The sequence below is a fragment of the Rhinopithecus roxellana genome, chromosome 18 (assembly GCF_007565055.1).
Source record: "Rhinopithecus roxellana isolate Shanxi Qingling chromosome 18, ASM756505v1, whole genome shotgun sequence".
Taxonomy (NCBI): Eukaryota; Metazoa; Chordata; class Mammalia; order Primates; family Cercopithecidae; genus Rhinopithecus; species Rhinopithecus roxellana.
In genome coordinates, this window is record NC_044566.1 from 86,223,691 (window position 1) to 86,367,869 (window position 144,179).

General features: G+C 33.8%; 1 protein-coding gene across 2 annotated transcripts; it reads right to left on the reverse strand.

The window, feature by feature from the left end:
* Window positions 1-24,129: 24,129 nt before the first annotated feature.
* On the reverse strand, window positions 24,130-118,436 carry PCDH17 (protocadherin 17). Of its 2 annotated transcripts, none has more exons than XM_030922406.1 (4): window positions 115,021-118,436; window positions 84,022-84,080; window positions 83,715-83,884; window positions 24,130-28,844 (listed from the first exon to the last, which is right to left on the reverse strand). In XM_030922406.1, exons 1-4 carry the CDS (start codon window positions 117,583-117,585, stop codon window positions 28,162-28,164), a joined length of 3,477 nt encoding a protein of 1,158 aa, XP_030778266.1. In that variant the 5' UTR covers window positions 117,586-118,436; the 3' UTR covers window positions 24,130-28,161. The 2 variants fall into 2 exon arrangements, with proteins under 2 accessions (XP_030778266.1, XP_010373651.1); XM_010375349.2 differs by having other exon boundaries at window positions 83,715-83,887; window positions 115,021-118,387.
* Window positions 118,437-144,179: the final 25,743 nt, after the last annotated feature.

Here is a 144,179-nt window from a genome sequence, read left to right on the forward strand (position 1 = left end):
ACACACCTATATACATGTGTGTGTGTATATATGTATGTATATATATAGTTTGTATACACACACACATAATTCTGGTTCCTTTGTATTGTATTCAGGAGGCACATGCTGTAACATTTTCTCACTATCAGCGATGCTAGAGAGGAGGTCTCACTGACGCCTACGCTAGAGTGAGGTGGTGAGATCATAGCTCACTACAGCCTTGAATTCCTGGCCTCAAGCAATCTTCCCGTGTCAGCCTCCCGAGTAGCTGGGACAATGGCATGAGCAAGATGAGTGCTTAGTTATTTTAATTAGGTTACTAATTTGTAAAGTTGATATAATAGTTACCTTCAGTGGTAACTATTTTTTTACTTGCTCTTTATTTCTTTACTTTCTTGGGTATCACTGTGCTCTCAGGGATTTTGTTTGTTCAACATGTTACAATAACTATAGAAAGTCATTATCCTTTTTGCCCTAAATTTGGGTGATGGGAGCCAAGTCAAGTGAGCCTACGTCCTTTTGACACAATCTCATTTGTTTGGGGGTCTTTTGATCACAATAAAATGTTACTACCTCATCTTTTGTTTTCCTCAGCCTATACCAGAAATAATTATTTTTTCAAGAAGACTTGTTTCTTTAGTTAGGAGCGCTGTTTGAAGGCAAGATCTAGGTTTTGGTGCATCCAGAGTATCACTGCTTGTATATTATTTTAATAAACAGAGCTAAGAAATATGTTTTTCCTGTATGAATTATAGAGTCAACCACTTAAGTGTTAAAAAAAAAAAAGTCATTGGTACTGAACGGAATTTAGTTATTAACTTGGGTAGAACTTACATATTTATTAAGCGGACTTATCCAAACAAATACCATAATATGTCTTTTCTATTTTCTCAAGTATACTTTTATATCTTTCAGAAGTATTTTAATTTTTTCCTCATAGAGTTTGTTCACATTTCTTGTTAGGTTTATTTCTAAGGGTTTATCTTTCTTTTGCATTTTCTTTTTTTCTATTATAGATAAGTTTTCCATTACACTTCCTTCTTGTGTGTGTGTGTGTGTGTGTGTATATATATATGTATATAATTTAGTGTGTTTATTTTGTATCTTGCAAACTTACTAAATTATTTTATTTTATATATTCATTTTGTTTTTGGTTTCAATGCTTTCTTTATTTGTTTCTTTTAGCTTTTCAATGTAAGGTATTATGACTGCTTTAAATACAAGTAGTTTACATTTTCCCTTTCAATTTTTATATGGCGAATTATTTTCCCAATTGCATCTGATCATACTTCCAACATAATTTTAAATAAGAATGGAAATACTGAAATTCTATTTTGTTCTTGGCTTTAATAGGAAAGGTTAAATAGTTCAATGCTTAATGATATTAACGAATATTCATTGTTTCGATTTCTATGAAAATTCTGAAAATGAAGAATATGTATTACATACATTACATTTGAATGCATTTTTGGTGTCCAAATAGATAATATGGCTTTTCTTGTGTGCCTATTATTATAGTAATTACCTCAGTGGATTTCCTAATATTGAACCATCCTTGCATTTCTGGAATAAAAAATTACTTTAGCGTTAATTTTTATTGAGTTGATTTTAGTATTTTATTTGTAGTATCTTTTTATTGTTATTTAGAGGAAGATTATCAATAACCTTCTTTGGAGGACAAGTATAGGTATTTATTTAAATTTGATTTGTTTAATGCTTCAGAAAATTGTAAATAACATTTAGAAGTTTGAAGTTTTGTACAATTTAGAGAGCAATGAGATGTTTGAAGTTTTGGTGCCATCTAAATCTGCTGCTTGGTGGAGGCAATGATACAATAACATTCTCTGCTTCTTTAATAGAAATTGGTCTACTAAAACTGCCTCTACTGGGCTAAGCTTGATGACTCAATGTGAGGTTCAAATATAACATGACAAAAACTCTTACAACCCTTGACCAAATCCATTCTCTCTCCTTTTTGTCCTCACTGTGGCAAATAGCACCACAATCTACCCAGTTTCCTATTAAACACCTGAAATTTATCTTTGAATCTTTTCATCCTCTTTGCTTCTTGCTTTTCTTTCCCCTTCATTCAATCCATCAATTAGTTTTATGCTCGTATGGATTTTAAATTTGCCCAAATCTTTCAGTCTCCACCAACATTCCCTAATCTGAGCCAGGATTACTAACATATAACCTATTAAGTAATGTCACTCTTTATACTCTCAATGCCATTCAAATCATTTACCTAATAGCAGCCAGAATAATTTTTTATAATTGTAATAAAATTAAACTTTCATTTTACTTAAAATATTTTAGTGGATTTGCTTTGCATTTCAAAACAAAATCCTGGGCATTTATTATATCTTGCATGAATTTGCATAATTGGCCCCTTGTTACTTCTTGCTTCTTCAGCTAATTTTTTTTTATTAGTTGCCTGCTTGCACACTACCTCCAGCCTACTAAATGTGTGAGTGTGTGTGTATGTGAGAGAGAGAGTATGTGTGTGTGATGTTGCCAATTTTGTTCTCACTTTGAAAGAAATGTTCTTGTCCTGGATAATCTTTCTGTTTATTTTTTCTCTTTTTTTTTTCTAATTATAGCTCGAATATTACATTCCCTGAGAAAATTTCCTTCACCAATGGTCTAATAAGGTAACTCCATCCTTCAAGTAAATCTCCATTATATTACCTGTTTTACTATCTTCATGGCATATATCACCATCTCAAAATAACTATTCATGTAACTATTATCTGAACATAAAATGTAAGCTCCATGAGGGGAGGGCCTTTCCATGTTGTTCACAATTTTATCCTCTGGATTGTTAACGCCATTTGGCATTGAGTAGCACAATATTAACAATGGCTGAACAAATGGATAAAGTAGTATACACAATTGGACAGAGGTTGAAAAATTGAAGTGGCAACCACCAAAATTGGAGCCTGCAAAGAAGAAAACTAGAATTTCTGCCTAAATAATATTTTAGTAGTTGGCAAGCAAACACTGAGACTATCTATAAGAAAATACAACATAAATTTCTTTAAGAATTTTTTTTTACTTATAAAAGTTTAAGAAAAACAATATTTGTTGCTTATTTTTACTTTTTATCTTACCATGAGTCAGAGTTCAGAACGGTGTAAATCCTCATAGTCTCACAATTCTCAAGTAGTGAATGTTTGTTAGTCTTGCCTATCTATTATGCATCCTGTTATCCAGTACTGAGTTTTAATGACTATGGAGACAAACATGGCAAACTTCTAATCAGAATTCACTTAGTGCTTTGCTTTCCTCTTTGTGTGAGACAGAGTCTCACTCTACTGCCCAGGCTAGAGTGCAGTGGTATGATCACAGCTCCCTGCAGGCTCTACCTCCCCAGGCACAAGTGATCCTCCTACTTCAGTCTCCCGAATAGCTGGAACTATAGGCATGTGCCAACACACCTGGTTACTTTTTACACTTTTCATAGAGACAGGGTTTTGCCATGTTGACCAGGCTGGTCTCAGACTCCTGGGCCCAAGCAATCCACTGACCTCGGCCTCCCAAAGTGCTGGAATTATAAGTGTGAGCTACTGTGGCCAGCCAACTTTTTCTAATGATGTATTTTTATTTATTTCATTCTGATGACTTTATACCATCTAAAATAAAAATAACCTCAAACTCTATAGATTCTGTGTCACCTCCATAATCAGCTTCTTCTTCTACACTGTTAATTTGCTGAACTCTTGTTCACAACCTGCCTAGTTATTGAATTTCTATTAAGTTGTTTTGAGGTTCAAGTTTATTTAGCAGGTTGTGAGATTGGGTGATAAATATAAATAAGTAAATTATTTACTATTTTAGAAAATGATAAGTGTTATGAAAGAAAATAGACCATTGTACACAGGATGTGGAATGTCAGGGAATGGAGTAGGGTGAGCAGGATTTAGAGTGATCAGGATGGCTGTTTTAGAGTGGCGGGATGGGCCTCAGTAAAAATGTAAGAATTAAGTCAAGACTTGAAATAAATGAAGGAACTGGCCAAGTTCATGTCCAGAAGAGAGTCCAGTGGACCTGAAAATAGAGTGAGAGAACAGGACAGCAGTATGTTAAATGATAGCAGTAAACATAAGACCCATCTTGTAAGCCTGTATAAAGACTGGCTTTTTCTCTGAGTAACATGAGGAATTAATTGCAGGTTATGATTACAAAGTATGACTCTGGAAATTGGGTTGATGTATAGGACTGGGTTCTCCTGAGAAACAGAACCAATGACTCAAGATAGATAGGTAGGTAGGTAGGTAGGTAGGTAGACTCATTTATTATGGAAATTGACTCATTTGATCACTTGATTGTGGAGGCCTAGAAGTCCCACAGTCTGCTGTCTGCAAGCTGAAGGACGAGGAGAGCCAGTAGGGTAATTCAGTCCAAGTTCCCAGGCCTGAGATCAAGGGAAACAGATGATTTAAGTTCTTGTCCTGGTCCAAAGGCATGAGAACCAAAGACTGATGTGGGAGGGAAGGAGAAGATGGATGTCCTGGTTCAAAGGGAGAGTTAATTTGTTCTTCCTCCACTTTTTTTTTTTTTTTTTTTTCTATTTGGGCCCTCAATGGATGAAAGGATGTCTGCTTACATTGATAACAGCAATCTTCTTTACTCAATCTACTCATGAAAATGCTAAACTCTTCTGAAAACACCATCATGACATACCCATAAATAATGTTTAACCTACTGTTTGGGTATCTTCTAGCCCAGGCAAGTTGACACATAAAATTAAAAGGCCAACCCCTTGTTAACTTAATACCCACATCTCTGTAAACTATGGCCTAATTAAGACAATAGTGAAGTCATAATTTCACAAAACGTGGTACGACTATCTTGCATACAACTGAAAAACAATAATCCCTTCCCAGAAAAGTAAAGTCCTTGAGTGACATTTACTCTTCTAACAGCCTATAGCCTGAATATTAAGATTTAAAATTAAGAGTACTTAAAACACTGATATAGAGCTAATATATCTTATGTTCCACGAAAAGGGAAGAAGAGAGGAAAGAGAACAAATATAGTTGCTAATATATGCATATATACATATGAATGTGTTCATAATCAAATAAGAAAGAAATATTCATGACAATTACAGTCCTCAATTCTGTAACTGGTCATGTGGTCATAGCTGGTATTTATGACTACTGTCTATTACTACTCATTCTGAATTCTCTGCCTTCACAAACACCTCAGCTGGTCATAGTTCTTTCCCTGACAATGTAACCCAATCCTTCATTTCTAAAGGGTCTGAGCCACTTGTTATTCTGCAAGGCTTGGGTTGTTGTAGTCTTCCATTGATCTTAATGACAGAACACGGTAATATTAATAGAGGCCCTAAAAGATCTTCTGTATTTTAGCCATAGTCTTCTTTAAGTCTTTTGTGGTCCAATTTCCAATTAGCAGTCCAATTTCCAGTAGTAGTCCAATTTCCCTTTAGTACCCCAAATGAATCACTCAAGCTAACACCGTAACTCCTTTCTTTGCACTGTAACTTCTTTCTTTGCACTGTAACTCCTTTCTTTATCTGTTGACTCAGAGGCATGAGGAACCCAAAGTAGCCAGGTGGCAGTCTTTAGTTCAGTGGAATCATTGTTGTGTCTCCTGGTGGGAGTATTTCTCTGTTTAGAACTAAGACTTCTAGGCCTTTCTGTTTCTGTTGTAGAAAAAGAAAGAAACATTTTACTAGTGGGTCACTGGGGGGCAATAATGAGTGATGCCACTCCTATTTCCACCCCTTCAACCTGGATCTATGAATCCTATCAGAAAAATCCTATCTAAAAGTGTCACATATTAGACACTGATTCAGAGCATATACAGCCTTTTGGAAGAGTCTTGCCCAATCCCTGCAAGGTATTGCCACCTACCTGGTACTGTAACTGTGACTTCAAAATAGCCATTTAATAGCCATTCTATTAAACCAACTGCTTCAAAATGGTGGAGAAGATGGTGAAATGAGTCATCTCCATGAATACGGGCCAATTGCCATACTTCTTTTGCTATGGAGCTCTGTGGTCAGAGCACCATATGTATGGAATGCTATGATGGTAATGAGGCACTCTGTAAGTTTTTGGAAAGTAGTATTGGTAGAAAAAAGTTATGTTCAGGAAAAGCAAATCCATATCCAGAGTAAATGTCTATTCCAGTAAAGACAAAATGTTATTCTACCCTCAGTAGGAGCATTACAATGTAATCAACCTGCCAACAGGTCATTGGTAGATCACCCTGGGGAATGGTGCCATATCTGGGGTTCAGTTTTGGTCTCTGCTCCTGGCAGATTGACCACTCGGCAGTGGCCATACCCAGGTCGGTTGGTGAATGGAAACCCACGTAGCTTAGCCCATGTATAACCTCCATCAGTGCCATCATGGACACTTTGTTTATGAGCCTACTGGCCAATGACAGGAGTGACTGGGGAGAAAGGTGTCCATAAAACAGATTATTCCATTCACTTGATAATTAAAATCTTCCCTGTTGAGGTCACCTTTTGGTGAGCATTCACATGGAACACAATTATCTTAACATTTTGTGCCCTTTCAGAAAGATCTTGCCACATTCTTCCCCAAATTTGTCACCAATTTCCCAATCATGTTCCTTTCAAATCTCTTACTGTCCAGCTAGATGACTGTCTACATCTCATGAATTAATATATAATTGCAAGCTTGTCTATTTCTCCTTGTAAGAAAAGTACACAACCTGAGCTTGTGCCCACTGGGAGGCAGAATATGCAGGTCAAGGAGTACCATGATTTGCCAAGCGCAAGATGGAGAACAACGAAAGATGGTGATGCCATTTAGTTCAGATCTGAAGCCCTGAGGACAAGAGGATGCTGATAGAGTAAATCCTGTTCTGAGACTGAAGGCTATAGAACCAGGAGCACCAACGTCCAAGGACAGAAAAAGGTGGATGTCCCAGCTCAAACCAAGGGTAAATTTGCCCTCTCTTTACCTTTTTGTTTTATTCAGGCCTTCAATGGATTGGATGATGTCCACGCACTTTGGAAAGAGGGATCTTTATTCAGTCTGCTGATTCAATTGCTAATCCCCTCTGAAAACATCCTCACAGTCACACACAGAAATAATGTTTAACCAGCTATCTTGGCATCCCTTAGCCTAGTCAAGATGACAAATAAAATTAACCCTCAGAGTTGAGAACAGATACTTTAAGGAAAAAAGCTAAAAGCAGAAAGCTATGCTAGAAAATTACAAAGTAACCCAGGCTAGAAACAATGGTGTCTTGGATTGGGTTAGTTTAGTGGAAGGCATAAGAAGTGAATGGTGTATGAATACTTGAAAAAAGTGCTCATAGGTTGCCTGACAGAGAGGACGTTGTTGAGAAAACACATATCTCGAAACTGAACTTTGGTTAAAATCTTCTGTGACCTTAAACAAGTTTCTTAAATTGTCTAGGCTTCAATATTCTCATCCATTAAAAAAAGAGAGAGTGATGATAAGATATAATCTAAAGTATTTTTTAAATCAAAGGGATTGAAGTATGTTAAAATAACTGCAACAAAATATGTGTCTCTTCCCACCTTCCTAAGTACACCTATATTCACTTATTATACACCTAAGATTAATTATATTTTTATTTTATACAGTATCTAGCATATATCCTTAAAGCTCAATAAATGTTTTCTGTGTTGAAGTAACTTGAATAATAAAGGGATTTGTTGATAATCAGCATCACCATTTAAAAAGAAATTAATATGATCCAGACATTATTTTGTTTGTACATCAGATCATAAAGTTTCACTTTTACCTTCACGATAACCTAATGAAGTAGGCATAATCATACATATAAAACTCATGATCCAGATAATTTCAATAAATGTCTCGGTTTGCAAAAGTTTGAGGTAGATTTGCACTTACATCCCTCTGATTTCAAAGTCTGTGTTCTTACTAAATGATCTCTAATTATATCTCTTATATTTGAAGGAAAGCAAGTTTTCAATGAGAGTAAAAAAAGAGGAATGAGTATTTTAGAACTTGTTATACAATGAATCTAAAATATTCTGCTCGATTGCTTCCAAGCCACGTGATGGGCTGCTGCAATAAATAAATATAGATATCCATGCTATTCAGTGTACATAAATAATGCTAATTCAGTATTTTAAAACTAATTCTCTATAAGTGGAACAACATTTAAAATGTGTAGGACAATGTGAGAGTAAGGCAGTATCTTAAATCCTATCTCACAAATAAGATTATAAGATCCAAGGGCACCAAGCTAACCATGGCAAATGTTGTAATTTTGATATCATACAAACAATGTCACTCAGTGTGACACAACGTGCTAGTTTGGTGTGTGTGTGTATATATATACACATATACTTATATATGTATATATACATATATGTACATTTTATATATAAAATATATATAAAAGTATGTATATACATATACTTTTAAATATGTGTATATATATATTTTTTTCCTGAAATCTTCCCTTAGGGACGACAAGATCTGTTGTTCAAACACTGCCACCCACATCCATATGTATCGTCTTCCCTGCCAATGTTTTTCAGTAAGTTTTTTTCTTTGTTTTGTTGTTTTGCTTTTGGCCACCATGTAAATCTTAAACAGCCAATATATACACACACATATATATTATGAGATACATATGACCCATATGACAAACCTTCAGAAAAGGTACCTTCAATTAAAGTGTAATTGGGGAATGCTTGCCATACTTCAGGACATTTGAATTCATTGCTACCTACTAAGTTGTTTAGTAATATAAAGTATGACCTTCTAGAACTGAGATAATTAATATAAATAACACATTTGGAAAATATGCCAAATTATCACTTTCTTAGGAAGGAAATCACTTATTTTCCTGGAAAAAAAAATTTGTCTTTATGAAATAACTGTTTCACTCTAGTTTTAACACATTGTTTTGGCACTTTATTAAAACTTCAAGTGGGAGTCAGAGAGATTAGTCTAAATATCTTATTTTGCTTTAACACTAGATTTCTGTTAAAACAGAACAGAACATTATATTCATTCATCATTATTTGACTATGAGACTGCCGTAAGCCAAATATAGTCAACACTTGTGGAATATATAGTAATTGAAAGTAACAGTAAATTGCATTTTAAGGACTTATCAAGGTAAGAATTAGATACTTCAATGCCACTTCTTGCTTCCTTGTTAGGAACCTTGCTAAGCTGGAGCAAATTAAAGATTGGTTAAGGAGTGCCTTATCTCCCCGGCCTTACTTCATTTGGAAAGTTATGGAAGATTATCACTCCACCTAAACTTATTCTCACTGTATGGAAGTTCCCTGGATGGCACCGATTTGCTTTTTCCAACCAAATTGTGGATAATGGCAGGAATTCCACTTTCATTCATGAAATCAAATACAATCACTAAAGCTGTATCATGATTTCATTATCATCCAACCAAATTGTGGATAATGGCAGGAATTCCACTTTCATTCATGAAATCAAATACAATCACTAAAGCTGTATCATGATTTCATTATGTTTCTATGGCACATTCTATGGCATCTCACAATTTTGTTCTTTTATTTTATTATTCTTTAAGTTCTAGGGTACATGTGCACAACGTGCAGGTTTGTTATATATGTATACTTGTGCCATGTTGGTGTGCTGCACCCATTAACTCGTCATTTACACTAGGTATATTTCGTTGTTATATTCTGTAGAAAAATTTCTGAGGAACAAGATGAGGAACAAGATAATTATTTCATGATAAGATGATATCGGGCACGTTCAGGGTGGTATAACCATAGGTTATTTCCACGATAAGGAGAAGAGAAAGAATTTGGGTTCCAATACCTCAGGATAACAAATTAACATAATACAAATATTTTCTATAATAATTTCTTTCAATTGGGGTCCATATGTTCTCTGGGATATGCAGATATATCCTTGAATATTGGAATATTTTCTCCCAGAACTTTTAAAGTATAGGTTTTCATTTTTAAAAAGATTTTTTAAAAAATTAGATATTAAGCTTGAACCTAACACCATGTTTGTAGGCTAAAGAGAAAAGAATAAAGACATAATTAATATGTAAATGATGCATTCATTCAAAAGACACCAGGGTATGTGTACTAATGAGTGTTTTACAGTGGGTCAAAACCAGATGAGTGGTAGGAGAGTTACGTCATTGTAAGATGTACAGTGCCAAACTCAAAACCACCTGCAGTCAGTCCCTCAACAGAGCGCTGTGCTATATTCATATTAGCATTTCAAGTGGCAATTCAGTTTCAGCAAAACACAATTATTCATTAGCTTAAATTAATTGTGGTTAATTTAAGTATTCTTTTTTTAAAATTTATTTTTAGAGTCAGAATCTCACTCTGTCACCCAGACTGGAGTGCAGTAGCAAGATCATAGCTCACTGAAATCTCAAGTGAGCTGGGCTCGAGTGATCCTCCCAGCTCAGCCTCCTGAGTAGCTAGGACTACAGGTATGTGCCACAATGCCCAGCTAATTTTCTTGTTTTTATTTTGTAGAGATAAGGTCCCACTATGTTTCCCAGGGTGGTCTCAAACTTCTGGGCTCAAGTGACACTTCTGCCTTGTGCCCCCAAAGTGCTGGATTCCAGGCTAATCTGAGTTATGTTGGTTTTGTATTCCTGCTTATATACAATTTGTAAATATTTTTATTTTGTTCGGTTATCAGTTACCAATGTGTTAAGTCACATTGTTTTGTATTTGTCGCATATAATTAACTAATAAAAGTAATATGTTATTAATAAGAGTTTTAGATATATTTTTTTAAGGAAGCCAAGTGTTTCAAAGAGATGTTGAGAAATCCTCCTCTATAACATACTTGCCAGGAAATCATTCAATGTGCTTGACAGCAATTGATCATTCTAGTAGAAAGCTTCCTATTCATATAATTTTCTAAATAAGTCATGATCTTTCAGACATCCAGGTTTTGCATGTACTGCTTCAATTTCCTAGAATTATTTGCAGGAATTTCTTCATCCCTCCTTTCACTACACAAACTTCTACTTATTCTTTAAAACAGCTGGGTGGTTACTTTCTGTGTCAATTCTTTTGAAAAGATGTTTGGGATAATCAACTTATATGTGCTTTGGGTAAAAAAAATTAATTGAGGCTGCATTTCCCGACATTGTCCTCAACAGTCCTAAAACCAAAACTACCATTAAACAAATTAGCTTCAAGTACTGAAAATATTATGGTATACCTGTGTAGTAATATTAGTAATAACAATAGTCGGGGTTTTCCAGAGAACTAGAACCAGTAGGAAATAGATAGATAGATCTGTATGTATATCTATGTTTCTATCTAGAGAGAGAGAGCTTTATCGTAAAAACATTGACACATAAAGTCTTTTATTTAAGTTTTCACTTTTAATGAGGTGAGTCACATATAAATTGCTCCAATGTGAAATATTACCAACAGTTCTTGTGGAATTCTGAGTTCAGATATGCTAAAAATACAATAATTTTATCATGGAAATTTTGTTTTTCTAGATAAGAGTAAATATATTGTTTTTCTTTGAAAAACACAATTGAATGGTTGTTAGGTTTTCTGATTTGAGGGTAAATCAGAAATTAAGTTGCTTTTTCCAGATAAGATACTAAATTTTTAAAATAATGCTGACACTGTCTATGAAAATTTGACTTAATTCTGTGTTCTTATTTTATATTGGCATTTAAAGCTGTTTTAATGAGTTTCAGTAGAGAAGGAAACTAACCACTTGGATTTTTTTTCCCTGAATTTTCCCTCTCTTAGCATCTTTTGTGTTTAAAACAATTGTATTGACCTGCAAGAAAACTTACTAACACTTTTCTGTAGAGTTTTTAAAAAAATAATTTAAAATAAAGAGCAATTTCTCTTTCCCCTATTAAATGATGTTTTCTAAGCCTTTCTTCTCTTCCTCTCTTTTGAATTCTAAGCAAGACTTTTTCAAGTCCTTCTTACATTTTACCACCTCATTCATTTGTGATCCCTTTGTAATTTCCAGGTGCTTGGTTTCATGGGTTGCAAAAGCTGAAATCATGTATAATCAAATGCTTGATGTAGCACTTTCAGTGAAACACAATTATCAGTGATTTTGAGCATAACCTGAAAAAAGGTCAATTTATTATTTTAAATCAGAAATACTTTCAATGGTGATACTTTTTTAAAAAATTCCATTAAAAACAATTTTCTTTTCTACCTGTTGATTTGACTTTGGGAAAAAAAATCTATAGTTTTAGCAACTTTGTTACATAACAGGACTCAATTGCATCAGGTGGTATTGACTGATGTATTTAATAATGTAATAAAGATGCCAACCATGACAAAATTGATTAGTTTGGAAATAGGGCAAAACACCATTTCTTCCACAAATGTGTCAAATAAAAAGTATTGCTTACAATGTGATGAAACCTGTCAAGTAAATTTATGCTATGCGAAATTTATAAGCTTTCAAGTATTTATTTGGAGTTTGGCAGAACTGGCAGCCTATCGTGTCCCCTCTTTATGTAAGGAAAACAAATTGAACGGGGTAAGTTGGCTAGTAAGCAGTCCATATTACAATTGATTAACAGGAAATATTTCACGTTCTGTATCCAACTTTTATCTAGAATGTTCTTTGAAGAGTTCTGTATTTCACATTCAATTTTTATGTCCACTTGCAAGTTTCTCTGCTCTCACAATTCAAAGAGATTCTGTTGAAGAGGAAATTAGAGGCTGTGATTCAGAATTCAGTGAGTCTAGTCCCTGCAGAAACTTGGCAGAGCATAGAATCAGTTCTTGGGATGCCAAATTTAGTGGCCCCAAGCCAGATGCTAATTTTGAATGCATGGCATGCGTCACTTTGTGTCTCGATTAAGCCATGTCTGTGAGTCCCATGCAAGCCCAGCAACAGATTTTATGCAGCATATGTATTAGTGTTCAGGGCATCATTAATTTTATTCTGCCTTTAAATCTGGGACAAAATCACATTTTTAATATTATAACTTCCATCTCCTTGAAAACAATAAGGAATGTTAATTGACTTTTTGTTGTCCATTACCTTTCTAAATTTTATATCAATTTGATGATTTCTAATAAAGGCATATTAAGCAAAGGAAGAATCAACCTTACCTAAATGTAGAAGGTAAGCGGGGACAATATAAGAAAATTATTTTTCCTTGTCACCTTCTTGCTTCTTTAGTATATTAGAAATGTGTTCATGAAATTGCATATATTCAGAAATATTTGAGAAAACCAATAAAAATTATGAAACAGAGAAAATTAAAATGCTATCAGTGTGTATACTGGACTAAAAAGTTTTATTTTGACCTTATTTGAAACACACTGCTGTTTTCTCACCTGAGTATCTTATCAGAATGTTTGCTTCTGCTTTAGGCATCAGTATCCTCAAGCTTTCAGCAGTATCTGAGCCTACAGAAACAGGACTCTTTCCGTAGAAGTATTTAATACTTTTGGCATTGTTCTTGTTTGGAAGTCGTTGGCGAATATGTACATATGCATGCATTTTTAAATTAAAAAGCAAAGCAGCTGATATATAATTTTAAAATGGAAATTGGAGCCACCGAATGACAGCGGATTGATGTGCTGTCTTAACGTACTGACCTTGAACGGTGCCAACTTGCCCATCCCCCCAAAAAAGACAACAACAAAAAAAGCCAGAGTGATTCAGATACAGCTGGCTCTGTGAGTTACAGCAGAGCACAGGATTCTTGCAAATCTATTGTCTGAGAGCTATACACAAGAGTCTTCTAGCTACACTAACATATTTTTTAAAAATCAACCAATGTATGAGTAAACGTGACCTTTTGTTCAGAGAAAAAAGTCCATTAGTTAAATGAGTTAAATGATTGATTTTATGCTTATTTTTTTCTCTACAACATTTTTTTTTTTCTTTCTGTGTTCCTTTTCAGTGTGTTTTATGCAAGTCTGAGTATTTAGTCACCATTGGATACTTAAAAGAGAATGGTGAGGAAAAGGCAAGGACAAAATTAGAAACTCCTTTTGAATTGTTGGCTTTTATTCCAGCCAATCTTCTTCTGAGTCGGAAATAATGTTGCTTTTTTTGGAGTAAAGGGGGAGGGAAAGAATTCAGTGTAAATTATATCGTTATTTTATAACGTGCTTGCATTTGCAGAAGGAAAACACAAATTGAAACAGAAGAAACTTTTGAAGCAAAGTATGAAAAAAAAATCATGTTTTCATCTAACACTGGGTTGACTTTGAGTGGAACTGGCCCAAATTGTGAGTACCGTGGTGATATATAATGGAGATGAGATTGGGTAGGCCTGACATCTCTTAATTTATTTTTTCTACCAGGGTAATGCTAGCCACCTCCTGTTTTTATTATACCAGTTTAATGCCAGCCATTTCCTGTTTTCATTAGACCATTGTAATGCTAGCCTCCTACTGTTCTCATTAGTGCAGGACTGTGTAATGGCAGCCACCTCATGTTTTCATTATAACAGAGCTGTATGGTGCCAGCTGCCACTTGTTTAACTTTACTGAGAAGCATTTGACCATGGACTACATACTCCTACAAGCTAGTGGCAGACAAGGTAAAAGCCTTCAGGATTCTGGTGAAATAATAATGGTAAATGCTTACATGACTTATTGGCTATTAATGTGCAAGGAATATAGTGGCTCATAATGGCCTGGAAACTATAATAAACTCTGTCAATATTTGAACTGTTTTGTTATAGTTATTGTTTTGTTGTGTTTTGTTTTAGAATGATTTGTCTGACAAAGACCTTCAACAAGATTTTGAAGTTATGTGCTGTGGTTGGATGTGGGTAGATTGGTATTACTGAGAATATTCCATTTGCAATAATGGATAACATTTCTTGAAAGATTATTATGTGTCCAAATAGTTCCAAGTTTTTCATGTATTACTTCATTATTCCTTACAATTACCTTAGGAGTTACTGCTATCATTCACATTTTGCGTATTAAGAAATTAAAGCACATAGCAGTTACATAACTTAAGAGTCAACAAATTTCCTCCTTAAAGGGCCAAATAGTTATCTTTTTAGCTTTTGGGGACATACAGTTTTGTCCTAACGAGTGAACTCTTTAGCTGGAAAACTGCCAAAGACAATAAGTAAATAAGTGGGCATAGCTGGCTTCCAGTTAATTTACACAAAGAGATGAGGGGATGGATTTGGCCCAAAGGCTGTGTTTTGCCTATAACTGATGCACATAGTTGAGTGTGGTAGGTGAGAGTTATGATTCTAATTGAGGTAGTTAAGCTACAGTCCATGACTTCACCATTCTCTACTTCCTTTCTGTGACTTTGTAACTGAAAATACTTCCCATTGCATTCATTTGGAAGCCTTTAATTGTATAATGATTAAAGTTTTCAAAGAGAAAAATGACTTTGCTTAATTATGTGCCTTCAATTTTTTATTTAATTCGTTACATTTTAAAAGTTTTACCCCTAATACTTTTATTTATGAAGCATCTAAGAATTATCATCAATAATAGCATAAACATGAAATTTATTGTTGAAAATTCAGAGTTTTTGCCGAAGGATTAAAAAAATAAACTTTCAAATATGTTTTTACCTACATTTTCTTTTCTGTATGTAAAAATTTTATGGAATATTTTTTCTTTTGATTCCAGCACTCTATCATTCTCTGATTGCTGTGTTAACTTTCCCAAATAAGCTAATTGACACATGTGTGTAAGTTTGTTGAAATGATTAAAAGCTGTCAAGAATTGTTACCTGTCAATGCTCCCCGGGAAACAAAGTCCTATCTATCTCTTACAGGACCCTCTAAATGACTATAGTGAGTCACCTTTAAAATGACAGCTGTCACCCTAGAACTTGAAGTTTGAACCAGGAAAAGAACCATATATATACATGTACATATGGGTTTTTATATATAGGTTTACTTATATATAATGATACATGTGCTTCAACAAAAAGGGAAAATATATCCCCAGATTTCGTGTTATTGATAACGTTAGGAAGTTAGAAAGCAATGTTTTGTTGTTGTTGTTGTTTTGTTTTGTTTTTTGTTTTTGAGACAGAGTCTCGCTCTGTCACCCAGACTGGAGTACAGTAGTGCGACTCAACTCACTGCAACCTCTGCCTCCCACGTTCAAGCGATTCTTCTGCCTCAGCCTCCCAAATAGCTGGGACTACAAGCACCCGCCACCATGCCTGGCTAATTTTTGTATTTTTAGTAGAGACGGGATTTCATCATATTGGCCAGACTGGTCTCAAACTCCTGACCTGGTGATCCACCCACCTGGGCCTCCCAGGTGAGCATTACAGGCATGTGCTGGGATTACAAGTGCTGGGATTACAGGCATGAAACACCGGGCCCGGCCAGCAATGCTTTTTATATTAAGCTGTGAGCTGCAGTTTGGACTCCTGTCTGCCGGAGGCCAATAAATGTCAGGCAGGCAGGAATGATGTTAAAGGTTGGTAAGTCATTCTATGTCTGCATGTAACTTCTTACTTGTCTTTAACATTTCTCAGTATGAATACACCCTCACAATGAACTTGGTATGGCTTAACGTCACTTGTGGAAATTACCTTTATTGAACTGCAACAGTAGACACAAGCACTTGGACATGCATGCACACACACACACTCACACTCAGAGAGAGAGAGGCGGAGAGACAGAGAAACAGGGAGCTCGATGATTGAAATGGAAAGCTGGCACACTCATACACAAAAGGTAGAAAGCATCAAGGTTTGGCATGCCCTATCCTGGCTGCCAAATTCCGTATTGTCAAGCGAGGATGCCTAAGTGAGATGTTTCCAATGTTTGTTCTCTTCTTAAATTGTTTCTATTTTCACTGTTAGTTTTGGTGTTCCATCTAAGAGAGGGCAGGTGGAGTAATAATAACATTTACTGTAAAATAAAATGCAAATTTCACTATGCAAATAAACCATTAGGAAGTAAATTAGCTTGAACAGTAGTGGTAGATCACAATTATATTGCTTTTTAAAATAGGAAGATACACACGTTTGTAAATGTGCTGGGGAGGTTACTGAGTCCCAGTGGAAGGATCACTCCCAAAGCTGAGGCTGTAGTCTTTTCTTCTGTCTCCCTTTGTGAAAGTATCTGATTTTCAGGGTTCCTGGTCTGTCGGTAATACTAGTATTCACTACAGTGTATAATAACTTTATTTTTAACACACTTAGTTCATACTTAGCCAAATAAAATCCAGTCTCTAATGTGGATTGGCTATGGTAATTACTATTTATATTAATTAGCCTGTCAGTGTGCAGACTTTCAACTTTGCACTGGAGTTCTTGTCACCCTTTTAACACATTACCATTATTATTTTAAAACTAGAGTCATTTCAAGTTCAAATTCATAAAATGTGCATAGGAGCCGCCTACCCTGCCTTACAGATGGGTAAAACAGAATATGTGTCAAGACAAAAAAAAACTTTTAAGAAACGTTTGCACTCACCTTCCCCTCACCTCATTTAGAAAGTCAACCTGACTTTTTTTTTTTTTTTTTTTTTTTGACATTTGTGTTACTTTGAAAGAATTAAAATCAGTGTTTATGCTTGGAAGATACTTAAGAGATTAATAAAGATCTCTACTCCTTCTACAGCATTCAGGGATACATATGGCTAGCTAGCTTCTGCTTGAAGATTGCCATTTCTTGATGTACTACCACTCTAACATCATTATGTTTTTAGTATTTGGCCTCTACAGACTCCCAAAGTCATGGTAGAGACAGATTTCACATACACACTAAGTCAGGTGATTTCAGATGGAGAATAAGTTGGTCATGACAATATGTCTAAAACACAACAGAAGGCTAGACCTTTGAGAGAGTCCCAGAGGCAGATTATTTTCTCTCCTTTCATAGCTGGGAATTTTGTTTTACCTGCCTTCCTTAAGGAATCCATTTTAAAATCTTTCAAGAGGAGTAGAGAAGGCCAGGCGCCATGGCTCACGCCTGTAATCCCAACACTTTGGAAGGTGGAGGCGAGCGAATTGCTTGAGGTCGGGAGTTTGAGACCAGCATGGCCAACATGGTGAAACCCCGTCTCTACTAAAACTACAAAAATTAGTCGGGCATGGTTGTGCACGCCTGTATTCTCAGCTACTTGGCAGGTTGAGGCACGAGAATTGCTTGAACCTGGAGTCAGAGGTTGCAGTGAGCCGAGATCATGCCACTGCACTCCAGCTTAGGCAACAAAGTGAGATCCCGTATGAAAAGAAAAAAAAAAAAAGGAGTAAACAGTCATCTTAAGCAACGACCTTCCCTTACATTCCATGGCGATTCTACCAACATGTATGCTTTTGTACTGAGTAGGGCCTGAGCTAATCTCTCAGCTGCAGAAAGACACTGGCCCTGCCAAGCTACAGAAAAGAACATATCCCCATGAAGTTGGGAAGTAGTACTGAATGCTAAGGAAAGAATCTCCAGAAATTCTCTCTAAACTCTAGGAAAAAAACACACACAAAACAAAAAAACATGTTAATCTATTTAATATTCAATATCCAAAGCCCAGTGTTGTTCACTCCTCTTTTTTTAATCTATGTCCTTTCTCTCTATGGCATGAATCCTCAAGCTGGGCATTATTGACATTTTTGACTGGATAAAACTTTGTTGTGGGTGGCTGTCCTGTGCATTGTAGGGTGCTTAGTAGCACCCCTGGCTCCACCCACTGGTTGCAAGCATCAACAACCTCTCTACCCCCATGTCTTAACAATCAAAATTGTCTCTAGACACTGCCAAATATCTGTGGGGGAAAAATTGCCCCTAGTTGGGAACTACTTATTCTCTATTTTGGTGCCAGAATACCAGTTAGTACAAGCTCCAGTAAACATAGAATATTATAGAAGGAATAAGACAGGACAGCTCTATCAACTTTGGGAGTTCCTGGGACAGTGGACACACATAAACAATTCTTAGGAATAAAATTATTCTGCCTAACAGAATTCACACAGCAGATTTCAGGAGCTGCTTGGAGGACCTGGGAATATTTAAAAGTCACTTTTCAAGGCATGGACATCTTTCCTATCATTCCTGCCCTTGATCTTCACCTCTCTCTTCTGTCTCTTTGTCTGCCAAAGCTTCAGAGATGATTTCAGATTTCAAACAAAGAATTATTTCTGGGAAGTTGGAAACATACACATAAATACTCTGATGATGGCTTGAAGCTGAGAATTGCAAGATTCAGCAAAGTTGGCATTGCCTCTAGATAGTTGGACCTGGCCCAAGAACAAGGTGCTATTAGACAGCATCTTATAAAGAATGGATCACCAGGCAGCAGCAAGCTGTCCTACTGTTATTTTCCTGAATTCACATTCAGCTTGGCAAGTCTTCTGCAGAACTCTCCAAGCTAGTGACTCTAATTCAGGTGTCCTTAAGTCTCTTGGCTAAGGATCTTCCTTAGGATAGACATCACGGTGACATCTCCTAAGTAACACATTTGAAACAATCCCCACCTTATTCGAACTTACCTTTCTAACTCTGTTTAACTTTCTAATCAGAATATATCCTGACTTTATTTAAATGTCTTTATACAGGCTGCCTCTCTCTTCTTCCACAATGCATTTCCTGTAAGTCTCTGCTGCCAAAATCCTGTCCTACCTTAAATGCTCAATTCAAATGCTGCTGTCTCCAAGAAGCTGTTACTGATTCCCTTTTTGACCTCTCATTTCCTCCATTGAAAGTACTTGATTTTGCTTTTTTGAAAAAATTTTTGCTCACTGTGACTTGTACTTTTCTCATAGTACCAACTACAGTCTGTATTTTGTAAATATCTTCATTTCTCAGTATATTATAAATTCCAGTGAGACAAAAACTGTATCTACTTAATATTTGCATGCCCCATGGTGCCAAAATATACAATATATGCTCCATAAAATTCCATTGAATTGAATTGGGATGTACATTCTCTGGAAAGAAAGGTACCAGAGAAGTCATATTTGACCCATTCATTTATTTCCTTTCCTCCTCTAGATTATAAACAGAGATTAATTTTTGTAGTTGTGCAAAATTAAAGAATTGAAGTACATATAAGATTTGAATTTTAGACATCTTTTAGGAAGAAATGCAGGTTAAGAAATCATGAGCACATAATCTCAGAGGTTATCTTCTCTTGCCCTCAAATCAAAGTCAAACACTTCACGTGGTGAGATCTTAAAATGAGAATTTCTTAATACACAGGAATTGGTGGTAATATAGTAAGATAATTAACTTTCTGTCACTTATTCAACCTTTCAATGAGATAGCTAAGAACTCTTGCATAAAGATTTTATCTGAGACTTGTCATTCTAACTTGTTTATCATTTTGTATACTTCCTGTTACAATTTATAATGCATTTTGTCCATTTCAACACTCCATGTGGGTTATACCTAAATACTACTGTTAGTTTTCCTTCGGGTTTACATAAGTAGTTTGGACATTTTCCACCTAATGTAATTATTGAGTAGGTCATTCTTACTTCCATCACTGATTTACAACATGTGGACATATGGGGGTTATTTTAATAGAGAAATAAATAGATGAAAAAGACAACATAATATTTAGTTGTCATGGAGAGAAATTATGAAATAAAAGTGAAAATAATTTAATAATCACATGGGAGATAGTAGACAACCATTAAAGAATGTTTAGTAATACTATGGACAAAAAGATATGGACAAAAATTTGATTCTTAAAGGGAAAGGATAAAATAAAAGTTCAAAAATATTATCTCAAAGCAGATTATTAAATTTAAGACAGCATTTAAACTGCAGTGGTAAGGGAAAATACTATCAAAATATGACTTCAGACTGTTAAAGAGGTAGTGTACTGGTATTTAGCAGATCAAGGAAACGAGTGAATATCCCATCCCATCTATTTTAATTTAGATTTCTAAAATATAAAATAAGTAGTGCTTAAAGAACATTAGAAATGTATTACTGCATCTTTTGAGAATAAGATGGATCTCTGTAAGTTATAAAGAGAGATATTGAACAATTTTTTTTAGTAAGTTATATTCAGAGTCAGGCCAACCTCACTTGATTAACCACCCTGAAAGTGGCTACTAGCAATTGCAATATTACCTTTTCATCTAATCTTTGAAGAAGGCAATACAAGTGCATTTATTTAATATAAATGAAGCAAGTCAGACGTTTTAAAATGTATTATTTATTTATTAGCCATACTGCTGTTACTTAACTTCTCCTTCCCCTTTGTTTTATGATACTGGCTTCTGAAATTATTAGACTCTCATGCCTTTATATGTGTATGTTAACCCATATGTATGGATGTAATATTTAAATATATGTTTAATATTACTAGAACTTATGTAACCATTTCTAAGAAGCCAATTGATAATCCTGTTAATTTATATATGCAAAACTTCATGATATAAAGGAATTCAATACAGTCTACATAATTGCTTCCAGGTGAAAATATACCAAGCTCACTTAAAATCTCTAATGTGCCATAATATTTTTTAGATCCCATACCACCCATGTTGTGAAATATCTTTAAAATGGCAATGAAAAATTGAAGGCAATCTTGGAGAAACAATTCTGACCATTAAGAACCATTAACATAGAGATGATCTAAAGTGTATGATGTAGCAGTGAATTTTAAAAGACAATCGTATTAGTGGAATAATTTTTAAAACGGTTTCAAATGATACGTTGAAGATACTAGAGGGGTACGATTTTAAATATGGCAGGATTGCAGAATTCACAAAGTCTATGATAAGAGGAGGAATTGACCTTTTAGTTCAAGTCTGAGTATAAGGCTTCCCAACTAGTCGCCCTTGGATAAGTCCATTGACCTCTTTGAGTTTTAGAATCCTTACTTCTGTAACGTCTTATCAATTTGTGAAAGTGTTCTGTGAATTGAAATATGCTTTATAAGCAAAGTTTATTAGTATTAATTTAGGTTCTGAATTATCCTTAGGAAAGTAAGCATAGTCTTCATATAAGCAGTGCTGAATGCCAATTTTTTGAACAAAATATAGTAATAATCTGTTTGAAGTTAATAAGAAAAGTTTTAAAATTTGGTTATTTTTCCTTACAATCTTTGGAATATGTTATGAAGTAATTTGAATTACATAACTTCAGAAAACTTTATTTTAAAATATGAATCATAATTAAAATACAGTTTATTTGATTATTATAAATAACTCAATGTGTATAAGAAAAGGAGAGTGGAACAAATAACAAATCATTCCTCTCAAAGTGAGATGCTTCATTTTGTCAGAGAAAAAGTAGAGCAACTAATTAGAGCTAATGAATGGTAAGTTGACCTGTGTAATATATAGTTTGTAAAAGCGCACCAATATCTTCCCTCCTTTACTTATTCCTTGCAGGTAAAATACTTATTGCTATAGTTTGACCAAAACGTAAGTTATTTTTTGATAACTCTTTCTGAAATATTTAAAATGAGGAACGTTAAAAGAAGCTGCACCCTCCTTTAGGAATACCGAGAATTTGATCCCTAATGTAGAATAGATTTCTTAAAATATCCTTAGTGTCTAAAATGAACAGAAAATGATACATGCCATTGGTGAGCCAAATACATCCACCTCCAAAAGCAGGTAATAAAGAGCTTTAAGACGGTCTTTTAGCTGGCTGATCTATTTGTATGTGCCTTATTGATGCTATATTAATCTTTACAAATTAATTTTCTTCATATTCTACAAAGAATGATGCTATTGCCAAATAATTATATCTAGTGACTATAGCTACTTAAGTAAATATTATATGGAGGACTTTAACATTTCATTGATACAGAGTAAGCCTGTGATGTATGTCCCTTCCACAGTTCCTCCTAATTGCAGCATAGCCAGACAGAGAGCTTCATTTGAATGACTCAGTACTCTCTGAGTCCCTGAAGTACTTTTATTGAAGACTCAGTGGTCTTCAATAAAAAAAGAAAAAAGGTTGACCAGTATAACCCTGGTCAGATTGTTCAGGTAACTCAGTTAACAGCTTGGTCTACTTGAGAGCAGTGAAGGAACGGCATGGTAAGCATATGGTTTTTGCTATTCTTAAAAGTAAAGTTACTTTTATTATGTAATGAAATTATTGTATTAAGTAGTAATGTCAAAGTAGCATACCTTCAATTTCTATGTTAGTAAATATCACCAAGCAAAGACTATACATATTCTAAGAGCAAAATGTAATTGGCTTAGCACTTCTTTGTACCCTAGGATCCTTGTATAGTACCTAGTGCGTAAATGGTCTTCAATAAAAAAAGAAAAAGCAAGCAAATAAATGAACAAAAGAATAAATATGCAAGTTATTTAATCTATAACAATAAATATAACCCATAAAGATCTTCTTAGCTATGAAAAAGCAATGCACTCTTCATGATATATGTTACGCTGCTGGAAGAAAAGTAAAATTAAAAAAAAATAAAAGTCCGAACAAAAAGAATATTACACTAGTTTGAAATTTAGAAGATGTCACTCAGTTCGTGACATGGCAGATATATGGGATGTGTGGATTAACTGAGAAAAAAATGCAACAACCAAATCTAATTTATAAAGAGTAATGTGTATTAGAATGTACCTAATTACTTCTCCAACAAGATAGTAACCCTGACACCATTCCTTTTTAGTGTTTACTCCTGAGGCATCATAGCCCAAAGCAAACACATAGTATGAATGCAATAGATGCTTATTAAATGGGGAGGAGATTTATTATTGTAAAATGCCAAGATAAATATGTGTTTACTTTAAAATACCATTTATACACACTGTATATATTGGATTCTGTACTATATGGAGTTTCAGGCATTTACTAGGGGTCTCAGATCATTTACCCTGCAGATGAGGGAGGACTACTCTATTTGCTTTCATCAGTCATGTAAGATTATGACAGGACTTATAAACTTACTTTTCTGAAATACTCTGGGATCTTATACAATTATCTTTATACTAATTGCAAATATTAAAAACCACAAATATCATTAGGCTATGAACCCTTGGTAATTATTTAACTAGTCAATTTATCTAAGCTATGTGAAAGATTGCGAATCCACTTCTATTGAGAAACTAGTGATATTATCAAGTATTTTTTTTTTAAGTCTTATTTTACTGTCAAGCAGATAACTAGCAAAATGAGTTGTGATGCCACAGTTTGCTTTTTTAAAATAATCATGATCAGGGTCCCTGTGATATGCAGTGTGTAACACATCCCTTCTGTGTTAATGAATTCAAGGGAAGGCAACACCACTATTAGTAATCGTTTTTATTCAGAGTCCTCATTTTCCAGATAGGTCACATTAAACACAGCCATTGAACAATAGCGTTGAGATAAATCCATACAATGTATGCTGCTTTTGTTGTCCTTGTTCACCAATCACTTGGTGCAGCTAAGAACCTTATGGAGTGATGGGCTGATAATGGAAATATCCAACCTGCAAAACACTGGGGCCAGGACAGTCAGACTTTAATCAGGTCTCATTCAATTATATTTCGAATCAACACATCTTGATAGCCAAAACTCTCATTTGAATTAATGCTCTGATAAATGCTGTCTGTTGTCAAAAGAACATAATCAGGCAATTATGACTGGGCATATATTATGCCAGACCTGTCTATTTGTCGAACTCAGTAACTTCTACTCTATTAGATAACAAACAGCTTTTAACTTGGTTCTAAAAAAGCATATGCTCTATTACTACGTGGCTTTTTTTATGGTGCCATATTTTAAATTGAGCAATGTCTAGATCCTTTAAAGGGAAGTCAAGTTTTACAAGATTTCAGCTAATTTTGGAAAACAAAACAAGTTAGTTTCTCAACCAGGAATTCAATTAACCTATGGAGTAGTGAGCCAATCTTTGTCTATTGCCTGCAATAAAGTTAGAAGTGTCAGGTTAAGAAATAGCATGAAAGAATTCTTTGAAATTGCATGATATGTCTCTTTAATGTTTACTTTGGTATAGGTATAACTAACACAGATTCTCACTACTTTTAACTCTGATGAAAAGGTTATTTTGTTGCTTATTTATTTATTTTTTTTTAGTTCATCTGTAAGCAATTTTTAGAAGTTTGGGTTTCTTACTGAAATTTCCATGAAGTGATTTTTTTTTTTCCTGTGCTTAACTTCAGTTACTTAAAGACCTAAAAGACCTAAAGTAGTATCACATCACATATTTTGTATGTGTGGGATATTTTTGAGGGGTTAGTACTTGAAAGATGTGAACTGATATTTTTTTCACATTCTGAATTATGCTAAAACCCCTTCAAATCTCACTGTTTACTCATGCATCACCTATTAGAGCAAGTTTCTCCCTAAAGGTGTGATTTTGGCATCTCATGGGCTTCCTTGAAAGCCAAGCACCAGAGGTCTGTGATAAAGGCAGTTGCCAGCTAAATGAATGAAAGCGAGATTTCTTCAATTCATCTATAAAAGCTTAGAGTCCTGACTGCTGTATTACCACCAACTTGTAAATAAATAATCACTATTAAATACAGATAATGTGTTAAACAGCTAACACTAGTAAATCACTGGTGACAGAGAGCCTAAAGGTAAATCCCTCACACATTGGCACAACCAATTCTTAAAATCTTATGGTGTTTTAATGTCCTCAGACACATATAATAAATTGAACAACTGGTTACTTAGCATTAAGAATGTTTAAAAAATAAACCCTACTCTCTTTGCTGATTTCATTTACATACTGCTTTAGATTTTACTAAGTGGTTATCTGTCTAGTAAGAGAGAGGCAACACTTGGTAAGACTAAATGGAAATCAGTTTTCCATCAAATTTCAGCTATCGAGCTAAATCAACCTGTAGTCTCCTGGCAAAAATAACATCATATAACAGAGACAACACATTTCAGATACATAAATTGTCCAAAATATAGAGAGTCAATTAGGTTTCACATGTACAAGATCCCTTCTTTTCTAATTTAAACATTTATGAGTAATAAAAACCAAGAGTAGAGCTTTGGAAAGGCTGTTACTAGGAACCAAAATATAGTTCTCAAGAGAATAAGGCTGATGGGAGTTGTCCACTCTTCCCTCTCAAAGCAGTTTTGCAAATGAGGTACAGTTTAAAATATTGATGGCATTTGATAAAAGTATTTTCAGTAGAAGTTTTTAAAGTTTAAAATTACAAAACTTAATTTAATTCAATGTTTGTTTTTGCTTTTGTTTTTGTTTTAAATATAAGATTTTTTATGACATTTATGCTGTTTCTACACTGGCTTGGTGGCCAGAAGAGAAGGCACAAAATTCTCCACCAGTTTGCAAATAATGCATTTTTCTGCTCCAGTGCTCAAACAGCCTTTATTTAACTCAGCACCACATTTTCTAAGGTATGGGCACAAAACTGTTTGTCATGAAGCTGTAAAATGCCAAAAATTTTAAATGCTGAAAAAAAAATGTCAATCAAGGCATTTTCCCATCTGCTGCTACTTCTGCAAGTGCTAATTTTATTTTTCCCAATTCCTGAAATTTGAGGTTTCTTAGCCTCATATGGAATTAAGTTTGAAACTCACTAAATGTCACAAGAAAAGGTGTAACCAAATGAAGGAATAGAAGGTGTATTGTTCTCAAAGGACACCAACAAAAAGAGGCAGAAGAGCACTGAGATAAAGGAAAACATTTTGTTAAGACACAGACCTCTTGAAAAACACTACACAATGCAAGTAACCACTGCTGGTACATACATGCATTAAAGCATTTGTCATGTTTTTGAAATATAATGGGAACACGCATCTGAACCACTTAAAATACTTTGAGAACCAACTGATGGTATAATATCTACATAGGCAGAAGCTGTATGTTATTGAAAAAACATGAAGAAGTTTCAGATATTGGTACAAATGTTAATTCTTGTGATTTAGCATGACTTTAATAAAATCTTCTACAAGGACTTGCACATAACCATGACTGATGGATGTATTTTTTGACCTTTCAGTTAGCTCCATCAGCTCACTCAAACACATTTTGAACAGATTATGTACTGTAGTACTTGGTAGACTATACATTAAACAAGAGACTTCGCTCTGAGGCACTGCTTCCCACACTCCATGGGGAAAAGGAAGCAGGAAAAAACAAAACTCATAGAGTTCGACAGCTACCGAGGCAACACTTGCCATTTACAATATAAGCCCAAATATTTTTGCAACACAACTATATATTAATTTAATAAAATACACAATATAGCTCTTATACACTCAACAATTTGGCTCATATGCACTGAATCTGCAATAAATCAATAAAAATATGTCATTTGATGTAAACACATTGAATCTTCTTACATTTGCACATTTAAATGGTCATGTGACTTGTGTATGTCTAAGACATTTTCAACTTTCCTGAGCTATTTTAGTGTCCACAAATGAATAAAACATATTAATCAAGTTAATTTTCTCTGAATCTTACCACTCAATGGTAACTAATTTTTAGAACTTTTCTATGTCAAATTTAAAACATACTCATCATTGTTTAAATCTTTGTTGGACACTAAAATGCTAAATAGGCATTTTAAATCTTTAAATTTTCTTCTCCTTTAATGACGTGAAATTAGTCTACGTGTGTGCAGGACAAAATGGACTATATCTTTTTACATTTAACTTTTATACGACATGAGATGTCTTACAAATGACCAAAGGTTTTTTTTTTTGTGTTTTTGTTTTTGTTTTTGACTAATGATATGGAATGTTCCTTGTGTTTATATGTGTGTCAGGTAACTTTATACAGAAATGTTTACCACAAATATGTGTTAATGTTTGGTGTAGCTTGGACTACTGCAAGGTCTTTTCAGGAGTTTCAGTAGAAGCCTGTGATGACTGCTAGAAATCCACCACAGATCACAAATTATGACCCTGCTTTGTATGGGGTTTATAGGTAAACAGTTAAGTCAGCATAAATCACGGAGGACAGTCTGAGAGTGATCAGAAATACTTCAATTCTCACACTGCATACCTTCCTAACAGATTGTCAAAAGGTAATTGTTCTCATCCTCCTTTTTCTTCTCTCCTTTTTCTTCTCTTTTTTTCTTTTCTCTTTAAGCATCAATAATTCTGTCCTAATATAAGTTTGGTCAAAACGAAACCATTGTTATCTCTGAAAAAGAAACAGCAGTGGAAAGAACATACTTGTGGGCACTTCAGATGTTCACTAAAAGCCTTAAAGCAGCATTGGTCTTTCTTCATCCCTGTAAAATGGGTTATCACCAGGAGGAATCATCTTTAAATCAACAGAAGAGACAAGAAAATGCCAATGCCTTTTTTTTTTTTTTTTTTTTTTTTTCACTTTCTCACAGCCACAGGGTCGTTTCCCCGGCAGTCTTGCAAAAGCTTATCAATTTCTCTCACAACTTCCTCTGCATCCACGGACTCTCTGCCCAGATCCCTGTTGGGGTGGTCAAGCTGCTCAAGAACAGCACCCATCTCACTGGAATCCCGGCTGGCTCTGGAATGCACATCCGCAAAGACCCTTGCCATCTGATCAGAAGCCATGAAGGGAGGGTCTCTTGGTTGCTTACTAGGCGACAGATACTGACTGTCAGTGGGCAAGTACTGACTGCTTGCTTCAGCCAGGGCTCCTGGTTTTGCTTCACAGCCATCCAGGGAGCCTTTTGTTGAGGTGCAAGGCTCGATGCATGCCTTGGTTGGGCTGCTTGATGCTGAGGGGACCTCTTGGAGGAGAGGGCTCAGGGCACGTTTGGCTTTTAAATAAGGTTTAACGTTGGCAATGAGAATAGTGTGCTCTCGCTTGTCTTTTCCAAATGTACAAAAAGTCTTTTTCCCAGTGGGATTCACAGTTTCGTAAGTCTCAGTCTCAACATTAGCTTCAACTGTAGGTACAAAGAGATTTGTGCGGTAATCTGCATTTTCAGCCTGATTGGCTGCAGGGAACTGTGGCATCCAGCACCTGTCAGAATGACCAAGCACTCGGCATTCATCTGTGCAATTAACACACTCTTCTGGTTCTGCAAAACAAAAGAGAAAACAGCAAATCCAATCATTAGGGTTTTCTTTACATTTCTACAGAGGCTGTGATCAGCTCTCAATGGGCTTGCTTGACCTCTGGTCTCTTAATTAAAAAGGAAAAGAAAACAATAATTAAAACATTTCAGGATGGTTGCATAAACCTGCTGGTTGAGACAATGGTTTAATTTAAGCCTATTCTCTAGATATTAACGAATTCCCATAGCGTGGGAAGAAGTAAGAGGTGGCCATTGGAGAATCATTCTCAGTAGAACAGATCATCACTGTAAACTAAACTCCTGGGGATATCAGTTAGTCTTTGTTCTCTATAACTCATCCTAGAAACAGTGAACTTCAAAAAAGATTATCAGTATTATTTTTTTCAAATCAAATAACAGGGCAAAAACTGGATTGTAAACTTCCATAACAAATTCTAAGCTGCTCTTTAAAAAATGTTTTATCACTATATGCTTGTAATTGTTGTTTGGATGACAGTCATGAAATAAAAGGTTTCCTTTAAATGCTTGCTTTTCCTACTGAGAGTGGCAAATGGAATTTTTTATCAGAATGTATTATGAATAAGCTTGTCAAAAAGTGCACATTCCTATTTTATTAGATAGGCTTATGGATCATGTAATCAGTTTTCTGTTCAGCTTTTTGTTTTTGGGTGTAAGTAGGTGAAAATGCATTTACTCAACAGATGTAGTTCAAAATGAATGACAAATCATGATTTCCCATTTTAAATAATAATACTTTCTGTGAGAATTTTTACTTTTTTCCTTTGCCAATAGAGAATCTAAATAAAACATTCTTTTAATGATCTCTACTTCACAGATGCTGAACGTGGAATATGAAAAAAAAATCCTTAATTATAGAACAGCTGCATACTTCCATTGACCCCAATATTTTAAACCATAACTTTGAGCTATATCTTCCCAGTTGTCCCTTTCTTCAATAAGTGGTTGTGTCTATTGTGGTTAATGACTGTTTTTAAATCAGAGACTTTTACTTTTAGGAGAGGATATTTACAGTTTACCTTTACGTAATGGGAATAGAAGTGCCTACAGTTTTAGGCGCTCTTGGGATTTGCCATTTAATTGATGCTGGTTGATCCCCACAAATTTAGAGTGTCCTGTGCAAGAAAAGACTTCCACATGAAAGATGTATTTAAAATAGCAGCAAATGCAACAGCATTGATAAATTTGTATATCACTTCTCAAAGCTATATATGAAACCTAAATTTATACTTAAAACATGTAAATAATTCTTTACATTAAAAAGCCCACAATCTGTTTTATCTCAAAAGGTTTTAAGATAAAATAATTTCTTAAGAGATTGAAATTTTTTTGGAAGAAATCAAATGGTGTCTTGACAGAACAAAGATACTATACTATTTATTCACACCTGTGAAACATAAAAAAAAATTAGGTATCTTTCTTCTATTTTAATTTTGTCATTTTTTAAAAGAAATGTTTTCTTATGAGTAAATTAAATATTCACTGTTAAATTTATTATGCAGGAAAGAATGCTGAAAAGTAGTCTCACAGTGCATCTACTATCTACAAATTGAAAGACTGTTAGACAGACATGAAGAGCAGAAGAAACTAGGCATTAATTTTATTCAGAAGCCTCTATTTATGTATTTAAATTAGAGCTGAAATTTTTTAAAAGGGAGTATCAGAAATTCAATATTGGCCCAGCATGGTGGCTTATGCCTATAATCCCAGCACTTTGGGAGTCTGAGGCAGGAGGATTACTTGAGCCCATGAGTTTGAGACTAGCCTGGGCAACATAGCAAGATGCCCCTCTACAAAAAAAAAAAAAAAAAAAAAAAAAAAAAATTAAATTAGCCAGGCAAGGTGGTGCGTGCTTCCCATCCCAGCTACTCCGGAGGCTGAGGCAGGAAGATGGCTTGAGTTCAGGAAGTCAAGGCTGCAGTAAGCTGTAATCATGCCATTTCACTCCAGCCTGAGTGACAGAGTTAAACCCTGTCTCAAAATAAATAAGTAAATAAATACATAGAAAAGCAAAAAGAAAGGTTCAATATCAGGTATCAGTCTATGTTTCCTTTACCTACTCTAAATGGGAATCATAAATATTACCTTATTTATATCTGTCAGTAAATGTTAAAAAAATATATAATATCATTTCAATAAATAGATAGCTTTCAACAAATTTTATCTTTCAAAAAGAAGGAAAATTAGAAAACTTTACAATGTATTTCACTCAGTAATACTTTGTATCTTCTAGCATCATTTATTTTTTAAAATTCATTTATAACTCATACACTGTCTTCAAAAATATGCTAATGTAGCTTCACATTTCATATTGACCAGCTTTTCATTGTAGCTATTTGGATAGCTAACACTGAATGAATTCAATATGAATTTAAGAGAGAGAAAAAGAGAATAATGCAGACGTATGAAAGTGTAAATCGACCTTGAATTTGAAACCAACAACATAAAATTATTTTTTGCTTGTCACTGCTGAAAATCTGCAGCATTTTACTTAACCCCTTTATGTCACATCGTGGGGGGTACATTTTGAGTATTGATTATGATACATTACAAGCTGTTCACCTTGTGATTAGACTATAATTTTGATGGCAGCAGTTCACAGGCAGTGAAGAAAATTGAATGGACACTTTTGTACAAATAGCAGAAACTATGAGCACGAAGTGAACTCTAACTGCTAAGGGTCAAGTTAGAATTTGTGAGAGAGGAAAATCATTTTTGAAGAAACATAAATAGATGAATAGGTAAATACAGAAAGAAGAGACAGATAATATACAATGAATGGTTGGACAAAAAAAAAGACAAATGGAAAAAAGGAAGAAAGTAGAAAGGGAAGAAGCAAAACAAAGTGAAGGGAAGGAGGGAAAGGAGAATGAGAGGAACTCAAGGGCTGCGGGGAGATGAAGGGAGAGTGGAGTGTGGAGGGAGAAGGAGGGAAAGCTGCCACAAAGACATGGTATGTTTAAGACAAGAAAAGTTGTATTAGCAGTATTTCTGCCATGTGTACCTTCTGCTTTTTAAAATGTGCTCAATAAGTTAAGTGTGTATAATACAATTTTTATTGTTTTTATTTTTTATATTTATATTAAATACATTGAGGAGTATTTACTTAAGCCCTACAGTTCTAAGGTAGATGGTCAAACTGCTCTCTGTACTTTAAGGGGAATGGATTCTGGAATAGATATGTTGAATTATAAGCTGTGGAAATGAAAACAAAAGCAAATTATTTAGATAGCCACCATTTCATATATTCAATGTATACACCAGAAAAAAGTCCAGAAATCCTGAACAGAAGAAATCAAATCAAAAATAGTCGACCCAATATTCACTTTTTTCTTTTTTTCTTCAGGTTCAATCTGGGATTACCAAGAGATTATTTAGTTTTATTTTCCTACTTTCCTCAATATAACATGATTACCCCTTCACAGAATGCATCCCTTGCCAGGAAACATAACAAAATCTAAATAGTATGCAGATGAGAGATACTCACAGATAAGCATGTTTATATTGCAGAAGGAAAACAATTCTAAAGTACACAAGATGGAACTGTGGGCAGTTCTGTCTATATTAGTCACTGTAAACTATAGTGTTTACAGTTATAAACTATTAGTTTATAGTGTCTAATCCTTTAAAAGCATGATTCCCTGAAATATCATGTGACATTCAAATAACTTTAAACACTTTTTTAGTATTAAGAATCACTTTCTATACTCCTGTTGCTGCATCTGACTATTATGCAGGCCTCAAAGGGAAGTATCTAAATGCAGTAGCCTTAATTAGTTCAATTGTGCCTCTTAATTTATATGACATTTCTGTAAAACAGATGAAGTAACTCAAAAGACTATAGTACTCGCAGTTTACCTGCACCATAAACCACACACACACACACGCACACATATTCATATTGTATACAAACCTTTATTTTTATGTTTGTGATAAAACTTAGCTTTTTCCAAGACAGTCTAAAAATTCATTAATAAAATAGAAAATCTTAAATCCATAACCTATGCATTTATGAACACTGCAAGCAATTGCCATAAGAGAAATACAGGTGAATCCCAGGAAGTTCTAAATTCATAATATAAGGGGTACAAAAATAAGACAATATTTTATTATTATAAATAAAATAATATTTTACATAGTTGTTTATATATTAACAAAGTTTATATATATAATTACCTTCTTTCACCAATGTAAGCTTTCATAATATCTAATTAGCTGTCTGGAAAATCAGAAAGCAAGCACTCGTCTCTATTTATGGTTTGCACTAGTGTTCTGTAGATTAATTCTGCAGAATCTAAGCTAAGTACCCATCACAAATTCTTTGTCTCTCTGCAAACCAAGCCAAACCAAGACCTTTGGCTGGAAGTTCATGCGCAGTAATAGTTTTCTGTTAAGAGGCTTTAATGGTATAACAATACCTTGATTTTATGGCCTTTTTCTTTCTTCAGCACATACACACAATTACCCACACATGCATGTGCAAACACTTTCCTATGATCACAACAAATTGCAGTTTATCCCAATATATTCTAACATAGACAAAACATCAATGATAAAATAGAAATCTCATTGGAAAATCGTCCAACATACCTCTAATAAGATGGATTTTTCTTTCAGTGAGTTGACATAATTTACAACATCCTGTGAACTGACACTTTTCTAACATAAACAGTTCTTTCTTTTTATGGCTATGTTGATTACTATTCACTTGCTTTCTTTTCCCATCCTATAAAACCTTTACACTTGTTTTAATGATAGAGTGAATCATTCCATATAAATGGTACCTTAACAATCTATATTCATACACATTATTATTTCTACTTATGACTTCTATGTCCCATTTACCTGTATATTGTTAAAAATAAATATTCTGTTCTCACTATCTGACTATAAGGAGTAAAATTTTTGCTTTCAATATTATTTCTAGAGACAGTTCTGGATAAGTAAGTTGTATCAAAATTATTTTTTCCTGTGCTAGATTTTTAAATGGGCATTCTAATATTACAAATTTCCCGGAATTTTTTTCCTACTTCCAAGTTTTATTTTAGCACCATTTTAAATAAGCTTGTTTTATCCTTTATGCAGGGAAGAACAGGGTTGGGTAAGAAAAAATGTTAATCGGAGAATCCATCGCTTGCTTAACTAAGGTACTCTTCTATAGCATTGTATTTCCCATGTGTCTCACTTGTACACAGGGATACATGTTGTTTCTTAATCAAGTAACTAATATACAGATAAATAGATATAGAATGTCTTTTGATGCTTTTATTTTTTAATGTAATGAGGAAAATATATCTTGTTATGATACGCTTATTTCATGAAGCTGCCTGTTCACATATTGGCGGTGATATAACGAGGAAAACTTAGACATAGGACCCCAGGAACTAAAATTATTTTTAAAGAAATCAGTCCCATAAAGAATTATAAATTTAAAATATAGCTCAAATAATAAAAATACTATGAGAAAAAAATGTATACATTCTGAGGAGTACGCACTGCTAATCTGGCTTCCAGAATTTACATTGTGAAGTGTCATTCTATCTGCTTTTGATAGCAGAGAGCACATTTTGAAGAGGAAGTTGTTATAATACTATCAAATAGTCAAACCACAGCAGCTTTGAAGTACCAATCCTCTAGCGTGCACCTGCATCACACAATGCTTTTGAATGTATTGCCACGGCTGCATTCAGACACCAGAAATCACTGTCCTATATCATAAGCAAGTGAATCCAATCACAGCTGGGTATTTGGAGCAGTTTGGAGCATTCACACTTACTATTCAATGCACCTGCACACCTTCAGGGATGGTTTTAAGTGTTTGTGACCCTTTGGACATAGTAAAATGTTTACCAGAGTGGAATTTTCTGGCATATATATTGACCACACGTAGATAGTGCTCTAAGGTGAACAGAACTTAAGACAAATTGAAATGAAACATGATAAAGAATAAATGCAAAACAGTATTTCATACGGAAGTGCTAGGACTACAAAACAATGAGAATCTAAGCCATGCATTGGGAATTTACGGCACAAATATAATTTGTGTACCATGGCATGCCACTCTGAGATTAACATTGGAAATTTAACCTGTCCCTTCCCTGAGTTCCCTTCTGTAGGCACAGCCATTACCTGGGGCAGCAGCAGACGCTTGGAAGCAAAGGCACAGCTAAATGGAACCATCTTTTTCCTAACAGGTACCCTGAAGAGAACTGGCTGAAGTTCAATACTATACCACTAGAAAAAGGTTTATATTCACTTTGAGAAAAGTGCGCTGACAGACACTTTCAAGGAAAAACAATACAATTCAAATGTCCCACCAGTGTAAAGACGGCTCACATTTTGTGGGTGCATTAGATATGTGTAGTTCAGCAATTACTTTAAAGAAGTTACACACAATAATTTACAAGGTAAAAATGCATTACACACCTCCCACACTTTGCTGAGGAACTGAAAGTTTTCAAGGAGGGGTATCTTGGATAGAACGTTGTAGAATGAGTGCTTTGTTGGAGACAGGCCTGTGGTAAATAAACCTACGTCTATCTACTTTTAAAATTCTGAAGTTTGTAAGACTATCTGTCTTCACCGATGAGTGTAAACTCTTATTGGAAACTAAAAAGTAGATGTGAAATCAGCTACATGGGAAATATTCATGATCAATTACATTTTGAACTATGTCATATGAATGTGAAGCAGCAGAAATACAGAGAAAAGTGTAGGTTGTAATATTGTGAAAGGCTTTATGCAAGAGGTGGTGCTTGATCTGTGATTCAAAGGCTGATCAGGGTTTCAATAGAGAGTGGAGAGCAGAAAGAGGGCGGTCCAGGTAAAGAAAGATTAAGAAAAGAAACACACCTCACATGGGAATGTGCACTTCACAGGGCAGTAACAGACCAGCTTTATAGGTCAAAGGACTTAAGCTGCAATGGCAACACGACATAACAATGAAGAGAAAATTTGCTAGGATCTGAAAAAAGAATGGGAAAGTTCTAAATAAAAGACCAAACTTAATGTAGCAGTGTATCATATGTCTCAAAGATTTTTGAATTATTTGGGTGGTTGATTGGAAAGATATCAGACACCATTTATGAAACTACAGAATTGGGATGAGCTGTAGGGTAAATAGAATCCAAATCAGCATTATTTCTAAAAACAGATATCTGGAGTTTTTGGCTTAAGCCAGAGTATCTCCAACAGACATAATAAGACCTGAATGATTCGCTGGAATAGGCATTCCAGTCCTCAAATTCAGCTTTCAGCTTTCATCTCATCTTGCTTCTTCTAAACTAAAGAAAGCCTTAATCTACATTTAAACTGGTATTTTACATTACCAGCATAAGTTTTGCATTGTTAAATTCTTCATTAGAAAATATTTCTTTTTCCTATATCTACTTTATCTTTTTTCCCTCTTCCTCTAATTTTCTATTATCATTAACCAAACATAACATTTCATATGATAAAATATTTGAAATATTCAAGGATTATTTTAGAAGACCAGAAAATGGAGAGTCTGGAACAAAGGAGGAATTCAAAAGAGAGGTAAAAACGGTATCAACAAAGCCAAGGGAACAACAACGCATAAGATGGATGTTGAATCTCAGAACACTTTTCAAATTTGATACACCATTCCATTTAAAAGGTTTTTGATACACTATATAAAGAACAAGAAATTTAAAAAATTCCATTTTTTTCTAAATAAGCATTTATATTTTATTTGAAGATAATGTAACAATTTTCCCATTGAATTATATATTACAGCATTACTCTGCATTCCTTATTATTTTTTATCTGTTTACCTGGAGACCCTAAAGTTCCCTGAAATCACGATACTACAGTATATTCTTCAGCATTCCATTCCTTGAATATATGACACACTCAATGTACACTTCTGAATTTGAACAAAATGCTTTAATTGATGGAAAGCATCATTAAATTAAAAGTTATCAAATACTATGGGTAGCCTATAATCAGAACAATGATATACTTTATATATTACTCATTTCATTACCATTCGTTTGTGAGCCTATATTGTCAGTTTTCAGAGTGATCCCAGGACCAAATGAAGTTGTACATTATAACTGTCTATTGCTGTGAGATACACATTATTTACAGTAACATCAGATGTCTGTTAAAAACAATGTTTATATAGAAAATATAAAGTTCTCTATTTATTATTAAGGATACCATTTTAAATTATGAGATAAATAAATCCAGCCTGGCATATATTCTACTCGAACTTGGAGGTCAGAATAATTTCCCCTTAGGAAATTTTTTAAACCAGTAACACTGTTATTGAAATCAAAGCCTATATTTAAATAACCACCTCTTTATAATTTTAAATTATGGAAAACAGTGAGTATCATGAAAACTACACCTCAGCACCTATAGGTTTCTCTCTTCTCTGCTACGTTTGTCTTTTTTTTCTCTACTGCATTGCTGTGTCAAATGAGACAGTTTTCTCTTTTAAGTGAGCTGTCTCTGTAGCTTACACTTTAGCCAACAGCTATCATCAACATATGAACTAATTAATAAGTCTTTGTAATTTTAGAGTCTTGAAAGAGTTAATGCAATTTCCAAAATAACCTGATCTATATGCAGTGAGAAACCTATGCTCCGGCATGCAGTAGTTAGCAAAACCTGTCTGGTTTACAAGGACAAATTTAAAATTCTAGCAACTTAAAAAATACTGTGAATTTCAGACCCAAGACTGTTTAAGTATTCTACTATTCTTCATCTTCACAGAGGATGTTTTCCTTATGCTTTTATTGCCTCTGTAAGCTAACCCCATCTTTGATAATGACACCGTTTTTGATGACATGGATGAATACATTTAAGATTCAAGTCATCCTCCTAGCAAAGTGGTAATCCTGTAAGGAAGGTCAATGAAAACATGCCTATTAAGCCAAACTCGTTGTAAGGAGCAAGCAAGAGAGTCTTATTAGTGTTTTTCTCTGCCTGCTATCTGATTGCTATTGGGATGTATATCTATTTACCAGTTTAAATCTTGTTGTTCATTTTGTTTCTAGCAGCTCTTGTTTTCAATTGCTAGAAACAAGCAAGCAGAATCAGGTGTCAGTTTTAGCACTCTCAGAAAACAGTTAATTCAGATGCAGTTCATCTTCTCTGGCTTATTATTTAGCAATCAACCTCTGCCAATAGGATATGGGAGTCCCAGAAGATAGATTTTTAAAGAATGTTTTTAATATTTAATATTTTTAATGACATTCTAGTTTCCAGAAGCTATTTATTAAACTCAAAGATTTCTATTTGGGATAGATCTAAGGTTTCCTTTGTTAACTCAAATTAGATGAACATGTTTAGATGAATAGATGGATGTCTTGCTCAGACAAATATTTTCAAAAATATTATACTTTTGAAGAAAGAAGTAATACAAAAGGTTTTTTAAAGATTCAAATGAGTGAGAAATATATAGGAAACTATACTACTCTATAAATGATTCTGCACAAAGTACTTATATAACAAAAATGTAAAAACTAAAGCTAAATACCCTCAATGCGTTCATGCATACGTGTATATGTGCATGCATGCACACACAGAGAAAAATAATAATAAATACATACTTTAATAAATACATACAAATATCTCCTATGAAGTGGAATCTTTCAGAAAGGACAATTAAAATGATAATTTCCAAAGGTAACTTTAGAATAAAATACAGGCATTTGGACCTAAACAATTTGGCCTTGATCTTACTCAAACAAGTACCCCTACCACTAAGCTGCTGAAACTGTGAATCTTATGGCTACTATTATTTTAAATAGTCAAAAGTATCTATAAAGAGTAGGAAAGGAATGACAACTGACATTTTGAATAAAGGCTGTTCTTGGAATTACCTCTTTAAAACCATTCTGTTCTTATTACCTGTAACTGTGCTATAAATTTATTGGAAGCTGATGTGTTTTATCCTCTACAATTGGTTCATCCCAAGAATAAAACTTTAAGTAAAATCAATGCACTCAATATCCATGTTCTAAAGTAAATATACAGAAATGTTTCTTGAAATAGGTTTTACTGGCAATGACAAGTCATTTTTCTAGTAACAGCTTTAATGTTTTGTAATCATTAAAACACACTGAAGCAATGGAGAAATTGGTAAAAAGAGGTCAGGAAATTTACATATTAAAAGAGAGGAGATGTGGCTCTTTAGATTATCCTGCTATGTAATCAAACTGAGGGGCAAAAAAGCTACTGGAGAGGGCTGTTTCTGAATCACAGTAAAGATAAAAATGTGTTTTTAAAGAAAATGGTACCATGCAACATGCAGTATGGAGACAAAAAAGTGGCTAACAGTGATGTTTTAAATACTTCCTCATCTTGGAGAGTATTTTCTGTGATTTGAAAATAAATACAAATATATAAGCAATTATTTTATTTTCAGACTTGCAATCTGAATCTAATCTAAAAAGGAATTCATGTTGATATAACAGAAGAACTAATTAAGACCGTCTTTCTTAATTCAAACATGCTATTTTTGAGTTTTTCTTATTAATAATCTTTTCATTCAATCTTAGAAATAAGTGATTTTTTGTTGCTGCCAAAGTATTTTCAAGGAGTCATTTAACAATTTTCATATTCATTATCAAAAATAGATGTATGATTAATTATTCAGTTTGGTGTTCTAAGACCTCCACAATCTGACCAAAATAAAATTTTTAAGCAATTCTAATATTAAAAAATAAATAAACTTAAATTCTAGCAAGTCAGATTTTTACATTTGTTTTCACAGCAAATTTCTTTATAATGCTTAGGAAAGTAGCAGTAATCTTCTAACTGGACCCTAAAATTCCTTTAGAAATATAATTAGTAAGTCAATCGGAGAATGTGGACACTTCTATTCGACACATAATTGGGATCACAAAGTCTCTACACAAAGGAGAAAAAAACTTGAACTTAAGTAAGTTTCACTCTAACCTTGAATGTGTACATTTTTCAGGTCCAGATGAGTTTTTGACTTGAGATAAAGCTACCCAGCATTAAAATCCAAGGTCTACCCATAAGTGAACTACAATTAAACTATTTGATTTGACAAATTTCCAGTAATATATTTATTTTAATGCTCAATGTTTAAATGAAAAAAGTATTTGTGATCACAAAGGAAACCTACCTGGTATTATTATAAAATGGAAAAATTACTAGGTTAGCAGTCCTTAATAAAAAGAAACTTAGACTTTTTTTCTTACTGAATATAGTTGTTTTATTACTAAAGGTAAGTATATCTGCATAAAATCCCAAATATAAATAATGTATTGTTAGATTAAGAATTTATTAAAAACTATACATCCTAAGATACATAACTCATTGATGTATTTGTTACCTATAAAACACAAAGATTATATCTATATGAACTATTTGGGAGATAATTTAAACAAAAATAAAAATATTATGATTATTTTATAACAGAGACAAAATTATTATATTATAGTAATTTATGATAATAAAAATATGCAAAACTACATTCAGTAGTCTCAACAGTTGTATTCTAAATTGAAGAGTTTTATAGTATATATGTTCATAGAAAATACTTGCAAGCTTTGCTATGCTGATTATCTTGATACTTTAACTGAGAAAATGTAAGTTTAAAAAGATAACTTCAAATTTATCACATAATTATCACCCAAGGAATACAGCTAAAAAGCAAAGGTACATATAGTTATGCATGCATCCTTCATACACATGACTAAATAATTACATTCATATGCCAGATGGAAATGAATAGAAGGGGCCTTGCCTAAAGGCAACAATCTCTGAGAACCACTTAGTGGACATAAAATCAGGCTTAATTTACCTAACAACAGCTTCAGTTTTCCTGGGGCTCAATCACAACACTAGCTCTGTGTTTCTTGTTGGTAAATGGCCACGGTTCTTCACAGGTGTGCATGTGCCTGTGCATGTGTGCACCACTGAGCATTCACATACACTTGAGCAGGAAATGGATGTGAGATCAAGAGAGAAATATATTAAGAACACATGAAATAATGTATATGAATTTACATTCTAAAATCCAAAATGATGTATTGCTATAAATGATACCTTTGAATTTAATTTTTGCTGAATGAAAATATATAACTCTTTTCCCAAATAATTAAAATTTAATCAATGTGAAATCAGTTATTCAAGGGTAACAAGGAAGACTTTAAATAGACCTTATATATTTGTGTGTGTGTGCGCATGCACACGCACACGCTTGTGTTTCAAACTTCTCACCTTATTACCCCCAAATCAAGGACAGTTATAACTTTCCCAACTACAACCTTGTCTGTTTAAAGCTGTTGTATTTTTCCTCTAATTTCCGTTCATTTCCATACAAGAAATAAAGCAACCTTGTCTCTTTCTCTGGCATGAATAAAGCAAGAAAAATTGCGATTCTTAGATTGCTATAATATATATGTATGTTTTTCAAACACAGCAACAACCTGATATAATCATTTTCTCCAGTAGCAAGTGTTTTCCTTATGTAGTGATTAAACTATGCAGAAACTAATCAAATCTCTCAAAAGCCTTCAAATGACTCAGAGACTTGGATGATATCCAGACATAGAATAATATAATATGTTGAGCTAAAATTTCACCTGAGATAGGAATACTTTTTTCTGTTTGTTACTTAATTTTTCCAGTTGTTTCAAATGTTAATGTGTTTTCCAAGATTATCTGAATCACATCTAGTGCATACTTGGAGAATAAAATATATTGCATAATTTATGGAGTTCCAGTGATTTAAATATTCATTAGCCTAATTAGCCATTATAATTTATATAATTTTGGTTCTGCCTTGCCTTTAGGAAACTATATGGGGCTGCTATGTAAAGTTTTTAAAAGTATTGTGTAAAGAAGTCTTTATCGTATTTTCACAAAGTAGCACTTAGCTAATATGATGTGTAATTGAGTCCAAAAGTAAAGAGGAATTTGGGGACTCAGTTTCTCAGGTGAAACATTTCTTCGGGTGGTAACAGTGAAGCAGAATGCATCTACACCAACAACTCACACCAAAAGAAAATAGTAAGTCTTTCTTTCCCGTATAGCCCACTTTCCATTCCATCAGTTTATTCTACACTATATCCTAAATGAAATTAATATAAGTGGTAGAATTTTCAAAATATGAAATAATTACGATTTGGCCCACTTACACTCACTTAAGAATAACAAATATGAAAAACCTGGTGTAAGACTAGATTCTTGTTTCAACAGTTAACACTATACAGCTTTTCCTGAAATACTAAGAGCATTAATGAAGAAACAATAAAGAAAATTACTCACTTATTATGCTATTTTCCTTTAAAGAAATAAGGTCCACACGTTCTGCCTTGCAAATGTATAGTTTTATGAGTGCTATCATCTAACAAGTAAAATTTGGATCACAGAGAAGAAAGCTAGCAGATGAAGAAATTGCTCACCTGGAGGAAGCAGATCAACAGACTGAAGTCTACTTGTGATGGTGTGTAGGGTGAGGATAGCAAAGGAAAGCAAAGTCGGGAATGCTTGAAAAATAAAATATTTTTAGTTAACAAATAGAAAAAAACAAGTAGGAAAAAGGGCCAAATGAATTACGAATCCTTCTCTATTGATTTTAACTTTTATATTAAAATTCCTTAGAATGATGAATATCTAAAAGATATAGTCATTGGTATTTCCCAGGTACACAAGACTTAGTCTTATTGGAAGAAAATTACTTTTCTGGGGGTATTTAAGTTTAGATGAGATGAAAATAGTGCAAAGTAACCAGATGTATTCCTAGGTCCATGGAAGAAATACACTCATGATGATGATGCATTCATTTAGCTTAAATCAAATAATTTTCTGCAATAGTGGATAGAAGATGTGAACAAGCAGGCCCCAAAAATTAAAGTCACAAACTATTCTATAATATTCCTAGTTACCAAGGTTTTAATAAAAATGTGTACTGAATCTTAACGTTAACTATACAATATATGGTGTCTAGAACTTGAAACAAGAGACTATTTGTAATTTAGCCCTTTACTCAGTCACCTAATTTAAGAATGTACTGACTTTAGTAATGAGAAATATATATATATTATGCAGATATATATATATATATTTCTGTAACATCTTCTTTTTTTTACCTGACGTGAAACATGTATGTAATACAACATTAAGAAAATGCTGTGATATACTCTTGCTTTTGTTTTTGTTTTGCTTTCTATGAGCCTCTAACTTAGATATATTATGTACAGGTATATTTGATCTACTTCTTAGACTAAAACAAACAAAAAAAGAACATTTTATTTTGCATTAATGTTATTGAAATGCAAAAATGCACGGTGAATATGAGAAATCAATTGCTGCCTAAAAGTCCTGCCAAAAACAAAAAATAAAAGCCTGTTGGTGAGCAAGAGTAACTTTATTTTTAAAATAGTCTCATTTTCTGAGATTCAACCTTTATTCAACATCTGTTGTTTGCCCCTCCCCTGGAATGTAATTATGTAGGATTCCAAGGTAAAACAGGTTGAGCAATTAATAACAAGCAGCTCAAATGGTTTTTTTCTCACTGTTGCCCTGGGGATGTTTCTTTCGTTCTTTTGTTTTTCCCCGGCTTTGTGTTTAATTTGTGTAAGTTTCTGTCCTATTTTTAAAGTATACTCTCACCATAGATGGAAACACCTGAAAATAAGTCTGCCTCACACACGTATTTAAATGATGACTATTGTAATATTTAATAGAGTAAAGAGAATACAGAATATACTGAATGTTTGTTTAGGGAAAAAGAATAATCTATAAATTACCTTGTTATTATGTTCATCTTGAAATTCTGAAAAAGCACTAGTTCTTGCCAAATACGTATAAAAAAAGCTTAAAGTCTACGACTTTCGTATATTCTTACTTTGTTACCAAACTCATTTGTCTTTTCAACATATAACATGACCCTCTTAGATTTTCAATCCTACCAACAATAAGACTTTTTAATATCCATTAATCATTTTACTATATAGAGGGCACTTTACATTTACTTGTTAATAATCCAAACTCCATCGTCAATATCTAATGTATTTAGATATATTCAAAATATGTCACATATTTTTAAAATAATACAAGCAGTCATATAAAGTACACAACTCCTTTAATCAGAAAAATTGATCTCATCCAATTTGAAGAAAAAACAGCTATAGGCTGTGTACTTGATTGGATACTGCCCTCCACCCCAAAATGTATGTCAACCCAGAACATCAGAATATGACCTTATTTCGAAATAGGGTCTCTGCAGATGTAATTACTTAAGGTGAGGTCATACTGGATTAGAGTTGGCCTTAATCCAAAGACTTGTGTCCTTGTAAGAAGGAAAACAGAGACACAGAGACAGTCAGTCACATAGGGAGAACATCATGGGACCATAGACACAGAGATTGAAGTGTGTGTCTAAGATTGCTGACAATTACCAGAGTCAAGGAAGGGTCCTCTCCTAGAACCATAAGACAGAGCATGGTCCTACTGACACCTTGATTTTGGACTTCTAGCCACCAGAACTATGAGATAATAAATTTCTGTTATTTTTAGACACACAGTTTGTAGTACTTTGTTATAACAGCCCTAGAAAACCATTACTAATTTTGGGACTGTGAAGTGAGATGCTGCTATAAAAAATATCTAAAAATGTAGAAGTGGCTTTAGAATTGTGCCGTGGGTAGAAGCTAAAAGAGCTTTGAGGTACTTGATAGAAAAAGCCTACATTGTTTTGAATGTACTATTGAAGGGAATAATGACATTAAAGTTGATTCTGCTGGGGGCTCAGAAAAAAGCAAAGGAAAAGCTACAGAGAAAGCTTTTATTATGACTATATACACACACACACACACACACACACACACACAAATGGTCATATATCAAACAAAGCTACAGAGAAAGCTTTTTTATGACTATGTACGTATATATATACGTATATATAGTCATAAATGGAAATGATCTCAAATTGAAATATTTTTTGGACACTGAAAGTAAGACAATCCTTGTTATAAAGTGGCAGAAAACTTTGCCAAGTTGTAATCTACTACTAAGTAGAAGGTAGAACTTGTAAGTGATGAACTTGGATACTTAGCCCAGATCTCCAAGCTAAGTGTGATATGTGTGATGTGGTTACTTCTTGATGCTTATATTAGCTAGGTGCAAAAGTACTTGCATTTTTGGCAATTTATTTAATGGCAAAAGCTGCAGTTACTTTTGTAATTGAGAAAATTACATAATTGAGGAAAAGAAAATTTAGAAAATTAATTAAAGGAAAAGAGAATAATTGAGGAATGAACTCTTAAGGAAAAGGGAAGCAGCACTTGATTTGAAAAATTCTCAGCTGTCAATCAGATAGCATGCTTTGGAAACAGAGTCAAGGGTATGGCTCAACAACCATTTGCTAAAGAGATTTAGCAAATCTCTTTAGAGATTTAAGCAAGTGACTTAAGGATCCAAGCCACCATTTCAACAGTGGTTAGGATTAGTGATAGAGTTACTGAGGAAGGATCTATAGAGAACTATGTTGTCTATTGTTGATCCTGTCACCACAGAAGATGAACAAAGTTTTTGAGAATTTTATACTAACAGAAACATTGCCAACATGGACTGAAAAGGACAGAGATGGGATGAAATGAAGAACAAACCATCACGGAGAGCATGGCCCTGCTAGATGTTGATTTTGTACGTCTTGTTTCCGGAGCCATGAGAGAATAAATTTCTCTTGTTTTAAGTCTCCCAGTTAGTGGTACTTTGTTGTAGCAGCCCTAGGAAATTAATACAACCTGTTGGAAAAGAAACTTCAAAATATAAAATACTTACATAGCAATAAAAATACTGCTGCTGATAATGGCAATGGAGCGAATTAAAAAGTAGATTGTGGAAAGATAAAACAAGATTGAAATGACAAAATTAAATTTTTGTCTTCCGTATTATGGTTCACAAATAAACAATTTGGCAAAAGACATAAGTATATATGCCAGTAAAATTGATGCTGCTCACTGTAAGACTCAATTGACAGCACCCGAGAAACACATATGTAATTGTTCCAATTCACACCAAATACTTTGAAAAAATGTTTCTTAAAATGTCTACAAATTAATTACTAGTTTTGCTTTTATTTTCAGTTTCATGTTTTAATATTTACATTTCCTGGATTTCAACGTGTAGAAGTGATCTGATGCTTTTTCTCCGACACCTAGTGAAAGGTGAGAGTATTTTTTCTTTTTTTTTTTTTTTTAAGGTGGAGTTTTGCTCCTGTTGCCCAGGCTGGAGTGCAATGGCTCAATCTCGGCTCACCGCAACCTCTGTCTCCCGGGTTCAAGTGATTCTTGTGCCTCAGCCTCCCGAGAAGCTGGGATTACAGGCATGTGGCACCACACCCAGCTAATTTTGTATTTTTCATAGAGATGGGGTTTTCTCCATATTGGTCAGGCTGGCCTTGAACTCCCGACCTCAGGTGATCCACTTGCCTCGGCCTCCCAAAGTCCTGGGATTACAGGCATGAGCCACCACGCACAGCCTATTTTTGTTTATTTTTTAAAACTGCTGAAACTTGTCTTTTCAGTTTGTATATTGTGTTTGATTTATATGTATAGTATATCAGATGTTTGGCGTCATCTCCAGGGATAAATTTGCTTAAATTTTCCATATATACTAGTGAGTTATTAAATGAAATGTGTGACAATACATGTGCACAAAATGTGCACATATGCGTATGGGTATTTGGATTAATGATCAAATGAGATCGTCTTCTGTAAGGAGAATACATGTCTTTGTATTTGTAAATATAGCTCCATATACATGCATGTTCTTAGTCAGATAATATGAATAGTATGACTGGATGATGCCAGTAGATGATACTCTGCATTGTTTCAGGCAATATATAAATAATTGTCCTACTTTTCTAGAAAATGAAAACTTATACATTAAAAATATTTCATATTTATACATTTATTAAAAGGCATTGATTATATTTTTCATTTAGATAAAAAAGGCAGAAATATATTTTCCTTAAGAAATATTATGCTAAATTTCACTAAAATACGCTATATATTAGCAATAGTTATATGGGTTATTAGCAAAGGCATTTCTCAATTTAGTACAAATGCACGTATTTTGTTTCTTTTGGTTTTATATCTACATTAATATTAAATCATATTTTCTCCCTAAGGGATTCTACTTCATGAAATAACTGTTGTGGAGGAGGAAAAGAGTAAATGTCAAGTAGCTTTAAAAAGACATTGAGTCAAACTTTACAACTGATTCCTTGTGGGATGCTGAAGAAATTCTACATTACAAATACATATACACATACACACAAAATATAGATATATACATACACATATACACATTATATAATGTATATGTATATATAGTATTCACATGTCCTTAGCAAGTGCAGATCTTACAAATCAATCTATCCAAGTTATATAATATACCTCAAAGTGATTAAACCTAATGGTGTGTGAAAACTGACAAGAGTATCTTACACACAAAAGCAATAAAATATCTCTTATTGTTTTGTGATACTGTTCAAAGTAGAATGTTTCCGCCATGTTATTTCAATTTCTTTAAATGAAAAATCAATGCATGTTTTATTGTAGCATAGCAAATTACCCCTTGTAACTTTGTTTCAAATAATGGCTTCCAATTACTGTGCTCACGTCTTAGGTTTCAGTAGCATTTTTAGAGATTTGATTCAGCAAACCGGGCTTTACAATAGGAAATAGCTATTAAATTAAAATTATTCCTAATATTTATCTATCAATCATTATGATGACTCAGAAATATAATGCAAAATTATATTTAAAAAATGGTTTATGTTATCAGCATTATAATCAAAGGGAAAAATGCTCGATAAACTTTTGGTTTTCTACAAAATTTCTGCTGCCTACTAGACTGCTTTAGAGAGCAGATTTTGTTATCTGTAATGCCTACCAAAAAGTCATGAAGACATAATAAGCCATGTAATCATCATTATACTTGACAATGGCTACAAAGAAGAGAGAAATCATTTAAACCATTTCACTTTGATGTCAAAACAAAATGGCACACTGACAGGTACAGCTGGGTTGTGATTAAATTTCAGAGACTACAAACCTATATAGCTGAATTCTCATTCATTTTAGTCTTGATATCAGAGAACAGGTATCTAAGAGTATACAAATATTCAGTCAAATCAAGAATAAATCTTATCTTAATTTTTTTCTGTGACTTTCTCTAGCTCAACAATAGTAGCAACAGCAGTAAAAATAAAAGGATAAATCAACATTCTTATTACGACAGAAAACAAACATCACTGGTAGACCATGCAATAAAAAATACTGAGCCTATGTGTATTCCACAACTCAAAATAAATTATTTTCTGGAAGTTTATTCTTTATTTTGAATTTTGGAATTCAAATAAAAATTTTACTACATTAAAAAGGTCATAATTAATTAGATTCTTAGTTTAGTTTACAAAAATATGCTAAACTCATAGGGTGGCTGAACTACAGTGCTACATACAATGCTAAGAATACTAGCTCAGAACATTGGAAGTTTATTCAGTTAGTGATATTGAAATGTACAGTACTCAATTTTTAGCTGTATTCAACATGTTATGCAATTGTTCTAAAAAAAAGAATGCTAACTCAGGCTAATTTGTTTGAAGTTCTAGCAATTAATCTGAAGTCTTTGAACAGAACAATAAAACGTAATAGAAATCGCGGGAGAAAAAGAGCTAGTTTCCTTCTTTTGGGCCATAGACATGATTTTATGAAGAGGCATGAAAGAAGAGTTTGTTTTACTCCGATCTCCTTTTCTCGCTCCTCCTTATCTTTCCTCCACTATACACTTCCTTGCCTCCCTAAATTTATTAGACTTTCTTTGTTAACTTAATTGGGAAATGTCACCTTTACTTATTTACTACCCCTAGAAGTTCCTTATGCATCCGAAATTATCTATAAGTGTTTCCTGTCTCAAAAAAAAAAAAAAAAAAAAGCGAATGCCAAGCAGTTCATATCTGGTGTACGTTAGGCCTAAAAGCAAGCTGATTAAATTATATTCAAAGTCATGTGGCTTAAAAAACCCATAACCTCAAATTTTAGAGAAAAAGAAGATGCCTTTTATGGACTTTTAAATTCTTATATTGGCAAAAGAGAATGTGTCATTCAAAAGTGGGAAACATTTACAGAAGCCAGTTAACTCCATCACTTCTGTAATTTTAATAAAAGGAAACTGGTGGTATAAGACCGAACACATATATGCACATGTGCACATGCAAACACACCACACACACAACACAGTTACAAACACTTACATACTTTTGCAGAGAGATAGGCAGAAAGGTCAGAGTCAGGTGGAGCCTGCCAGCATCTCTAACTGTGCCTCCTTCTAATAGCTATTTTTTCTGACCACTTTTTGAACTCATTGTTAGTAGCAGTTCAGAATGTGACAAAGACAATAAGAGCAGGACCGTGTTCTCCTATGGGTCTATGTGGGTCATTTATAGTCGAGACTGGCTGTCTTGCCACATGCAGCTGTATATGATACTGCTGAGCTCTTTCAGTGCTTGGAGAGCACAGTGGAGGCAAAGGGAGAGTATTTCTACTATACTTTGACTATAGCTGCCTACTTTGTTTGAGGAGTTGAGAATTTCAACTTGAATATGTGTGTTACTGCAAATACAAATGATGTCTGGCAGTTAGAACATCGGGGAAGGGAAGGTGTTGAATTTGGCAACCCTGCACAGCCGGATTTAAAGTTTTACTATAGGTGTTCTAGATCAATTCTCTTATGTTCTATATTTTTCATTCCCTCCTCTGTAAAAATGGGGCTATCCTGACAGGGTTTCTGTGGGGACTAAGTGAATACACGTATGCAAAGCACCCAGTGAATGCTGCTATTAGGTTATAATGCCAAGTAGGGCTGGGTGGGCAATGAATAAATGTACAATATAATTCAGACACAAACTCTGTTTAGACATGGAGCCTTTTGCAAGTGAAAGCCATTTATTTTGAAGCTACGTTTCAGCATCAAAAAGAAAAACAGGCCGTGCATGGTGACTCACGCCTGTATTCTCAGCACTTCTGGAGGCCGAGGCGGTGGATCACCAGATGTCAGAAGCTTGCTTGAGATCAGCCTGGCCAACATGGCGAAACTCCATCTTTACTAAAAATACAAAAATTAGCTGGGCGTGGTGGCATGTCCCTGTAATCCCAGCTACTCAGGAGACTGAGGCAGGAGAATCGCTCGAACCTGGGAGACAGAGGTTGCAGTGAGCCGAAATCATGCCACTGCACTCCAGCCTGGGCAACAGAGCAAGACTCCATCAAAAAACAAAACAAAACAAAGCAGAACAAAACAAAACCCATACAGTTATTGTTGTTGCTGTTTTTAACACTTAAAACTTTACTACACTTAAAATAAAACTTCTCACTCAAAATTTAAATATGTAATAAACAAAACAAATACACAAAACTTTTGAGGGTGGAATTCATTTACAATTGAAGTAAAAATGTTATAAATATATTATTCTTTACTTCGATGTCATTTCTGTAATGAATAGAATCAGAATTTTAGAGCCACTGGTCATCTATCACCGTACTTCTCTTACAGGAGACTATGTTCAGGATACATAACACCGAAAACAAACATGGCGCACTTTTCTGAAGAATAAAATTACTAGATGAAAAATAATTTTAAACATTACTTCTTAATTTAAAAATATTGAAATTACAAGACATAAAGAAAATCATGGGTGTCTTAAATTTAAAATACGAGAATCAAATACTTCTAGCCATAGTTGGAAGGCCCAGAAGTATGTATTTATTCTTTTCTGCCTTTAGAGAGCCTTTAGTAGAAAATTCTGGGAAGTATCAAAAAAGTAAAGGGATTTGACCAGGGCCCCAAACCAGTTAGAAGCAGAGCAAATTTTTGAACAGTATCTCATATCTACCACACAAGTTATGTTCCCATTACTTTTTGCTTCACTTCTACAGGTTATGTTAAAAAAAAAACAAACAGACAAACAGTGGGGAGATATAAAGTAACCCTGTGACAATGTAGTTTGATAAACTGTGAAAGATAATTCTAGCTTTTGTCTGTCTTTGACTTTTTTGGTAAACTATACTTGATTTTAAAAAAATATTTTTTATAAGTCTTAATTCTAGAAGAAAATAATAAGGAAGGTTTATTTTTAGTCTAAACATCTAGTTATTATCTACACATTGTTTATTGATAGTCAAAAAATGGTGACTCAAAAGAAGGACACTATTATTGCTATTATTATTATATTATTATTACTGAGACGGGGTTTTGCTGTGTTGCCCAGGCAGGTCTCGAATTCCTGGGCTCATTTTTCCTCCTGCCTCAACCTCCCAAGTAGTTGGGATTACAAGCACAAACCACCAGGCCTGGCTTAAAACACATCTTATTTACCTCTTATTGAACACTGTGAAAATAATCCGATTTCAGAAATGTTTGTTCTGAATTTTTCTAGTCTAGTCTAGTTCAAATTTTAATGTGTATGACTGACTGCTCACCTATAGAATAACAGTCACATTAATATATTTACTTTATATTTTTCTGAAGACAAATGCCTTTGGACAATATCAACATAATTTCAAACAAAAGAAAGAACATATTTACCCCCACAATTAGGCTTCTTCAATCCCTCAAAACAAATATATCCATCTAAGCTTCTTCTCTTGCCGCTACTGTACATTAGCATATATAATTTTTGTGTAGTTGGTCAAGAGATCGAGACCATCCTGGCCAATGTGGTGAAACGCCATCTCTACTAAAAACACAAAAATTAGCTGGGCATGGTGGCATGCGCTTGCAGTCCCAGCTAGTCAGAAGGCTGAGGCAGGAGAATTGCTTGAAGCCAGGAGGCAGAGATTGCAGTGAGCCAAGATCACGCCACTGCAATCCAGCCTGGAGATAGAGCAAGACTTCATCTCAAAAAAAATAAAAAATAAAAAAAAAATAAAGAGAGAGAGAGATGTAATTATGTGTGATAGTTTATATTTTAGGGAGGTGAGGAATGTTAGTTATCACAAAAACATGTTTATTTTTCAGGTAAGAATATTGAAGTTCAGGATAGTTAGGGACAAAACAAGAATTATTAACTGATGCCAACTCTAGTCTCTTTCCACACTTCATGTATCTCTGTATTTTTCTTTTTGTGCTTCTTTGTGGTAGTTACTCATAACAGGTTGACCACAGAATGTATTGACCAAACCACGGCCATTTTGAAAGTGATAGGAGCTGCCATTAATAATTATGCCAGAAGAAAATGTATAAATAGAGATTTTTCTGAGTGAACCATGACATAAGATATCCCTACTCATAAGACAAAGAAAGATCAAGTTTAGTATCCTTTATTTTGTTCTGAAAAGGTCATTTAAAAAAAGTAAACCAAATAAAAATTTCATTGTGTTGAATAATTTTAACATTTTTTCCTGGAGAAGAATATAAATTTTTAATATTTTAAAATTTTAAAGCAGTTGTATATTTATTGACTGAAAAGAAGATTCCTTCAATGTATGTGGAAAAATGTGGTAGAAAATCTTTATCATTTTTGAGAGAAACAATAGTTACCACAAAGAACAGAAATAGGGAAATGGTAAGAATATCCATATAAAATATTAAGCTAATCAAAAAACTTTAAACTGAATTAAGAGTCATAAAAGAAGTAATAAAAATATGCCTTGTAAAAAAAAAGTATTACAATAAGAAAGAACAATAGGTAAAAACAAAAGGAGGGTACAAAGGGATGAGGATCCGAATTGCAAGTCTGCAAAGAGACTGTGCAAATTAATCATACAAAACAGGAGAGAGAAATGTAATGTGCAAATGTGATGAAAGAATTCTGATGCCGCTCACTTGAGTAATCAAAGAATGACAGATCAATAATTAAAAGTATAAAGGTAGCTGGGAGAATAGTTTCTTAGGAATTCAGGAAATTAAAAGAAACTTTCACCTTTTTAAAATTTGGGTATATAAAAACAAAGATATGAGTTATTTCACACACATACACACATACACACTTTAAAAACACAAATCAATGAAACAGAACTGAGTATGAACTTTCTAGTATCTCTTTTGACAAAACGTCAATGCCTACAAGGGAATGCATACACATTAAAATACTACAAGCTGAAACCATTGAGATGTACCATGGCTGGTCATTATCTAGGACACTAAAAGATCCTGGCAAAAGTTAATCTAATAAATCTGCCATTATTTCTAATACTTCAAATCTGTGCCTTGAGCTAAACAGTTGTCAAAATGGAGTTTTGTTTACATATAACTGAATCAGAGTGGGTGAAAAAAGATGTCAAGCTGGTTCTAGCTACCGTTTTGTTTTTTGTTTGTTTTTTTTTCCCCCTTTTTCCTTTCAATTTTTGACATAAAATAGCTAGTATTTTATTCTGATTTTCTACAAGGTGCTATAGATCACTTTCCATTTTTCAATTTCTCATAAAGATATGCTACATAATGTGAAGGTCACTGCTCATTTGAGTTCTTTCACTTTGAAAGGCCGGCATTAACAGTGTTGAAGGCCATTTTATTAGGTATCATTTCGGATCATTATATCTCTATAACCTGAATGAATCAGGTTCAGAGTGAGAGACAATATGTTGGAATATTTTTTGAGTGGATCACATTATTCAATGATTTCTGTGGAATAGGTAAACTTATTTCACTATAACGTGCTCAAAATTAGCAATTGAAATTGTGAAAAGCACGATATGCTATTTGGTGTCTTTCAGTAACATGAGCAGGAATAGTGCCCATATTGTAAAATCAGTCTCTGTTTTCCAGGAAGGATTGAGAAAGAAAGCAGCATGATTTTTCTCAACCCCTGAAAATCAATATTTAAGCCCTAATTTTATCTCAAACAGATTATTTATGTGATAAACTTTCTAGCCTCAATTTTCCTATAAGGTCAACAGGGAAAGTTTGTTTCCATAAATATATTCTAGGAATGGTACTTTAGCATATGAATAAGGAATCTTAAGTTGTTTTTTAAAAATAACTAAACAAGACAAACTCTCTATGTGTGTGTATACATATATGTATATGTCTTTCTATATATATTTCTCTATATATTATCTTTATACTTATATATAGAAATGAATCAATTCAATCAATTCAGAACATGTTCTAATTCTAGGCACCACAAAATACATTAGGTCCAGGTAAAATGTTACTTGAAGAAATATTTTTGTACAATGTTGCACCAAATGTATATTGTGCTGCTTTTTCAAGGCCATGAATTTTCACTATCATTGAATTCAGATGCCCCACTGCTGTGATGTGGTTATCTGCAGAAACAACTGAAGAATATCAGGACTACTAAAAAATATTTTAACATATTTGAAAGACTGATAGAAACCCAAAGTAGAATTATGACCTATTTAATTTCACATAATAAATATAATTTAAATTTATTCAATGTGAAGTATCCCTGAACTAGGATTTTTGGTTCTGTGTTTTGCTACTGACTCTTTTTCCAACTTTCATTTGTACCCTAAAAAAAAATCACTTTGGTTTTGAGCTCTAGGATGAGTATGTTAAAGATACACAGTCGGTGTTTTATTTCATTATTTGCAATCTATAGTCCTTTTTCTTCTAAATACCATTTTTGATTATTTAACTTTTGACTCTACAGAAAGCATATATAATGACAGTTATTCTTATCCAGCCAGTATGAATTGTTAACAGGAGGCTCACAGTTTAACTTTTGATAGTAACATATTATTACAAGCCTAAATATCAGATAACAATGGTAACATAGCAATTCATGCTGGATATAATAAATAGTTGGCTTCTTAACGTCATTTAGCCATTTTGCTTATTTGGCAAGATCAATGATTTTTTTTTCTATGTGAGTTGTATACATTTGATGTTAAACCTATTAACACAAATCTAAAAGGATGACTTAAAAATCCAGTATCTCTTGAGGAAAAAAGAAAACCGCCTTAGATTTCTAGCACAGAACACATGCAAAAATTTGTTAAATCACTGTTCTGCAACATGGCTAATCTGCATAAAACCATTTACTTTATGAATAAATAAGAACTACTCTGTCTAGCCGTGAGAGATCAGAAAGAATAAAAACCAGCCTGAATTCATGGGGTTTTCACTTAATGAAAACAAGCTCATGCAGCTTAATGAAGAGAGGGGCATTTGAAAACTGAAGCAGGTGCCCCAATGGATAGAAGATTGCCTCCATAAAGGATGGACTCCCCACCTTAATAAAAGCAAATGATCCCACTTGATGCAAGTATTTCCTAATGATTTCTTCAAGCCTACTTTGAAATACAAAAAAAATTAAGAATTATTTAAAACAAACCAAATGGGCAATTATCAGTTTGTTGAGACTGTCAATCAACTGTGGATGTGGGAGGAATTTAAGTAGATGAAAGCACTGCCAACCTTTATATTTGACTCCTTTCTTCTACTAAAACAGACAAAAACTTTAGCAATTTCACTGCCATTTAGAAAGAAAAAAAGGCTTTTTCCTCATTGTGCATCTCAAGTTATAGATCTGTTCTAATTTCCTTTGTTAATACTCAGAATGTGTAAAACCTGGCATTTTGCTTAAAAAACAGAACCCCTAACTTTCTTTATCCCATGTAAATGACAAAATAAATTTCAATTTTATTATTCATTCTTTGAAATATATTTTAAAACATGGTATATTTTAATGGATACTGTATAAGATAGGCTTCAAAGAATTAATCCTAAGGCATTTAAAAACAGTCCAATTATTTCTCATATTTTTTTGCAAAAAGTATATATCTGTATTTTCCTTTATTAAAATGATCTATTTTAAGTAACATCAACATTTCCATCAATATTCTCTTTTATTACATTTCTCTACACATTTAAGATTGTTTTCTTAAAATATTGGGAATAAAACATAATTAATTTACACGAAATTAACAATCAACTTTTTTTGAACATTTGTAAAATAAGAATTTGGTTGTCTAAACATAAAGATTTAAATAATTTTATGTTATCTGCAGTTTTTCCTTTGTATTCTAGTCACGATACTCAGTATCTTAGTTAGCCAGTATTTTCATCAAATGTGTTTATTGAAAGTCAAAAGTAACTAGTTTGGAAAATCAAGGTAGTAATTACAAATTAAATATAAACATCAATCATATAGTCCTATTTTTTACTAAGAACAACCGTTATGTTATCATATGTATAGAGTTACAGGGTTCACACATTGTATTCACATGTATCAATACACTTGAACTTCATCTTGAAAGAGAGACCACTGCTAACAGTTTCGGATTTCAAATGAGGGTCCTGAAACCAAAGAGTTAAAGGGACTTGATCTATATCAGCAACTGACAAAACTAAACCAGGTCCCAGATTTTCTGCTTAATTGTCTACTTTTATATGAAACAACAATATATCCTGGGTAAAGCAGAGACTTTAAGTTACAAGAATGCTTATTGAGCCATGATTTGTTTTTTAATAACATGGAAATAAGATATAAATTACAATGGTCTTAATCTTTGAGGACAGAAATGATATAAGTAAAGGGCTGAATATTAAGTAGAGACATGGTAGTGGCAATTTTGTAATCTACCACATTGGTCCACAGCACTTAAATTTGGTCCCAATTTTCCATCCCTAAATTGATGTTTCTTCATAAAGTGTTGTTTTGAGGTGGTAATTATAACTGCCAGATTATATGTTAAAAATTGGTTGATTTTCATAAAATAGTTAGAGTAAATACATTTCTTTCCCCTGAAGACAAAATTTACCTTTAGAAACTAATCTTTTTCATCCTTTCCTCCATGCCCCCGACCATTCTGTCTTTCCTTTCTTCTTGCCTGCCTGCCTTTTCTTTCTTTCTTTCTTTCTCTCATTTTATCTGGAACCTCAAATTTACCTTGTGTGCCTTCATATGAAAACTCCAATTTGGCAGCATCTCAAAACCAAGGGTTTATGCTAAAATTGTTCAATGAAAATCAAAAATTTACAAACTAAATATGATCATCTCCTTCCTTTTTGACAGTAATTTTTCTAAAAATATAAATTATCAATATACTTGAAGCTTTTGTTTTGTGACAGATACACTACAATAAATAGATGGTACCTCAATCTTCCCTTTTTCTCTGTACATTTGATTTTAATTTATTTAGAAAAGAAAAACATAATTGATTTCAGTTTTTTCAGGCAGTAGGAGACTTTTCTAAAAATTCCATTCAACTGTATAATTGAGACTTGCACTTATAAAAATGTGTCCTACTTAGCAATATCCTGGGCAGCAATCAAGTGGTTAATAAAATACAAAACACTAAAATCTATATAGCACAAAAGGCCAATATCTTTCTATTCCTCATCAGGGAATTACAGAAACATCCTGACCCAGCTCTTTGGACACACAGGAGTTGCCATCCTGATTCGGATCCTTGATTAATATACTCTAGAATGATACATCTGGCAATGGCCTACATAGGATCTCTCTAAAGACTGGAGAAAAAATAGACTATTAAAATGGAACAATTATACTATCATATACTGTAACTGTTTTTTTGGTTTTCAGATAAATTTTTTAAAAGGTTAAACATTTTTTAATAATAAAATGTCGACCTCAAGAAAAAGTACTTCACTTCAGGAAAGTATTAAAAAAATGAAAACACATAATATTTAACATTTTATAGTTTCTTTTAGAAACTTAAACTAGTGTTAAATGTGTTTATACAATAATTGAATTTGATTAGGATATCTTTTGAAGGTCCAAATTTCCTTTTAATTTCTGAAGTAAAGAATGTTCCCTAACACTTTCTGGACATGCATTTTTTAATAGGAGGAATATATATACATACATATATATATATATATGAATGCACAGGGCTAGAAAGGGACAAAAGGAAAGAAAGTCCTTCATTCTCATCAAAATCTTTTCATATTCATTGCTCATTGGATTCTAACAATTGCTCTTTATGGTAAGTATGCAAGGTATTGCTGACATAATTTTACAAATAAGAAAGTAGATATTATAATGTAGCAATTATATTGTGCTCCAAAACTGTTGCAAACAGGACTCATGCCCATTGGGCATTTTTAACAACAAACATCTTTAGCTGAGAAAACAGCATAAACCCATACATTTGGACTGATTTACCAACTTCTAGCTTTCACGTCTTGACAACTGAGTAAATACTCAACTTTTGCCAAACCAAGGTAGGATTGATTTCATTTTGCATCTAACTTGATCTGGATGGAAATAAAACACTTGGCTATGAAATATGCAAGATGTGCTGCCTAGACTTGCCTTGTAGGCCATTCTTAAGTCATTTACCTCGAAAAAGAAAAGAAAAAAACACTTGATTGAATGCTGGATTTATCTACCTACAATGTGTAAGTTGGAAGTATTCCTGCAACCTCCTTTGACTTTAACTGGTCTCTGAAGACATAACTTATATAGAAAGATGAAATCTAAAATGTAATAGTTTGAAAAATTTAAAAAGAAAATAAAGAATTTGTAAAACTTTTTTTTTAAAGAAAAGAAGAGATTATAAAATGTGAGAAAAATAACATAAAAGACCTATATAATTAGAAAAATAATTATTTGGACTGAAATGTTGTTTAATAATTTAATCTTTTATAAAAGACACCTGTGTAGCTGAAAGGTATAAAATCACGCAGTCATTTTCAAATTATTGTGTCCCTTCAGCCATCATATTAGAAATAATAAGATCCAAATGATTTTCAGTGAAATCAAATTTAAGAAACTTAGGAAATTTGATTTATAAAATTTGACTTTATTCATCATTTCCAAATAATATATATATATAGGACTCACATCCACTCTAACCTGTCTGTAATTTCTCTAAGTTAAACCTTAAGAAATAAAGTATGAAAGAGCAATGTAGAATATTTAAACGAATCAGAATCTCAAGATCTAAGCATTCTTTAGAGAAGATATTTTGTATCCTAACTCCTTGATATATATATTAATGTAAGTGAACAGATATACCAAGTTTCTTTAAAAAAGTTTTTTACTTCGAATACTGTTTCAGTTCACAATTAGTTATCATACTGAAATGAAAAAAAAAAATGTTGTTCTGCATTCAGGTGTTCACCTTTATTATTTCAATGAGCACTAACTTTCTTGGTATTTGAAAACCATGGAAATAAATGAAAGTGGAAATCTTAACAACAGGCACATCCCTGGAGATAAGTACAGACACTATAACCTCCTATCCAGGCTGAGTCATGGATTTCTTTTTGACTATGGAAAAGCTGAGAAATTCCACTGTCTCTATTTCTTCTATTGGAAAAAAAAAAAAAAAAAAAAATCTTTATACTTCTTATATCTATGTATTGGTGAGAGAAATGGGCATACAATAACTTGATTCTAAAACAAGTTCAAATAAATAAAAATCCAAAGGTTTTACGATGTGCTTCACCTTACTGCTAAAGACATATAATATATAAAAAAATGTGTAACTTGGTTTTTAATTGAAATGGTAGTATTTAAAATGAGATTTATGTTTATAAGCTGAGCTGGGAAAACTAACGAAGCTCTTTTTCTCCCCTTTGAAAGGGAAGGCTTGACAGGGTGACTAAAAAAGGAAAGCGTAAGAATGAAAGAAAAATAATACTCAATCTAAAATAAGTGAATATTAAAATACAAGTTAATTTGTGTTCTTTGCATCTTCTTTTCATGTTGCCACTTTCAGAGATGTGTTCCAATAAAAGGATATGAAATACATATAGCATTTTAACATTCCCAGATGTAGCTCTTATATATGGAATAAAACCATTGAATTACTATACAAGTAGCTGAATTAGTTTATGGCATATCTTAACTCATTTTAGTACAAAAGTTTTAAAAGTCTTTTTTCATTGTGAATACAATCCCTAAATGCCAGCCTAGTTAACTTCAAACATATTACAATATTTAAAAAGTAAAACTTCAAATTACTACAGATATAATTAACTGTTGATAAACCAAGAGAGCAGTTAGTTAATATAACATTCAATTGATGTATGGAAATAACAACTGTCAGTATGCTTCCTGGCATGGGTAAGAAATTGAGACTCTCTCATTTATTTATCCATAAAATTGCAGACAATTTAATAATAAGCATAGAACTGTTACTCAAGGCATGAAATGCTAAAATATCAGTGTCTGGTTACCAGAAAATAGAGGATGAAAAGAAATAGTAAGAGAAAATGTTATCAGCCTGCACCATGAAACATTATCAAGTTGAAATTATCTTCCTGATTTTATAAGCATTTTAACTTCCTGTTCTCACTGGCATTTATTAAACCATAAGTCACCTTAAATTGGTTTACTTGTATTAAAATTTAATAAGCTCTAGTATAATTTCAAAATAGAAAGACAGTCTGATATGCATTCAATAGTTTTGCCTTCAATTCAAAAATAAAGTATCTATATTAGTCAGCATAACAATAATGTGTTTATTAATAGGCAAAGGCAAAATATGTAAGGAAACTATACATTCATACTGGCAGCAACTAAAATTATCCTAGATAGGCCACTATCTCCATGAATTAAAATTTAAATAATTTTCTTTCTCATGGATTCCCTTTCAACTTACCCATTTCTACTTCTAAATACACAAGGGAGATGTGTAAAGCTATTTGTAAAGCTTTTAAGCTTTTAATTGATGTGTAGACATACTACATCTATGAGTACCAAAAATAGCTTACATTCATTTTTAAAAATTAAAATGTAAATGTTAAAAGCTTTAACATTAAAAAATAATCTCAAAAGAGGCAAATAGAGTAATACTTGGTTTACTACCCACTTTTTATCTCCCCACGGTTCTTATGTTTTTGGTTTTCTCCATGATTACTTTTTATCTCATCATTAAAAAAAAATTATCTATTATTAGGTTGGTCATAAGTTCAGATTTGTCCTGAACTATTTGTCCTGAACTATTTGTCCCAGTGAAAGACTTAAAAGTGTCCCTTTCATCCTCAAAAATTAGCCATTTTGAAGAATAAATTATATGATCATCCTACTAAATATTTTCACTATGTGTTAACTAAGTTCATTTTAAATGAACAAAAAGTTTGCTTCATTTTCACTTAATAACAGAATTGTAGCTGAAATAATTAAATATTTCTTCATAATTACTTCATATTTAATTTTGGTAAACACTTTTTGACTAATGAATTGGTAGTTACCAAAGAATTATTAATTTATTATACTTCCAATGAGCAAGAGTTAAAGAAAAAATATACATATTGCAGACACTATTCTGAGGCTGTAATTTCTAACTCAAATGCATGTAATTTAAATGTCTGTAAAATGATTCTGCCAAAATGTTGATACTGCATTTAAAAACCACAAGGGATACCATTTTCAAAGGTTATACAGTTATACTGTCAAATGAAGGGCATACAATATAGCTAGTTAGAGTAACGCAATTAGTGAACATGCTGTGCTTAGATTATCGTAAAAACTATACCTGGCACAAGATAAAGACTTCATGATTTATATCACACATAAATGATACTACAAGGGACTTATATTTATGGATTATGCATTATATCAAATTTTTCTACTCATGAAAATTTTCAGTGTTATTGAGATGTACTCTTTCATCATAAGTATACATTACATATACATTTCACCTGATGAAATTCATGATTTTACTTGTTTTCACCTTTCCTATTTAGTTTCAGTTGCATAATTTGATTTAAAAAAAGGTATATGACTCGAGTATTATGACAATGTTTTCTAAACTGTTTTATTTAAAACTTGAACTCCCTTACACATCATTAAATGGTCTCTTTACATTCTAATTAGATGAAGAACCTTTAAATATAATCTCCTACACTCGTTACTACGGTAAAATGATATTATAGTAATTCTTAAAAATTATTCTAGATTCTATTAATTTACCTGATACTGCTTTTGTGTTGCCACTTTTAGATATGTGTTCCAATAAAAGGATATGAAAAGCGTATGTTTTTACTAATTTGTAAAAACACTGGTGCCCAAATAATGCCAACAATATAGTAAAAATCCAGCATTAATATGGATAGGATGGTAGTCTAAATATTAAAATAATTATTTTTCATACATGATTTTTAAAACCTAATTAAATATGATATATAAAAATCTAATTATATTTCCTTCTTAAGAGTATTTTCTTTTTGGCAACTGGCCTGGTTATGTGAAGACCTGAAGAATCTATAGCCTATTAATTTTACTTTAACTTCCTATGCAGTTATTGTTTTCATCAAGAACCTTTAAAACGATTCATATCCTTTAAAACAATAATTTCACTTTTAGTGTCACTTCTGAAGAAAATAATTAGAGATCTTATTTTAAGACATATGTTTGCACCTGATGAAGGTGGAGGACAACCTGTTATGTGTGAGGACTTAGTTCCACTGGGGGAGCTCCTCCACAACTTCAGCCTTGGACAGTAGTGACAGAGGGGAACAAGAGGACACATCATTATAGAAGAATTTGTGATATTCATCCTTTTGTGTGGACAAAACTTTCATTATTCTTTTCAGGTATTCATGGTTAAATTGGGAGTTTAATATTTAGTTATTTTATATATTTTAATCATAATATTTTAAATTGCTGAATCCAAATGAAAGGCACTGTACAGGTCAATAATGAATACAAACCTTCTTTTTAAATTTTTTTCAAGCAAACTCCTTCATAGCTACTCCTTTGATAATGTAATTTTAGATTTTTAAAAAAGTGAGTTAGCTTCATTATTAAAGAATGAACCTCAAGGGCCAGTCAAATCTATACAATGCAAATGTAAATCTAATTGAGATTGAGATTGTGTTTAATCTAATAGCTAGCTACTTCTAATTTGCACACATCAAAATACCAACAAAAACATTCTAAGAACCTCCACTGAAAGAAAACAGCTTGTTTCACACACCTGGGAATAAGTTTTAGTTCCCTTTCTCCTCACTCTTTCTCAAGTAATTGCTGGTGTTTTCTTGGTCACTTGCAAATTCCTTAATTCCAACCATTTAACCTTCTTTAAATGTTTCAGAAGTAATTTACTTTCCACTTTGAAATACAGAACATAAAGTTGTTTTAATAATGAAAAGTAGAAATGTAAATGAGAATAAAATAAACTACCTAAAATTGCATTTTATCAACTGAATTTGGAATTGCACGATGTGCCATTTTTGACTTCTATTATAACCATTATTTAACTATTCTGAATACATATTAGAGATTACTCATTTAGTGATGGTCTGGAAGTTGGGAAACTTCCTATTTTGCTTCTAACACTTAGTTATGCATTTAAAGGATGGGGCTCACTATGTTCTTAAGAGAAAATGCTGGAATTTCAAATAAAACACAATAGTCATAACAAAAAGATTTGTGAAACAGACCACAGTGCATTCTAGGCTGAAAAATTTTAAGTATCCCTTCTTGAGTGTTCAAGAAGTTTTCAAATTGTTTAATCATAGGCCATATTTCAAGGAAATAAACTTTCACTTTACCTTGAGAATTCAAATATATGTTATTTTCCACTATCTAGTTTAACACTATTAGCAACGGTAGTTTTAAAGTCTGAACTTTACCTTATTTTCATATTTCCAAATCTAGTTTTTTATATTATATCTCTTCTCTAAATTATCCAGACTTTGTTTCTCCTACAGATGTCATATCCATCTAATTGCCAAACGCTGTTACTTATTTGCAAACTATCTCAAACCTTCATATTTTCATTCATACTGACCACCACATAAATTCTGGTCCATATCACTTTATATGGGAAATAGACCCAGACTGACCCCTTTGACATCATCTTTTCTCTCCTACAATTTGTCTGTGGAGTCATTGAAAAAGCTTTCCTAAATGATCGCATTAATTATATTATGCTTCTCCCTTATATTTTTGATAGTTTCTTACTGATCATTAAACATGTTCAAATTCTCAGGTTGACATCCAAGGTTCTGCACAATTTGGTCTCAGTCCTTTTCTGCTAACGTTGGTAATTTTTAAAATAAATTAAGAATTTTTGAATTGTTTTAGATTTATAGAAAAAATTAGTTACCACAGAAAGTTCCAACTACTGCATGACTAGTTGGCTCTATTAGTGACATCTATTGGTATGGAACATTTGTCACAATTGATGAACAAATATTAATTATTACTGACATTATTACTAGCTAAATTCAACACTTTTCGTTTTTTTTCAGAGATGAGATCTCCCTGTGTTGCTCAGGCCAGAGTGCAGTGGCAACATCGTGACTCACTGCAACTTCAAATCCTGGGCTCAAGCGATCCTCCTGAATCAACCTCCTGAGTAGTTGGGATTACAGGTGCATGCCACTATGCCTGGCTAGTTTAGAAAATTTTTTCATAGAGACAGGGATCTCACTTTGTTGCCCAGGTTGGTGTTGAACTCTTGCCTTCAGGAGACGCTCCTGCCTTGGCCTCCCAAAGGGCTGGGTTTACAGGCACAAGCCACTATTCCTGGCCTAAAGTCCATACTTTACTGTGATTTCCTTAGTTATTACCATATGTCCTTTTTGTGTTCTAGGATCCCAACCACCATCTGACTCCACAACTTTTTATTCTATATAAAATTGATTAAAATTTCATCACACAGACGACACACCCACAGGTAAGATAAATTTTCATTCCAACAAACTTTTATACTCAACTCCCATCCATTACTTGATATTCATATAGTAGATTTAAAACAGTTTTAGACAGGTATTCATAACTAGCACAATATCAAACTACATATTTTTCCAAAAGCTTTGAAAAACACAAACATTCACTGAGGGAAAGTAAGATTTAAGAGATCAGGAATTAGGCTTTAGGCTTGTTTGTACATAATTTCACACCTTCGTTCCTTATATAGTGGCACAAATAGCTGTTGACTCAATGCAAACTATATTTGAGAAGATAGAAAAAATGTACACCACATATGTAACAAACCCGCACATTGTGCACATGTACCCTAGAACTTAAAGTATATAAAAAAAGAAACATTAAAAAAAGAAAAGAATGTATACCATTTTGAAGACTCAGTAATGCTTCATATGTCAGTATTATTGCTACATAGATTTTACTTTGTCCAATATTTTTAATAAGTATTACATATTAAGAGCATAAAGACAATTATAAGAATTTACTTATAGTACTAAGGGACCACGCTAGTTTTAGTCTCCCTCAAGTAACTTAGAAGAAAATTATAGATAATGTACTAATTACTATCTATCACATCCATTTATCTTTGAAGATTTTAATAATAATTTATATGGCAACACACTATTGACTCAACTTCAATTTCAGTATGATGTTGAACCAAAGCAAATAAAAAATCTAACTTCTTTTTAAAGTAATTCATAATGCAGATAGATTCCCCCAAGGCAGAATTAATTACTATACTGTACTATTAAGTGAATTTGAGTAGTTTGGCATTTTTAAACAGTATCAGAATAATTTGGTTATGTTAGAAGAAAATGATAGCATATCACTTAAACATTGATGGCACTAACACATGTATCAAGCATATTCAAATGAACTGGTGATACCTAAGTAACAAATGTTGTGAAATGAATGTACGTATTTATATTCATAACACCATAGTTCTAAAACCAATTAAGTAAAATACTTATCCTCTATTCATAAAAGCATAATACTCATAATGTAAAACCAATAACTTGCCCCATGGCTTTAAAAAGCTGTTTCTTTCATTCTTTTCAACATTCAACATTTAAAAAATGATGGTTAATGAAATATTGTCATATGAGCACAGAAATAATTAGGTTGATAAATAATGGGTTTTGAACACTTGTGTGCTAACAAATCTATGTGAAAATGCATTATTGGCCGGGCGCGGTGGCTCAAGCCTGTAATCCCAGCACTTTGGGAGGCCGAGACGGGCGGATCACGAGGTCAGGAGATCGAGACCATCCTGGCTAACATGGTGAAACCCCGTCTCTACTAAAAATACAAAAAACTCTTAGTCCCAGCTACTCGGGTGGCTGAGGCAGGAGAATGGCCTGAACCCGGGAGGCGGAGCTTGCAGTGAGCTGAGATCGGGCCACCGCACTCCAGCCTGGGGGACAGAGCAAGACTTCATCTCAAAAAAAAAAAAAAAAAAAAAAAAAAAAAAAGAAAATGCATTATTAACTATGGTTTATATGTTTTGGAATTTTAAGAACAAGTTTCTAGCAACCTGGTATAATTTCCATGCACAATTACAGTATATTTGAGAAGTTAATAATATTCTGGTAGATGTAGGCTAGGTGTAATTTTTAAAATTTCAAAAAGCTTATGCCATTAAACTTTGAATATGAATATGTGTGTTTAAATAAAATAATGTATGTTTATATATATGTGAATGTGTGGTTATAAAACAGAACATATATTTAGTAATCAAATATAGAAAGTCAAAATTGCATGTCATAAGAACAAACCGAGGAGGAGATTTATTTCTAACCTCTGGGATTCTATGTAGCCTAGTTTTTAAAAATCTCAGTACATTACAGAAGGAAAGTGTGAGCAGAAACATAGTGTGGTTTTCCTCAGTAAAAAAGAAAGAAAGAAACTCGGAAAACTCTGGCCTCTGAAGATTCGTTCCCTTAACTTTTATTATTTTAAATATGGGTTCTCCTATAAGTTTAAATTTAAGGGGATCTCACCTCATGCCTCAGAGGCACATTACCCCTCTCTTTAGAAACTATTTAATATGTGAGTACTTTGCTGCTATTCCTTTTCTTGGTGATGTCTTCTTATTGCTTTTAGCAAATCTTTCATTTCTATCATTACTTTCTACACATCTCAATAAATTTAGATGAACTTACCTAAATTGATGGTTTTTAAATCAATGCATATATATGGCTAACTGAATCAGCATTTCATAAATAAATGCCCACTACTATCTGGGTATTCAAATCGAATTATTTAATTAGAAATGTGTCTTCTGGGTACGGTAATAGAAAAGGTGGTTTCTGCATCTTGAGGAATCTTTACCAGCCTCACCTGAGGTCCTTATTATATTTACTTACAGGATAGGCTGTTATTTTGCTGATTTGTCTCTTGTGCTTCACAGTGTCAATTTGATTCACTATTTTCCTGAAGATGTCAGCTTACCATAATTTTTGTATATACTTTATAGTACAATATCAGTTATAGACAATCAAAAGCTAACCTAAACTTTTCTATCTTTCTCTCAAGACTGCATTATATTCTGAGCATCTGCAGTCTCATATTTCAAGTAAAAGTGTCATACGTCTCAAAATGGATTGCGCTCATTCTTTGCAACGTCCCGATTATCTTTCCACCCTTTCTATATAATCATTTGTTTCCTCTGCACATTGTTTTTGCCAGCCAATACTACTTAACAGCCCAACTGTATTGTTAAAACCTGATGGAAGTTCTTAATACTGAAAAACATGATCATTCTATCAAGGATTTTCAACTCCCTATCAAGATGTTAAGGCCTTTATTCTCCAAATACAATCATCCCCGTGACTCCCTCTTAACTACCACCTAGGCTGGTTAGAACTTCATTATTTCTCACATGGGCTATGGCCACTGTGAAATAATAAAAATATTTATGAAATTAGAATTAGACACCCTAAGCTAAAATTTTGGCTAAGTCACGCAAAAGGTCTAGTAACCTTAGAATGGTTATTTCCTCTATTCAAAATGAAAATAAATATGCCTATCTCATGAAACTGTTGAAATTTTTGTATGTTCCCTGAGGTAAGTTAGACAAGTGTATGTAATTCTGTTCTTTGAATAGTCATTAAATGTTGTATCTGCTTCTGACTTCAACAGAACTGCCCTAAGGCTTAAAAATTATTAATAGTTTGATATCATGTCATTTTCCAGATCAAGATCCTTTAACATTTACCCACTGTCGACTTCAGGTTTTCTAAATTCTTCTGCTTAACCCGTGGTCTTAATCCTTGATCAATCTATTTTTCTTTTAAACTAATCACTGGGAATATATTGGAGATTAACAGAAGTATTTTCTTCCCCATACAAAACCTGCAGACTGCTGGTGAAGACAAGTTGGTGCAACAACTACAACAACAACAACAACAACAACAAAATAGTCTCAGCACTAGATGCTTCTTTGCTAAGAAAGAAAAGAAGAAAATGCCTCAATGGCTGGTTGTAGAGTGAGCTAGCAGGCATGACAGAGAGGATTTGTTGGCCAAGGTTAAAAGTTTATATTGTTTTGGAAGTGTTGTGCATTGTAATCGGAAGAGTGAAATCACCTAATTTACATCACAAGTAGATCACTTCCTTGCTAATTGTTGGTGAGTAAGTAACAGGACAACAAAGAAAACATATGACAAACTGAGAGGGTATTTCGAGAAAAAAGGGTAGCCTGGGTAGGGAGATACACCGGGGGTGAGTGAACTGAAGAAATTTCAAGTAGAACTGGGGGACGGTAACGAACAACACGGACTTAATGACAGATGTTAGCATGAGGAAGAGAAAGGATATAGTAATTCCTTTGTTTCTAACTGGAGTGACTAGGTAAATGGTAGGATTATAAGAAGGAAGATGGCTGGGGAGGGCTTGGGATAAAAGTGAAGATAAAATCCTGGCAGGTTTGGGATGGAGAAAACAAAATAGAATATAACCAAGCATGTGGGTCTTGTTGTTGTTGCTGCTCTATTTTAATTGTGCAAAAACTTTGATTAAGTACCTAGAGAACTGTGAAATGTCTTATGAATACAGATGGACTACAGTAGAGTCTCATTGAAGGGGAATTAAATTTGTGTGTATAATACAGATATCTTGGAAGAGTCTGAGATAGTTCTAAATATAACACCCACACTAGCACTTAATAAATACAGAATTTAAAAAATAAAAAGTGATCTTATTTATTGCTCAAAATTAGCAGAAGTACCATTTGGCACTGAGAGGCACTGAATTGGGAGATAGACCCTACATTTAGAATTGTCTTATTATATCTTGCTTTCACCAGTGGTTATATATTAATAAGCTAAGCCTCATATATAAGGGTGGTTTTAGGGGTATATAGAAATTAAATTATTTTTAAATGGCATTAATGTGTTAACACAGAGCTTTTTGTGTCTTCTATCCATTTTCAGTAAGACTGATCAGGGTTAACTGCAGAATCTGTAGCAATAAACTAGAGATTGTTCTGGGTAAAGGCAAGTCATCTATATAAGCACCAAAACCAAACCAAAACAAAAACAAAAACAAAAACAAAAACCAGATATGAGTCTCAGGAGTAAATGCTAAGCAAGGTAAATCAAAAGAATAATACTAATAAATAATCACAATTAATCAGTTGACTAAAGGTGGGCTGAAGTACTCTCAATAAATCTTTGAACTTAGTTATAAAGAATCAGGTTAAACTCACCTTTTAAAAGTAACATATTTTAATTCTAACTTAGAAATATTGATATAACTGTTCTACAAACTCTCCTTTGGACATCATTATCTAAGACTGTAAATAAGTAAAAGGGATGAGAGTGGAAAGAGTACAGACATGGCATAAGACAGACAACTGCTGCACTGCTAAAGGCATCAAAATGGGTAAGTTACCTCAGTTCTCTGATGCTCAGGTTTTCATCTCTTAAAGGTGGTAACAGCAATATCATCAACTTGAGAGATGTGTTTAAAAGCACTTGCTGCAATGCTTGACACATAGTAGATGTTTATTAATATTTTTCTTTAAATTACCAATTATTACTAGCTGATCTTTGTTGTCTGATTGAATAACTTCATATGGTTTGTCGTATATTTATCCTTTTTTAAGAATTTCAGTAGGAATTATATTTAACATAGGAATGTCAGCTCTGGTGTAAAAATGAGTGGGAAAAATCAACTTTGATTATCATCAACAAATAGAAATCAATATTGCACAATATTTCTTCTGAGTTATGCTTTTTTCCAGAATAATTTCAATGAAAGTCTTGGGCACAGCAATTAAATGACATGATACTATAATATACAAAGTTTACAGAGTTTTAAACATGACACTGTCCTTTCAAAACTTGATGAATGATCAGCTTGGCCATCAAGTTATTTGCATTTCCAACCCTCCTCAGGTGTATCATTACATGGTCATTCTAAGGCAACAACCTGACTAGGTAACCACACTGAAAATAAAGTTTTTTTGCTGTCTGTAAAATAAGATTTAAACTCACTAGTATGGCATTCAAAGTCCTTCATAATCTGACCCCAACACATTCTTTTGGTCCAATTTAACTCCATTAAAACCCTATACTCCAATAAAAATATTTTGATTTATTTACCCCTTCTAAATTATGCTATGGCTTGCTACATCTCCAGTTCTTTGATGATGTTAGTATCCCATCTTTAAACACTCAATTCACTTTTTAAATTACTGTCAATTTTTGTAATTTTTATATTTTCATCTGATAGAGAGTCCACTTTCAAGACCCTATTACAAGCTCGTGTAATTTGTGAAGTCATTCCTTATTTGCTTCTCTAACAAAATTAATTATATATACATACACACATACATATATATGTAAAAGTAGATATAACATTTACCTAATGGAATTACAGATCGATAATAGAGAGTTGATATTCTCAAAGACAAAGCACTTCAAAGGCAAACAGTGTCATATACATGAATGTTGAAGTAATATTTACCAAATCTCCTTATCCATGTATTAATTAATGATAATGAGATCCGGCTCTGAACAAACATCAAAACATAACCCCATGAGTAAAGGAAATATTATGAGATTTATATTTACTTCAGATGTAATCTATTGTCTATTGTTTTCTAACAGAGTGGAGTAATGATTGCATACATCATGAACTTATTCTGTATGCATTAAAATTTTCTCAGCTTTTCTTGCCATCTCCCATTAAATACTACAAATACTGTTAGCTTGTAAAGGTAAAAGGTCAGATATCTGTATAAAGAATATTATGTAATGAACACAGTAATTCAAATTAAATAAAATGACTCCGAACAAAAAACAATTTCATCTTTCTACATGAATTCTCAAATCCTCAAAGAAAATAAAATCTAGGACAGGCAAATCAATTTCCATGAAATATATATTTTGTTTTAAAAATAAACCCAGTGTCAGAGGTAAGGGTGTATTTATTATTGGTCTGCAGATCCTAAAAGTGCTATTCAAAATGATCCTATGCTGTGATTTTACATTACCATGTGCCTAGATTACTTTTTAGCCTAGACTAAATAGTCCATCATCACTTATACTCCTTTTTGTTTTTGTATTCAGTCCAAAGATTCCTAACTGCACAATTCTATTACAATTTCATAGAATATTGGATTAAATAATGTATCTTGGTAGTAGATAAATTTTTTTCATTATACAACTCCTTAAATCATCATCAATATAACTTGTCAAGAATTTTAAAAAGGAAAAGCTGTAACATGCAAATTAAATATAAGATAAGACTGCATATTCCTTATTCATAATTTTAAAATAAAAAAAATCCTTATCTTGAAGTAACTTTGTTACTTTTTTGGTGAATAAAACTGACTTGAACTGGCATAGGTTAGTTATATTATTAGTTTACCCCATTTAGTGCGAGTATTCAGATTTTTCACTACACAGTGTTAATGTGTTTGATTATGGATACTGCCACAGAATCCAGTGGAAATGATACATAATGTATGTATATGTACTATAGCACCTTTCTAAGATCAGAAAAATTCTTAACTCTGGAAAGCATAGAGTTTCAATAATTATAGGCCTAAATATCATAACATCAATTTTCAAAAATCCATGAGAACTATGAAACTGAAAAGTAAAGAAAAAATTAATTTTAACATGTTAAAATATTTGGTTTGATATATTCCATGCCCCTAATTCTTTTTTTTACCAATTATAAATATGAAATAATGGCCACATGTGTTTTTGACACATATGCACCTTGTGGTAGAATATCTTGGTAATTTTCTTAGCTTCTCTGAATTTTTACATATCTGAGTGTCATTTATATAAGTGCTTATGTGAAATAAGAGATTCATGGACTTTGCCCTGCACTTTATAGAAAAGATTAGAGCCGCCTATTATAAACTACCAGTAATTGTTTACCCATTTCTTCCACATCTATGTTTATGTTTTCAAATTTATTTCTTCATTCCTTTCTTTACATGAGAAGAGTTTATCTTTACTTTAAAGCTAGCCTCACCATCATGCTTCAGTTAATATCTTTTTTCCCACCTAATCCTTCAATATTTCCTCCTAATTGGATCAGCTACTTCAGTATATTGACACTCAGTTTTCTTGAACAGTAAAACGTTTTTTCATTCATAGCACTATCTTCCTTAGCTACCCCAGCTCCCTCTCCGTTACTTGCTATGTTTTCTTTGAAACAGGAGGAAACTTTCTGTCTCCAATCTCTGACTATAATTCCTTGGCATATCCCTCTTTAAAAAAAAAAAAAACCTATTTATCATATACGATATGATGTTTTGAGGAGTGTGTGTGTGTGTGTGTGTGTGTGTGTGTGTGTGTGTGTATATTCACACATTGTGAAATAGTTAAATCCGGCTAATTAAAAAATGTATTACTTCACATAGTTATTATGTATGTAGGGAGAACACTTAACATCCACAGTCTCTGCATTCTTCAAGAAAACAATATATCATCTTTAACCATAGTCACCATGCTGTACAAAAGATCTCTTGAACTTATTTCTTCTAACTGTAATTACATATCCTTTGACTTACATCTCTCTAATCCTCTAGCCCGGCCTCTCAACCACTTCAGCCTCTGGTAACCACCATTTGACTCTCTACTTCTGTGAGATCAGCTTTTTTGGATTCCACATGAGTGAGATCATGCAGTATTTGAGTTTCTGTGCTAGGATATATCCGTTCGAAATCTCTTATCTTTTAACATCTTAACTCGTCTCATGGAAATCAGGAGTGACCTACCAGTTGTCAGATTGCATAGTTGTTTCTTGAACTTCATTGTGTTAGATTTCTCTAAAGAACCGACATTGTGTGTTTTTGCCTAGCTTCGGCCACTGTGACTATATAGCTTCCTACCCCTTTCCTTCCTTACTGACTATGGCTTTCCTCTTCTTGCTGATAACTCTTCTGTCTCTGTCTATTCTCCTCTGAACACATCAAACAGTTCATTGAAACATTGTATATATATATCTTCTATATTTCATGTTTGTTTATGCTGTGTAAGTTTCTCCTTATCTCTCAAAGTAAAATTCTGTTCATCTCCTAAGTCCTAGCTCAAATTTTAACTCTTACATGAAATCTTCACTAAATAAGTGTTAGCATTCTATCTCTCCTCTTTAAAAGCCCCAGAGTTTTTCAGAGTATTGTTGTTTATACCTAAACAACAATACATTATTTTCTACATTTTACTATATTTTCAATATATATTTCATTTTCAATACTAGATTGTAAATTCTTTGAAATAGTTTTCATAAGTCCCAAGAGAGTCTAGGGAATTTTCTAGGAATCCTCACTGGAATATAAGCTCTATGCGAGCAGGAATGTTTGTTTCACTTACTACTCAATCTTTCACACTTGAAACAGTATCTGTCATGGGCCAGAAGTGCAATATACATTTGTTGAACAAACATTCAACATGACAACTAAGACAGTCCTATATGCATAGTGGGCACGAGACAACAAGTTAGTTAAAAATTCAAAACATATTTTTTCAAGTAAATGCTTCTTCTTTCAAAATAGTGAGTTTGAAAAGTTATACATTTATGCCAGTCACATATAATCACTTATTTGGGACTGCCCTCCGAACTAGTTTGTGAATCATAAAATACCAACTCAGTATATTTTATTTTAAACAGACACAGCATTATTCAGCTAATATATTGACGTAATTTGGCTATCAATTATACTTGACCGGAAATGAAATCTAAAAACTGTAAGTTTCAGTGAAATATCTCATCTGGGGGTCTCTAGATTTTGGATTCCCACAGAACATACTGAATATTTTTCTTGGCAGGCTGAACTATTACTGACCTCTTCCTCTTCCTAGCTTCTTAGTGTTGTGTTCTGTGGGATTACGTTATGAACCCTATTATCTTTACCCTATTATCTTTTCTCCCAATATTCTTTCTCATTAATTTACTTGGATTTAATTATGGTTCTATGCCAATAACTTGCAAGTTTATATCTCCTGACCTCTCTGATTGCCAAACTGTGATTGCCAGCTGCCTCTTCTGATAATTCCCATATGGGTTGCCTCAGACATTTCTAATTAACATGTCTAAATCTAAACTCTTCTTTATAAAGCCCAAATGTTGTTCCTGCAGTGACCTCACCCTGTCTTCACCACCTTAGTAAACTGGACTATTGTTTAGGAAGCTACTTAAGTCACAATTCTAAAATTCTACAACAACACATCAAGTTTTATACTACCTGATTTTTTTCTGAAGGTTTTCTCAAAGATCTGGTTAAGTTTTTTTTTCGTTGTTGTTATTTTTTGTTTTTCCTAGAATCCCTGGAAAAAAATTTCAAATGTTCCACATTACGGAGTCAATTTTAATAAACATATAAGCATTGGACATTAAGAGATAATTAACACATACATAACATTAAAAACTTAATTAAGGCAATAAATAATTCAATTAGTATTCCATTTAGTTAGACATTAAGTCATTTTTTTTCCTTTAGAATTTCTTATCCCAAAAGCTAATTTCAAATAGAATGCTAAGCAATCCGTTATCATTATAAAAGTAGTGGTATGTATCAAAACAAGTTTTTAATCATTTACTTTGTTCATTCCTCCTACCACTTCACTACTCTGGATCTCATTTTCTCTTGCCTTGGACTACCTCCCAAGCTTCCTAATTTATTCCTCTCTCCCCACATATTTCCAGAAACATCATCTCTTTAAAATGCAAGTTTGCAATGTTACCTCCTGAGCACCCCTAATAGCTCTCTATCAGGCTTTGCATCACTGGGCTTCTAGCCACCTCCCTAGTCTCCTATCTGCCATTCCTAGTCTCACACATCGCTACTCATCTGCACCTCACAGCAACTTGCCATACACTGGTTCACTTCATCTGTGCTTCTGAGTGTTTCCTGTCATCCTCCCTCCTCTGACTACTCTGCCAAGTGTGCAGAAGGGTCTGCTCAAATGTTTCTTACTCCACAAAATCTCTTTGATTCCCTAAATCTGGGCTGGGTTTTCATTCTACATGAATTTTGTGGACATATGTCTCACTGCACTGACCTCATAGTTTACATGTCAGATTCTCTTCAGATTCTCTTATGACAGTGTGCGCTCCCTGAAAACCCAGTCTATGCCTCAGCTCATCTTTGTATTCCATGGTATAGCTGTTTATTTTAAAACAGTGAGTGAATAAATGAATGAGTTAAAAGCTTTCCTGTTTCCATGATTCCTTACAACACTAAGGAAAGAATCAATGAGCAACAGATAAGAGAAATGGAGATATTGTTCACAGACTGACAAAATATATACATCCTAGTGTTTGGTGATAGTGCAGTAGTGTCAGTGGGTACATCTGAGCTTTCATTCAATATATGTTAAAGGATCAAGAATGAAGCTCTCAAAAATGACCACTTACATCTTCAGATTTCCTCCAGGTAAGGAAATAAATGGTGCTGCTACAGGTTTGATGTGCCTATTTGGAGACTTTGAAGTCTCTATTGTGTGTTACAGAAATGGCTTGGTAGGATGGAAAGAGTCCTAAAGTGGAAAACTACAAACCTGGAACTAGTATTGCCTTTGCCACTAACATGAAGACTCCATGGAAACTGTTTTCTTACTTATAAAATGGAGACATTATACTTCAAGATTTCTTCTCACTATAATGTTTTGTAATACGGCTTTTAAAATAACAGAGAACTTCTAATATTGGAACATGCTCTCAAAGTAAAGTAAGAGAACATTTCTGGGGAATGTTTTGGACCTATTAAATTAACAAAATTATTTCCTTAAGTTCTTAATTAACTGATGCTGATAACTAGTCTTAATTTTAATAGTGTATGGGTACGCTCCTAGTTTCATAAAAGTGTACTTAATAATAGTATATGATTTGTCTTAATAAAAAATGAAAAAGGTAGGCACAGTGGCTCTAGCTTGTAATCCCAGCACTTTGGGAGGCTGAGGCAGAAGGATTAGTTGAAGCCAGAAGTTCAAGAGCAGCCTGGCCAATGAAACAGGACCCCGTACCCACAAATAAATTTGAAAAATTAGCCAGGTGTGGTGGTGTGTGTCTGTAGTCCTAGCGACTTTGAAGGCTAAGATAGGAGGATCACTTGAGGCCAGGAGATCAAGGCTGCAATGAGCTGTGATTGCAATATTGCACTCCAGCATGGGCAATAGAATGAGATCCTGTTTCTAGAAAGAAATAAAATGAAATAAAAAAAAAACCAACAAAATATTGTCATTATAATAAAATCTAAAAAAGGAAAATCCTCTGATGTGTTGAGATATTTACTTGAGAAATACAATAATTATAAGGCAGGAGAGGGCTCTTAGGACTTTTGGAAATACGGTCCCAGCATTCCCTATTTTTATTCCCTAATTTTAGCAAAAGCAAGATATTCTCAAAATCACATGAGTCCATGGTAAATCATGCAACACTTGTTAGGAGGCTTTACAATGAGCAACAAATATGAGGATCATAAAAATCTCTCTATTTTCATGATACCAGCTGCTGGATTCTAGAAGCAGATGTTTGCACATGTGAAAAATATATTGAAACTTTTAAAGTTAGGTAAACCATGGGGCAGTTGCAAACTTTAGTAAGCAAAAGTAAGCTGAAGCTGCATACAATTTGGGAAAAACACTTTATCCAGAAAACATAAACAGAGATGAATTTTGAAAGTCTTGAAAGACAGCACAGGAGGGTGCAAAAGTTGACACTGAGATGCTATTAGATAAATGCATTCTAGTAAAATCTTACAGGGATTGAAAATAATTGGAAGTCCTGGCAAATAGTGCGGTTTCTTACATGCCACCTATGTGAATTACAAAGCAACAGTGTCCTTAAACATTTCTAAGTATTTTTTTTTTCCTGGTATTAAACATTCAATAGCTTCTTCCTGTCCCCCATATATGATAGTAATTTTCTATTTCCTTCCTAAGACAAAATGACTATTAATAAGCTTACAGCAGCATTTCCTTTGAAAATTGTTTTCAGAGACTGGCAGGTGGCCACTACAAGGAGGGACACAGTCATCACCTTCATGTTCTTGGTTACGCGGAAGTGGTTTTGTGGCAGGCCAGGTCTCACTAACAGCTGAACAGCAGATCTCTGTGACAATGGTCTCAGCACAGATTGAGTGGTTAGGTTAAATATTAAAAACTGAAAGAGCCAGTGCCCCTAAACAAAGGCTGGAATGTAACAAAAGTCCATCAAAAGTCTTGAGTAGGCCTTTCCTGGGCCTAAAAACATAACAAGATAACAAAGGAATTCTTAACAGGACAAGTTTGATTAAACAGGTTCTATTAGGGGTCTGAAGAAACTTCTCAGACCTCCACAAACAAATTTTATTGGAATGTCTGAAGGAACTTCCCAAACCTCCATGATTTAGCAGGAGACAAGATGAGGGTATCACCCCTGGCACCCGGACCCATCTAGATTAAGTAAATTTACTGAGGCTCCAGAGGAAGGTCTTCAGGACTCTGACCTGAGTTATAGATTAGAAGAAGTTAATCACTTATGTCTTTGGACAAATGCACACTTACACATGGGCATAAGCTTTGAAGGTTTACAAGCTCTGGAAAACTTTGTAATTTTGACTTAGTCTGGTGATATTTTCTCAGCCTTTTCCCTGTACCCGGTTACAGAAATAAACTCTCTTCTTTCCCAGTTCATCTGCTTCTTGCTGTTGGGCCACAAGAATAAGCATCTAGACCCTCTCTTTGGCCTGGGAAAAGTTTGGCTGTTGTCTGTTATGGGAAAGTCTGGGAAAAGGCTTCGACTCAATAATTGGAAGAGTCAGAACTGCAGTAACCATTCCACAGACTAGAACACAGAAAGAAACAATTCTACTACTTTTTTATTTAGTGTCAGTTATAAGGAAGATTGTAAAGTAAGTGGTTTATGTTCAACACCTTATACCTCTAGCTTACTAACTTCACACAATCTGAATGTGTGGTTCTACACATTCGTCCCCAGGTAGGCATGAGCCACGACTTCTATTTCCTTGCTATAGCTTTCTTAAATAGTTCCTTCATGGTAAAATACAGGTTGTAGAAAGTTTTTTAATCGGTTTCATTTTCAAACATAATTCGAAATATGATGAAATTTCAGTTATTATATGGTGAATTAGAAAGGGAGAGTTGAGGGAGTGAAACTCAGAGCCTCCCCCACCCCCACCTCTAGGCAACTGTGAAATTACATAACAAACACTGCTCTCATTTAAACTAGTCTAAGCCTATTTTGATTAAGGTGCCCCCAAGCAAAATACAAATACTAACTTAAAGAAACAAACAAATATTTATTAGCTTTACTTTCTGTGATTTTCTAGAATGTTCTCTAGGAAGAAAAAAAAAAAAACATCCTTAAGAAAGAAATTTAGTCTTAAAACTGGAATTCACTAAAGTAAACCAAAGATATTTGATATTTCTATTACCGTCAACTTTTCATGCATTTTAAAAATTGGATTTGAATCGGGAATTTCATTATACAATTTTTTAACTCAATGTCATTTGAGAAGATAGATTTTCTAACAGTAGAGGCAGGAGAAGGAAGCCATAGGATTAAATAGAAAACTAGAAATTACAAGGCAATGAAATAAAATGAAAAAATGAGAAAGAATTCGAATGGCAATCCCTGGGAAGCAGAGAAGTCCTTGAATCCAGTCACAGGGGAAGGCACCAACAGACGGTCACCCAAAAGGGTGATGTTAGAATTAGTTGGCACACAGGTTGTCAACAGAATTGTAATGTACAATTCTATTCCACTAGCTTCAGGCTTCAAGGAGTTGGTTTCAGTCAATCATAAAGATAGCAGAAGGCTGATCATCCTTGGAAAATTGGAAACTATCACTTAGCCATCATTAAGGAGCTCAGAGAAATTGCTGGTAAGCATTTATAAGGACTGTACATTTATTATTTAGAAATCAATGGAGACTACTAAATTTTAGAAAATGCTTATTAAATCTTTTCATGAAGAAAAAGTTATTGCTAACAATCAAAACAATTTACAGGGCTTCTAATGGATAGAAATTCATAGGTACAGTACTTACTTAAAGAAGCTAAAGTGTGAATAATATTCCGAGGCTTAAGAAAACATTAGCTTCATAACTCTTAAAAGAGTTGTATTATTTATAAAACTATATGTGGCTCTTCTTTACAGAACTAATACTATATTTATTTTCATTAGATTTTGGTATAGATCAGTTTATCTTCTTCCAAAATATAAAATCAGTTAAAAAAATCAAATATATTTTTCTCAATATTCCATGGTTTTCTTTTCCCATTTTTAAAATAAACAATAGTTTATTAGGTAAAAATACATATTTACCTTTTTTATTAAGTAATATGCTATTATGATACTATACAACTTCCAAAACATTTGGAATTTTTAAATCTACCTACCTACTGTATTTTATAAAGGATGAAGGGGAGAATATGGAGAAAATCTAATTAATTAATAGAAAACTAGGGCACAAACATGCAATAAAATGGAAATTAGGTACACTCTTTGAATTTTTTTCCATCACACTAAAAGAAAAAATAACCTCTTTCTACTAAAGGGTTTATTAACATTACATCCTTAAAGCTGTCTTCAGCTCTAGTACAGTATATCACACCTTCAATTAGCTGCTGAATTCTTTTAAATTATCTTGCCAAAATAGTGGGCAATACATTACCTTTGGTATGTATTTGTAATTAAACTAATGGTGACAAAAATCCGCAAATATCAGGAATGGAGCAAATAGAAAAAATTTCACTGCACAAAAGATGAGAAATGAAGTAATATTTGAGCTAATAAAATAAAATCTCAAAAGGCCTAAGTCATTTCCAAATAAAGGAAAACCATTATTAACAAAGAAAGTATTGAAAATGTGAAGATTATTTTTGAAATTGATTTTCATTTCGAAATTAAAGAAATATTTCAATTTAAATATAAAACATTTTTCTAAAATAAGATCATTTTAGTTGGAAAATAATCTAATACAAAAATATAAAACATAATATACTACTGAATTTTAATTGAAATCTGTGTAATTTACTGCTACACATTTTTAGTGAGAGAAAAAGACTGATAAACACGTCTCCTTTCATTTGGCTCTAGTTTTTTCTCGTAAGAGAAAATTTACTTTTGCTTTTTGGATAATTTTGAAACTATTTAAATTAGGGTTTAATATTTGAAATCTACATGAAATAATGATTTGGATATGACTGCCATCATCTCTCATCTATAAATAAAGTTGTTATTTATATGTGTGCTTGACTTAATTGTGGAATTGTCTCTCATGATGTTGTTCAAATAGAATAACTAAATATATTGATCAAGACAATAGCTCTTGCTTCTTTAACATTTTAACATTATTTCTGAGTAAACTACTCATTACATGAATAGTATAAAACATTGTTTGAAAGAGCAGGCTTTGAATATATTTTTTTAAATTTCTATACTGCCTTCACTACTTACAACTACAGAACATTAAAAAACAGTTACTTAATAGTTACTTAATATCTACTGAATGTGAGAGTAACAGTATTTTCCTATCTATAAATACCATGAAAATTAAATTGGGTAATATGTTTCAGGTACTGAGCAAAATACAGTAGTTCAATCAATGCATATGAAAGATTTTGATCTTCTCCCCCTTGGTTTGCACACATTAACTCAAGTTTTTACTTACTCTTTGATGTTTATTCAATATCTTCTTATAGCAATGAGTCAAAATGGTTATTTGAGCAAAGTTTCCCATTTGGAGACAAGGTTGTGTAGAAAATAGAAAAGTTAGAGCCATACGCAAACCTAGGATTAAACTCCAACCTACTGTTCCAGTTAATAAACTTCAAGTTAGCTTATTTTTATATGTAAGATAAAAATAAAAACTTCTTAGAATTTGTAGGTTAAACAAGCTAATGTTGAAATTATTTGCACTGTTTATGGTAAGTGGTAAGAACTCAATAGATTGCAGTCCCCTCCTCTAAATCTAGATAAACAGATACAAGCATAGATACTTGAAAGACAGACAGACTGACGGATAAAATAGTTGACATAGACAATGAAGATAAAGAGATATACAGATGAGAAGTAGAGAAATATAGGAGGATAGAGGACACAGAAAGATGAGAGGAGAGAAAGCAAAGGAGGGGAACATGAAGAGGGAGAAGGAGAGAAAGACAGAGAGAGTGATCGCCCATCTGTAATTAGCTACATATGATTACTTAAAGGCAGACTCTAAGTCAAATTCAGTTTTGACATTTCTGAATAATCTAAAGTTTCCTTTCATATTCAAAGCACTTAATAGATATTTATTAAATGAATGAATAAATCAAATCAATGGATCAATCAGTGAAATATTACTTTAACTAACTTTAAATATCATGCTTTAAAGTGGAAGCCAGTCTTTTACACATAATTCAAATAGATTATTTAAGTGTATCTTCTAGATTCATAATAATTTTCCTGTATTTATTAATAGGAATGTATGGAAGTTTCTTACTTTACAAGAGATATTTCTAATAGGCATTCTTACTCTTAGACTAGCAATTATTTCCTGTGCAATATTAATTAAAATTTATGGGCCGGGCGCGGTGGCTCAAGCCTGTAATCCCAGCACTTTGGGAGGCCGAGACGGGCGGATCACGAGGTCAGGAGATCGAGACCATCCTGGCTAAGAGTGAAACCCCGTCTCTACTAAAAAATACAAAAAAAAGCGAGCCGGGCGAGGTGGCGGGCGCCTGTAGTCCCAGCTACTGGGGAGGCTGAGGCAGGAGAATGGCGTAAACCCGGGAGGCGGAGCTTCCAGTGAGCTGAGATCCGGCCACTGCACTCCAGCCCAGGCGACAGAGCGAGACTCCGTCTCAAAAAAAAAAAAAAAAAAAAAAAAAAAAAAAAAAAAAAAAAAAAAATTATGCCATCTTTGGCATTCTTTTAAGAATAATAGCCACCTTCCTTAGACTTCAATTTTCAATATCAAAATTGAAAAAAGGGCTTTTTAGTATAAATTGCATTTTCATACATAATAAACAAGACCACTTCCTTTCTCAATGAGAGAATATACACAAAATTCACTCCTATCAAATACATTTCTAAGTAGCGGTTGGCAAGGAATTAAAGAGTTAATGTGAACAGCAGTTTTTTGTTGTTGCTTTTTTTGTTGGTTTGCTCATTTTTTAAAAAGTTAACAGAGTTTCTCATAAAGATACGATAAACTATTTACTTACTTCAGGAATTTTCATAAGTAGCCAATCAATTATCTATCAATCATTTTATGTGTCTTGCACATAGATGGGTCTATTTCATGCTGTGTATTTACATATCAAGTTTCAACAACCCATTATTGAAAATGTATCTCAAAGATTCATATATTTTATAAAACCACAGAGCTATAACCCATCATGACCATTTAAGTCACATCGAGTAAACATACACATTTTCCGAAAATGGGAATAATAAATAAGGATTCACATTGCTTTTATTAAAAATATTTTTAAAACAATATTGCACTATTAACACAGAAAGTTGCTATGGTAAAAGATCATGAAAAAAGTAATCAGTCTAGCAATTATTACTTTGAAAACAGCTTTTTCTGAGGTCAACCTTAAAATAAATTCAGCATAATTATATTTAGTCCAAAAATATTAATATATATTTTAACTGAATATATATTTTGTTTTAAATATATATATATAAGCATATATAAACATATATGTATCTACTTATATATATGGGTATATTAATATTTGCATTAAACATTTTAATATAACTAGAAAACTTAACACTGTATCTGTTGAAGTATATATGATAGAACAGGCTGCCCTACAGGCAAAAATTTACTTTCTATAAATAATTAATCAATAAATGACTTAGAGGTTAGGTTCACATATTTTAAAGGTAGTTTCTCATTCAAAACAACTGAAATAATAAGTGTAAATATATTTAAATACTACTAATATTATGAAGACTATTAATATATCAACTAGTCTAGTGCACTTGTAATTGTAAAATCTGATTTATACTATAGTTCTTTTCATTTTCACAGTAGGACATAAAAAAACCTATTCACAGTTTTTAGTCTTACACATAAGAGTAGCTTAATTTACTTTGGATGAATCATTAGCAAACATTTCATTGTATTTAAAACAACAAAAACATTAAAATTAATAAAAAGTGGTATGAGACCAATAAATTAGAGATAAAATTTTACAAAAATATATGCGTTTATTAAGACACATTGTTTTATTATCCATTTCATATCCATGAAGTCTTAGATATAAATTAAAAGAAAGGCAAAACTCTGGTTTACCTATGACTCTTGAAAAACTATTTTGAAGCTAAAATCCAAACAAAAAACAAATCAACAAACACTGCTAAGAGCTATAAAATTCCAGTGATTTCATTTTACCTAAAAAGTGTTGAATTTACTAATTTTTATACTGCAAATTCATAAATATACATATCTAGCTAATAAACGCCATATTTTCCCTGTTAGTATAACTCCAAATAGGAAAGGGTAGGAAATGTCTATGAAATCAGAACAATCAAGTGACTTTGGTCAAGTTCTTATTTTAGGATTAATGAATGATACCCAGGGCCCTCCTTTTTCATTTTTGACTGTGTTATTCAATGGTTGCTTTTTGTCTGGGGCAACCTCAAGTTTTGCTGTTTCTTTGCTATATTATCAATGGTCCATTCCACTGTGATAAACTGCAACTCTAGATCTAACAGGTTTATAATGACTGCTTAAGCTTTACACTTTGTAGGCATTGGAAGACTTCACTCACCTTGTTCAAGTGGTTGGCTTTTGGTTGAAGTAGTTTTCATCTTGAGTGCCTCCCTAACAGACATGTCACAGCAGGAGCCTTTGTTAGTGTCTTGGTCACTGTCAGCCTGATCACTGTCCCCGTGCCCACTGTCTCTCAGGCTGGCTCTTTCTGGGTCCTTAAACGTGGAGCTACTGAAATACATATAAAGAAAAAGAAGAGAAAGTGTTGTCTCTACTAGTTTGAATCTGCAGTGTAGTCTCTTGCAAAGCAATTTTGACACGAATGCAAATGGGGAAGCTGAGAAAAGTTATTTAATAGGCCTTACCTTTGAACAAACTGCTGCCTGCTGCCCATGTAATTGGGCTCTGCGGGAAAATTGTCTGTCTGTGAAAGAGAAGGAAAAAAATACGTATAGTTGTACACTGGACAAATCTCCTGGAGAGCAACAAGATTTCCTAGTGGAAAAATGATTAATAATTCAAAAATTCCCTTAATCTTCAGATTTGTATATTTTAATTAAATTGGAAATTGCTGACATGTAATTATGTACTCAGAACAATTAAATGATTCCGGTCCACAAATTACCTGTTAAAGTAAACAATGAGCCTGTCATAGCTGGCATTCTCTTTCACTACCAGGATGGATAACACTGTCTGTGTTGTTTCATTACTTAGATATTAAGATAGAATATTTGTGGGAGGAGTGGGAAAATGACCTAATTTCTCCATATTAAAAGTGTGAATTATTTAATAATACTCATTTTTAAACATAATTACATCATCTGCTGGGATTCTATGCCTTTCTTGATGTAATATCATTTAAAGTCACTCAATTAAGAGATGCAGGGCCTTTCCTTCAAATTTTGCCAGTAATGGATACAAGCATATCACATACGGTTGAACTCATAGCTATAATTCATTCTCAGCTACAACCCAACTATGGAAATCAAATAATCCAGTGAAAATGGATTTCTTTTACTTCCTAGTTACCAAAAACAAAACAAAACAAAAATAAGAGAGAAAAAATTGTTACTTAAAATGTAAAGACATTGAGAAACCAGGCTTGCTTTTGCAGTTGTTTTTACTGCTTCCAAACTGACATGGAGGTCTGCCAAAAAGAACTGAATTCTCCTTGTATCATGGAACAGAGTCTTTTGGGAGAAAGAGACTGGATCTTTCATAGATTTCCCTATACTGTACATTCATACACATTACTTCTTCTTGCAGCTGACTCAGTGACAAAGCTTCTCCTGTTTTCTGCATCACCTCATATTATACTCTGAAGCAGCTATGGGTTCCTACAAGATCATCCAGCATACAAGTATCAGTGACACAGGGATCATACAAATAATGAAGCAGAGGGCCCAAGGTAAGACTTAATGTAGTGCAATATGTGCTTTCCTTATGAATAAGGCTAATTTAAAATAAGATACTCTTTTTTTTAATTCTTCACATATAATAGTATAAAGTATTTGGCTTTGTGAGCGATTACTGAAAAAAGAAAAAGACATGTTAAGAATGATAGTTTAAAGTGTTGATAAGTAGTATAAAGTATTGATATCATTAAAGAACGATAGTTTAAAGTATTATGTGAGTTTCATTGTCAAGTTTGGGGACAGAACCCCCACCTCAAATTTCTTAATATATAACCTTGTTTGGTTTGTCCAAATGACCTTTATCAAAGTACATGCAAAGATGAAGTGAAGTACTGGAAGACTTCACTCACCGGCATCTCAAAGGACATGCAAAGATGAAGTAAAAAGGGTGGATTCATTGCTCACTCCTAACCATCTTTTACGAGCAGTTGGTAGCAGACACTTTCCATTAATGTATTGTATTAATTTCTAGATTCAGTGAAGCACCTTACTTCTTGTTTCCATAATGACAAAATATCAGTTTTTAAGGATAACTTGTTTTTCTAGCAAAGTTAATAGCAGTAGTCAACGCGAGTGGCAAAAATGTTTGCAAAAATATTTTGAAGAATTTTTAAACTATATTAGTCACTTCACATTTTAACCTAATAAAAACTAGTTCGTCCTTTGAATTGATCAAACACATGTATCTAATCCACTATTGCTGTCAGTTGAAAGCTAAATATTAGTGTTTTAGAACACTTCAAGACAACAAAATCCAGGTTACTAAAGAGACAATAAAATGTAATGTGAAATCAGAAACTCTAGTTATAAGCACTATTATAAGTAGTCTTGTGATTTTAATGGTTTTAATTAAGTGGAGCCTCATAGCATGTGGATCCTTATTTGTTTAGACACAAGAAAATAGTCTGGAGAAACTTTATTTTCTCTTGTCCTGATAGGAACAATATCTAGACATGTTTGCATATTATTAAAGTTCTAAACATTTCTAATTAAATAAGAAACTTAAACTAAGAAATGAAATCATATTTCAATTGAATGAAGAGCTATTAAAATTATATGTACACACACATGTATTCATGCATGAGTATTTGATGAACTCTGGGCAATGGTACTGCTGCCAAATATTGGTCTGATGACGATAAAAAAACAAGAGGAAGGGAGAAAAGAAGGGTGTTTGGGAGAGAACAAAAGAAAATAGAAAGGAAAGTCAAAGAAAGGCCAGGTGGGGTGTCTCACACCAGTAATCACAGTACTTTGGGAGGTGGAGGCAGGAGGATCACTTGAGCTCAGGAGTTCAAGACCAGTCCTGTCAACGTATTGAGACCCCATCTCGATAAAAATAATAAGAAAATTAGCCAGGTGTGGTGGTGCCCACATGTAGTCCCAGCTGTTCAGGAGGCTGAGATGGAGAATCACTTGAGCCCAGGATGTCGAGGCTACAGTGAGCCGTGACAGCATCACTGCACTCTAGCCTGGGCAACCTATCTCAAAAACAAAAATAAACAAACAGAAATCTGAGGAACAGCAAGAGAAAAGTACAGAGAAAGAAAGTGGGAGAGAGAAATGAGAAGATACATGGAGGAGGAAGCAGGGTGAGAGGAGTGAAAAGAAAATGTAGAAAAAAGAAGTTGGTTTCTAATTATGGAATTTCACAAAGTACAGTTTTAAAAGTTTGCAACTCAATCACTAGTAAAGTATCAGGAGTTTACTAATAATGTCTGAACTCAACGATTAAAGTAGATAGAAACATGAGAGATTGTGTGTGTATGTATTATTATCATAATGTAATAGCCATTTGGCCTTTAACAAACATATAACTAACTCACTACATCTTCATTATCTAGACTCCAAGGGTGTCTGAAAATTCATTTAAAATAATCTGAATATCAAATAACAGTAATTACATATAAAAATGAAAAATATAGAAAAGACATGTGTATGACAGCATCATTTAATTAGACATATAAGAGCATTCAGACATTTTACAACACTATGCTCTAAAAATTGAGTTTTACCTTTTCCATTTATAATTCATAAATTTTAAGTCTTGGAAGGGGGTAGAATTTGAAGTCAGACATTTGTACATTTAGGGCTCAGTAAGTAAAGTAATTACATGAATATCTACAATGCTTGAAGACCTTATCTTTCATGCAAGCTAATCACTATTTTTTTATCTTCAAACTCAACTTGAACACAGTGACTTTTACATGATAAACATATAAACATGATAATTTGTTTATCATTAAAAATATCACATGTACCTAAAATTGGTGGGTAGTTACATAAATGTTTTTAAGTAGATATTTTAAAAACTTTATGTTGATCTATTTAAAAATCTACAAAAATCAATAATAAATGAGACAAAAGTTGTCTTCTTAAAAAAAGTGATTATTTGCTCATAACAAAACCGATGTGAACTAACATACTGAATGTACCCTCTTATTTTTTTATTTTCTTTTTTTTGTGTGTTAAAGATAATAAAAATTTAGATATTCTTTCCTTTCCTTTGTGCAGAAATTAAACAAGAAAATAAACAAGTGAGCAAGCAAGCAAACACTTAAGGTGGATAAAGTTTGCAGAATATGAATTCTTTGATTATTTGTCTTTTTTCTTTACTAGCAATCAGCAAACTGTGGTACATTTATAAATGATATTAGAAATCAACATTTTTATCAGCAGTATTCAGTAACAAACTATTCCTAAGGATATGCAATCTTCCACAACTTGCTATCTGATCCAAATTCTGAAAGAAATTATTGTAATTTTAAAAAACTTGTCTGAAAAAGGTCAAAAGAAAGTATGTAGTGAAACTGAGTCATGCTGGTTGAAACTAGGAAAGCTCTCTATTTGTGGAAGTAGGTTATTTTGATATGGCATGTCCTTAAGTTCATCTGAGAGGAGTAAAAGCAATACACTTATAATAGCTCCTATCAATTAATTATTTAACAAATATTTTTTAAAATGTATAGGATCTGTATGCTGAACATTATTAAAAAACGAAATAAATTTAAAGGACCTAAATAAATGGAGAGATATATGTTTATGGATTGGAAGGCAATTTGGATCCCCAAATAATGTATGCATGTAACATAATTTCATGCAAATTCTCAGCAAAATTTTCTGTGTACTTAAACAAGATGATTCTTCAATTAATATGTAATAGGAGATGAACTATAACAGCCAAAGCAATTTTTTAAAAGATAAATCAATTTCTGAGGAAATTACACTACTCCCTTTTAAGACTTACTGTTGGGCCCAGCATGGTGGCTCATGCCTGTAATCCTAGTACTTTGAGAGGTCAAGGTGGGTGGATCACCTGAGGCCAGGAGTTCGAGACCAGCCTGGTCAACATGGTGAAAAACCCCTTGTCTACTAAAGAAAAATACAAAAATTAGCTGGGTTTCAAGGCACATGACTGTAATCCCAGCTACTTGGGTGGCAGAGGCATGAGAATCGCTTGGATCCAGGAGGCAGAGATTGCAAGAACTGAGATCTCGCCACTGCACTCCAGATGGAGCAACAGAGTGAGACTCTACCTCCAAAACAAAAACAACAAAAAGACTTACTATCGAAGCCACACTAATGAAGACTGCAGCATTGCCAAACAAATGAATACACACAACAATGGAACAGAAAACTGTCCAGAAGCAGACCCACACAAATATGAAGAGTTGATTTTTGACAAAGCTGAAAAGACAATTCAATATATATTTCAGTAGAAATAAACCTTGATCTATACCTTACACATTAGACACACACACACACACACACTCTCTCTCTCTCTCTTTTTTCTTTCTCTCTCTTTCTCTCCTTCAAACATGGAACATAGACCTAAATGCAAGTAGTAAAACTAAAAATACTTAGTAGAAAACTTAGCAGAAAATCTTTGTGACAGGGCACTGCACAGTTGTTAGACAATATCAAAGCATGACCCACAGAAGAAAAAGTTGGACTTTATGAAATTAGAAATGTTGGTTTTGCAGAGACAATGTTAAGAGAATTTAAAAATAAGCTACAATCCTTGAGAGAACATCTGTAAAGTTGTATGCAGACTGTATAAAGAATAGTCAAAACTAAACTAACTAAGAAAAAGAAAACACTTGAAAGGCTTAACACTAAATCATATGGAATATATTGATGGCACAAAAGCACATGAAGAGCTATTTATTATAATTTGCAATTAGGAAAATGAAAAAATCACAATTATAATAAAATGACACTATATATTTATTAGATTACATGAAATTTTAAAACTTAACAATACTAATGCTGATGAAGATGTGGAACAACTAGAATTCTCATACATTTGGATGAAAATGCAAAGTGGTACAGCTACCCTGGAAAACAACCTGGCCATTTCTTATGTCAAACATAAATCTATCATATGACCCAGCAATCCTACTTCTAGGGACATATCCAAAAAAAATGAAAACTATGTTCACACAAAATTCTGTATGTTTGCCCCAAACTGGAATCAGCCTAGGTATCTTTCAAAAGGTGAACAGACAGACCATCATACATATTCATACATATGTATAATAAAGTACCATTTAGCAATGAAAAAATGGACTACTGTTGGAACAACCCAAATGAATCTCAAAACCTTTATGCTGAGTGAAAAAAAGTCAATCTTTAAAAATTGCCGACTGTATCATTCAATTTATAAGACTAATCATTAAAGAAAAAACAAAGCTATTATGCCAAAGAATAAATCCGTGGTTGCTAGGGGTTAAAGGTGAGGGAAGGTATGATAGAGAGAGAGAGTATAAGCAAGGTTTTAAAGTGATTGAACTGTTCAGTATCTTGCTTGTTTCATGAAACTACACATGTATGAACATTCATAGAACTATACACCTCAAAAAAAGTTCACATTACTGTAACTAATTTTAAAAGCAAACGGTAACACCAAAATATATCTAATGTGCTTTCTGCATCACATATATACTGAAGATTCTTCAGTCTCAGAAAATAATTATAATACAAGTTTTTTTTTGAATATTCTCAACAATGAGTGCTTCTGAACTTGTCTTTTAAAATGATACTGAGTCAATTTGTAAAACCTATGTAAAAATTTAATATTTATTTGGACAGAATACAAATGAATTTGGATATAAATATCTACTTAATCACACCAGCAAATCCAAGCAACAGATCCATAGCTCAAATTTTATTTAATTTTATTTTTTGAGACAGGGTCTCACTTTGTCATCAGGCTGGAGAGCAGTGGCGTAATCGTGGCTCACTGCAGCCTGGACCTTCCAGGTTCAAACGATCTTCCTGCCTCAGCCACACAAGTCACTGGAACTATAGGGGTGCGCCAACATGCCAGCTTGTTTTTTTTTTTTTTTTTTTTTTTTTTTTTTTTTTTTTAGTAGAGACAGGATTTTGCCAAGTTGCCCTGGTCTCGAACTCGGACTCATCAGCTCAAAGGATCCACCCGACTCAGCCTTCCAAAGTGCTAAGATTACAGGCATAAGCCACTGAACCCAGCCTTCTAATTTGATTTCCTCCAAAGAATTTTTTTTTCTTGTGTGCGTCTCTGATTTACCCAGCCATAAAATAAATACTTTATATAAAAACTTCAAACTGAACTTGTTGCAAAGTAGTAGCTTCTCTTTTGAACACAGAAAAGAAATATGGCTAGATCATGGAGGACTGGGCTGTGTCTTCAAAACTGGTAAATTCTTTTAATTTTCAAAATGGCTCATAAAACTGTTTCTACCTTTAGAAGTAAGTTAGTACCATACTTTGTAAAAACTCAAAAGACATGTAATACAAAATGATTAGCCTCTGAAATGTACCAAAATGTATGCAAAATATTGTCAAAATAATTTTACAATTTTGGCAGCAAAATTAAGATAATATAAGAGTATCCAAAATATAGGATTTTAAGTTTATATGAGACAATTCATGCAAATTTCAAGTTTATAATACAATTCTCATTATAAGTTTTTAGTTTTTAAATTGTGCAGCACTATAATGATATGAAATAGTGGTAACTGGATGAGTATATGGTAAATTTTAATACAATGCTTGGATTTCTATAAAGTTAGACACCTGTGGGATGAGAAAAATAAAGACCTCATCATTTTGAGTCTAATTTCTAGTGAATTTCTAAGAAAAATATCAGAATACTAGTCTTCAAATGTATCCCTGCAAAAGGAAGAGAAGAATAATGTGAGCAGGAGGGAACTATTCTACGGTCAGTTTTTCACCATCAAATATACCATTTAAGTAAATGCTGCTAGAATTCAATCTGAGATTAATTTACATACTCTAATAATCATATATAGGTGTGTGGTGCATGTGTGTGTATACACCCATTATAGATAGAGTCATGAGATATTCAGGAAATTTCCTGTGAAGAGAACAATTCTGACACACCATAGAACTCCGACACTTCCAGAATGATTGGTGCGGGGAAATAGGAGACAATGGATTATAAACTGCTAGCATTCTTTTGTACTTTCAGCAGAGATGGAGGCTGAGGCAGGAGAATCACTTGCACCCAGGAGGCGGAGGCTGAGGTGAGCAGAGATTGCACCATTGCACTCCAGCCTGGTGACAGAGCAAGAATCCGTCTCAAAACAAAACAAAACAAACAAACAAAAAAACCCTGCTAACATTCTTGAAGTCCTCTTCGGTTTCCCTATTTCTTTACCAAACTAGAGACCTTTAAGTCAGAGTCTACTACTCAGCCCAGTGGATGTATTCATTTCACAGATGTACATTTAGCTCAGAACATAGGCAGTACCAAATCGAGCATCAACAATGTAAAATTCACAATATCTGATACTCAATCAGGAATTACAGGGCATGCAATTAACCAGGAAAATATAACCTAGACCTGGGAGAAAAAATCAATAAAAACAGACCCAGGGATGAGAGATGATGGGATTAACTAATAGTACCTTAAAAATCTATCAGAAATATTAAAAATATGTTCAGGAATATAAAAGCAGGACATGGAGAGTGTCTCCTTAAATCTTGTGCCTTAACTACCTCCCTTGCCTCACATTAATTTTGATCCTGAAGAGAGAAATAGAAGATATAAAAAAGATTCATACGAAACGTCTAAAAATAAAAGCTGTAGTATTTTAAAGTAAAAATACACTGGATGGGACTGGCAGCAGATAGAGACTAAGGAAGAAAAGATGTAGCATTTGTTCAGCAAGTTATAGAAACATTTGCCTCAATAATCTAAATAGACAATACTTAAATATTTTTTTGCATTATCTGTATAAGCTTTATATGTTTGTGTTAACATTATTTTTATACATTTTAAATATATTATAAAGACAAAAAAACAAAGTGATCTTCCACTGTATGAAATATAAACATGAAGACATTTTAAATTCTAGGTGTATTAATCTAGAGTAAATGTAAGTGGGTCTTTGACTTTTTGAAGTCATTAAGAGAGCAACTCATCTCTTAACATCTAATTTGGGATTGGATGTGTAGTGAACAGAACAACATTTTGTCTAAAAATAAATGGTTCTAGATATGGTGTTAAATTGTATAATTATAAATTCAATAAAATTTATATTTTCAGTGTTTTCCTAATCCAGGGATACAGAGACATAAAATTTTGAAAAATCCCTTTGAATTAGGGACAGAGTTTGTTTGTCTACTTTGATACCATTGCATTGACAACCAAACAAAACAAGTTTTTGCCTTAATTCAAAGCCACTGCTTTTCACATTGATAACAAGCGTTCTGTTTGCAGTAGACTGAACACAAGGGAGTGTTAAGAGGTGAATAATTCACTGTAAGCCTTTTCATACCGACATTGCTTCTGATAGCTTTGCCTTCCACAGAATATATGGTGTGGTTCTTTCTACATTGCTGAAGTAGGCAACAGCATTTTAAGCCACCACTTATAAAGTTATCTGACAGCACCTATGGCTGTGGAATTTTTAAAGTGCATGAAGTATGGCAATAACTGTATTTATCAGTGGTTTTCAAAATAATACATTTTATACAAGTATAGTGTGGTTGACATTTGTGTTTTGCTACTAAAGGCATAATAAAAACATAGGGTATTCTTACAATATTGAGCAAAAACCAGCATTCCTTTAAATTAAAAATGAGAGGACAGGAACAGTCACATCCTATAAGCAAGAATTTTAAGTCTGCTGCTCAATGAGGATGACTTAGACTTTTTTCTTAAAGTAATCTGGGTATATATTAAGATCTCTTGCAAATGCTAACTCTTTGAAATGACATTGATAACTTTAATAATAACTGATGTGCCAGCATTTAATTATGTAATTTATGAGTCTTGAAAAAAGTTATCTTTGACAAGAACAAAGAAAACTGAGATTATCAAAAGTAAGATGAGCCCTATTTGTTATCTATGAAAGCACATAAAATAGAGACTGCCATACATTCCCTTTATATATTTGCTGCATTGTGAATCACAGGGCCGATTGAGATGCCACTAAATGCTGGATGTGCCATAAGGGCAGAAATTAAAGCATACTTAAGACTGCTAACTCCAACATCCTCAAATCACCCATTCTCTTCAGTGTTGTCAGGCTCTTCATCTCAGCCCTATTCAAAACTTAGTCTTCCCTTTTTATTCCAGTCGCAGTGTAGGAGTAAATTTGAAGTTCTTTTCTTTTCTGTTTTTTGCTATCTCTCAGCCAGACTTATCTCTGGAGACATTCCTCTGCTTTCTTCCTCCCGTGCTCTTTTTCCATCTCTATTAAGAATACTGAAGATTTTTCCCACTGAAAGAAATATCTAAAACTGGATTATCTGCAATTGGGTCTCCAGGACTAAGAATTCAAAAGTTATATGTGGCCAGTGAAAAGTCATTACATTTCTGAAATAGCTTCTTCCAATATTCTCGGCATATAAAGACAAAGGAAGAGAATAAAGAAAGGAAGATAAATTGGTGATATTACTTATTATCGCTAAGAATTCTGAGTCTTTTGGTAGATAAATTTTCTTAAAGTTAGATGTAATTAAATTTAAGAAACTTGCTAACAAGCAAAAATAAATTTTTACAAATTAAATTTTTATGATCAAGCTGGTTTTTAGTCTAATTTATTTAACTACTATGAGCATGCTTGGAAATGATAATGCACTGAGTCTAAATGCATGTTTATAATGTCACTAGTTAAATTCTGCACTGGGAGATTTGGAGTACAGTGTCTTGTATTAGGATCTAGAAAACAGTATTACTGTAGTGATGTTTATTATTCATTCTTCTCAATTGCCTTAGGAGATAAAGTGGTGGCATTGTTTGCATTCTTTTTTCAAACAAAGAAACTGCAGCTAAGTGACCTTCATAGATTTGTCCATCATATACCCAATTTATTATAGAACAACGACACTTGCCAGAGCCTGCCAGCACCAGTCGGTTGCGGTACTGCCTCTCTGAGATAATGGAGAAAAATAATGAACCATTCCAATAGTTTTGGAAATAAATTGATGAGAAATTAATGTAACTTTCCTTGAAAATATTTTTTTTACTATTACTGTTACATAATAAGTAAAACTAGAACTGCTATCACCCTTAATACCAAGATGGTTCTTTGAAAGAATCTGTGCTTCTACATTTCTATACCTTCATGTTATTGTTTTAATGTGCTGAACTTTATATATAACTCTGATAACTATATTTTTCTTTGATCGATAACATTAAAAGGCAATCATGGCCATTTATTATCAAATATTCTAATGCATGCAGTAGGTTTAATCATACGACTACTTACCATCATTATATTCATATAAATTGTCAAACTAGGCACCTAAAAATACCTACCTTTTTAAATGCAAAAGAAATTTAATATGTTACACTTATCCAATCATTATGTAAAATTCCCAGACAAAAAAAAAAAAAAATAACTAATTTAAAAGTTGATCCAAACATATAACAGACAACAAGTCTGTTACATATTTCCATCAATTTATTTTTTCACAATACACTAAAATAGGAAACTTTATGAATACAATAAGTTTGGTAAACAAAATTCACCTTTCTCACACCTCAAAATATTAAATCATCAATTAGAAGATAAATCAATTATTATTTAGATAATGTTACCTTTGACAAATGAAATAAAAATTATCAACAAATTTAGCTTTCTCTTTGTTTTGCATCATTCTTTCAAGCTATCACCTTTGTAGGTGCATTTTAACTCCTAATAGAAAAAAACAAAATAAAACAAAAGAAGTTCAAGATGAAATGGACTGACACAATGCCTATTGTTTTTCTTTTAACTCTTGATAGGCATAAAAAAATTTACTTTTTTGTAACTATAAACAACAAGTCAGTCCAGTAGCTAATCAACCAATATATTTTATAATAATTAATAAACAGTTTGGGTAAATTTTGAAATCACCAACCTTCTACATAGGCTTCAAAGATAATTTATCAACTGCATCCAAAAACATAATGAAAGACAACCTCTGACATGACCATTACATAGGAAAAGATAGTCCCAAATTTGAAGAGAAAAATAATTATTAATCGAATTAATGAGTATTAGATTTCTACGATATTTACCATTTTCTCTCTGAAATTTAAGAACATATACCACATTTAAAATGTACGACACAATGGAAATAGTCTACTTTAGGCAGGCATTTATACCTCAAGTTAAAATAAAGTGTCTTTACTAGTGTTAACATACTTTTAATTAACCATTAGCACAAAATGAAGTGAAATCTCTGTACTCTTTATCAGACTGTCACATAATATCGAATTCAAGCATCTCCAATTTGTTCTTTGCTTAAAGATTTTAATTTCAAGAATTTTCTCCTCTAGTGAAACAAGCAATCTTACTTAATGACAATCAGTTCATGAGACAATATGTCTGCATTCTTCTATATCTAGTTTTAAAGTAACAATCATTTTGATTTTGTTAGAATCTTTTTATAATCGACATAGTGCAATTTTTATAGGCACACACACATAAATAAAAAAAAAACTTAAGAAATATTGATAACAGTCATGCTTTACAACAATGGTTGTCTCATGGCCCATCATCTGTTTTTGAAAATAAAGTTTTATGGGAACTCAGCCATGTCCCATTCATTTGCATGTTTTCTATGGCTGCCTTCTTTCTTCAATGGCAGAGTAAAGTATTTGTTACAGAGACTTTCATGAACCACAAACTTTAAAATATTTACTATCTGGCCCTTAACAGAAAAAGTTGTTTATTCCTTACTTAGAAAATCTAGGCCGGGCGCGGTGGCTCAAGTCTGTAATCCCAGCACTTTGGGAGGCTGAGACGGGCGGATCATGAGGTCAGGAGATCGAGACCATCCTGGCTAACACAGTGAAACCCCGTCTCTAGTAAAAAATACAAAAAAACTAGCCTGACGAGGTGGCGGGCGCCTGTAGTCCTAGCTACTCAGGAGGCTGAGGCAGGAGAATGGCGTGAACCCGGGAGGCGGAGTTTGCAGTAAGCCGAGATCCAGCCACTGCACTCCAGCCTAGGCGACAGAGCGAGACTCCGCCTCAAAAAAAAAAAAAAAAAAAAAAAAAAGAAAGAAAATCTAGGTCTAGGTTCTTAACCATATAATTAAAATTTTTACTCTGCACATTCCTGTAGATAAAATATTAAAGATGAATTTTTATGTCTGCACTATGCTTAATTAGGTCATAGTTTAGAAAAAACACAAATCGTTTTCTTTCTCTATAGGACTCAGACCTCCCTTACAGGATGTACATGTGGAAAGTACCTGCTTGAAAAACTGTCCATATTTCTTTTAAGTGGATTTCAGTGTTAGGTGATTTGCGGCATGTTTATATTCAATTCCAAACTACTTAAAACTGCGGAAACAGTACCACCACGGGAACACCTGAAAACAAAATGCACTTCAACCCATGAAGCTTCCTGAAGCACATTATAAATTCTTCTAGAGTGTGCTTAGGATAAGAGTAAATACTGGTTCTTTCCAGCAACATTGCTCTTCAGCTCTTGGTTACTTCAAATAACTCACCCTCATACCCAGAACTTATTCCTTTGTATCGTATACTTCTTCACCTATTTTATAGGATGATCTCACCACTATATTACAACACCTTCAAATCTCTTTCCTTTTAACCTCACCTCTATAGGACCATTATAATTAATTTCTCTTTTGTGGATGGGGAAACTAAGTCCTGTGGCATTTATGAAAGGCCAGTAGAGGTTTCAATATGAGTAAGTAATATGAACAAGTTACTTTTGACTCAGATTTTGTACTCTTTCAAGTACTATATGATTCATCTAGCTTTTGTGTGTATTGTGCTTTCTATTCTATTCTATTTATCATTGTCACATCTATTTTACAGACTTACTATTCTCATTCTAATTTACACTCCCCACAGTTTCTAATACGAGGTCATACCCCCTGGAATGGCTTTCTTCCTAACTATTCAGGTCTGAATGAGATTAAACACAAATAAAAGCAATGAGATCTACTGGAGTATTTTGACTAGAATAAAATAATAATCAGAATCAGTTCTATGATTACATCTGAGAATTGATTTAACTAAATAAATTTAATAAAATTAAATACATTTAACATTAAATCTGAGATTAAATCTATGAGAATCCTGGGCTGCTCTATAGTATCCAAAATTTGTGAATACTTTTACTACACAGGACAAAGCTAGAGAACCTCTTGAAACTACTGCCAGGTACCTATTTGAAAGACCTTGTGGCAATGTGTTATACATAGGTCACAGTATAATTTTTAATGTTTAGTATGTAGAAGCCTTAAAGAATTCTCCTCCAAAGTGACCTGCAATCTAGGAACCAAGTTGCAGTACTGTATAGCAACAGTTATTTATACTACATAAGTTTCTCAAACTCTGTAGATACCTCAATATGATAAATGCATGCCAGTCATGAGATCCCAAGTGGTGTAAGAGCAAGAACCCTAAGCTTTGAATCAGATGACATTAGTTCTGTATTCCTAGCTGGCTGTAAATACATGAATGAAATCTCTGTATTTCAATTTTCTTGTAAGAAAAGAAGTATAAATGGAATCAGAAGCAATTGTACGCATCCAAATTTCTAATATTCACTATCGTACAACAGTTCTTTTGCAGAAACTTCTCTTCATTTTCTCCCTGGTATGAGCTTTCCTTCCTACGAGGCCTCCCTCCACAAAAAATAAATCACAATTTATACAGAAGATTTAATGTTTTTCTACTTTAGAGTTTACTTTGTTATTTTAAGAAGTTTAAAATATCTAGAAACAGATTTTGGAAAATCCTCTACCAAAAGTTTGTCACTTTAAAAATCATCTAACAAAAATTAACCAAAAGTGACCAAGCCTGGTTAAGAGGGTGCAAAATGAAATTTGTAATAAAATTAATTAGTATTTCAGGAAAATTACCTTTTTATAATCATAAGTGTTCTTGAAAAAAACTCTATTTTTATGCAACTGCTTATATTTAGGCCAAGTGAAATATTGTTTTTATAGATAACATGTCTGCATATCAGTACCCTAAAGTTTAACTGCATCAGAATGTTTTATGTAATTTGCTTTCAACAACAATAATAATATATGTTAATATGTATTTAGTATTTATCATATTCTTTATACAAATAATTACATTTTATCTTTAATTCTTGCAATGGCCCTATAGATAGTAAATATTATGCCTTATAAGAAAGTAGAAGCAAAATAAACAAAATTTAAAAAGATTAAGCAACTTCCCCTGGACCGCATAGCTAATATATATTTTTTTAAGTCAGGAATATTAAAAATAGAATCCCAGGCATTGTGGCTCACATCTGTAATCCCAGAACTTTGAGAGACTGAGGCGGTTGGTTCACTTGAGCCCTGGAGTTTGAGACCAGCCTGGGCAATCTGGCAGGACCCCAGCTCTAAAAAAAATACAAAAGTTAGGCAAGCCTGGTGGCACATGCCTGTAGTCACAGCTACTTGGGAGGCTGACGTGAAAGGATTGCAATGAGCCGAAATTGTGCCACTGCACTCCTGCCAGGGTTACAAAGTGAGATTCGGTCTTGAAGAAAAAAATTCTCAAGTAAACAACCTATCTATCAGAGAGTAACTGAATTTTAATATATCCATTGACTGGCCTAGAATTCCATTAGTAAGATAATGTGAAACTACATTATCGACATGAAAAAATGAAATAGCATATAATTTTTCTTCAAATATTACATAATTTTAAGGAAAATGTAGTTTACGATGCTGTGTTTAGTATATACAACTTTTTATAAAATATATAGTTATCTGTTTGTGTGCATGTGCACAGGCATGAAGAAGTAGAAAGAGATACAGGTTCACAATCCTTTTTTTCATTTCATTCAAAAGGCCCATCCTCTTTCATATTTTAGAATGATATTTTGATGTATATGTCATGTATTATCCATTCCAGTAGTGACTAGTGGAACACCTCAATATTAAACATACTGATACCTCTGCAGTGAAAAATGTTGATATTCACACTAGATAGAATAAATAAAGACTATAAGTATGTTAAATCAGTTCAGGCCTGAGTCTTTTGAATTTTAGAATTGGAAAGGAAGAATTGGAGATTAACTCAGCAAAAAATTAACAATAGTTCTAAGTAGTAAATTATAGGCAATTTAACTCTAAAATTCAACTTCTCTATTTTCAGTCCACAATTATGTAATGACTTGTTACAATACACTAGACACCATTTTAGATATTTATTTTAGTATAATGTTTGCAATAAATAAGAATTTTTCTTAAAATTGGGAAAAATATAGTCATAATTTTGAGAAGAGTGAAAATTAAACTCAAAGACACATAACATTTTTGAAAACAATTTGAAATTATTTTAGTATAAAAACATGGATATCTGAACATCAGGAGTTTGTAATAGTTGTTGTTTTTCTCAGGAGTCTTTTTGTAGGGAAACTATTGACTTGCTAAAAATCAAACAGGAGAGGAGGAACTGGCCTTGCAGTCAAATGTAAGCAATTCATCCCTGGAGGGTCACTACAGATTCCAGTTCAATGATAGACTAGTTGAAATCCAAAAGGCACTAGACCAGCAGTGCCTAAATCTCAACTACACAGGCCTACAGGCACATTGTCTCAGTGGAGTAGCTCCATTTCTGGAATATCAGTCATTGCACACACACACACACACACACACACACACACACACACACACACAATCAAGGGTCCAGAAATCTCAAATGTTTACATATCATCTGGGCTTAAAGAACTCTTTTTTTTTTTTTACAAGTTACTTAATTCTATGTTTTGTTTTGTTTTGTAACATAACTAAAAAAGTTATGTCACCTTCTTATTGGTGTGTTAGACACATTTGTATAAATATAAACAACAAAGTACGTAATTTTCTCCAACAGATAAAAAAAGCGAAAGAGTTGTTCTCTTTCCTGATAGCCTGCTTTCCCCTTCCTTCTTTTCAAATCACGTAAATCAGATTGTGACATACAGCTTGGAAAACAGAGTATTCCTCTCTCTGAAGGTGTGTAAGTTTATTCAAGTAGAGTCAGGTAATTTCTACAAGCTATATACTTAATATAAAAAAGACAAAGTGTGAAACCCTTCCCCTAGTCTAATTTGATTTAAGGATCTTGATACCCCTTTTCTTGGAAGGACAAAATATCACAAATATAAAATGGTACATCCAGTAGCACAGGGCACAAATAGCTCAAGCTCAAAGCCTAACAATATGCTCTCCTTCTATTATTGCAGAACCAATAAATAAGCATAATGAAAATCATGACATATTATTACATTATTCTGTATTGCTTCTGTTCATTTAAAAAACAGATGAGTGCATTTAAAATAATTTTATGTCAAATGACAATAAGCTTTGCCATTGAGATGATGCTGGTAAGGGATATTTGTAAAGAGGAGAGATGCATGGTCTTATATGGCTTATATCAAGGTAATGACAGAAGTACGAGGGATCTGAGCACTAACTACTTCACACCAAGATGGCTGTAGCCTGGTATCCAAAACATGCACATTATTCACATGTGCTTTGTGTTTTCTGATATTATGGAATCAATAAAAAACAAATTAAAAAGCTTTAGGAAAAGCTTCCCTGTCAGTTTGCCCTTGGATGGATTATCTTTTTTCCTTTTCCTTGTTGATTTAATATACTAGATTATATTAACAGCACTGGCTTATAAATACGTAATATCTGAATCTTATTAATGGAGATATGCTGCCAAAATAATCAGCTTCATACTTAACAAGTTTCCAAGTATTTGGGAAAGCTGTGAAATGGGATTACAAGGTTAAGCTGTGTACATCTGGCTCATCACTATATAAATATTTCAGAAATTTGATCTCATAGGATGAAGAAACACCTGTTTAATCATGACTCTTTTCCAAGGTACATGAACTTCAGTAAGCAGAGCAATACACAAATGCTGGCAAGAAATCTTGATCAATTTACATAATGTACTTCCTATATTAGACACACAGTTTTATCATACATCATCCTTCTGAGTAGAGACATAAAAATATTCTAGAAAGATTATTTGGTATTATACTTACATTGTCAAAATGAATTGGGAGTACCCAACATTTTAAAATTTGAGATAACCACCTGAAATACCAAATAGTTTCATTGATTTTTTTTTTCCTTGTATCATGGTATGTGATTTTAGTGTAATTGAATGTTGTGAGTATAAGTCTAAGGTAATATGGATCCCAAAAATAATTAATGAGAGGTAGGAATTTGCATATCAAATAACAATAAAAACTTGAACAGTCCCTCTAGTTAACAGAAATGTTAATGAAGTTGAACATTAGTTGCTTTTAACCAGATCCAAGATTAAATCACTATGTTGACTCTTTGTCAAATATACACTTGCCCATTAAGCCCGCCTTTATTTTTTCAAATTTTGTTCCAACAAATAAATGGGCTTTAAAAATGCACTGAGTATGACTCTTGTCTAATTAACTTCAAATGTCCAACTTGAAAATACAGACTTTGAGACTGTTGTCCAAAACGGCAGTTAAAGGTCAATGAATAAAATTTCCAATTATATTTCCTGGGAGCAGATGGGTGCAATGAAACCTAATGATTGAATTTTAAATGCTTTCATGCACCTTTTATCTGTTTTCCAACATGTTGATTCTACCTTAATGCTGTAACAAGATAATAGGTTTATTACAATTGACCAACTGAAAAGGTATCTCCACTTTCCAATTATTTATATTACCTGGGGATATTGAATCACAGCCCCTTTCCTTCCATCACTCCTAGAGCCTATCTATCACCATCCCACACTTTTAACCAAAAAAAATCCAAACCATAATATCATTAAATAACAGATGTCTCCTTGGCGATTTGATTTCTCTAGTTAAATAATGGGTATTTAACATAAATGTCAAGTTTAAGTTCATGGAGACTCAATGGAAAATTTCAAATAAAAATAATTTTAAGAAATGTGTTGACTAAATTTAACTATAAAGTTTCTTTCCTTATGTAATGAACTGATACATTAGTTTAAGCTGACTTGCATAGTCATAAGTATAGAAAGAAGGTTTACCAAGAGGTTAAAAAAAAATAACATTCTATTCTCCAGGAGTAGCAGATGGAGAATTTTATCTCAACTACATCTTATTAGAGCACACTCTTGCCCGAAGAACCACAAGAGGAAATCATGCAGAGAAGTTTATTTTATTGCTTTTATATAAAAGAGAATCAACATTTTACATCTTAAAATATATACTCGAGTCTAAATTAAAGGAAATTGAAGAAGCCTTTTATTTTAGCTAATAAACAAAAGTTTCTTGTCTATTAAATGCATTTTTAAAATGAGAAACATACTACTACTCAACCCAATCCACCCCTGTATATATGCACTATGTAAAGTCAACTATACAGAGCCCAGGCCCAAGTGTACATGTGGTTAAATATTAATCTGGTGATAAATACCACCATGCTTTATCAACATATTTATTTGAATTTTTTTAAAAAAGTACACTAGATATAAATATACAGGTATTAAAGTATCCCAGTGATAAGCATATTTTCTTCTGGGATGTCACAGAAAAGAGACCAGAGGCAAGGATAAAAATAATAGAATTAGAACAGGTCAGCATAAGACATAAATAATACTTTATTTCCTTTTCTTTCTCTCAAAAGCATGTATTTTGGACAATACTTTTTAAAATGTTAAAAGACTTTTCAAAGTCTTTTAAACACATGACATGTGTTTTTAGATTATAAGGTTTGATATGAAGACTAAAAACTGCTTGCCAACTGGTGTATTTATGAAACGTTCAGATTTTTACCAACGTTATTTGGAAGTCGCATTGCCCGTAGATGTCCAAGCTGCATATTTTAAAAGAAAGTATGTATGAACGTATGATAGTTTACGAAAAATTCACAGAAACAGTAAAACGCAAATAGATTATGGAATATTACAGGCCCAGTTTCTGGTTGATAGTGTCTAAGAGAAAACCTGTTCCTGACACACAGGGTTTCTTGTAGTAACATGTAACCAAGACTTATTTTGATATCCCCGTCCATCAGGATTGAGTAGCACTGGTTGCTGATGTGCCTTATTTTCAAAAATGCCAAATATTTCAGGGAGAACTAACAGATGGACTTGAACTCTTAATATAATGATTAGACAAATGTGGATATAAATTCTGCTTTGAGAACTTCTTATTTGTGGGATAATCTTATATGATATTTAATACTGTTAGTTTAATCTTTCGGAAAAATTCTATCATCTACGAAGGTTGAAAATGAATTCTAAACATTTTAAAATTACATTTCTATGCTTCCTTCTATTTTTCCTTCACTTTTTATTTCAGCTACTCTGACTAATAGAGATAATTGAATTTTTAATATGTTTGAAAACTCATTCTGCCTAAGATCTTTATTCTATAAAACCTCCTATGGTCTGACATGAATTTTAAAATGTAAAATTCAGACAAAGAGTTAACTAACAGTATAGCTTACAAGTACTAAATAATACAACTTCACATGTACCCCATAAATTTGCACAAATAAAAAAATGAAAAACTAGTAAATCATTTCAATTTATAGCTTTTATAATTATTTCATGATTTATTCATTGAATTAATAATTATGGATTAAACAGCTCTGAACGTTGTAGATGTCTTTTTAATAACAATACCGAAATGGACAACATACTGTTTATATGAAGGCTTAGCTTGCATTTACTCAATATTTGCATATAAATTTCATTACCACATACATATGACAGATTCTGAAATTTTGAGAAAAATTTTGTAAGTTGGCTTATTACATACAATCAATAATTTTCAACTATAATTTTATTTTCTGATTATCACATGGTAGATGATCTGTGCCCAAGTGATTAAATAGTAAAATTATATATCAAAAAATAAAATTAAATGTAATCCCCAAATAACTGTTTATGGTTTAGATATAATTTCAATAAAATTATCATACAGAAAATAAATATTTATATTTTATGGAGCATTTCCACCAATAAAACCAGCTTAAAAATTAATTAATATATAGACTAAATGATCGTATTAGTTTCTTAATAACTTCCTGGGGTTGGGTAATCCTTAAAGTCTTAAAAAATAGACCTAATATCAGAAGTGCATCACTCTAATACCATATAAACCAGACCAAGAAGTGGGACAAAAGATAGAAAGACGTGCCACAAACAAAACAATTTCCTCTTGATATACCATTTATATAAGTGTGTTTGTGTGTATATATTATATATGTCATATATAATTATATATAATTATATGTAATATAAACAAATAATGTGAGAGTTTGATGCTCATAATTGTGAAACTTGATCACCTTTCTCCATGAAGTTGTAATATTATTAATAAAATTATAAACACATTTTTATAGTAATAATTATAAAAGTGGTAACTATAAATTTAAAAAGTATCAAAATATGCCATATTCAAATAAATTATTTACCAGCAGATCAATGTTTTAGCATGTTTGTATTAATGTCTTAGACTTTAGCCCTAGTCACATCTAGATTTGAATCCACGTATTTTTAAAAGTGTGTACTACATATCAGAAACTGCTATATTATCTCAACTACAGTGACAATCAAGATGGATGTGGCTCCTGGTTTCAAGTATTCTACTATCTAGACTGCTTTGAGAAAAAAATAACTTAATCTTACTCATAGAGAATTAAAACCCTGATTCAGAGGTTTAACATTTTACAGACTTAATATCATTCATTGTTTGATAGATCAATTAGATCTAATTGTGTGTAGATCAATTAGATCTTTATCAAGAAAAGAGTACACACAACAACTACAAGAAGAAATGAATGGAAATGAGTTGGGTGTTAAATTTCCTGTTATCCATCCAGTATTAATATATTTTTTATTGCACTTTAACATCCCTAGGCATCAGGTAGCTTTGGGATCACTTCCATGGCATCTACTGGATTCGATATTATTTTATCACACTTTTCTTATTACCTCCTAGGCTAAGTCCTGCTTTCTCAATGTTGCCAAATGGTCTTATTCCCTTTTACTTCAAACTTAACCAGGCAACCGAGGAGAGTGATAGAAAATATTATCTACTCCTTTCCTGAAACATTACATGTCAACTTTTCACCTAAGGCAAAATTTAATGGCTGCTTTGTGGATCTTTATTTCTAGAGATTTACTATGGAAACACTGACATGACCTTTAACCAGAGCAAAACAAGCACTCTAATAAGCAGGCAACACCAAACCTAAAAATGCACAAGGAACAGAAAGATCCTGGCAGGAATTAATCTGCCATTTTCACACATCTGCCCAAGGGAGGTATTGTAATTGCAAAAATTTACTCTAAGACTGCTGAGACTCATAGTAATTATGTTTCTTTTTTTTAATAGAAATAGCCACAGGTGGTAACAAATTGGGTTTTGAGATGGGGAACTGGGCATGCATTCTAACCCAAATTACTATGTAATTGTCTTGATTATAAAAAATCGTGGAAAGTCTATTGCTCAAAATCAGAAGGAAAAAAAAGTCTCTATAAATGTATTCTTTGTCTTTTCTAGTTTCTCTCCACTCAGGCATAGTGCTTCATTTGTTGGTACTGGCACATCTGATATCAGAGCCGTGTTACACCATAGAATAGACTTCTGCCAAGGATCCTTAAAATGTCCTGTGAGTGGGATTTGTTTAATAGGATGGTTCTCTTATTTCCATCCTTATTACAATCTAGGGATAAATAGCAGCTTTCCTAAGAAGGTCAGAACCTGGAAACTTAGCTAATAATTACTACCCGTGCATCTGCCAACACTAAAAAGTGGAAGGTTATGAATATTTTTTCAAGGTATGCATTGATATTAAAATAGTTACTGTTTTTCTGATATATCTGCTTTCAATAATCCTGCATCTTACTCTATACTTTGGTTCATGACACAGCACAAATATATTTGTATTGTTTTCTAAAATGATAAATGCATTCTATGCATATCATGCCAAGTAACAGTCAAAGTATATCTATAAACTTACTTCTTTAAATCAGGAATTTCTGATTTAATCAACCAAGGTTACAATATGAAGCAAGGCATTGGCTTAGCACAAAAAAAGAAAAAAGAAAGAAAATCACTAACAAAAGGCCACACAAAGTTTCAAATAGTAATTAAAACAATCAAATATCTTGCCGTAAAACTACGGGAAGGTAAGTTTGTATGGAATCTTTAATTCTACCACAATGAAAATGATAATAACGAAGGACTATTGATTTATCTTTTTTGTATGACTTATAACTGCTCTTATTCACATTCTTAATTCAGTAAAAGGACTTGGGATATAGTATTTTAAAACAGATGCAAAGCTGTAAGAGCAAAATAGAAGGCATGAATTCTGGGACTCAAGAAAACACTAGTATAATAGAATTCACCAATATTTAGATGATATTCTGTTTCGTTTTTGTTTTGCTGACAGAACTATGGAAATTGAAGCAGCTATTTTAAACATTTTTTAGGAAGTTTTTATGACGAATAATTTATATAAAATGTATCATTAAGCACTTATTCAAGTTTGAACTGAAAAATATTTTCTTTTAAACTAATTCCCTTTTCCAAAATACTAAAATAACTTTTTTCTTATTATACTTTGCTAAAATTTTAAGCATATTATTTCTCAAACATTCCAATGTCTTAATTTCATTTCATCTACTGATAAAATAAGGACATCAGTAAAAATTTCACACAGTCACATGTGGGTAGCTAATTCTTTTCATGATAATCAAAGGTGAATTGCTTTATAAATTCAGTAATGCATATGCAATTTCTCTGTCACTGTGAAAAAACAGCAAAAATATATCAAGTACTCAGTTAAAATAATCTCAGTATATGCTGTTAAAATATGTTGTGTGAAAAATAAAATGAACTACCTTTATCAAAGGTATTTGTATTGGGGACTATGATTTTTTAAAGAATGTTGTAGATTAAGGGTGAAAACTACTTTTAGATGTTCAAAACTGATGCAAATGTTCGTACTGCAAATTCAAATTTAAGAATTTATATGAGACATGGATAGTCTGAAATTGTATTATAACAATAAGAAAGCTATTTTGACTCCCATAACCATTTCTGCCTACAATAAATACCTGTTACATTTTCATTTGATTAAAGCAAATTATTGGAATTTCAAATATGACCTAATTATCTCATGTATATATTTTAATTTGAGGTTTTTTTTTTCGGAATTAGAGACCATGAAAATTTTAGGCACACAAAATACCAAATCATTGTTTAGCAATAACTGTTAAGTATTTAGGTGGAAATCCTAGATAATGAAATATAACAATTCATGACTCAGTGCTTAAATTATATTTTTAGGTTATTGTCAAAGACAGCTGAATAAAATATATTTAAAGCACCATAGTCGTTGCAGAGAAATTACTTGTTTAGGGAAGTTGTAAGTTAAATCTGTAATTGTAAAGCATAGATGCTATCAAAATAGCATCAGAATCTTTCAGAATATCAAGTCATTGTCTACTTTATGTATCAATATAATTTACAAATATGTAACCAATTTTTTTAAAGAGTATATATCTACAAAACAATTATGAATGTATAGTTTTGAAATTTCAAATTGATTTTCATGCTCTAGCTTTCGAACTCTACAAAGGCTGCTTTTAGCTGATAGAGTAAACAAGAAATGCTCCTTTAAATAGTCCCTTTAATGTGTTCCACTACTTAAAAATCAATCAAAAACATTAAAAGTTTAAAAAGTATTAAATATTATTCAGACTGTGTATATTTCAGAACCAAATAGAAGTTTACAAAATTATGTTTATCTTTACCTTGGCATTTTTCATACCACTTAAATGTGGTGTATCACTATTGTATTAAATAGAAACATAAAGAAAATAAGATAATACAGATCGTTAAACATTTCAAGATAACTAAAATAAATGAATTTCTAATGCCATTAAGTTATTTTAATATATTCCACTCCTCTAATCAGACCAAAGTCTATTTATGCAGATTACTTACATCTAAAGTGTCATTTATCCAACCTGTATTTATCCTTTGATCACAAAGCTTGTTAACTTAAATGGTCTTTTATTGTTATGATTCGTTTTCCCATAATTATGCTGTTTAACTGCCTTTTTTTTGAATAAATATATGCAAACGCGCCAATCATATTCAGCACAGTTATGCTAGATGCTCAATGAACTGTAAGAACCATTTCACTACAATAAAACTGCTTGGAATAGATCCAGGGCAAGGCCTACAAATACCGGTAATCAGAATGTCACTAGGACCAGAACAGACAAATAGAAATATGTCATTCATATATATATATACACACACACACACATATACATATATATATACACACACACACACATATATTTTTTTTCTCTCAAAGACTGTCTGAAGCAAATTTTATAGTCTATCCCTGGAAGAACTTGGTGCATACAAGCAAAGGATGCCACCTACAGAGCCACAATTTTTCATCTGTATTTTGCTATGGGTTTTTATGTTTTTTTTTTTTATTTCTTTACCTTAAATATATTGATCTTAGTATTTCTGCAGTAGCAAGGAAGCAGAAGCATGCTTCTGCTTAGTCACAGTAGGGATGTTGATGTCATTAAAGACTTCTTTATTGTAGATAACTTATTTCAGAAGACCAAAGATAGCAATAAATCATTGTCAAAGTTAGTGGTGAAAGCTTATGACTAACTGTAAAATACTGTGTGTCATTGAAAAAAATTCTTGTCAAAGCCTCCTTTACTAAAGTAGGTTGACAATAGGTTAGTGTAGGTCTGATGAACTTTAAAAGTGTTTTGTAGGTGGGTGGCAGAAGTCACATTATCTTCAAAATGATAGGCAAAAGGAACTTTATGCTATTCTCTAACTAATATACAGTCATTGATTGAAGGAATTTAATACACACAAAAAAATCCTTCCCTAATGGCTTTACTAAAATACAACCTTAAGATAATGCCCTATGGGATTTATTAAACAGAAGTATCACTGAGGGGAATACATTCTAGTGCAATGACTAATACTGTAATTAGCGGGTGCATTTGTAAGAATTTACCCACTATTGAGTGTACTGCAAGACTTCTCCGCATTAGGGAGTTAAGTTTTACTTCCTAACTGGAATGGGCCCAGTTATAGTGGCTTCTACTTTCTCCTGTTGCTGTTTCATCATCAGGCTCACAGCATACATTCTCACATGCTTCCAGCTCTGCTGCCATCTTCTCAAAAGAATCAGGAACTTGCGTGAGAGTTTTATTTCTCTTCATCTATATAGGCTTCAACCTGTTGCCCGCTGAAGGCCACGTGTTCTTAAGTTCCCCCCTCTAGGGTCACTAGCTCTATTTTATGGAACTTCAAATTGTTTGAAACTTTAAAACAGTAAAATAAAGTTTCAACATATTTTCAAAGAAAAATAAAAGCTTGAGCTGTTCCTCAGGGAAGAAATACTTTTGAACTAAAATGTATAAAATTGGACTACTATTTGTGCTTGAGCAAGTACTTACGTACACTATATTGAAAATATGAACATATACATTTATACACATACTTAATGTTACTAAAAAATTATTTGTATATTTTTATAAATATAGCCTAGCCACATTTCACTGCAATAAATGCATGTGAACCTTTATAGCATCAACTTTATGGAGAAAACATTCTGGAAAATTGGGTGATTTTGTACGTGTTTTGTATGTTGAACAATGTAGTCAAAGGTGGTAATGTAAATTGCTTCTTGACTAAAATAGTATATTCAAATAGTTGAGATAACAATTTTAGGGCATACTTTTCTATGCCCATCTTTCCATGATTACACACAGCCTTAAATAACATGAAGATGCCAAGACTAAGATTCCAATTTTTTTGGCATATACTTACATATGGTAATATTTATTGAAATTATAGAACTCATATAACTCAAGTAAAATTAAAAATTATCTTACTCCCATCATTTTCAAAAGACTGAAGGATTATAATCTCAATACCAGAATGATAAAATATTACCTAGTTTGCATTTTGAAAATTTTATTGAAAACCAAAAGTTAATGGAATCAAGAAGTTAATACCTTACAAAGAGTTATATTAGTTAATACTAAAAACAAGACTCTCTGGTTTCTAGCTCATATTGTTAAACTTTATACTTTCTGTGTGTTTTCATTTATTGGGAAATAGAGAAATGCCACATTAAAATTGGAGCTAAAATTTTCATAGATGCATATAAAAATAAAAGTAATATAATAAGAATGATGATAACAACTTTTGAATTTTTAGGGGTTTTAAACTCTTCTCCCCCCCAAAAAAACCTCTAAACAATGAATATCTGATTATATTTTAAGTTAAGTTTATTTACTTTATTTACACTACTTTTAATGCCTGATAAAACCGAAAAAAATATGTAACTATTGTGTAGTCTCAAGTAGGAATTACTCATTCTACCTTTTCAAAATATTTAAGAAAAAGGATGAGTGAACTAAACAATCCAGAAGGCACACAGTAAGAAAGGGACATTTCTTTCCTACTCAAGATACAGAATACCTATAAATAGAGATGTATATATAGTTTATGGAAACTAATGCATATACTAATTAAACAGCTGTCTTAGAATAAAAATCATAGTAAGATAGCTCCAAAATTATAAATGCCAAAATAAATTGTTCACACACTTTGTATTTGTTACTGAAATCATTAATAGGCTAGAGTATGAAATTTTGAAGATCATGATTTTGGGAACTTATCTGAATAAGTCCCTGTAGTGAAGATCTTGTACTAGAGCGAAGTGGGAATAAAGGCATACAGTGGATAATGTTGCTATTAAAGATGGATTCTCCTTTCACCTTTTTATTCTGCAATATTGAGTTTATTGTTTACACTATGATACGTTAGTCCTCTATACTTCAATATCATTTTTATATATTTGGATTGGCTCTAGGTATTTACCATATGCTTAATTCCCTGTTATTGAAAAGGCCATGTACATCTATCAAAAGGATTTTATCTTCCTAGCATAAAGACTTTAAAGTCAACCCAAATGTGAATCGTTTGAAATTGATTTGTAAAACACTGAGTAAGAATATATTTCTTTTCAAAATTTATTTCAGTAGATCTTATTCTGCTGGCTCAATATATTTCCTTCTATGGGAGCGTATTAAAATGACTTGTAGTAGTGCTACAAAAAATGTGAAAACACAGATGTTCAAACAAAACTGGGAAGTCGCCCATCAGTGACAAGTCCCCAGACTCCTCCTCTCTTTCCAACAAGGCCTTTGTTGAAAACACCTGTTGAGAAGTCACCCTGAGACTTAGCACTTAATTCTTGATAAATCACGATAAGCAGTTATTCTTGAGAACTAGTAATCTCTTTACTTGACTTTAGATTTCATATTAACACATAAAATAACTCACATGAAAACTGCTCCTATAAAAAGTCCCCTTATAAATTTATGTAACAGTCTATTTGCCTTATGTACTACAAAACCTGTGCTCCTATTCTTCAAAATCAGTTTTATATGTTTAAAAATAATGAAATATTTATTTATGAATGTGTTTTATTATGATTCACACTATTGTGGTTATTTAGTTGCTAATCTATTGTTTAAACACTTTATACTTCACTTTTTCTGAGGAACTTGAAAAACACCTGAAATCAAATCTCTTCTCACAAATACCACTGTTTATGTATCAGCTTATATGAATGCTTAGCATCCATACTCAGTAAAAGTACTCCTATGCCCAAGGAGAACCTACAGGCATTAACCTTAACATTTTAGGCCCTTTGACCCACACAAAAAGCTTTGATACTTAAATCTTAACTTTAGCTATAATGTGAGCCTCATAAATCATAAAGTTTCTAAATTTCATATCACCACACTGTACCAGTGTATCTCAATACAATTATGAAATTATTTTCATTCCATCAATGGAATACATTATACTTCCAAAAAGAACACAGATGCAATAAAATGAAGACGAACCAGACCTAGTTGCGGTTAGGCCAAGTGCACTCTGTGCATTAAAATTCTACTTTCAGAAATACACATGAGATTGATAGTGTGTTTCCTTAGGAAGCTGTATTACGTACACACACTAATAAAAGCACCTGAAACAAGATTATGGGTTACCTAAATGCTTTAATTTAAGCATGTCACTTTAGCACAGAGTGTTTGTGACACTCCAGTTAAAAAAAAAAAAAAAAAAAGACAGTTCCTGTAGTTAATTTACTCTGCTCTCCATAATTAATACTGAGATAAACCTGATATATTTGAAAGAGAATTAACATATTAAGAACTTACAAAGCATCCTTTAGAGGATTACAAAAATTGAATAGAAAAAAAAAATCTTTTAAACAATGCATGTTGAGGATATTCCTAGGGCAGAAGCAATATGGGAAAATGAACTACTGTGAAAACATTTCAAAGACTTAAAACAAAAACATAGTTTGTTTCTTTATGGCATGAATTAAGAATCTAGAAGAAAGGCAATGTAAAAAAAAAAAGTTTTTCCTTTGCATTCTGTGTGTGTGCGCACACGTGTGTATTTGCTTTGACCTGAGATTTACTGTCAATGAGAGGAATCATTGTCCTATTCCTCTTTAAGCAATGACCAACTTCAAGAACAGCATGGTGCAATATACTACAGGTGTCAGTATCTCTCAAAACCACTGGATATTTCAATCCAAGATTGTTCCTCACTAGTCTAACCAAGGAATCAGGCTTGTTGAAAATTCTGCACCACCTCGTTTTTACTGGAAACTAAATGAAAATTCAACTCACAGTACTTTAAATGGAAGACTAAGCATTAACCCTCTGTGACATCTTTGTAATTGCCAATGGTAAAATTGTAATTGAAAAGTATTTAACATGTGTGTATTTATAAAATGACTGTAGCAAATCTGTAAATATGTGTTTTAACATCTCCTTCTAAATACCCGTTGACTGTCATAAATACCAGTTTTACACAGTCACAGAAAGACTTTCATAGAAACCACATTTTTTTAAGTGGATACTTTCTTTTTCAGTTTTATATAGACCTTAAAATATTATGATTACTGATGTACAGTAAACACCATTAGAAGTAAGATTAAATACTAAAATTGATATTTTAATATTTAATAGTGTCAAGTGTGAGATTGTTTTACAAGGACATTATACTATTACAGAAAAATATATTTTGCTAAGTATTAGTATTTGGTATACCTATTATGTTAGAAAAAATAAGATTATGAAATTTTACTTCTCCATTTTAAGAATAAAAACATTATTGAGTCAAGTGTCATCAAAAGTTATTTGCTTTTCAAAGCATAAAATTATGAACAAATTATTTTCACTTGCCCCAAACTAATCTTCCTCTCGAGGTGTCACTTTCAGTTAAGCTCAATTTTAAATTCCACATACTGCTCATCCAGAGTAATTTGTTGCAACATACAATTACAATAAGCAAGAATTAATTTTTTCTGTGACACAACTCAATAGTGGGTGAAAGAAACAAGACAATGACTAGACCTAGTATAGTCACCTGCTGCTGTTAGAATCTATGTCCAGGCTGGGTGAGTCATTTAGTTTTGTGATATTATCAATAACTTTGAATCATACTATCTAATACATATATATTAAATATCACTTAGATATATAAAATACACACTATGCAAACTAAATGCACCCTGAATTCATTTTGGCACACCAAGTGCCTTCAGTGTAACTTTGCCTCCTTTTTACAGTAGCACAAAATGAGCCTCTGGTCCTCTGCTATATTCCTTTCATTCCTCAGTGACTCCAAGAAACAGATCACGAAAACCACAGGACAAAACAAATACAAACTTTTCATAGATAGTTACTAGTTATTATGTAGAGTCTGCATGTTTTCAAACTTTTCAAAGTGCTTCAGAGTATAACTCACATTTCAAAAGCTTAAGCTGTATTAATGCATTATGCTGGAGTTTTTAGCATAATGGAGTGATGAAGAGTAAGTGGGATTCATATTCTTTAAAGTACCTTTAAAATATAAAACTGACTTTTTAAGGGGTGAAAAGTTAGTTCAAATTGAATGAACTCTGAAATTCTGACTGGTTGTTATTCTGTACTTAAAGAAGTTAACTTCTTAATATTTGGGTATAAGTTTCTTTCATTTTTGGCATCATTTACAAAAACAGAATTAAAATATTTTCAAGATAATTAACTAAAACGTTTTTTCTGCTCTAGGAATTCTTTTTTATGAAAAGAAATATAAACCAATAAATATAAATAAGTAAAATAATCTATTATTATTGAACATTGCTAACATTTTTAAACCTATAAAAATAAATGTTAAAATGAAACAGGAGTAAGACATTTACATTTTGTAGAGTTTAGACTCTTTACCTGGGAGGGGTTATGTGTAGAATGTGATATATACAGTGTCAAAAGTGTAAACCATTTTCATTTAATTTTTTTTCCCCTCTCACTACTGCTGGTAGAGTGGCTTGCCCTGTTTCAAAGGTTTCAGGACAGCTCCAAAAAAATAAAGTTAACTCCCAGTTATGCTAAAAGTCTCCTACCTGAATTATGGACATCCGAGTGGCAGGGGTCTCGCTTGCATTATTCCCTTGTCCGGTGAAGCTGGTGTGGCAGCCTGCGTGCCCCTGAGGGACAGTCAGGTTGTTGGAGGCCGGTTTGAGATACATCACCTCCGACCGGGGCGAGCTGAGGGGCAGGCGGGTCTGGTAGTCGAAGTACATGGGGGAGGTGGCCAGGGAGGGGCTGCTCACCACGTTCATGACGTTCATGGCGTTCCTCTCCTCCACTTCACTCTGCACCAGCATAATATCATTTTTGTTGATCTTCTTCTTCTTGCCCTTGCCCCCGCCCAGCTGCGGGTGGCTGTACTCCGCGATGCGGCAGTTGTAAGTGCGGATCTCCTTGTTCTCGCGCTTGCACTTGACGGCGATGGTGATCATGGCCGCTAGGAGGATAATGGAGATAGTGCTCAGAGTCACGATGAGCGGCAGCGACATGTCCCAGTGGTGCTGCTCGCCATTCACCCGTGGCACCCCCTCGGGAAGGGATCCGCTCACCGAGCGGATGATGAGCTTGGCCACTGCAGACAGGGTGGGCTTGCCGTGGTCGGTCACCTTCACCACCAGCTCCACCACGGGCGTCACGTCCTCCCAGAAGGGGTGCAGCGTGCGGATCTCGCCGCTGGACGGGTCAATCTCAAACAGGTGGTCGTCGTTGCCGTCCACGATCTCGTAGGTGAGGCGCCCGCTCTCGCCGAAGTCGCTGTCTAGGGCGCGCACGGTGCTCACTAGATAGCCCAGGCCAGCGTTGCGCGGCACCTGCAGCTCCGCGGTGTCGTTCTGCAGCGTGGGGAGCACGATCACTGGCGCGTTGTCATTCACGTCTAGCACTGTCACCCTCACCGTGGCGTTGCTCTCCAAGTGCGCGGGCGCCCCGGAGTCCTTAGCAAGCACCTTGAACTCAAAAGCCTTGGTCTGCTCGAAGTTAAAGGAGCGCAGGGCATAGATGGCCCCGTTCGTGGGATTCACAGACACATAGGTGTAGATAGACACGTCGCCGATGTGCGAGGGCAGGATAGAGTAAGATACGGTGCCGTTCTGGCCCAGATCGGGGTCCTGGGCGAGCACAGAGCCCAGGTACTCTCCTGGGATGTTGTTCTCATGCACCTGAAGCACGTAGAGCCCTTTGGTGAACCGAGGCGGGTTGTCGTTCTCGTCTAGAATCTTGACCGAGAACGACTTGGTGGAGTTGAGGGGAGGAGAGCCCCCGTCCCGCGCCACGATGGTCACGTTGTACTCGTCTTGTGTCTCGCGGTCCAGCGGGCGGTCAGTCACCACCGTGTAGAAGTTGTCGTAGTTCTCCTCGAGCTTGAAGGGGACAGAACCCCCGGGCCCTCCCAGGCCCCCGCCGCCGCCCGTCCCTCCTCCGCCCAGGACACGACACTGCAGCTGCCCGTTCTTGCCGGAGTCCCGGTCAGTGACCCGCACCAGGGCGATGACGGTGCCGGGAGGGGCGGCCTCGCTCAGCGCCCCCTGGCGCACGGAGACGAAACCTATGGACGGCGCGTTGTCGTTGCGGTCGATGAGCTTGACCGTGACTTTGCAGTGGGCTGGGATAGGGTTAGGCCCCAGGTCTCGGGCCTGCACGTCAATCTCCAGCATCCCGTTTTCCTCATAGTCCAGGTTGCCCTTCACACGGATTAGGCCGGTCTTGGGGTCGATGGAGAAGAGCTCCCGCACGCGGTCAGGCACGTAACTGCTGAAAGAGTAGAGCACTTCGCCATTTGGACCCTCATCCGCGTCTGTGGCGTTCAGATCGATGACCACGGTGCCCAGCGGAGCGTTCTCGGGCAGTTCCACCAAGTAGGATGGCGCCTCGAAGACCGGGCTGTTGTCGTTGGAGTCAATCACCTTCACGTTAATCTGTATGGTGGCGGAACGTGGAGGCTCGCCACCGTCCAGGGCAGTCAGAACGAGCGTATGGTGATTCTGTTGCTCCCGGTCCAGAGCCTTCTGGATGACCAGCTCTGGGAACTTGGTGCCGTCGCCGCGGGACTTAACGTCCAGTCCAAAGAGGCCGTGGTCATCGCGTGTAAGCAGGTAGGTGCGGAGCCCATTTTCCCCGGCATCAGGGTCATGTGCGCTGGTGAGGGGGAAGCGGGTGCCTGGAGCAGCGTTCTCCGAGATGTCCATTTCGATCTGGTCCGAGGAGAAGGAGGGCGCGTTGTCGTTGATGTCCTGGATCTCTACCTTGATCATGCAGATCTCCTTGTCGTTAGCGAACACCTCGAGGGACAGCTGGCACTTGGCATTGTGGCGGCACAGGGACTCGCGGTCGATGCGCTGCTTGGTGTAGAGGAGCCCGCTGTCTGCGTCCACGTCCAGCAGGTGCGGTGCCGAGTTCTCCAGCACCCGGTAGCTACCCGACTTGCTGCGCCCTCCGCCGCCGCGCTCTGCCGGCGGAAGCACAGACTGCAGTCGAGCATCCCTGCCGATGTTCCCGATCACCGTGCCGGCCCCTTGCTCCTCCGGCACGGAGTAGTTGAGGTTCTTGAGAGTGAGGGCAGGGGCCCATAGAAGAAAGCAGCAACAGATGGAAAGGTACATCCCAGACCTGTAAGGTGGGGGCAGGAGCAGCCGGACTGGAGGGGCCAGAGAGGCAGTGCGCGCCAGCCTGGGGCCCTGGCGCAGCGCGCGCGCGCGACGCGAGCCACAAGTCTATCGGTCCTTTTTTCCCTCTGCACCCGAGCTGCGGCACCCGGTGGTCTCTCCTTATTCCGCTCAAGTTCCCTGAACCTGTTGATCTACAGCATCCGCACTGGGTGAGAAGCTGCGGTGCAGCAGAGCTGCAGGGGCTTGGAGCAAGGCGGCGGCTTCCTGCGGCTGGGGGCGAGTCAGGGGTTTCGTCTCTCCCGCCTGGACTTCGGGAGGCTCAAACTTGAGCGATGAGGCAGGCGATAAGAAGGAAATCTCGTCTGGGAGAGATGATAATGAGCTAAAGAATCAGTAGGTTTTCCTCGCTCCCGCTAGGGTGCTGCAAATCTACTCCCGCCCGGAGCCTCCGGAATACTCTTCACATCGAGTGGGGGTGGGAGTAGGGAGGTGTGTCTCTAGGCAGATCCGAAAGTGAAATTCTTACTTGCTGCTCGCTTCCCTTGTTGAAATTGATGGGGATGAAGAGCAACGAAGACAGAGTCACAGATATATTTTGAAGCTTCCCCAGCGCACCGTGGAATGTCTGCTTGCTGCGCGGGCTGGTCTGTTTTCAGGCAGTGTTTTGCTGCATTTAGAGATCTAATCTTGCATTGCTGGCTGAGGCAGCGGCGGCGGCGGACTGCATCTCCCAGCCAAGCGTAATTTTTTTTTCCTCTCTCTCCTTTCCGAGCAGCCAAAGGGAGGGGAGGAAATGAAGCGTAAAGAACTAGTGTCCCGATTTGTAGTTTCCTCTCCCCACCAGGCTCCTCCCTCTCTTCCTCGGAAAAGGCTCTCCCCCGAAATCAAGAAAGCCACAGCTTGATCAGCAATTGCTGTGTGTGTCTATTGGGAGGGGGGAAATAGAGAGATAAATCTTCCCCTCTGTTCGTAGAACACACTCTGATTTCTCTACGCCAAGCCAGTAGCCTCCGCTACCATCCCATCCTCTCCCCGCGAGCAAGGACTTCTCTCCAAGCAGTTTAATTCCAGTTTGCTTTTCTTCCCAGGCGAAGGGAAATCAACAGGCAACTCATGGTTGGACGTGCAGATTCAAAGGGGGAGGGGGGAGGCCGAATAAAAAGGAAAGGGGAGCCTCCCTCCCAGTCCTCGCACACACACTCTCCCTGTCTCTCGCTAGAAGGGAAACAGTCTCTGCATTCACAGGGCTGGGCTGTCAAGTGCCTCTCTTTTCTTTCTATTCAGCATCTCCTTCCAATAGCCCTGCCTCCCAGTCCTCTTCATCTAGAAAAGAAAACCTTGGCGAGGAATAAAAGTGATGAATATTTGAAGCAAATAAAGTAAGGTTTTTTTTCCCCTTTCAATTTTCTCTTATAGTAGGAGGAGTGGGCTGGATGAAAGCAACACATCAAGGTTTGGCGTGATGCATTCTGCAGTCTCGCTCTCAGTCTTTCAGGGCGACTCAGGGAGGGCAGGGGGTGCAGAGCTGCGGCCGCGGCGGTCCAGCCGGGGGCGCCTACCCCGGGGAGCTCCCTCCGAGGGGATGTTAGACACAGGTCTGTCTATACATTATTTCGGGTTCTGGAGGCGCCTCGACATACGGGAATGACACATCCAGAAATGCAGGTGTTCCGATCTGCCGGATGAGTCAGAAGCAGCGGAACGAATCGTATTCACTCTCGACTCATGGTCCTCCCTTCACAGACATTAGTTGCAGCTTCTTCTAACGCTTTTTCTGACTCAGTCTATAGAAAGAAAAACCAGATTCATGTTTTCGGGGAAAAGAAAATGCAAGAGAAAGGGATGGAGGGAGGAAGGTGAAGCTGAATCTAGCAGTACTTTTACTCTACCTCTTTCTGCCGGAGTCCAAGGTTCTGGAAAACAAGGCGTCTGCTTTGCTAGGTGTATTGGTTTATTTATTTTGTTTATTTTTTTTAAACCTTTCCTCTTGGTTAGGCGAGAGGCACCCCGAAATTTTTCAGAGTCTTGGAAAAGGAAAAACAAAATCGGGTTTCCAGTAATTGTTCCCAGCTTAGCCTCGCATCATAGTTCAAGATTTTCCTCTAAATTTTCTCTATTCACAAAAGTCCAACATCGGTGTGTCTAGTTAATTATGCAGTCTGTTGTGGAGGGTTTTTTTTTTTTTTTAATTCCTCCTTTTCTGTCACGGGTGGTCTCTTTCAGTCTGGTGTCTGTCGGGATCACCCCACAGTCTGAGAAAGATGTGCGGATTTCAAAGCAAATAAATCCATCTCCGCAAGCACAGCAGCGGATGAAAGGAAAGGTGAAAATTCAATTCAACAGTTGGAGTAGCGTCTCCCCAGCCGCCGTCCGCTGCTGCCGCATTCGCCAGGTTTGTGATTCCTGCTCTCTCCCCAGCGTCTCTTGCTGACTGACTCTATTCACCTCACGCCGCCGCTTAAACATTGATACTGATTCCCTGCCAGCCAATCCGAGCGAGGAGCCAGGCCCTGCCTTCTCGGCCCGCGTCCAATGGGAGGCGAAGAAGGGGATGGCGGGGGCGGGGCCAGGAGCCCCAGCTCTTAGGAGTCATTGATTAGATCAGTTAGATGGGGAACCAGTCCGGCTGGCGGAGCCCAGCGCTCCGCCGAGGCGGACGCGCCCCAGGATTCGCCGCCAGGTCTGCGGCTCCTTTAACTACTGGGAGTAGCTCTTCCACCGCCTTCCTTCGGAAAAGAGAATTTATAAAAAAAAGTTTAACAGCGATTTAGTTTTTTAGTGGTTCTACATACACGTGATCGGGAATCGCAGCATGCTTGCAGAATAAGGTAGCTGCGGTCTGCCTAGTGGGTTTCTCTACACACACTCTCACACACGCACGCACACACGCCCTCGCCGCACATACGCCCATGCCAAGGGAAGCGCAGCCTTGACTCCGCTTGGACCCATGTGAATGAGGTGCGGAGGCGTGTAAGTGGGTGTGTGTGAGCGCGTTTCCACGAGCTGAGATGCGTATTTCTGTGAGTGTGTGTGAATTCGAGGGCGCTCATGAGCCCGTTTCTGCCCGCGCTGGTACGAACATGCCGCGAGCAACAGCAATCAATGTGTAACTTCCTTCATCCTCTGAGAAAAATCAGCTGTCCCCAGGCACCCATGCAAGGAAAGTCACTTAATTATGAAAGTGTTTCGGAAGAAAAGCAGACGCCCATTGAAAGAAAAGCTATGTCTCTTAAGAGGAATAGAGCCTCTCCTTTAAGGAGAAAGGCTCACTGTCAATACAAGCTTTGTAAACTCAAATCTGGCTGAATACTACTTAAGGTTCTACCCTTTTTGGTCATTCTTTCCAACCATCTCAGCCCAGGTTCAAAGTAAAGTGGATACCCATCCCCCTACCCCCTACCCCAGACACACACACACACACACACACACACACACATACACACACTAGTTGTGGTGTTTTGTTCACCTCCATTCTCGTTATTACAGTGTCACATTGTGATTGTTTCTCCTTAAGATCAAACAGCCATTGATAACCGCATTTGCCAAAGCTCCATGAAAACAAAAGTATAAAACATGAAGGCCAATCATTAGGATGTCTAAGATTCCTGTTGTGTAAACCATAACACAGATATATATACACACACACACCACACCACCACCACACACAATATACACAAACACACATACACATACCGACTTCTGATTCATCTATTTATTCTCCAACTTCATTTACTGATCTCACAGACGGTTTCTTCCCTAACTATTATCATAAACATCTGCAACTGGAGCCTGGTTTGCTCGTGATCCAGCCGTTCTGAGAAAGAGTTAAGAACAAAAAAGAAAATTGAAGTATTGAAATAGAAAAGGTGAGTGTTTTGATTGCTAGAGTATTGATCGCAAATCATAAATATTGAAGTTAAGTTGCCATTTATAAATTGTGAATGACTAACATACAAGTATGTAACATGAATCATTCAGCCTTCAAAGGAAATCAAATCCAAACCAATTACAAGAAAGTTCTGAAGACTGTTGTTGGGATAATTACTTAAAGATTCACGTATAAGAGCTATTTATTTCCTGGAGTATTCAATGAGATAACCTGTAGTCTGAATTTGCAGTCTGATCTGTATCCAAAATTCGTCACTCCCTTAAGAGACTCCAACAGTTTAAAATTTCAAAAAGAAGCTATTTACAGCCAGACTTCTAAATCCTAGAGTGTCTTTGTATTTTCTAAACAGGTAGTTTGTCACGCATATAGTACTGTTGAATGGTAGAGCTAGAGCTTTGTAGAGATCTAGATTGTTTTTCTGAGTGAGTACTTAACCATGCTGCCTTGGGAAATGACAGTTTTATGTCTCTTTGGGGTTAATACCTCTGTCCCAAGACACGTATTTTGCAAGCTGAAAATCAGAGGCTTTAAAGCTTTAAAAACAGCAGCTAACTTAAATAAAGAATAGTGACTGCACATTCATTTATTAATCATTAATTTTTAAATACAGCAAATCTATGTCTTTTTTGCATTACACACTAATTCAAAGAAAGTAATAAGATATCTTTGAGGTTTGTTTGCCACAAAGCAAAAACAAGAGAATGGGAAAAATTCCAAGGAAAGGGTATTATGATTTATCAATTAGCCTTAATGAGATGTGCTGGCAGGCAACCGAGAGTTATTAGAAATACAGTGTCTAAGAGACCCAGTGATATGAAAATACATCCTCATAAATTTGCTTATGACCCCTCCAGAGTAACTATGTCACATCGCCCCCTCGTGTATATAAAAAGAATTATCATGCTTTAGGTGAATACCACAGGGTATCCGACAGAAATGTATCACATATTTATGTTGTATTTAACCTGTATCATTCAATTTTATTGCTGAATACTGACGTATACCCAAAGCATTTAAGTTTCTTCCTTATGTCTCATACCTAGTTTACGGTCAAAGGGCGGAAAATTAACTGATATCTCATTTCCAATGGTTTGGCTTTCCTTTAACCACAATAACCACTCTTAATTTTTAACCATCCCTTAAGAATTGTATTTTTCCCCAAATAGTTTTTTTATTTACAATACAGTTATTAAGGAATGTATTTTTCACTGCGTTTAAAGTATTAAACTTAATTTTAAAAAGAGAGATAGTATAAATACTGCTAAATCATTCAGAAATATTTTTAACCCCATAGAAGGCTATAGACATAGAACCCCAAACTGAGGAATCTAGAAGATTGTATGTTGTGTATAAATAACTAAAGATACCTGCAGTCTCACATTTCTCAAGAAGAGACTGATTGATAGTTGTTATTTATAATTACAAATGATGGTCTTAACCTTAAACAGACATTATGTCTTTTAATACACACACATTAAACATCTAAAGATCTGTGAGTTAGTCAAGCTATGTATGTGTGCATACTCATTGAGAAAAGTATTTGGAAAGACATTATATATATATATATATATCGTGTCTAATAAAATATGCTAATCTAGGTGAGTTTTAAAGGTAAATTGATTGTTATGTTGAAATAGCTTCAAAAAGACAACTATTAAAACATTTTTATAGACTGATAAAATGATGAGTACTGCTATAGTATTCCGATCATTGAATTAATAACACTGTTATTAAAGAATAATGTTAAAATACAATTTATGGACTTTTATGTAATATAACTTATTTAATTTTGCCTCAGAAAGACTCCTTAAGCTATGTATTGATTAGTTGTAGTTGTAGTTGTGAGCGTTTATGCATGCAGTCATAATAGCATCAGTTTTAACATTCTTCAGCCACTTGCCCTACTTGCTGTATTCTTGATTTCAGTAAAATACATTTCTTAAGAGACATTTTTGATGCTGATGTTTTCCATGCAGTCATTGTTTATATGAATAAAAAGCCATTCTCTCCACAGTTATTTTCTCTTTCTGTATCGTTTTTACCATCATTTCACTGCCTGGTTTCATATATTTTTATTCATTAATGGAAAATTTTCAAAAGTAAATTTAATAGCTAAACTGTTTTAGATATAATATGCATCAAATATTTCCATGTCATATTTAAATTATCAAATTAATGATAGAAGTTCCTTCATAGCTAGTTCCCCTAGCTGCTCTCTTCTCTTTTAGAAATATATGTCGTTCACCTCTAATACACAGCCTTCAACCATTTTATAACTTTTTTTGTTTTGTTTTGTTTTTTGAGATGGAGTCTCACTCTGTCACCCAGGCTGGAGCACAGTGGGGAGATCTCAGCTCACTGCAATCTCTGCCTCTCAGATTCAAGAGATTCTTCTGCCTTAGCCTCCCGAGTAGGCTGGGATTACAGACATGTGCCACCATGCCTGGCTAATTTTGTATTTTTAGTAGAGATGGGGTTTCTCCATGTTGGTCAGACTGATCTAGAACTCCTGACCTGAGGTGATCCGCCTGCCTCGGCCTCCCAAAGTGCTGAGATTACAGGGGCAAGCCATCACGCCTGGCCTATTTTCTGATTTTTTAATAAAAGGTTTACCTTTTAACAAATGAGAAATCCACACTACTAACAGGACAATTGCTAAAACGTATCTTTCTCCTTGATGATAAATGTGGACTGTATAAAAGCAATGTAATTTAACAAGAATTTTTAAAATTCTGGAAAAAAATTAATAATTTGTTTATAATTTTTTAAAATTATAATTATTATTTATTTTTAAATTTTTTGAAAACTCAATCTTGCCTACAGAACAACACAATAAGAAAGAGTATAAAATATTTCTATAAACAGCATTTTAAAGTTAATATGGAACTTTTCCTGTTTTTATTACAATTGTGAAATGTTGTTACTAAAAAAATTATTTAGATCAGGAAATATATTTTAATTTTCTTCAACATCATGTCTATGTTATAATATGTAATTATATGATGAGATTTATGTACCCATTAATATGTGTTTTCCTTGCTAGTATAGGAAGTGTGTTGCCGGTGAACACTCAAAGTCACTTTGTAGGATTAACCCTACGAAGACAGGGAAGTTACATAGCATGAGATTAATTTGTAATTCTTGCAATAAATGACCTAAATTTACAACTTGTATGTATGTACTTTATGTATAATTTTAAGTTTGTAAGTCAGAAGTAAATATAAATTAGTAACCAATGACTCTTGAATAAAGACACATATTTCAGGGCATATATTTTAAAGTACTGAGACATATTTAAAATTATTTTAAGACTTTTATATTTAAGTTTTAAAATTGAATGTCATTTAGTAAGGTCAAAATAAATTGTGTATGTATAGACAGACTTGACCCTGGATAAAAAAGAATTAACCAAAAAACATGTTACACTCTATCTGATGTATTAGCTAGTACATATTAAGAAGGGGAGTTAGATTACGTTGTGCAAGATGTAATTCAGAGAAAACCTGTCTTGCGCTTCATCAGTTTCAAGTGGCATATTTCCATTCTTTCCTGATTTGTCAGCCAGAAGTAAGATCAATTCATTACACAACGTCAATGCTCCTGCCCCATAAGAAGTTACATGCTAGCTCCCCCTTGTGGTCACTTTGACAATAGAGCGAGAGATTCAGGCATTAGGGAAATTTACTTAGGAAAATTAGGTTTGTTTAATCTTTGTATGCTACTTTTAAAAAACAAATGAAAAGCTTATGAATCAAATAGTTAATTTATAGATATAACCTGTGGATTGTTAAAATAAAGTGGTTAAAGCTGGAAACAAAGATGATTTCATGCGTGGTGCAGCAATCCCGTTATTTCTTATAGCTAAGCATGTTAGGACAATTCTAAAGCTGGAGACCAGCCCTTGGAGGGAACCCGGGAAATTTGATTCAGTAGGTGGCACTCTTTCCTCAGAGTCAGTTTAGCAACAATGACCTAAAATGATGTTTCAAAAAGCTGTGTCACAGGAGGTCCTGCCTTTCAGGTGAGGCAAAAACCAAAAGCTTATAATAACTTATGGATATAACAAGCCATATGTTTCTTTCCATAATTCGGAGGTATTTAAACAGCCTATTGTATAGCTCTTGCCCAGAGATCAATGAGAAGAATATAGAAGTACGCTGAGCTCTTCAGAAAGCAAATAAGTACTCTACAAATCCCTGCATTTTAATTATCATCATAATCATTAACCCTCCCAAGTTTCAGCGACAAGGTCTTATTTGGATAATTACGTTCTGCTTATGTAAATTCCTCTTTTCAGAGAGCTAAGCATATTACTTTCTCTTATCTTTTAAAATTCGGAGCATTTCAGTAGAAGACCAAGCGCTGTTAAACAGCTATTGTCTGTCACCCTCAAAACAGCACACTCTTGTTTTAGGTAAAGCACCTTCGTTTCGTTTTTTTTCCCCCCCAAAATATTCATAAACTAATATACATCTGATAAAATAATTTCTGTTCTTACTTGAATGAAGTTTTTGAAATGATATTAGATATTAAATAAAAGGAACCACTGGAATGAAACTTCTTGAAAATTACCATGACTGAATTGATTTTTGGAGCTACTGAAATTTAATCTATCTCTATACTCAGATTTTTAAAGAGTATCTGTAGCTTTCTGAGTCAGCGTCACTTTTTTCCCAGCGATAACAGAAAAGATAAAAAGAATATGTCAGAAAAAGGCCATAATCATTTATAAATCGACAATACTAAAACAGAAATAGAATGATTTATATAATATTTTAATTAAACATTGAAAGACTTAAGTAGAACTTCTGTAGTAAATAAATGAGACATCTTAATTTCTTACCAAAAATGCTTATTGCAATAAATATTTGATATGTGATAATCATAAATGTAGTATTAGAAAAAAGGAATTTAGATTCTCAAGTGCTTATTTCAATATTGGCCATCTTTTCTCATAAAAATACAGATCAAATTCAGAAACATATTGGTTATAATAATTATGTGAGTCAGGGTGATCCATTTTCCCCTCCTGAGTATATGAATCGTATACTCAGGGAATAAGACTCAAAGAAAGTCATAAAAGCAGATTAGTTTAAAATTTATTGTACTGTTCAGCTATTTACACAAATATAAATCGACAATATTCTGAAAGTATATCAATAAGGAATACTGCTAATTAAACTCCTTTGTTACAAAGATCCATTCAAGAATATGCTGAATGCTACAAAACCTCTTTTCAATAAATTTGATGGTGATCTACAAATTCAATTTACACAAATATTTTCATGAACACTTGGAATTGTATATAGTTGACTAGCATACTCAGTGTTTACAAACACTGAAGTAGCTCAGTTTCAAAAATTTTCAGGAATTAGCTTTAATCTACTGATGTTAAAATTTTAAGAAAAGTGAGATGAATTTGTGTAATACATTTCACAATATGATCATATTTTAATAATTGAAAAATCTATTTATAAAAATAGCTTCCTGAGCTTATGACCAGAAACTTTATTTACGATTGGAAGCTTGTAACTATTGTGATTCAAGTGCATCTCACAACCAGGAGAGAATGAAAAGATTGTCCAGGGTGCGGTCTTTTCACTTTACTATTCAGGCTTAGCAGCAACAAATCCATTGAGATGTGGAGATCTTTCTCATTCTGACTGGTGAAAGATGGATGTTATAAGTCTGTCTAGTTAGAGGTAAAGGGCACTACTGATGTGAACAGGCAAGAGCAGTAAGAGAAGGGCATGAAGATGGTGAAGATTTAAAAGTTTATTTTATGGCTCAGTCTTTTCAACAAATATAAATTAACAATATTCTAAAAGTGGTAACTAGATTTTTAAGTCATTCACCCTTCCAAGAATCTGCTGAATGCATTTGAATTCCAAATACATTTCCAATATATTTGCATATAAAAACATTACATTTAAAATATTACATACTTTTTTTTTTTTTTTTTTGAGACAGAGTCTCGCTCTGTCGCCCAGGCTGGAGTGCAGTGGCCGAATCTCAGCTCACTGCAAGTTCCGCCTCCCGGGTTTACGCCATTCTCCTGCCTCAGCCTCCCGAGTAACTGGGACTACAGGCGCCCGCCACCTCTCCGGGCTAGTTTTTTGTATTTTTTTAGTAGAGACGGGGTATCACCGTGTTAGCCAGGATGGTCTCGGTCTCCTGACCTCGTGATCCGCCCGTATCGGCCTCCCAAAGTGCTGGGATTACAGGCTTGAGCCACCGCGCCCGGCCTATATACTTTTAAAAAGTTATTTATGAAGAAGCAAGATACGAAATTGCTTATGATCTATGGACTCCAGATTAGAAGAAATTTAAGCACCTAAGAACTACCTAAGATTAAACACAGTTTAAAACCTTGTCCTAATTTTAAATTGAGTTAGTGGCATGTGCAGTTGTCACGTATTACTCCTTTGCCTCAAATCTTGCTAAATTGTCATTTAAAATATCACTAGAAAATAAATGAATACAAACAAAATTGTGCATGGCAATAGAAATAACAACAGTGACATATTTGAATAACTAAGAGTGATTTATAGATACAGGTGAGATGGGACTACATTGAAGGGCATTTCTCAAGTCTTAACTCCCTAGAGTCACTTCTCTGGGAGTAAGAGGAAGAGACCCTGGAAGAATGTAAATATTATGTCTGTGAAGAGAAGACGCACAGATAGTAGGCTGTGGAAAGTAGTGGTTGCAAATTTTATCAGTAGCTATAGCAAGTGAATCAGAAGTTTCAGCCCTCAGTTTTGTCTGGATTTGATAAAAATCTGCAGTCTCTCAGGGAACCTGTCTTAACCCTCAAGGATCTCTCTGTGAAGATGAGCAAGGTAAGCGTGTCATTATGAAAAATAGTACTATAAGTTAGAGTTTCAGGACCACATTAAGGAATCAAATTATATATTCTCTAACAAAGTGGAATTAATGCAGAAACAGAAGAAAGTCTGTAAAAATTCTACATCATGGTCTCAAAAAGATTTTTGGAAACAGTGAATCCATGAAACTTGAATAGGTGATCGTGAAGAAAAAGTGACAATATTTAAATTTCATGACGGAGGCGCGGTGGCTCACCTGTGATCCCAGCACTTTGGGAGGCCCAGATGGGTGGATCACCTGAGATTAGGAGTTCGAGACCAGCCTGGCCAACATGGCGAAATTTCGTCTCCACTAAAAATACAAAAATTAGGTGGGCGTGGTGGTGGGTGCCTGTAATCCCACTTACTTGGGAGGCTGAGGCAGGAGAATCACTTGAACCTGGGAGATGGAGGTTGCAGTGAGCGGAGATCGTACCATTGCACTCCAGCCTGGGCAACAAGAGTTAGACTCCATCTTAAAATAAAATATCATGACTGTAAAGTGAAAAACTACAGTAAGTGCCGTCAATAGCAGAAAGAATATTGCAGAAAACTTAGAGAAATGCAAGAGTAAGTTCAGATATTTTTCAATAACTCAGCGCAATGGGGTGGATGAAGAAATAAATAAAATCAGAGACAAATAAATATAGTGACAAGTACAGGCTATTACCAGAATATAGTAATAAATGACAGAAATTTTAAAAGAAGAAAACAAAATAAAATGGGGAAACTGAGGAAAATCTGTAACCATAAAAATATGAGGAGAAAAGGTTGAAAAGGCCACGGTTTATAAATTAGACCAGCTCATTGAATACCAACAAAACGTAAGAACAAACATAGACATATTCCCCTGACATGTGAAATTCAAGGATGATGAGAAAATTACTGTTAAGGGGTAACTCTAATTTATGTTTCCCAGAACTGCTTTGGGTGGTCTCCCAATTTATTTTAATTTTCATTAACTCACTTTCACGCATTTTTCTTCTTCTATAAGACAGATTTGTCTTCTGAATTTCTCATCCTTTATGTATTTAATACCTGTGTAGAACCTTGAGCTCCCACAAATCAATAAGAAAGGTGGAATTATTCCTCAAGGAAAGGAAAAAAAAAAAAAAAAAAAAAACTTCAACAAGTGACATTAAAGAACAATCTCCAAAAAAAGGAATATAATTTATTTATTTATTGACTTAGCAAATGAGATGTAAATTTTAGGGCATTGAATTATAATAGTGAAGGAGGCAGACAAGGAAGGTGCTTCATCCAAGGTCCAAGGTTGTATCAATTCAGTGTTGCTGTAGGAGTGGAGGTTCATATTTCCTTGCTGGTTCTCAGACAAGAGACTTCCTCAGCAGTTTGCATTCTTTACCATGTTGCTCTTCCATATTCAAAGCAGCAAAGCCTGTTCCTTCTTAAGCTTTAAATCTGTCTGAATTCCCCTTCTGTGCTATTTCTTTGGCTTCCAGTAGAGGAAAATTCTCTACTTTTAAGGGCTTATGTTACTAGATTGGGTCCAGTCAGACAACTAAGGACAATCTCCCTAAATCAGTGTGCAATCTTAGTTAAATCTGCAAAGTACTTTTTTTCCCCATATAATGTAGCATTCTGACTAACCACAAAAGAATTGGATAAATAAATTCTGCAACTTATATGATAGCTGTCCATCAAAATGTTAACAGAAAAATTAATAAAATGGGAACAGTCAAAATGTATACTGAAACGGAATAGGAACAGAGTATATATTATTAAAACATTCTTAAAACTTGTATATACACATTTGTATGTAGAAAAATAAATGGTGAGATAAACATCAAGCATTTATAAAGACATACTATAAATATTTCCATGAGTGGTAGAATGGTGGGTGACTCCTTAACATCTTGTATTTTATAAATATTGTATTATGAACACATTAATTTATGATAAAGAAAATATATAAATAGACTAGTAGTACAATTTTCCCTCACCAATACATTTAGTCTCTTATTACTTCACTACCTCTCATATAAGTGATATCAATTTCCATGTTTTCTTTTGTTCTTTTCTCCAGGAAAATCTTTTCTTCACAGAAATCTGTTTTCCAAAACCCGAGAGTTCCAACTGATTGCAGTAGTGTAGTGCAGTAGTGTAACTACTTTTACTTGTTTTCCATTATAACAGTTATAGTAAATAATTTATCCCCATTGTAGAATAGCAGCAACCTGGGTGTGGGTGCATGACTAACACTCTTTTTTTTATTTTAATGTATTGCTGAGAAGCCAGTTAACAAAAAAGAGAAATTAATTTATAGGTAAATGAAATAAGAACCTATTGATATGGTATGCTGTAACTTAACATTTCAAAGGAAAACAATACTTGTTACTACTTCCTGCTTTTATTTCTGTTACTTAACTCCACAGATTAGGTATACTAAATTATTACATTTTAACACTGTTGTGTATATAGGGTCCAATATCTGATGAGTTTCTTTAGTGGATCAATTAGATTAGTGCTACATTGATAAGCTATTGTTTATGAAAGTATGAATTAATTTATTATAACTCATAATTCTCTGTGTATTTTTTCAATCAAATGTATTTGTCTTTTATCCTGATGAACTTAAGATATTTATGACACAAAGCCAGGAGCAGTGGCTCATGCCTGTAATCTCAGCCCTTTGGGAGGCTGAAGCAGGAGGATCATTTGAGCTCAAGAGATCTAGATCAGCCTGGGCAACATAGCAAGACTTAATCTCTCTTAACAAAAAAATAATAAATAAACAACTAAAAAAAGATAGGTATGACACAAGAACAAACAAAGCTCATTGATTTGTGTGGACTTGGTAAATGTTTTTAATAGAGACATTAATAAATTCATTTGGCAATGCAGTCATAGTAATCGTAACATATAATAAAGCACATGGAATTACTGGCAGTCATAATTGTACCTAAAAGTTTCTGATAACTGTTGAGGTGGGGAGGGGGTGGACTCTTAATTAATGAGGTTGAAAATATTATCAGAATATCTTGGTTTTAACCTAGTCTGGTAGGCAAATTAGCTAACTTCACAGAGACTAAATTTTTTGTTTTGTTTTTTTTTTTTTTTTTTGAGACGGAGTCCCGCTCTGTCGCCCAGGCTGGAGTGGAGTGGCCGAATCTCAGCTCACTGCAAGCTCCGCCTCCCGGGTTCACGCTATTCTCCTGCCTCAGCCTCCGGAGTAGCTGGGACTACAGGCGCCCACCACCTCGCCCGGCTAGTTTTTTTTTGTATTTTTTTAGTAGAGACGGGGTTTCACCGTGTTAGCCAGGATGGTCTCGATCTCCTGACCTCGTGATCCGCCCGTCTCGGCCTCCCAAAGTGCTGGGATTACAGGCTTGAGCCACCGCGCCCGGCCGAGACTAAATTTTTATTCTCAAAACTGCTCATAAAATATCTGATATTCCTTCTACCCACATTTGTGGGAACCAGATTATACTTGAATAAATTTTTACTAACTCTAAAAAACAGTTGCCACTATAATTATTGCATTAGTAGTCATTTGTAGCTAAATTATGACAGAAAGGAATATAATCAGCATCTGAGAATTAGAAATTTGTGTTCATAAGAGATACGGTTTTCGTATCTATTTAAAATTATGAATCTCTTGACCATCCTATATGCTGTTTGTTCCTGAGTGTTACAAATGTTTTGAAATATGCTTTCTAGGTTGATATTTTATTTGATTAATTAGTTACATAGTTTTACATATTGGAGATTAACTTGCTTTTGATTTATATGTTTATCTGTAAATAGCTAATGCATTCATATTTTTACTCTTGTTTACTTTTTCATTTGTTTGCTCCTGAATGTGTGGCAGCATAAACACAACTGTAAAGAGCACAGATAAGCTTTCAAAATGTTACACGGCATTTTACCCAAACATCTGTCAAGTGAAAGGTTAGAATTTTCACTTCTAAAAGAAAAACATATACCAATTAGCAACAATACTCTGCTGGCTATTGCATGATTTTTGTGGGGGAAATTGACATGCTAGTTTATTATACAGAGGACATTTCTACATGTGACTTTCTGCTGAATGTCTATAAGTTGATTCAAAAGATAATCACATTATTTTGATAGTTATTTGATATGTACACAATTTCAGCCTGTAATTTGTTTGATTATATACTAGACATATTACCAAAAATTATTTGTTAAATTAATAATAATCTTACATATTCCAAAACACCAGTGAATACTCCTTTTCTAAATTTGTAAAGAGACCTTGCTATCAGAAGTCCTATATTGAATAAAATACTTATGATGACAATACTTTTAGATATCAGTAAAATTGTTATAAATACCTAATGTCAGAAAATTATGGAATAGTAAAATTAAAACTTTTTTTAGAATTTAGGAGAGGTTTCAATTATTTAGATTAGTCTTAAATATAACCTGAGTAATATTTTAAATGTATATCTTTGATACATAATAATGTTGACATAAATTTTTTAAATTTGGTTATCATAGTTTTTAAAAAAGCAGCAATACCTTAGCAAATTTAAATGAGACATAATAATCACATTTTTTATGATTTATTTTTCTTCCAGTAATGATATACCAAGAATAGCTTTCCATAGAAGAACATTATACTTTTGAATGGATATGTAGAATTTCATTGTGTAGATATTAGTATGTAACTAATTCCCTCTTAATAGATATATAGACTGATTCTGATGATCTTTTTTTTAGTGTCGAAATTGACGTAAGATCTTTTTCTGTTCTATATTTGTAGTATTTTTCACATGAAATTATTTTGCAAGAAATTAATTATCCATATCAAAGGAAATGCACATTTCATAACAAATTGGTATATTATAATAAAAAGTTGGGGATACTGCATTCTTCACAAATGTAAATGTCATGCAAGACACAAAAAGGCTGTGGAAATATTTCAGATTAGAGGAAACTAAAGAGAAATTAGTTAACAATCCTAAACAGGATTCTTTACTTAAAAAAAAATACTCTAAATGACAATATTGGATAAAATGACAAAATTTGTGTATGCTTAGCTGATTGGACAAAAATAAGTACATACTGTACTTATATAAAATATTGTATTTTCTTTTTTTCCTTTTTTTCCTGTTTGAGACAAGGTTTCGCTCTGTTGCCAAGGCTGTAGTACAGTGGTGCAATCACTGCTCACTGCATCCTCAATCTCCTGGGCTTAAGTGATTCTCCCACCTCAGCCTCCTGGGTAAGTGAGACTATAGTCACCTGCCACCACATCAGGCTAATTTTTGTATTTTGTAGAGATAGGGTTTCACCATGTTGTACAGGCTGGTCACAAACTCCTGGGCTCAAGTGATCCACCCATCTTGGCTTCCCAAAGTGCTGAGATTACAGGCATGAGCCACCGTGCCTGGCGGAAAATGTATTTCTATCCATGATTTGTTGAATCTGTGAATGTAGAATTGGCAGATACAGTAGGTCATACTAAGTCATTTTATTCATTTATTTATTAAGATAGGGTCTCACTCTGTGGCACAGGCTGGAGTGCAGTGGTGTGATCATAGCTCACTGCAGCCTGGAGCTCCTGGGGTCCTGGGCTTAAGCATTCTTCCTGTCTCAGCCTCCTGAGCAGTTGGGACTACAGACACACGCCACCATGCCCAACTACTTTATTTATTTTTAATTTTTACATCATTTAAAATAAAGGACTTGAGCATTCCTCAAATTTGGTATCAGCATAGCTTCTTGGAGGTTGTTGGAACAAATTTCTCCACCACCCATACCAAGGGATGACTGTATCAATGTTATATTTTGATGGCAGTAAGTCTACAAGGGGTTATTTAAGGAAATAACCTATCCTTATTTTGAGGAAATACACATTAAAATATTTGGGAGTGAATGACTATGATTTGTAAATCTTATTTTCAGATGATTCAGAAAGTAATGCATGTGTATACACAGATGATATGTATATGCATATACTCTTAATGGATGCATATGTTTATACATACATGCCATATAGAGAAGAGAAAGAAAGAGAATGAGAAAACAAATGTGACAAAATATTTACAAAAGCTAAATCTAGTAGAGGGTTTGCAGGTGTTCTTTCCACTCTGTCTCTTCCACTCTTCTTCTTTACTTCCTTCCATTGTCATAAATCCATTAGACAAACTCAAATGAGGTAGGTAGCCCGATATTAGGCACGTTCAAGTCAGTGTAGGGCCCAATGTGAGGGTGTAGTAGCCTAACAGCGTTGGGAGATTGGCTACATACAGGAGAATTAAGATGACATAAACATATTTCAAACTCCAGGAAGCAGGATATAAATTTGGAAGTAGGTGGAAGTCATGTGACTCCATAGTTTTTCAGTGGAATTAGATGTACTCATGGTTACCAACATAGATATAAAAATAAATAGGAGTGTGTGTATATAATATAATTTTGCACTACCTCATCCAAGTATTTAAACTTTTCGTGCGTTTTGTTTTAGGGGAGTTGAGTTCAATCTCTCTTAGCTATCACAATACTCTTGAGTAAAATTTTCCTGCTGGTAGAATTGTTCTTTTCTACACCTTATAATAGAAATTGTCTCCAGAATTAGACAGTTTATTACATTATTACACATAAAAAGATTATAGTAGTCTTAAATGTTCAAGGAAGAGAGTCATCAAAATTCAATAAGAATTTATATTTATATTTTCATTTTAGGTAGATGGTTCTCAATTTTGTCATCATATGTTGAATACTTGATAGGATTAATTTTGGAATCATTTTATGACATGTCTTTTAACTTGCTTTATTGTTTCAATTATCCTTATAAAGTTAATTCCATTTTTTAATGAAGTGGCAGTTCCACAAATTTTAGCAAACTGCTTTACTCATATAAGTTATACATACAAATGACTTGATGCTACACTTTAAGATGTGTTATGTTAATTAATCAAGTGCTTAATTCTATTTTAAAAAGAAGACTCAAGAAAGCATTTTTATTTCTTTAGTCATTAGCTAGATCTTAGAATTAAAAATAATTTATGAGATACTAAACTGTCATAAGCAAAAGTACTTGCTGTTAAAAAGTTTTAGTTACACTTTCTGTGGTTTAATCACTACAAGGAAGGTAATATTTACATTTCCTTGAACTGTTGTAGAGCTTCCATGTTATAAATGTGCTAAGTTTTCTATATAGATGATAAATGATTTGATTGGTAGGTTATATGAAGTGGTATACATTTAATGCCACATATAGGGCAGAAGTAGGTACTGAATGGATTCCTTTGATCTTTTTCTCTCTAGCTTTTCTTAAATTCTTCTTTTACTATTTTCTTTGGACACAATAGAAATGGTTAAAATGGCACAGGTGATGTCAGAATGGTACATAAGATTGGCATAAAGTTGATTGGATATGGATATAAATAGTGGTAACATGGTTTGAAACAACATTACTGTGTAAAAGATCAATTAAAACCTGAGTGAGCAATTATGTTATTGAACTGAATATTGTTTAGCTCCTCGCCATCATAATGAAGAAAGAAAAAAACACATGACTGTATGTTCCATTCAGTAATATGCCAACAAACTTCTGTTTTTAAGTCCAGTTAGGATTATAACTATTTTTAATGACCTAAATATAATAAAACAACATTTATGTCCCAACATAGGAATCTTACAAATAAATCTTACAAAATTAAAAAGTGAAATGGAAGGCAATAAATAGAAGAAAACTGAATTATCCATCAATAATTTCGCTATGCAGTTAAAAACAACATGCATTATAACATACAAATTTTAAAAATGTAGATTTGAAAAATTTGTAGTTATAAGCACAATATGTAATTATGAGTAGATCCAATTTTTGAATTTTTCTCTCATTTTTATTGATTTTACAAGAATAAAGATACTCTTGGATTTCAACTTCAAGAAAAATAGTTGGTCCAAAACACACTTATTAACAGATTTTGAATTCATAAGTAAATTTTTTTCCTATATTTTTGCTTGTAAACTATTAAATGAAAGACAAGGCTTCCAATTATAGTTGCAAAAAGAGAAAAACAACTCATATAAAAACATGACTTAAGAATAATTTTCAACATTAAGCAGACCATAGTCATTTTATATAATTTGCAGGTGTCATTTTAGAGACACAATAAACTCTGTCCCCAATTACATTCCTTTTTTCAGACAACAGTTTGCAATCAGAAGAATGTGTGATGAGGCTTAATCAAAGATTAGAACTTTTTAATTAAATAGGGCCTTTTGTGACTAGTCATTTGACATTAATTACTGTTTTAGTTGGATTCCTTTTGATTTGTAAAGGGCCCTGAGCGCTGCAAAAATTATATTGCATCACAAAAATTGTTGATAATTAAAACAAAAGCTTGTCTTCATTAGCCCATCATACACCTTAAAAAGAAGCATCATTTTAAATGTTAAATGGCTGCCTTAAATAAACGGACTACAGGGTTTTAAAGAAAAAATAACAGATGGCATGTCAAGCCAGTCGCTTTGGATGGACAGTTTGAAAGTTGTTAATTGTAATGATTTATAAGTTGTTTTGAAATGTTCAGTTACACTTTTAGGGGCTAACTGATGGTAAGAGGTGTATGTGTGGTTCTAAAGGCTCAACACTCCTCTGGGAATCATAAACCTAACTCATATACTACTGCTATGAATAGAAGTCATCAATCAAACTTAATGGTAAAACAGAAACTGACCTAAAAGTTCAAATAATATTTTTATTTGTGGCCTTATGGAGAATAAAACAGAAGTTGAAACTCTTTGTAAGAGTTCTAAATCTAGGTATCAATAGAATACCCATAGTAAAAACTACTATTCATCTCTGATTTGGAGTATATATGCAGGAGATATTCAAATTAAAAATATTCAAATTAAAGTGATTTAAACATCAATGAACTAATTTGTCTCAAAGTAATCTGAGAAAAAAGCAAGAACCTAGAGAGATAAAGGTAATTAAAAATAATGATAATGTGCTCTGTTTATGTAAGTCTACAGTGATTTGACCTGTACCGACATGGACACTGAGTTGTATTTCCAGTTGGGATAAAAGAATCACATATGTTCCATTTCTGGCTGCCGCATAGTAAAGGGCATTCAATTTTAGCACAATTTGCCTTAGTTTAGGGTTATGGTCTGTTGGCAGAGTAAAACTAATTGGCCCGAAAACTGATGTCACCCATGCCCTTGGCTTCATTAGCAACGTGCACTAACCACCTGAGTAAAATAGACATGGTGTTAATAAAACTGAACTTGAAAAATACCTACTTATATGAACAAAAGATATGCAATACAGAGAATGGAACACGTTGTGACTAATTTTGCCTTTATTACTCTATGTGTAAAAGCTAGTTAGCTAAAATGCGTTCAATATAATTGTACTGAACTATCTTAAGGAAAAAAAATCTCTCACAACAGTAAAAACTACTTAAATCATATCAATAACTGAGGCCACTTCAATCTCTATCCAAATAAAAACTTTAAATACAAATTTATAAAAGGGAATAATCTATGTTTCTTCTAGATGAACAGATGTGCATTTAGACTTGTTTAGCAAATATTCCAAGTTTGTAGTTTATGCTATTTTCATGTCCAATGGAGAACTTCACATGAAAACATCCAAGAGAGGAAATTAATTGCTCATTATGGTAAATAGCTTGAAAGTGTTGAGGAGATTTTATTGACCCCACTCCTTTCATCTCTAGCCCTGAGATTAAACAAGCTGGAACAACAACAAAAGAAGGCTATGTGCCAAATTTCCCAAGATAATAACTAGGTAAATGGACTGTGCCATTGTGATATATCCAAACTATCATGAAAACAGACATTATATCTAGTAATCTGCAGAAATATAAAAGTAAAAAATTAAAAGATTAAAGGAAAATTTACAATAAATCAATAATAGTCATTTATTTGTGGCTGACTACTTACCAATTTACACATATCATGCCATTTAATCCTCTCAACAACACTTTGAAGTATGATTGTCCACATTTTACAGATGAAAAAATTTAGAGGTAAAAAACTTTCCAAGATTATATAGTTAGCATGGTCTACTTAATTTAAAATTAAAGTAATATTTGAAAAAAAATTAAGATCAAAAAGTAAGATTGGAAAGAAGATTAGCTTCAAATGCACCATTTGGTATTTTAATAAGTAGATTACATTTCTCTTAAATGCTGAGATATTGCTGAAGATATGGAAAACTGAGTCGAAAAATATAAGGCAAGAGACATAGGTTCGAAAGAGACACTGACACTAGAAACGTGTTTGTACATTGAAGTTTCATAAGAATGGACCAGGAATTCTTTCCTGAGTATCTGTGTAATTTAATCATAGCCTGTCCAGCTCACCTCAGTAATTCCTGGCCAGCCCCAGCCACTGCGTTCCACTTTGGCTTTTTTTCTGGTGTCAGTATTAAGGATGTATTACTGTCATTGTCTATCCTTCAAGCTCTCTCTCACTCACATAAGCATAAATGCCTCTGGAAAAATCAAGCTTCCAGCCCTTCTTTTACCCTTTACAAAAGAAATCCACAACTCCATTTGGTTAAATATAAGCCGTACTGTGAAGGGAATTTTGATTTTGGGTTCTCATCTCTATTTGCTGTCTAGCTTACTCCTGCAGGTCCCATAAGCTCCCTTTGGAATCAGTCATGCAAATTCCCTTTTGTTTAAACATAACCAAAGTTTTTCATTAATATCCCTTAAGATAGCATTCTCTTGTCCCCTTCAATAACTATTCAGGAATTTTGTGCTCTTCCTCTGTGGTAGGAACACTGTTTGTGGTTCTTTCCAAGGGTTCTTGCCCTGTAGATTAAGAAAATAGGAGGCAAAAATAGCAAAGTCAACAAAATTCCTGTGAAATATAACAATCCTCTGATTCCTGTTGTCTGTAGATAATCTATAATATTTAGGCTTGGGGAGAGAACCTTTCTCATTTCTCTTGTAAGTAAAGGAACTGATTCCAGATCACTCATTGATAGCAACAATCTTTGGCAGAGCATTAATCAGAACAAGTTTAAACCTAAGAAAAAAATATTAATCTTGGTGTCAAACTCTACCACTACTAATTTTTCCTTTCTTGCTAGAAGAACTGATGACCTTGCACTTTATCTTATTTTGCTCCCCAGGAAATGAAGAAAAGCTGAAGCATAGAAATAATAGTTTTTGCAAAAAACCTGATTTCATAGTCTTGTGAATACATTGGTGTTTTAAGTTTACAATTGAAATTAATTCTATTTCTGTTTACCCATGAAAGACAGGCTCAGATCTAATCTAACCACATAAAACATGAAATAGTTAAAATTACAATTTACAGGTTGCACTGCATTTAAAAGAAGAAAGGTGATAATTTTTTTATACAGTGTTTTAAAACTCAGATATATATCTTATTAAGGACTATTAAACATGAAATCAATAATTATCATAAGCATGTTTACAATTGAAATAATTAAACTATTTTTTCCCTTAGAAAATGTATTTGGGAAAAACAACAAAATTAAAACTGCATTTGGTATTCTTTGCATTACTTATTTTCCCATATAAAGCCTATCAGTTAAAATGATGAATTTTAACCTTTTCCATTTCTCCCAGAGAACACTTAATTCATATTCTTCAGGCTTTTTGAAACTGGTTTCTTATACTGATGAAGAAATTGTTGTTTTTATAATATTTACTAAGGCCCAGTTACTGAACTTTTCTCAAGGACATTCTATTTGCTTTCAATGTGTAAATTTCTTTTGGGGGGAAGCATAGAAAAAGTATTAAAATATGGAGCTAATTGTGTAGTTTAACGAATTTGAATTGTCATAATATATTGTATTAAATACAATGCATGTGGTGAATAGGAAATTAAAAGGTCGTGATATCTAAGAACAGTAAGATCAAGAACTGGAATACTAATGGACAAAAATGTTTTATATAAAGTATTCTTTTGCTTTGAGTCCCAATTTTGTTTTTTCCAAACTGACTGTTCTTAAAACTGCTCAGTAAAGCCAGCAATATGATTCTTTTGTGTTTTCTAACTCCAAGAAGGTACAGGATTAGGCTATATATTAAAAATGTGCTATTTTCAGAAATAATTAGTTAAAATATAATGTTCTGAACATTAATTATCTGAAAATGTTCTCAATAAGCTATAATTTAAGAAGAATGACTTCTTGACTCTCTTTACAATGACAGACATTGAAACATATTGCTCAGAATATGTTGACTCATCAAATGGAAAGTACAACTGCAGATGGTTGTCCCAGAATAGTTACCTAAAAAAAGGTATATGTGGAACCGTGGTAGCTGGAGTTGGTCCTCATGACTTTTTGCAGTTTCTTCTTACCTAAGGAAGTTTTCACTCAGGAATAAAATGAAAAACATCACCTTCAAATCTTTATTCCATGACCCTTCTGGTGTATGATTTCAACATTTCTAAAGTACATTTTAGGCCCAGTGTGGTGGCTCATGCCTGTAATCCCAGCACTTTTGGAGGCTGAGGCCAGCGGATCACCTGAGGTCAGGAGTTCAAGACCAACTTGGCCAACATAGTGAAACCCTGTCTCCACTGAAAATACAAAAATTAGTCTGGCTTACTGGCACAGGCCTGTACTCCCAGCTTCTTGGGAGGCTAAGGCATGAGAATTGCTTGAACCCAGGAGGGGAAGATTGAAGTGAGCTGAGATTGTCCCACTGCACTTCAGCTGAGCGACAGAGTGAGACTCTGTCTCAGAAAACAAATGTAGTGCATTTTACGAAACAAAATCAAGCTACAAATTGTTAAATTGCATTACCTTTGACCTAAAACTGCCTCTGTATTTTGAATTTCCACACAGAAAACTGCAACCTAACTTAGTATTAAAAAAAAAAAAAAAAGTACTGTAACCTAAGAGTATATTCTTGCATCAAACATCTGTGTCTCAGCCAATCAGAGCAACCAAGCTTTAGCCAAAATCACAAGTGGGCCACCTATCAGATCATGTTTATATAAGGCAAATGCTAAGCTATAACTGATCAAGCTTGTTATGTGTGTCAGTTTCTTTTTCTGGCTATAAATGCTGCCTGTCCACGTTCCTGAATGGAACTCTGTAAACTTCTCCTGGTTCAGAGTGCTGCCTGTTTCATGAATAGTTTTTTGCAAAAATAGACTCTGTTAAATTTAACTTGCCTGAAGTTTTTACACACACACACACACACACACACACACACACACACACACACACACACATACCTGGTCCATCTTTCTCAGCTTTTACTTCTATTATGGTGACAGGAGAATAGGATTTAGATTTTCTAGAGCGAAGGGTGAAAAAGAATCAGGTGGTGAAATAAAGCAGTATTCATTAACATACATCATTTACATGCATTTCTGATTCTGAACTAATTGGCATTTCTTAAATATGCCTTATGTTTTCAAGTATTTTCCTTTTTAATTAGAATGCCTTCAGCACCTCATCTCTACATATGAAAATTATATTAATCCTTTTATTTTAAAATTTCTTAAAGTCATCTCTTAAGATTCCTGTAAGTCCTACCTAAGTGAAAGTACTGTCCTAATTGCTTATAATTGGATATGATTTCCCCTTTCTTGGACTGCATAACGATTTATTTATAATTTCTTATGACAAACATTTTGTTTTTCATTATCATTTTTGTTTAATTATTATTTCACCTTGATCCATCACCACACTTTAAAGACCTAGAGGACAAAGACGTTTTTTTAAAACTCTGCATACACCATTGTATCTAACAGAATTAGCTTCTCCTCGACAAAAACTGAATTAAATTGGTCTGCCATTTTTTTGTGAGTAACCTTAACAGTATTATGTTCTCTCTGTCAGGATACTAGTTGAAACATCTGAAATTCAGAAATATAATTTCCCAATTATCTTAGCATACAATAAATACAAGAGAAGAGCTATGTAATTATGGCCTCTTAACTAACTTCAGCAGTCCAAATGCCAGGTATTACACTTATTGCATTTATTACAGCTGAATTAAAATGGACTAGTGAGAAAATGTTTAATAATTGTGCACATTTAACCCTATACAAAAAGGATAAAAATATACCATTCTTATTATTTATAAGTCATTATAAATGAATGACATTAAACATATATAAATATATCCAGGATACATGAAAAATAAATGATAGAGTCACAGATTAAAAGTCGTCTTCTAAAATCATGGCTAATATAACCCTTATTTTGCAAATGGAATGTCTTAGTATATTACTTCATTGTCCTAAAACTATTGCTTAATTTTGAGGGACTTCATCTAAGCTTCTTAAAATATGACATGGTAATAATTAGCATAATTTGTGTGAATAACAAATAACAATGATGATACTGCAGTTCTTCTAATGAAATAATTCGTTATTTAAGCTGTCTAAGCATTATTCATGACAGCTACCCTATCAACAGAGGAGTTAATTCAATGCACGTGGAAGAACAGTTTAAATATTAAACAATCAATCAATCATTCTCTCATCCTAGTTAATGAACAAAGACTATTACTTCAGATTTTTCCTCTTTACTGAAAGTCTCAACATAATCAAATTGTAATTTTTCTAGATAATAAAATGAGTTAACATTTATACTCCATATTCATATATGTTTACATAGATTAGAATTCCTTAGAAGTAATATATTGGCTAATAATCACTCAAATTGTTACGTGAACAAAGAATTTAGTTTGAATCCTTTGCATATATTTTATTAAAATGGAGGGGTTCTTTCAAAACTAACAGAGGTTGGTTACGGATTTGCGCAAATATTGTATGTATGAGATTAATTTTGCTGTGTTTCATGGTATGCAAGACAAATTTTTATTACCACATGGCTATGGACTAATACTGTGAAAAAGCCTGAATTATATATAGAACAATTCCAATTTTGTAAATGTAGGCTATACAAGTGAAGTAACTTAACCATGATCCTTATTGGACTCTTGCAAATATATGAGTAGAGCATGTCTTTAGTTAAGGACATGTACTTCAATAAGGGCCAAAGGCTAAAACATATTTTAACAAAAAGAGATACTGTGCAATTACGTCCCAGACCTCCTGACAATGTCCAAGAAATCGGCATATAAAAATGAACAGACTGGTAAAGTATTAGACCTTTTGTTGATTGTTGATAGGCTGGAATTAGAAAGTCTTATCATGGATAGCAGGCTTTTACGAAGAAACCAACAATCACTCAAGCCTTATTCTGTTATAAAGAGTTATGGTGAGGAAATATTGGGGATTTTTTCCAAAAAATTACATCTTAGGTTGCCTCTTACTGCTAGTTGGTGGTATAAATTAAGTGTGCAATAAATAATATATGTATATGTAATTAATATATAGAAATGATTTAGAATGAACTTTTGTGATAAAGTAATGCTTTAAAAATAAGAACCATTAAGAGTTCATCTCTAAATTCTTACATTGAAAAGTTATTATGAATTAATTTGAAACAGCTTTATAAAAAGGTTGGTAAGAAAATACATACCAGAAGATTCAACCATTATTAGCCATTTAACTATTAACTGTTTGAGATCATTGATTTTTATGAGGTCTAGAAAATAGAGTTTGTGATTTACAAAAGAAAAAATGTTTACAAAATAAGTTAAAACAAAAAAGTACAATACAGTTTTTAAATTTTTTTCATTCCACTGAATTGATGGAATATATATCATTTAATATTAGCTAATCACATCACAATTTTGTCAGCTATTTTCTCCTTCACAATCCTATATTGAGAACAACCCACAATCTAATATAAATATAATGTACATTTAAAAAATCAAAATTGAAATTCTGAAGATATATGCAGGATGTCTTGAAAGCAATGGAAGTGATATTAGAGAACTGCAGCTGTTGGA

Coding starts and splice junctions, on each gene's coding strand:
- PCDH17 (XM_010375349.2), bottom strand. CDS start 117,585: ATGTACCTTTCCATCTGTTGCTGCTTTCTTCTATGGGCCCCTGCCCTC. Junction 84,081..115,020: donor CTCGGATGTCCATAATTCAG/GTAGGAGACTTT, acceptor TCTCTTTCACAG/ACAGACAATTTTCCCGCAGA. Junction 83,888..84,021: donor AGGCAGCAGTTTGTTCAAAG/GTAAGGCCTATT, acceptor TATGTATTTCAG/TAGCTCCACGTTTAAGGACC.